Raw genomic sequence first — 137,806 nt, 5'->3', positions numbered from 1 at the left:
ATCTGTGATGAAACTTTTTAAATTACACTTGTTTTTGTTATTAAATGGGCATAAACATTTGCCCTCCCAAAATACCACGATTAAATAATATGAAAGAAAATATCAACGTTAATAACATTTTGGCAAGAGCAATGTGATTGAAAATATCTCTTTTTTTAACATTTTAGTTTGATGATTTGTAAGACGTTGGCTTGAAAGTCTGACTCTGAGTAAAACATATTTCTGCATATTTTAATAATTATTATGAGCTTTTTAGGCACCGAAACAGTCATTACCTGATTTTGGTGGCTATGAGAAAAAACTCTCCAATATGCAAAGGTTGATTTGGAGGAAGATCCTTGTTGGCTGAGTATATTTTTCCCAGTTCTTTCTCTGTTTCAATATTTTCATGTTGCCAAGGGGCACATGATTCATTTCTTCTCTCCAGATTCATGTCCTCCTGGTGTTGTCCCATTTCTGTGAGTCTCTCACGTACTCCCTCTGAAGAGATTGACAGAAAATGTTTGCAGATACTCTTGTGCGCATTTGCCACTCCCTTTCTCCCCAGCTTGTTCCCAAAATGAAAACCACGTCAATAGGATGACAATGTCTGCTGGAGACTTTTCTCTAAGGGAAGTCACGGACCATATGTTGGGGTGAATGACTCCTTCATCTGATAGAAGAACGTTGGTTAATTTTTTTTTTTTTGAGGAAGATTAGCCCTGAGCTAACATCTGCCACCCATCCTCCTCCTTTTTGCTGAGGAAGACTGGCCCTGAGCTAACATCTGTGCCCATCTTTCTCTACTTTATATGTGGGACACCTGCCACAGCATGGCCTGACAAGCAGTGTGTAGGTCCGCACCCAGGATCCAAACCAGTGAACCCCAGGCTGCCGAAGCAGAACGTGTGAACTTAACCACTGTGGCACCAAGCTGGCCTCCTGGTTAATTTTTATGTATACAAGACAACCAATTTTGAAATTAATGAATGAAAAGGACAATTATCACTTTTGTGCTAGAATAAGAGTTTATTAGGAGGTTAACAAGGGATCTTTACTGCATCTCCAAAGACCAAAACAGTGACAAGGGAGATTTTTCCCAATTATGTTCTGCTTCATAGCACGCGCATCAGCACTTAATATAATTATATGTACATCACATTTAGATAAGCATTTGTTAAAGCATAGCATGGTATGCAAATGTGTCATTGTGATAATAAATATTACGTGATCCTGTTGTAGATTTCTCTGTGTGACTCAGAAGACAGACTGAGTCCGTAAGGAGACTTTGCAGTCTGTTGTACTAGAGGATCAAGCCAGGGAATTCAGTGGGGATAGAGTTGACACTTAGAAGCTGGTGCTGGTAGAAGTTTCTTCCTTTGGCCAAAGTGTTGTCACTGTAGGAGACGCTTGGATGTCGTAGGGCTGAGATGCGACTTTGGAGCCCTTCTCTTCCTCCTGGCACTGGGACCTCTAGCGCACAAAAGTGTTGCAAGGCCCACACCGAGTACGTGGGACACAAGGATTAGAGACACAGGACCCAATGGATGTGTCACATGCATTGGTTGTGGCACATGGGTTGCAGGGGAGCCTGGAGATAGAAAACCATTGGGGCAAGTTAGGGTAAAATGAGATGAAGAGATAGGAAGATACTAAACACACTTGCTGTAAGAACATCGTTCTTCCTCAGAGTGCCTCCAAGAAAAGCTTGAAATTATAAATTTATTTCTATCAAGACTTTTCATCCCCACGGAAACATCATACGCCCCCCCAAGGGAAATATTACTAATGTCATACTCACTTGCAGTCCTCGCTCTCCAGCAGGCCCCGGTACGTGTTGATCTCGCTCTCCAGCCGGGCCCGCACGTCCAGCAGCACCTGGTACTCCTGGTTCTGACGCTCAAGGTCGCTCCTGATCTCGGCCAGCTGGGACTCCACGTTGGTGATCAGGCCCTGCACCTGGGACAGCTGGGAGCTGTAGCGCGCCTCTGTCTCCGTCAGCGTGTTCTCAAGAGAGTCTCTCTGTGGGGGAGACAAAGAACATCTCAGAGCTGCTCCCTCAACGGGCTTCTCCACAGGGTTCCCAAGAAGTCACAAGCTTCGAGAGTTAGGGAGAGTGTGGCCCAAAGGGCATCCCACTGACTCCCATTCCCCAACATGGGATCCCACATTTCTCACCAGGACGGCCGAACAGTACCCACCAGGTTGTGCTGGGCCTGCAGCTCGATCTCCAGGGCGTTGACCGTGCGTCTCAGCTCAATGATCTCTGCCTGGTAGGACTGCAGCTGCTCTGAGCTGGACACCACCTGCCTGTTCAGCTCCTCGGTCTGAAACACCGGAGGGGACAAGACAGGCTCAGACCCTGCCTGAAAGGCTCTGAGGGGCCTCAGGTTCTGAGTGGCCACGTGCTGAGATGCCCACCTGGGTGGTGAACCATTCCTCCACGTCCCTGCGGTTGGTCTCCACCAGGGCCTCATACTGACTCCTGGTCTCGTTGAGCACGCGGTTCAGGTCCACGGTGGGGGCTGCATCCACCTCCACGTTGAGGCGGTCTCCAAGCTGGCTACGCAGGGAGTTGACTTCCTGATGGAGGACGGCAAAATTTAAGGTATCACAGAGGATCCTGGTGCTCTCCTCTAAGAGAACGCTGTTTACCTTGTGGTCATTCTTAAGCTTTCAGCAGCTCCATTCCCTGTGGTCCTCTCATTAACTGGGTTCTGCATTCAATGACTGACCTGTGTATCCCACTTCACAAAGTGCTTTCAAGTCCACAACCTCTTTCCACCTTCACATCCTTGCACTAGTCCTCACTTAGAGAAGCGCAGTGGTCAACCTCAGAGCTGACATTTAAACCATGGGCGCCAAACGCCCAGTTCAGTGTTTCTGCTAGTATACCACCTAGCCTCTTATGTCTGATGCTTCACCATGGGTGACAAAAAGGATAGAGTCTGGCTAAAGAGGAAATAAAGAATGCTTGCTTCAAAATCTGCCCTCCTGGGATGGCAGACATCACTGGAGATTCCAATAGCATAGATTTTGCTGAAGGAAATAAGTATCTGTCATTTCACTGCTCATCTCTTCACAGAGCCAGCATAACTTGGTAGTTGGGCTTAGGTGGATGTCAGACAGATTTGAATTGGGTCTCATCTATATCACTCACTACATGGCTTCTAGAAGCTTCTAGAAGCCTCAATTTCTTCATCTGTAAAGTGAGAACTACCTCTGGAGTTCTAAAGCACTCAGCAAGCACTTGATTAATATTAACTATCACTATTTACATTATTCTTGGATTTAAGGCCCAAAATATCCGTCTTCTTTATCATGCAACTGACCAAGCAATGATGGTGAGCGTTTTTTCAGTGTTTCCAATCCAGACAACACTGAATGGCAGAAAGAGCTCTGGATGAGAAAGAGGAGAGTGAGTTCTGTTTCTAGATCAGCCCTGTCTGCTGGGTGGCCGTCCTGGCCTCTCCAGTCACTAAGTGGAGAATTGGGATAAGACATCTCTGCAGCCCCATCTGCTCCATCCTGGGAGTGGAAGAGGCAATGGGCACTGCCTGGTTGCTGACTTTTCCTCCTTTCAGGGCTTGCCCACTTCCTTCACTCTTATTTCTGCCTCTGGCAGAAAAACCCTAATCTCATATCGTGCATGTTTAGATTACTCATTCTCTGTAAATCCCCTTTTGTCTGGAGAGTAGATTCCTCAGTGAGTCGAGCCTCTCCCATACCCCGGGATGGTTGGAAACAGGCCTTGGCAAGTTTGAAGCTGTTGCTCTGTGGTGAACCTCACCTGCTCATGGTTCTGCTTGAGGCAGAGCAACTCCTCCTTCAGGGACTCCACCTGGGCCTCCAGGTCGGCCTTGCACAGGGTCAGCTCGTCCAGGATCCTGCGCAGCCCGTTGATGTCCGACTCCACCAGCTGCCGCAAGCCCAGCTCTGTCTCGTACCTGTGACACAGGAGAGTTAGGGACAGGCCAGGCAGGAATAGGTCTGGCCTTGACTCTGGTTTGGTTTTTCAGACAACTGGAAGTTGGGGCTTGTGGTTTTTACAGCCATCTCGTTCATTTAGCTTTTCAACACGGAGCGCTAGCTCCTACAGGAAAATGCACTGGTGATTGTATTTTAATAAATAAACAGCCAGTGGATTTAAGGGGATAAAAGCCCAACAACTGTGAGATTTCCAAAAGTGATACACTTCCCACATTCTCCTGATTGAAGTCTGTGCATGGCAGAGCATCAGGGGACTGTGGCTTCTATACTGGATTGCGGACATCACCTTACAGAGAAGAAGGAGGAGGAGACGGAATCTAGAGAAGGGATCTCTGAGCTCTTGTGAGCAATGGCTCTGTGGATCTTGTGGAAACATCTAGGGAAAAGCTTTGTCAATGTTTGTCAGTGTTGAAGACAGGCTATGGGAAAGACAGAAGAGAAGGCAGACCCCACTTGCCCACTCACTTGGTCCTGAAGTCATCTGCGGCCAGCTTGGCGTTGTCAATCTGCACTACCAACCTGGCGTTCTCAGACTTGCTGACCAGGATCTAGAAGATCCAAAACATTATAGAATAAGCTTGGTTATGTTTAGCCAACAGGAATCCCTACTAATTCACGTACGTGGAAGGAATCAAATGAGAAATCACAGTAGATCTTATATAAGATTATTATATGCTGTCCATGCACAATAGATGCTCAATAAATATTTGAGAAATCAAATTTGAAAAAAAAACACTGAAATATGCAAGAAAAATATCAGTAGATAAATCATCTTTCCTAATAAGCAGTACTGAGAAATTGATAATAATAAAAACTAACATTTATTTTTTACAAAACTTACAACATGTCTGGCATGGTTCAAGAAACTAACGATACAAAAATGAGTAAGCACTGGATCCTGCCTTCAAGAAATTTCCGGTCCAGTGGGGAAGATAAAATACATAAACCAGCAGTTGGAGGGGGCTGGGTCAAGGAAGCAGCCACGCCCTCCCGGTCATCCTGGATGGCTTGGCACTGTGTCCTCCTAGCTGGTTTCCACTCTTTCTGGTTTTAGCCAACCACTTGATGCCCTCACTGGACACTGCACACCAGGAGAAGCCCAGAGGCATCAAGGTCAGGACAACAAGCCAGGATAATTAAGTACCCAGAAGGGCATGGCAGCAAAAGGTCGGAACAGTCAAAAGCCCAGATGAGGGAGAGAGACAATGGTCCAATCCTTACAAAGGTTTCTGCTTCCTCAGCCTCCTTCTTGGGCTCCGTCTTTTCTCTCACCTCGGGGTAATAATTCTGGAGCTTGGCAAATGCATGGAAGCATTTGGAGGCAGCTTTTAATTATGGCTTATTTAAGCAAAGTGCTGCTACCTCCACATAGACTAACACTATGCAAATATTCAGACCTGGCAGTCCTGGGCCTAGAATAGGATGGATCCTCAAGAAAATAACAGGGAAAAGCCAGACTTCAACCTATGCGTTTCAATCATACTGAGAGCTCACAGTGTTTCTTAACCATATCTCAGATTCCCTCCCTGAAACTTCCTGCTGGAGGCAGTGTGATGGCCACCCCCTCACCTTCTGCTGGAGCTCCTCGATGGTGCGGAAGTAGGACTGGTAGTTGGGGCACACTTCGGGCTCCTGCTGCTGGCACCGCTCCCGGATGCGGCTCTCCAGCTCCGCGTTCTCCCGCTCCAGCTGGCGCACCTTCTCCAGGTAGCTGGCCAGGCGGTCGTTCAGGAACTGCATGGTCTCCTTCTCATTGCCATTGAAGGAGCCCTCGCAGAACAAGCCACAGCTGCCCACGTTGGCGGGGATGTTGCAGGCCCCAGGCAGGGTGCAGCCGTGACAGCTGGGGGGCACGCAGGGCCGGGAGGAGAAGCTGGAGCGGCAGCTCAGGCTGGGCAGGAAGCAGCTGTAAGACATGGCGCTGGAGGGAGTGAGGCTCTCAACTGAAGACAGAGTCCAAGTCCTCCCAGGAGCTTGTGGGTCTCCTGCCTCTGGGGAGCATTTATACCCCCTCCACAGAGGGTGTGGACATGCAAGGCAGCCCTTTTTTTCTTACTCATTTGGGATTGTCAAAAGCCCTTCCCCTCAGTTTGTTATGTTTCCTCAGAAGAGTCCCTCACCTCATAAAAGACTTTACTCAGGCTTCTTGCTAAGGCAGGACTTCTCTTCCATGCTGGGCCTCAGTGAAGTAAGAGCTTCGTAGGGTGGCTTCAAAGAGCTGGACTCATGAACGCCCTGGACTTCATTAGTGGGGCGTGGCAGGTCCAGGGACACTCTTGCTACTTTGTCTCCTGGCTTGCTGGCCCTGACTCCTTAGCAAACCTTTGGCTCTTCTTGCTGAGATAGAAAAGCATAGCTCTTGCCCATCTATCTTTTGCTAGGTCAAATTTCCAAATGCCAAATTCTGAATTCATGGTTCTCAGAAAGAGAAATTGATTCTTTCTGGGACAGTGAAAACAGCCTGGTTCCCATTGGTCCTGTTTCCTGATATAGTGGGCATCATCCATATCTATGATAATGTCAATCAACCAAATAACAGATATTCACCAGGGTCATAGTTTGTACACTGTGTGTGAATGGAAGATATGACCAGGGCTATGGTCAGAAGGAGCTCACACTTGCTGAGCACCTGCACAGGCCTAAGGTGGTGTCAGACACTTTTCGCAAACATGATCTCATTCATTCCTCACCATGACCCTTCAAGGCAAATGACACTGTTCCCATTTTACAGATGGGCAAAGCAAGGCATACAGAGTAGGGGTTAATAAGTTGTGAAGCCAGGATTCCAACACGGATCTCTATTCTTTGCGTCATACCATGCTACTTGTTACAAATGAACTACCTCCTTCCTTAACTTCTTGTGGCAAATCATCTCTTCCTCCTCTCTGAACTCTTATCTCACCTTGAGCATGGCATTGTCATGACTTATATGCATATCTCTCCCCGTACTTGAGTTCTCTAAAGGCATGGAAGGACCTTTACATGAAGGATCATGTACATCTCCTTGAGGAGCTTAGGCTTTATCTTAAGGGCAAAGGGGAATCATTGAAGGTTCTAAGGAAAGGAGTGATGTAATTTCATTCTTGACAAGCTGCATTTGAAGAAATGGTGGAATCCCACAAGGAAGTGTTCAGTAGGTCTTGGAGTTGCAATACCAGAATTCATGACAGGGATGATAACGACAGATATGATCTTAATACAGATGTAAGAGTTGGATAAATGAGCCAAGGGAGAGTGTACAAAAAGAAGAGCAACAAGAGACTGAGGACCAAACTCTGGGAAATTCCTCAACCAGAGATCAGGATAAGGAAAGAGAGTCAGGGAGAAATGGCAAGGGAAAATGAAGAAAGCCAGTTCACGGCATCATAGAAGGCCAGGGAGGAGCAAGCTTCAAGGTGGAGATGAAGGTCGAAACTGTCAAGTGCAGCAAAGGGCCCCGTAAGATCAGAACCACGGAGAGGGTCTTGGATACCTTGACCAGCAAGCTACCAGGACACTTCCAGGGTCAAATGGGGGTTCCTACTGTATACAGCACCTGTGTTCTTAAGGTAACACCCACACTGAACTTTGGTAAACCGAGACTTTAAACACCCTGAGTGGAAGTGTTCATTATTTAGAGAAGTCCTGCCACAGTCAGTTTGTACACCTGATTATAAAGCTTGCAAGCTTCGGTCTTACCAATACAGACTTTCTACAATAATTAGAGTGTGTGTCAAGCAGTTTAAAGATGTCAAGCTTGTTTGGATTTGATGATTCATAATAGTTGGTGATTTAGGAAAAATTATCCAAGAAGCATAAGCAGTTGGAACTGTCCATGCATGTAACTCTACTTCTGTTTTGTCGCAAGGCCTAAGGTGAGACTTATTTGATATCCTAAAGCGAGACGATGAGGAAAGAATTCAGTTTTGTGTCTAGATACATTGTCCATGGAGAGGAAGGGCTCCTTACTGTCATCCTAGCAGAAGACAGAGCAGAACTCAGAGAAGGGCGCTCACAGCAGAGCCCACGCCCCTCATCTACAGCTGAGATCAAAACCCAGGCTGCTGTGCGTTTCACTCTTCCTTTCCTCCCTTCCACGGCCTAAAGCAGATCCCAAATGCCAAAATAGTCAAAAGAGAGAGGGAAAATCTTGGAACCAGAGTGATTTCATGGATCTTAATAATCATCTCACCCAACTCTCTCATTTTACATGAGGAAACGGAGGCTCAGAATGGAGAAATGGCTTGTTTCAGATTACGTAGCTAGAACCCACACCTACTGATCCCCACTGCTTTCCTAGCCCCCGTCACCGTGCTGCAGAAACGGTGAGTAATGTCACAACCAATCTGATCTGTTATTACCTAGGGGCAGAAATCAAAGGTAGTGAGAAAAAAAGAAAAACAAAATCTTGTTATCCATATATTTGCTCTGTTGAAGAAGAATGAAGGGTGAATGTGGAAATAAGGATAAAATTCAGCAACCCTGAAGTTCCTTGTTGCCTCCCTGATTTCAATTGTTCTTTCTACGTTGATGATACAATTACACCCCAACAGTTTGGAGGAATTTATACAGTTATATCCCATCAGATATAGAATTATACCCCATCAGTTCGAGATGCTTAGAACCACAACTGTTCAGATGGTGGGGGCTCTACTCAAGAGCTACACAGTTACCCAAGATAAGGTACTCAAATATAGTCAAAACAAAATTAAAACTAATGTGATTTTTTTTTTAATTGGCACCTGGGCTAACAACTGTTGCCAATCTTTTTTGTTTTTTCTGCTTTATCTCCCCAAACCCCCACCCCCGTACACAGCTGTACACCTCAGTTGCACGTCCTTCTAGTTGGGGGATGTGGGACGCCGCCTCAACGTGGCTTGATGAGCGGTGCCATGTCCGCACCCAGGACCCGAACCCTGGGCCGCCGCAGTGGAGCACGCGAACTTAACCACTCAGCCACAGAGCCGGCCCCAGAACTAATGTGATTTTAACAGTGAGGACAACTGAGAGATAAAAAGAACCATTCTCCAATGATGATCCTGGATGCTTTGAAATGATAGGATTATGAATGCTTGTTTATTCTTTATATACTTTTTCTTTTCTCCAAATTTTTTGAAAATGTGTATATTCCTTCTGCACAAGAAAAAGACATAGAATTTACATTAAAAATTCCAAAAGGAAATTCTTACAAGTCTTTTAAAGAAGTAAAGAGATATAAAAGGATCCAGTAAGGCTCCTATTGCAATATAATCACTAAATTGCACTTGAGCTTGTTATTCCAGAAATAAAGCCTTTGTCATGATTGGCATTCACACCCTTGTGATAACTGCTGATTTTGCCAATTCCAAAGAGGAGCTATTAAGAGGTGATGAAGGGAAACCAAGCTTCCTGTGAGATCAAACAGACTGTAGCTCATGAATTGACTGATGTGTGGTCTGAGCTACAGGTGAAGAGAATGCCAAAAGGCATAACTCTTGGAAAAAGGTTCTGAATTGACTGCCACCCACAGTGCAAGAAGATGGAGTTTTAGGATCCACTCACTGAGCTACATCCTTAGACTGGACTTCCCACATACTCATAGGATGATGACATTTCTTTCCTGGAGATAGTGTCTAAGTCAGGTGAAGACTAGAATCTTAGAATGTTGAGCTACCAAGGACCTAAGGGGCCATCTCACCCAACTCTTTCATTTTACAAATGGGAAAATGTTCACCCCAAAGGGAAAGTGACTTGCTCAAGCTCCCACGGAGAGTTTGTGAAAGGGTCTCAATTGGAAAAAGGTGAATTAGAAATGAGGGACAGGGAACAAGGCCCTTGGTCTTCATGAGAGGACTGGAACTCAGACCATTGAAAAAAGCCACATCTCTCAAAAGACAGCATCTCTAGTGAAAAGGTAAACTAGAAAACAAAAGGTACACTCATTGTTACAGGAAAATGGAGGGGTGGGGCGGAAAGCTGAACGATCTCTTACTGGGCTCTAAATTGAAAACCTTATGCTATGTAAAAGAAGCTAGTCACAAAATACCACATATTGCATGATTCTAGTCATATGCAAGGTGTAGAGTAGACAAATCCATAGAGAAAACTATGGTTGCCTAAGCCTGGAGGGTTGAGGAGAATGGGGACTGATTAGAAATGGGGACAAGATTTCTTTGGAGGATGATAAAGTGTTCTAAAATTGTGGTAATGGTTACACAACTCTACCAATATATTAAAAACCATTGAATGGTATACTTTATATGGGAGAATTTTATGGTATGTGAATAATATATATACAGTATGAATTATACCTCAATAAAGCTATTTTTTAAAAAAGACTTCAGAAGGAGAAGATGGAAGAGGACAGAATATTCAAAAATCATAATGGCTGGGAATTTTCCACAAGTGTTGAGAAACATGGATCAACTCAAGAAACACAGCAGACCTAAGCAGGAAAACAAAACTAGCGCCACCCCTGGCCAGAGCGCAGTGGAGCTACCCAGCAGGAAGACGAAGCGGTGACCTTGGAAACAGCCAGAGAGAGAAAAAAATAAAAGGATTACCAACAATGCAACCACAGTTTGATTGGCAATAGGCATTTCCTTCAAAATGCTGAAGGAAAATAGCCATCAATCTGGAATTCTGTACCAATAAAACCATCATTTAGGAGTGACCACTAAGAAAAGACGTCTTCCAACAGTGACTGAGGGAATTTGTCACTTATAGATTCTGTAAGAACTACACAAGAATGTATTTCAGAAAACAAGAAAGTGAAACCCAAAAGGAGGAAGAAAATACAAGCAGCACTGGAAGCAAGTAAACGTAAACCCCTTAGCAACGTTTGCTAAGTCTGAGCACACGTCTCAAGTTTGAAAGTGAAAACAGATATCTGGGTATACAACTTGATGCTTTTATATATATGCATATATTGGGAAAAGATCTCCACAATCAAGCTAAATGACTTATCCATCACCTCGACATGATTACTCTGTGTGTCTGTGTGTGTGTTAAGAAAATTCAATTCAAGTTCTATCCCCTTTGAAAATTGCAAGTATACAATATACTATTATTAACTATCGTCACCACGCTGTACATTAGGTCGCCAGGACTTATTCATCCCATATAACGACCCTTTGTAGCCTTTGACCAACATCTCCTCATTTACCCCAGAGAGTATTCTACTTTCTGCTTTTATGAGTTGAACTTTTTTAGATTTCACATATAAGTGAGATCGTGCAGTATTTGTCTTTCTGTGTCTCTTATTTTGCTTAGCATAATGTCCTCCATGTTCACCTGCATTGTCCCAAATGGCAGGATTTCCTTCATACATATGTGTGTGTGTGTGTGTGTATATATATGATATACATGTCACATTTCCCTTACCCAGTCATTCATCAACAGACACTGCAATCGTCTCCATGTCTTGGCTGTAACAATGCTGTAATGAACATGGGAGCACAGACATCTCTTTGAGATTTTATTTCCTTTGTAAAGAAGTGATATTTCAATAAAGATTAGAAAACAAAACAAAACAGATTGCTGGGCGCCATCCTCGGAGTTCTGAGTTAGTAGGTCTCGGGTGGGAGTGAAGAATTTGCATTTCTACCAGCTCCCCAGGTTCCCAGGGAGCCACACTTTGAGAACCGCTGCTCTGGAGAAACTCACACAGGTGCGTTAGGAGACATTGGCAGGGACGTTCCTGCAGCTCTGTTTATAATGATAAAGCAAGAAAGAAACATCCTAACCATCCCTCAGTAGCGGAATAGGGAAATGAAAACATGACTTGTTTTCATTAGGGAATGCTACATAGGAGTTAAAATAAATGAAAAGAACATGTGTTAACGTAGATAAATCTCAGAAACATAATGTTGAATGGGGAAAATTAATGGCAAAATTTATACCATTTGTATTTTCGAACTTAAACTGCTAAGTTGAAACACACACACACAAACGCACATGTATACATCCACGTACAGTTCTTAGAAATGTTTTAATTGGAGGATAATACACCACCAAGTTAGCACAGTGGTTACCTCTAGGGAGGCAGAGGGAAACAAGGATGGATAAAGGTAGGGTTTTATCTCAACCTGTAACATTTTATTTCTGAAAAACAAAGCAAACAAAAAAACCCCACAGCAATGACAAAAATACAGCACAAGATTAATGTCACTTAAATCTTGGTGTTGGATCTATAGATGTCTTATTATTGTTTTGCACTTTCATATGTTTGAAATGTTTCCTAATTTAAAATAAGAAATAGGAGCATTGCCTTGTTACTCTAGGTAGTGAATCACAGATCATCAGCAGTGGACATCAGAGCCCTGTGACTTGCCCGGCTTGTGAGGTAACAGTAACGCTGGACCCTACCAGATGTCTCAGAACCCAGTTTGGCTTTGTCCCAAGAAAAAGTGACTTCACTGACACCCCTTTCTCTTCTCCACCAAAAAAAACACCATGACAGAGACAAGAACTCAGGACGGCCTCCCCTGGACCCAGTTCTCGCACTGACACAGCCCCATCAAACACAGAGACAGGGGCCAGCCCAGTGGCATAGTGGTTAAGTTCACGTGCTCCACTTCGGTGGTCCAGGGTTCAGGGGTTCAAATCCTTGGTATGGACCTACATACTGCTCATCAAGCCATGCTGTTGCAGCATCTCACACACAAAGTAGGGGAAGACTGGCACGGATGTTGGCTCAGGGACAGTCTTCCTCAAGCAAGGGGAGGAAGCTTGGCAACAGATGTTAGCTTAGGGCCAATCTTCCTCAGCAAAAAAAAAAAACCTGAAAGCATAGAGACAAAGTTTTGTTGAATGTTTTCCACAGTGAACAATGAGAACAAAATATATTTGCTGTGTTGAGAAATTTGAGCTCTCACTCACAAGGCACAGAACACAGGGTTTGTGAGGTACCTGTCCCTCACAAAAAGGCAGGTAACCATTGGCGGACAGTGGTCCCTGCATGTTGGAGAACTGATGGGATAGATTGAACAAGAGTGTTTGTACAAGGCATGGAGGTGGCTCCTGGGAACGAACTTGCCCTGAATGAAGAGAGGCTGGAAGGCACTAACTGGGTTTGGGACATTCCGAGCATAACATAGTGTCACTCGATTATCTTCCAAGGTCTCCTGCCTGAGGTCTGGATAAGGGAGCTCCAACGACATCAACAACAACGGACTAAATATTGAAAGAACTAGAGTGTGAGAGAACAACAATGTTTTTTGTTGAATATATTTGAGAGAACAAGAATTTAAGACACTGGAGAGGGCATGGACACAGCAGGGGGAGATAGCGTCAGCTCCATCTCAAGGAGAGAAGACATAACTAGCAGTTTGGCTAAAGACTGGGACAGTGGCCTTGCACAGCCATAGGAGCCATTAACCTTGGCAGACATCAGTGGGTACCCGTAGGAGTGGGCACCAGCAGAGCTGGCACTTTTAGTCCCGGCAGAGACCAGAGACTGAATATCCTAGTTTGGTTCTAAAGAACTTTCACAGGAGGGGCGTCTCAAAATCCAAATTTAGACCTAGCGTTACAATATTCAAAAGGGAAGAGAGACACTTCAAAAATCTGTTGGTTATTACTCAAATACAAGATAGTGCTTTCTACCCCTATGTGTTCTCCAGTATTTCCCAAAGGAGGGTTGCAGAGATATTTGGGGTACCAATAGCATCCCCTCTCGCCGGGTGACAATTCTGAAGGGTGTGTAAGCTCTGGGTGCTTGTTTGAAGTCAGTTTTAGTCTCTCATATTCACACCTTACATGTAACTGACATTCTGAGAGTGAGCTCTGGGTTCGGTCCCGCCGTTGTCACTTACTGTGTAAGAGAAAAAATTAGTCGTGCAGTTCCTGGTTCTTGGTTGGCGTTCAATAAGTGTTAACTCCTGTCCCTCTTCTTGTAGGCACTTGGAAAAGAAAAAAGTGGAACTTTCTAGAAATGTTAACTGTTGTATTTTACTGAGTAAGGCCCCATAATGAATGCTCATCATATTCAGATGAGGCCTCTTGCCTTAGTGGTCCCACTGGTTCCCTGCTGGCTGAGTGGATGCTGGGGCTCGTTGCACTCAATGAATGTTAATTAATGGTGACGGAGACCTTTCAGGAGAGCATTGAACTACACAGTCCTTCTGGGCTTTCAAGTGGCTTTATAAGAAGCACGTACACATGGAGGGAACACTTTGAAAAGAATGAATACAAATGAGAATCATCACTGCTTTGCAAGAGGAAAGTTTATTAGAAGACTTACAAAGGGATTTATGGAACTAGAAGAAAGCAGCAGAGAGAACCACAAAACACCTCATATGACACCTTCACAGCCCAAACCCGTCAGACCATCAGGTCGCAGAATAACTACAAGAGAGTGGCCCTGAATGAAGAGGAGCAGGCGGGCCTAGGCTCAGAGCCGGGCCACACCCTGGGCATTTGTTCTCCTTCCAGACTATCATTTATGGTGATGCCTGGGGTGGGTCCTGCGGCTGATGGTTGTCAGAGAAGCAGAGCTGGTCCATCGACGTCCCTTCTGTCTTCACGCAACCCTCCTGCTGGCCCCAGGATATCTAGCACCCAAAGGTGTTGCAGGGCCCACAGCGGGGGCGTGGGACACAAGGGGTGCAGGGATTGGTGATGCAGGACCTGTCACCGGCGTTGGTCGTGGCGCAGGGGTTGGAGGGCAGCCTGGGAGACAGAATCATTAAGTCCTCAGCATGGAAAGGACAATAAAAAATTAAGAGAAGGAGCTCAACCCAAGGAGACACAGGAACAAGTGGAAACCATTCGGACATCTTGGGAAGCCAAGCCTGCTTCGGATGACTCCTTCGGCAAAGCTCAGAGACAGTGATGGAAAAGAGCAAAGAAGCCTTGAGGTGGAATCCCAGCCCTCGCTCTACAACCCCAGAGTCGTGGGGAAGGAAGTCACTTCATGCCCTTATGCCTCAGCCTCCGCACCTGTAAGATGGGATTGGTAATCCCTACCACACAGAATTTGTTCATAAAAATACTGTGTTGGGTGACAAGTGCTGGACCCTATGAGTTCCTGAGTCATCTTCCCTATCAATATTCAAAGGCTCATCTGTATGATGGTTACACTGATCCCCACTCTGCCTGCCTCAGATGATTCCAACAAGGATCAAAGACACAAGGGAGTGGGGTTAAATCCAAAAGCACTGTTCAAATTTGCATGATAGTTGCTACAGTTTTGTTTTCCCTTTTGCTGTGACAGCCAAGCCTGAAGGTACAAAGCTTCATTTACCCCTCAGCATCCAAAGGATCACCAGTAGGGAAAACGGTCAAATCTCACTAGCATCTTTTGGAACAGAAAATACCTTTAGGCCAGGTAATGATAGCAACAGATACACCCTAGTTCTCGCTGCTGTAATATAAAACACTAGTCTTTACACACATATTGGCGTCTGGAAGTTGATCTGCAAAGTCCCTTTTTCAGCCTTTAGTAGAACCGTGCATGTGCCTTGTAGGGGTGCCCGGTACTCACTTGCAGTCCTCGCTCTCCAGCAGGCCCCGGTACGTGTTGATCTCGCTCTCCAGCCGGGCCCGCACGTCCAGCAGCACCTGGTACTCCTGGTTCTGACGCTCAAGGTCGCTCCTGATCTCGGCCAGCTGGGACTCCACGTTGGTGATCAGGCCCTGCACCTGGGACAGCTGGGAGCTGTAGCGCGCCTCTGTCTCCGTCAGCGTGTTCTCCAGAGAGTCTCTCTGTGGGGGAGACAAAGAACATCTCAGAGCTGCTCCCTCAACGGGCTTCTCCACAGGGTTCCCAAGAAGTCACAAGCTTCGAGAGTTAGGGAGAGTGTGGCCCAAAGGGCATCCCTCTGACTCCCATTCCCCGACATGGGATCCCACATTTCTCACCAGGACGGCTGAACACTACCCACCAGGTTGTGCTGGGCCTGCAGCTCGATCTCCAGGGCGTTGACCGTGCGTCTCAGCTCGATGATCTCCGCCTGGTAGGACTGCAGCTGCTCCGAGCTGGACACCACCTGCCTGTTCAGCTCCTCGGTCTGAAACACCGGAGGGGACAAGACAGGCTCAGACCCTGCCTGAAAGGCTCTGAGGGGCCTCAGGTCCTGAGTGGCCACGTGCTGGGATGCCCACCTGCTTGATGAACCATTCCTCCACGTCCCTGCGGTTGGTCTCCACCAGGGCCTCATACTGACTCCTGGTCTCATTGAGCACGCGGTTCAGGTCCACGGTGGGGGCCGCGTCCACCTCCACGTTGAGGCGGTCTCCAAGCTGGCTACGCAGGGAGTTGACTTCCTGTTGGAGGAAGAGGTAGGCATGAACCCACAGAAAGAAGTCTATAAATAAACTCTCTTTGAGGGAGTCCAGTGAGGTGGGAAGAGGATTGCACTGGAGTTTAGGAATCATGAGCCGAAGTCCAGGTGATGTAACCTGTCACTTCTTGTGATTCAGGCCTCCTGAGTCACTCATTTGTATAATGAGGCTGCTTGATTAAATGACTGCTAATGTTTCTTCTCACTCCAAGATTCTATCATTTCTTTCTTATTTTCTCCTTGCTCAGTGACAAACCTGGCATGATAACTGGCTTATAATTGTTGCTATTTAAATACAGAGGAACCAGGTTGAAGTCCTCCCATTTATTTCATGTCTTCTGCCATCATACACTATCTGTTAGAGGTTGTTTCCTCTTCATCAAAACATGTAATGTTTGAAGCATGCATCTGATTTCATTACATTCAACCAGGGGCTCTGAATCAACCATTATTTGAGTTCCTTAATTTCTCCCATTTTTCCCACCCATCCATCCATCCATTTATCCAGCTTGGATTCTACTATCTAGGCGACACATAATCTAAGGAAGTTTCCTTCCGGTCTTAGTCATTAATTTGGCATCTATTCAGAAGATAACAGATCTTATCAAACTGTAGAAAGTATTTTAAAGATCTTTGTGTGGACTTTGGCCCCAAGTGGAAATATGTCAGCTGACCATACTCTTTTTGGTAAAAAAGAGAGGCTTGTAACTCAGTCCCCAAAAGTCCCCCAAGTATGTTTTGAGCAACCAGCAGCATGTGGTGCTTGCCCTATGGTACTTTGCAAAGACCTAGCTTATCCTGCTCAGGGGAGCTACGGAACTCTCAATAGTGGGAGCTTGGGAGCTGGGAATCCCTTACCTGCTCATGGTTCTGCTTGAGGGAGATGAGCTCCTCCTTCAGGGACTCCACCTGGGTCTCCAGGTCAGACCTGCACAGGGTCAGCTCGTCCAGGATCCTGCGCAGGCCGTTGATGTCCGACTCCACCAGCTGCCGCAGGCCCAGCTCCGTCTGATACCTTCACACACACAGCAAAGGTCAAGGGAGGTCAAAGAGGAAGATTTCTTCCTGGGCTTTACTTAGCTGACCTAGTCAAATTCATTATATTTTGAAATATTTTCTTTTTTTTTTTAAAGTCTTTTGAAAGGAAAAAAATACCACTGTGCTGAGTAAAAAGACCTATTTCCTCCCTGAGACAGACCCACAGAGAAGGTATTGGTGGGGGGCCAACGCACAGTTCTACTCTCATATTAACTGTTGGTTCTAAGAATCTTATTCACGGGTTGCTGTCAGCTAAGCCCCGCCATCTTGCCTGCTTAAGTGAGCCGGTAAACTTCTTAAGCCAGCTATAGATTGTCTTGCCTTCCTTTCCAACCACGCTGAGAAGCAATCAGTTGCTGTTAAGGAAGCGCTAAATCAGAAGTCAGTTAGATTCAGCCTTGCCTGTGGATAAGCCCCTTCGTCTCCCTAAGTGTTGATTTCCTCCTCTGTAAAATGAGAACCAAACTAACACTTCATCCAGTTGGCCTGAAGATGAGGAAAGGCCGTAGGTATAATTACATCGTAAACCGTAAAATCCTATGAAAATGCAAAGGACTCTTATGATTGTAATGGTCACACCTAGAAAAATTGACTGATTCTCTGAAATGGATTTTGCCTCGTATTTTTGTGGTTTAATAACTTTTTTCTCATGGGCTGATATTGACTAACCTATACCAAGAAACCAATGTGAAATTCACTTTTACACTTGGTCCAGACGTTAAGTTGAAAAAGAGAAAGAATGGGTGGTTTCTTGCACTCCTTCCTAAACTTAAAATATAGATTCTTGGCATTCAGTGAGGTGACTCTAACTGACATTTAACCTAATCAAGTCAGTGCAGGAATCGTCCCGTTATCAACCCAGACAGCTTCTGCCTGCACGCTCCCGGGACAGAGACCACCACCCTGCGCTTCAGCCTGTCCATTACCAGGCTGCTCTGATCATTAGAAAAATCTTACTTGGTTCTGAAGTCATCTGCGGCCAGCTTGGCGTTGTCAACCTGCACCACCAGCCTGGCGTTCTCAGACTTGCTGACCAGGATCTGGAGACAGCATTAATTGTGAGATGAGTTGGGCGAAGAAGGAATGCGCTGTGCCTTAAAGTGAAAAGCTCTTTTCTTTCAGCCCCACTCCTTCCAAATAGCTTTGAATCTTTTCAGATTTTCAGTTCTTGGGTAAAGGGAAGACTAATTAACAGAACTGATCATTTCAAAGCTAAAACAGTCAAGGAGAAATGTGCCCTTTGTCACTGACTCTTCCTGGTCTGCCTCTGGCTTCCTGCAGGAATTAAGCATACCGGGTACCAAGCCTCACATAGGGTGACCAGGACCCATTTGCTTGGAACTGGAGGGTTCCTGGGATGCTAAACCCAGAAAAACCCCAGGCAAACCAGGACAAGTTGGTTATCCTACCCTCATACCCTCCTTTTCCAGCCCTGCTGACCTCTCTCCACTCTCCCCTCATACTGCCTTGGACAAGGCTTTTGCACGAAGCTTCCGCCTCTACCTGGAGTGCCCTGGGATGTCCTTACCACCTTCAAGACCCCTCACATAACCCCCATCCCCGTCCTCCCCAGCTCCTGCAGGGGGTTGCTTCCTCCACGCCCTCCCACAGGACTTTGCTCTCAACCAGTTACACTTCCCGTCACCTTCCCTCTGGTCATTGGTTTCCACTCTCCACTTTTCTCCCCTAGCCCGCGAGCTCTGAAGGCAAGAGACTGTCTTACCCAGTACTTTATCCCTCGCTCCAGCACTGTGCCTAGTCATCACTAAACGTGAGTAAATGAATGCATGATCTTCAAATCACATACCCCCTTACCAGCCTTCACTTTACCAGAACTACTGAAGAGGGGACAGGCCATGCCCTCTGAGAATCAAGGGCTTGTGCAGTTGGACATCAACTCCTGCTCATCCTTCAATCCCTGCTCAGATATTGCCTCTCCTGGGAATCCGTCCCTGACCTCCACCGAGTCCCACCTCTGTGCTGACTCTTTCCTTATCCTCACTTCCACTCCTGCACTACGGGTCCTGAGTTCTCACTTGTATATGAGTCGGCTCTGGTGGATGGCATGCTGTCTATATATTAGAGAGGCTTCTGGAGTCAATGGCTCTTTGCTTTGCTACAGACACAGTCTCTTTCTGCAGCTTTGAAAGGCTTTACGTATTTGAGGATTCTCTCAGGAAATTCCTGGCTCCAAGAAATAATTCAGTGCATACTTTTTTAAAAAGCTATAGGCTCTGAAAACAAGACCAGGATATCCCACTAGAACTAGGGTCGGATAATCTGGTTTTAGGGAAGAAGCAATGTAAAATTGCTGTAACTGATTTGGTCTAACGCCTTACCCTCTCCCCAGCCTGCATCCTTCCCTTGTGGGGCCTCCCGAAGAGATTTTCTAAGACAATTTCATGTATTGTAGCTAAACCAACGAAGTCTATGTCTTTATCCTTCTCAACGTTAGCTTCGAACAGTCTTAGATCCGTTCAGAAGTGGGTATGCTAAATTTGAATAGATGCTTTACTAAATTGGCAGTGTGGTGCCACCCCCTCACCTTCTGCTGGAGCTCCTCGATGGTGCGGAAGTAGGACTGGTAGTTGGGGCACACTTCGGGCTCCTGCTGCTGGCACCGCTCCCGGATGCGGCTCTCCAGCTCCGCGTTCTCCCGCTCCAGCTGGCGCACCTTCTCCAGGTAGCTGGCCAGGCGGTCGTTCAGGAACTGCATGGTCTCCTTCTCGTTGCCATTGAAGGAGCCCTCACAGAACCAGCTACAGCTGCCCACATTGGCAGGGATGTTGCAGGCCCCGGGCAGGGTGCAGCCGTGACAGCTGGGGGGCACGCAGGGCCGGGAGGAGCAGGTGGAGCGGCAGCTCAGGCTGGGCAGGAAGCAGCTGTAAGACATGGTGCTGGAGAGAGTGGAGCTCTGAAGGTCAGTTCCAAAGCCTGATTCCTCTTCTCTGGTGTGGCCCTGGTCCTCTCCAGGGCTTTATATTCTGTCAGTGTTGGGTGTGCCAAACATGTCCAGCGTTACCTCTTTTTACCTTCCTGACCAATTTTTCCATTTGCCGTTTAGCCACCTCACACGAGTCCTTTACCTCATAAAATATGTTACTTTGGCTTCTTGCTAAGTCAGGACTCCTCGCCAATCATGCTGGTTGGTTAAGTAAGAGCTTCATGGTTTGTCTTCAAAGTGATCAGCCCATTCCCTTGCTGCTTATTCACAGGGTGTTGAGTTAGAGTGACAGCTGTACACTGTCCCCCAGAGTTGGGGGCTCTTCTGTGCCTCTTCCCCTTAAACGAGGAAAGGTCCGTGCCTCATCCATCATCCAACTCCTCACCCAGCTCAGTAAGGACTTTGAGAAAAGCCATCTAAGGAAGGCCACCTGGAAACCAGACTGATGGGTGGGGAATCCTGGAAGCTGAGATCAGAGAGGACTTAGGAGGCCACCCCGTTCAACGTCCCTTTGCCATTCTACCCAGGCCAGATGGAGGCAATTCTATTCTCTTCCAAGGGGGCTGCGGGAAACCCCCACACTCCATTTCTGCTATTATTCCACGTTCACAGAATGTTGAGAAAACTCACATCTTGAGAGCACCTACTCTGCATGAAGACTTACTATGTGCTTACACACAGTGTGACTGTTATTAGAATGGCTCCTGTTCACTGAGCACCCACTGTGCTAAGCACCTCATGTGCATTATCTCCTTCAGTACTCACAAAACCCTGCAGGGATTGTAGATGAGGACAGCAAGCCTCTGAGAGGTTGCCCAAGGTCGCAGAGCTCCTACACAGTGGAGCCGGAGTTCAAACCCGATCTCTCTGATTCCAACAGCCACACTCTCTTATCTTCTCACCACTGAGATTCAATAATGCACAAATCATTATGAGTTCAATGGGACCCAACGACTACTAGACAATATCCCCTCCTAAATTAGCGTCGGCCAAGAAATAAAAGCCTGTTTTCTATCCAAGAACCAAAGGTCATTTCTATGCTAATGGAAGGAAATCTACTAAGTGAGAAAGTACAATACCTACTAGAAACTTTAAAAACGGAAACTGAGTTATCTGATGTAAAAACACTTCAGCCCAGCTTTCCAAAGGATACGATTCTAAAAAGCCACTAAATTATTGTGTGGTTAATGGCATCTCGTGACCATCAATACATTTTGACAAACAGATGTTCTGCCCTCACTGTGTTTCAGGTGGAGATTTGAACTATGAGGATTTTATATTTAATCTATCAGTCCTCAAAATATGAAAGATACTCCTTAAAGTAGTTCCTTTTGGAAGCTGTATACTCATTCCTCCCATACAGTCATTACTCAGATTACGCCGTCTTCAAACTTGCCCTCGCAGCCTAGGACACTTTCTTTTGGTTATCCTCATTGATGGTAAATCTTCATCTTCTGAGGGTATGTTTAGTTTTGCAACCAACCAGATATCATTTGGAACCAAGCCTAGTGAGTGGAATAAACAACCAACCTGAGTAGTATCTTTAATGGGTCAGAAACACATTGAGACTATAAAATAATAATGTAGGATTCTAAAAGTTGTTCCCGAGAGCAAGCTTCATATACGCTTTCATAAAGGACGGCAGCTTTGGAGTAACATGTGGTCTCCTAGAGCGTGTGCTTTGAAGGCGCTGACATCTCATCCGTGGTCACAATCCACAGCTCTCTGCCCCTCCTGTCTGAATCTCTACCTTTAGAGAAATGTGGAATGAGTGTGCTTGTTTAAAATCAATACCAAACCACTTGAAGCCCTATTGGATGAGATCAAATAATATTAGGTATATAGCTAGATTCATTAGCTTTTCTCTGTCTTCCTCCCTTTCTCTCTACTCAAAGCTTCAAATGAGAAAAATCTAGACAATGGCACTTTTTAAAGAATAGCAAAGGAATATGGTGTTGTAGACTGGTAAATATGTCCATGGGGGTCCCTATAACCATTGCTGTAGCTTCTACCTCAGTCTGAACGTAGTAGTCCAGAGGTAAGTATCCTTTTATCTTCGAAAGTGGAGGGTATTCCCATACCTTGAGTAGAAGTAACTATGGTTGCCGCATAGCTACGTGGTCTTTAGATAATGATGGTTGAGACCACTTGGGTCTATTGAGAAGAGAGCCAAGTTTCAATTAGCTTCCCAGGAATTCTGCAAGACAACCGCTTTTATTTATTCCACTTACTGTATGCTGTGAATTCTTACCTTTGCCTAAGCGATGACATTGTCTCTAGTCAATGACCCTTCAATAAACATGATGAGCAAATCAAATCCTAACAAACAGAAAGGTTTTACACCTGCCCAGGTAATTGTGGTAGACGCCTTGGTAAGGCTTCTGGTCTTACCATGTGAGCAAATTGCTGTTGAGGTTTAAGGACACTGTTTATGATGGAAGCCAAGGCTATTTCTGGGGGAAGATCACACCCAAACTCACCATGGTGGTTAACCATGGAGTGGAGTCAGGGCAGATCTGCTGAGGCCATCCTCCCTGTGGCAGGACTTTAAAGGCATTAGGAGGCCTCCTTCCTCCTTCCCAAACCATCTTCCCTGATGGCCAGGTACCGGCATTTCAAATTCTCATCATGAGAAACATACAATGTATTCTTTGGGAAATGCAAAGTAACATATCAGGCCACTTATTGATTAATTATATGTTCATGTGTACTAATGGCAAGGAGAGGCCAGGAGTAGTGTCATCGGGCACACTCAGACCAGGAGCACTGACTTATGCCTAAGAGAGATGAAGACTTACCCACTGGAGAATCAGAAAATCAGAAACACTGTTCAATACCAACACCAGCCAGGCAAGCTGGGCCAGCCCCAGTTAGAGCTGCTTATAAGAACAGGACACAGGGTTTCCACAGGCCATTCCATAAAGTCAGCCGTTACGAATTTATCAATCACCCAGCCTCACTACACTGAGGGGAGAAAATGTGATGGTAATCCAGGAACTAAGCTAACAGGTTTGGCTCTGAGGAGATGCTCAAACAGGATTCCAAGGAGGACAAGCGGGACAAGACCTGGAGAATGAGCTAGCTCAGTAGTAAGATGGGCTGAGCAAAGAGAGGTACAGGCACCTCGAAATGGGATTCATGGCCCATTCCACAAAATCTCTCAGAGCCACCATTGTTTCTCTTACGTTGGCCTCAGACTCCCAAAGGGAAAGGAGTTTGAGGGTCTCAAGGGACCAAGCCAAGTCAGAAAAATGCAAATCTCCTCAGTATATTTTTCACTCTACCCAGTCGAGAATAGAGGAGTTGAGAAGAACATGAAACAATCCAGGACAGTGTAACTTAATGGTCCTAGTCTTCTGGGAAAGCTGGATTCAGGGACCACTCAGAGGAGTGAAAATCTGTTTATGTGACTGCTCTGCAGGTCAAAAGGGAAGAGCAGATGTTAAAACGTTTTTAGTAGTACACAGAGGATAAAGCAAAGCGAGCTTCATGTTTACTGTGAATGTGTAGTGTTGAACTTTCGCATTAAATTCACTATTAACTTGGTGATTTGAGACAGATGTGAAAGCCACCGAAATATGGCTTCTTCCCCCAGCATTTCACAGACCCCAGTCTCTTGACAGTAACCAGCAACCTGCCCATTGCTATGACCAGTGATGTGTCTGAATCCTCATCTTCCTTGCCCTGGATGCTGTTGACCATCCCCTCATTGAAGCTCTGACTTCTTTTGATTTGTCTGTCACTTCAGCTGCTTTCCCACTTCCTTCTCCAACTGCTTATAATCAGATATCTCTATCCTCAGAGACCCAGCTAAACCAAGGCAGAACCTCATGTCAGGGACTTTGGAGAAGCCCAGGCCTGCTCTGTCATATCTGTCAGTGGTTCCCAAGGTTCTTCCACCTTCTCTAACATCTTTCCTTGACACTCTTAAGAACTCCTACACCTTTAACTATTATCATCTCTGTGTAAGTATCTCTCCAACATCTCTCCCAAATCTAGTCATTCTTTCCAGCTCTCTCCACTGGAGACCCACTATTGTTTCATTTTCTCAGGCTCGAAAACTTCACTCATGTTGACCTATAGTAGGTATTCAATCAATGCTAGTTTCCGTCCTTCTCTCTCCATGGTTCCTCCACTTCCAATCAGCTTCCGCATCCCAGGCTGTGCCTCTGGAATCTGCTCTTCCCTTGCCCCGCCCACTCCCCCTTCCCCCCGCTCCCCCCACCCGTCCTCCCCCCAACCCCCCCACCTCCACTCATCTCAGTCCTTGTTGTCTCTCATCAGCCTCCTAATTGATGGTCCTCCTTTCCCACCCAACCCCACCAACCTGTAGGACTCATCACAACCCAGCCTTCACATAGCTGCCTGATACGTCATATGCCACCCTTCCTCACAAGCAAATCTCACAGCACTGCCAGCTATGGGCCTCCCTAACTCCTTTCTAGTTTCCTATTCCACTACCGCGTTTATCCTCTGCTCCAGGCTAGCAATTGGTCTGTCAGGCCTTTACCACACCCCCTGCTTCCTCATCTCCTTACCAGGCAGAGTTCATGCTTGGAAAAATTTGCGCTCTTCTCAGACCTGCACACACTCACCTGTCCAAACATATCCATCAACATTTATTTCAGAATTATGCTAATATCCAACAGTAATAGTTGATTGAAGTTGGAACTCTGGGAAGTATATAAAGTTTTAATAACCTCATGGATCCTCATTAGTGTTACTGTTCCTTATTTATTCCACTTAAAGCGTTCTATGGTTTGTACTAGGCTTTAATTTGGTAGAGATTCTGTCTCTGTTGAAGGACCTATAGTCAACAAAAGAGGCAGACAAAATTTGCATGAATAGAATATTTGGGTTTTCAAAGTCCTGCTCAAGTGCTCCTTCCTTCTTGGAGCCTCTTATCACTCTCTCACACCTGGGAAACTCATCATTCTTTACTGACAGCTTTCTGGAGCCACACTGACGTTTGCGTGTATGCGATTGTCTCTTTGTCTTATCCACGCTAGACTGTAAACATGCTGAGGGCCAGGGTTGGTGCTTATGTATTCGTGTGTTCTCAGCATCCCACAAAGTACTGCCACATGCTATAGACGATCGATTGTAGTATGTCAGTCAGATAGCATCAAATTGAATGGGTAATTGAGATAGTGGCCGGTAGAATTGAGAGCTTTAAAAATTCAGAGATGAGGCAAGAGCGGGGGGGATTAATGTTTGATTGGGGGGGACAGTGAACATTGACCTTTCTTCAAATTATAGAAAATGAAATGATAAGGAGGTTATGGAAGAATATTGTGCGTAGGAGCAAATACCTAGAGAAAAGGACAAACTTGAAGAGGAGGAGGTAAGGAGAGATGCCTGCCTGCATTTAAAGGTCTTTAGATAACCACGTGTTGGGTGTGATGGCCGGGTACAAGATGAGCCACTTCGGCAAACGTAAGCTTTAGTTCAATTAAATGTGATGTGATAGCCTGATACCAAGTGAAAGTATCCTATGGGCAAATGAAGACCTGGAACTTGAGCTCAGGTGAGAGCAAGATTGGGGAGTCGTCGGCAGAGAGACGCTGGCTCTCCATGAACATGGATGTAGAAAGAGAAAAACAGAGAGCCGAGGATCTAGGCATTTCCTCCGTTTTGGACAGAAAGGGGAAGACAAGCCAATCAGGAGACAGAGAACAGGCAGTCGGACATAGAATGAGAGGAGCCAGAGCGTGCAGAGTTATGGAAATCAATGAAAGTTCATATCGATGGAGGGGCTGGTATCTATATTGGCGATGCAGGTACAGCAGAGAGGTTGAGAGGAGAGCCAGCTCCTCCTCGAGCAGTTTCTACAGAAGCTTGTCTCCATAGGTTAGGGGCAAGGGGAAGCAGAGAATTCCAGAGTGATGAGGCTGAGAGACAGCAGTGGAGACAGCAGTGAGGTTTGGGGAGGACACTCAGAACTGCCAAGAGCCCTGCAGACACAGCAAGACGGGTGTGGGTGTTAAAGGCCAGGCTTTCTGCATGTTGGGAGCCTCCCAGGAGGACATCCCTCCCCCTCCGTCAGAATTTACCAGTGGAACATGATGACTGGAGTCAGTCATTTACCCATTTCATCCTCCTAATGAAGGGATATTTTTATGAAACTGCCACGATGAGTACTTTACAATGTATGAATATGAATGAGAAACACATTTACTATGCCAGAGAAGTAAAGTTTATTGGGAAGTAAATGAACTAGCCTCCTTGCATTCCAGAGAACACTGAAGAAGCAAGGAAAGCAGGAAACACAATAAGTACAGGAAACAGCCTAAAGGAAACCCTGGAGCTCAGATTGCAGGGAGCTGGACATCTGCAGAAACAAAGAAACTCAACCTTCAACAGGAAGGAGTTTGCCAGACATTGGGAGTTGATGATGCGTGTCTTTGCTTGTTGGGTCTGGAAGCATTTCCATGTCTAGAAATATCACAGTTGGCACGACAATGTTTCTAAATGGCAACTGAGCTTAGCAAAGGCAGGACCTGGGGACCTTTCCTATCCTTGATCTAAACGGCTTCATTGTCATCTTCAAAGAGGGTGCAAGTTTTTAAATTAACAGAGACGCTTTTGAGAGCTGCCACAGGGCCCGCAGTAGCTGCTACTAGCATTGGTGGTGGCACACGGGTTGCGGGGAAGCCTGCAAAGACACAGAGATTTAGAATGGGTTACGGAGAGGAGTGGAGAGAGCCCCAGGGTGCCTAATCAGACAACCTGTGAATTCTCAATGGTTGAGTTTAATTGGCATCTATTTGTTACCAAATCCTTCTCCCTGTCCCAGAATACCTTGTGCAGAGGGGGAAATTGACCTTCTGAAAAATATTATCTCATGCTCTTGGGCTCTCGTCTGCCTTACTCGATAGTTATTGTTGTGAGTAACCACCTCTCTCTCATCACCTCTCCATTGTTAGTTCCTTGAGGCAGGGGACGTATGCCCTTCACTGTTGACCTTCCCCATTTGTTTAATTGTCAGATAGTAGATGCTTGATTAAGGTGTGCTGTTGGGTGAATTGAAAATATGGCCAACATGTGTGTGGCCACAATGTCTTATAGGCCCACCACACACGCTTTCCCAGAAATCCTTCGCCTCGTACTCACTTGCAGTCCTCGCTCTCCAGCAGGCCCCGGTACGTGTTGATCTCGCTCTCCAGCCGGGCCCGCACGTCCAGCAGCACCTGGTACTCCTGGTTCTGACGCTCAAGGTCGCTCCTGATCTCGGCCAGCTGGGACTCCACGTTGGTGATCAGGCCCTGCACCTGGGACAGCTGGGAGCTGTAGCGCGCCTCTGTCTCCGTCAGCGTGTTCTCCAGAGAGTCTCTCTGTGGGGGAGACAAAGAACATCTCAGAGCTGCTCCCTCAACGGGCTTCTCCACAGGGTTCCCAAGAAGTCACAAGCTTCGAGAGTTAGGGAGAGTGTGGCCCAAAGGGCATCCCACTGACTCCCATTCCCCGACATGGGATCCCACATTTCTCACCAGGACGGCTGAACACTACCCACCAGGTTGTGCTGGGCCTGCAGCTCGATCTCCAGGGCGTTGACCGTGCGTCTCAGCTCGATGATCTCCGCCTGGTAGGACTGCAGCTGCTCCGAGCTGGACACCACCTGCCTGTTCAGCTCCTCGGTCTGAAACACCGGAGGGGACAAGACAGGCTCAGACCCTGCCTGAAAGGCTCTGAGGGGCCTCAGGTCCTGAGTGGCCACGTGCTGGGATGCCCACCTGCTTGATGAACCATTCCTCCACGTCCCTGCGGTTGGTCTCCACCAGGGCCTCATATTGACTCCTGGTCTCATTGAGCACGCGGTTCAGGTCCACGGTGGGGGCCGCGTCCACCTCCACGTTGAGGCGGTCTCCAAGCTGGCTACGCAGGGAGTTGACTTCCTGTTGGAGGAAGAGGTAGGCATGAACCCACAGAAAGAAGTCTATAAATAAACTCTCTTTGAGGGAGTCCAGTGAGGTGGGAAGAGGATTGCACTGGAGTTTAGGAATCATGAGCCGAAGTCCAGGTGATGTAACCTGTCACTTCTTGTGATTCAGGCCTCCTGAGTCACTCATTTGTATAATGAGGCTGCTTGATTAAATGACTGCTAATGTTTCTTCTCACTCCAAGATTTTATCATTTCTTCCTTATTTTCTCCTTGCTCAGTGACAAACCTGGCATGATAACTGGCTTATAATTGTTGCTATTTAAATACAGAGGAACCAGGTTGAAGTCCTCCCATTTATTTCATGTCTTCTGCCATCATACACTATCTGTTAGAGGTTGTTTCCTCTTCATCAAAACATGTAATGTTTGAAGCATGCATCTGATTTCATTACATTCAACCAGGGGCTCTGAATCAACCATTATTTGAGTTCCTTAATTTCTCCCATTTTTCCCACCCATCCATCCATCCATCGATCCATCCATCCATTTATCCAGCTTGGATTCTACTATCTAGGCGACACATAATCTAAGGAAGTTTCCTTCCGGTCTTAGTCATTAATTTGGCATCTATTCAGAAGATAACAGATCTTATCAAACTGTAGAAAGTATTTTAAAGATCTTTGTGTGGACTTTGGCCCCAAGTGGAAATATGTCAGCTGACCATACTCTTTTTGGTAAAAAAGAGAGGCTTGTAACTCAGTCCCCAAAAGTCCCCCAAGTATGTTTTGAGCAACCAGCAGCATGTGGTGCTTGCCCTATGGTACTTTGCAAAGACCTAGCTTATCCTGCTCAGGGGAGCTACGGAACTCTCAATAGTGGGAGCTTGGGAGCTGGGAATCCCTTACCTGCTCATGGTTCTGCTTGAGGGAGATGAGCTCCTCCTTCAGGGACTCCACCTGGGTCTCCAGGTCAGACCTGCACAGGGTCAGCTCGTCCAGGATCCTGCGCAGGCCGTTGATGTCTGACTCCACCAGCTGCCGCAGGCCCAACTCCGTCTGATACCTTCACACACACAGCAAAGGTCAAGGGAGGTCAAAGAGGAAGATTTCTTCCTGGGCTTTACTTAGCTGACCTAGTCAAATTCATTATATTTTGAAATATTTTCTTTTTTTTTTTAAAGTTTTTTGAAAGGAAAAAAATACCACTGTGCTGAGTAAAAAGACCTATTTCCTCCCTGAGACAGACCCACAGAGAAGGTATTGGTGGGGGGCCAACGCACAGTTCTACTCTCATATTAACTGTTGGTTCTAAGAATCTTATTCACGGGTTGCTGTCAGCTAAGCCCCGCCATCTTGCCTGCTTAAGTGAGCCGGTAAACTTCTTAAGCCAGCTATAGATTGTCTTGCCTTCCTTTCCAACCACGCTGAGAAGCAATCAGTTGCTGTTAAGGAAGCGCTAAATCAGAAGTCAGTTAGATTCAGCCTTGCCTGTGGATAAGCCCCTTCGTCTCCCTAAGTGTTGATTTCCTCCTCTGTAAAATGAGAACCAAACTAACACTTCATCCAGTTGGCCTGAAGATGAGGAAAGGCCGTAGGTATAATTACATCGTAAACCGTAAAATCCTATGAAAATGCAAAGGACTCTTATGATTGTAATGGTCACACCTAGAAAAATTGACTGATTCTCTGAAATGGATTTTGCCTCGTATTTTTGTGGTTTAATAACTTTTTTCTCATGGGCTGATATTGACTAACCTATACCAAGAAACCAATGTGAAATTCACTTTTACACTTGGTCCAGACGTTAAGTTGAAAAAGAGAAAGAATGGGTGGTTTCTTGCACTCCTTCCTAAACTTAAAATATAGATTCTTGGCATTCAGTGAGGTGACTCTAACTGACATTTAACCTAATCAAGTCAGTGCAGGAATCGTCCCGTTATCAACCCAGACAGCTTCTGCCTGCACGCTCCCGGGACAGAGACCACCACCCTGCGCTTCAGCCTGTCCATTACCAGGCTGCTCTGATCATTAGAAAAATCTTACTTGGTTCTGAAGTCATCTGCGGCCAGCTTGGCGTTGTCAACCTGCACCACCAGCCTGGCGTTCTCAGACTTGCTGACCAGGATCTGGAGACAGCATTAATTGTGAGATGAGTTGGGCGAAGAAGGAATGCGCTGTGCCTTAAAGTGAAAAGCTCTTTTCTTTCAACCCCACTCCTTCCAAATAGCTTTGAATCTTTTCAGATTTTCAGTTCTTGGGTAAAGGGAAGACTAATTAACAGAACTGATCATTTCAAAGCTAAAACAGTCAAGGAGAAATGTGCCCTTTGTCACTGACTCTTCCTGGTCTGCCTCTGGCTTCCTGCAGGAATTAAGCATACCGGGTACCAAGCCTCACATAGGGTGACCAGGACCCATTTGCTTGGAACTGGAGGGTTCCTGGGATGCTAAACCCAGAAAAACCCCAGGCAAACCAGGACAAGTTGGTTATCCTACCCTCATACCCTCCTTTTCCAGCCCTGCTGACCTCTCTCCACTCTCCCCTCATACTGCCTTGGACAAGGCTTTTGCACGAAGCTTCCGCCTCTACCTGGAGTGCCCTGGGATGTCCTTACCACCTTCAAGACCCCTCACATAACCCCCATCCCCGTCCTCCCCAGCTCCTGCAGGGGGTTGCTTCCTCCACGCCCTCCCACAGGACTTTGCTCTCAACCAGTTACACTTCCCGTCACCTTCCCTCTGGTCATTGGTTTCCACTCTCCACTTTTCTCCCCTAGCCCGCGAGCTCTGAAGGCAAGAGACTGTCTTACCCAGTACTTTATCCCTCGCTCCAGCACTGTGCCTAGTCATCACTAAACGTGAGTAAATGAATGCATGATCTTCAAATCACATATCCCCTTACCAGCCTTCACTTTACCAGAACTACTGAAGAGGGGACAGGCCATGCCCTCTGAGAATCAAGGGCTTGTGCAGTTGGACATCAACTCCTGCTCATCCTTCAATCCCTGCTCTGACCTTGCCTCTCCTGGGAATCCGTCCCTGACCTCCACCGAGTCCCACCTCTGTGCTGACTCTTTCCTTATCCTCACTTCCACTCCTGCACTACGGGTCCTGAGTTCTCACTTGTATATGTGTCGGCTCTGGTGGATGGCATGCTGTCTATATATTAGAGAGGCTTCTGGAGTCAATGGCTCTTTGCTTTGCTACAGACACAGTCTCTTTCTGCAGCTTTGAAAGGCTTTACGTATTTGAGGATTCTCTCAGGAAATTCCTGGCTCCAAGAAATAATTCAGTGCATACTTTTTAAAAAAGCTATAGGCTCTGAAAACAAGACCAGGATATCCCACTAGAACTAGGGTCGGATAATCTGGTTTTAGGGAAGAAGCAATGTAAAATTGCTGTAACTGATTTGGTCTAACGCCTTACCCTCTCCCCAGTCTGCATCCTTCCCTTGTGGGGCCTCCCGAAGAGATTTTCTAAGACAATTTGATGTATTGTATCTAAACCAACGAAGTCTATGTCTTTATCCTTCTCAACGTTAGCTTCGAACAGTCTTAGATCCGTTCAGAAGTGGGTATGCTAAATTTGAATACATGCTTTACTAAATTGGCAGTGTGGTGCCACCCCCTCACCTTCTGCTGGAGCTCCTCGATGGTGCGGAAGTAGGACTGGTAGTTGGGGCACACTTCGGGCTCCTGCTGCTGGCACCGCTCCCGGATGCGGCTCTCCAGCTCCGCGTTCTCCCGCTCCAGCTGGCGCACCTTCTCCAGGTAGCTGGCCAGGCGGTCGTTCAGGAACTGCATGGTCTCCTTCTCGTTGCCATTGAAGGAGCCCTCACAGAACCAGCTACAGCTGCCCACATTGGCAGGGATGTTGCAGGCCCCGGGCAGGGTGCAGCCGTGACAGCTGGGGGGCACGCAGGGCCGGGAGGAGCAGGTGGAGCGGCAGCTCAGGCTGGGCAGGAAGCAGCTGTAAGACATGGTGCTGGAGAGAGTGGAGCTCTGAAGGTCAGTTCCAAAGCCTGATTCCTCTTCTCTGGTGTGGCCCTGGTCCTCTCCAGGGCTTTATATTCTGTCAGTGTTGGGTGTGCCAAACATGTCCAGCGTTACCTCTTTTTACCTTCCTGACCAATTTTTCCATTTGCCGTTTAGCCACCTCACACGAGTCCTTTACCTCATAAAATATGTTACTTTGGCTTCTTGCTAAGTCAGGACTCCTCGCCAATCATGCTGGTTGGTTAAGTAAGAGCTTCATGGTTTGTCTTCAAAGTGATCAGCCCATTCCCTTGCTGCTTATTCACAGGGTGTTGAGTTAGAGTGACAGCTGTACACTGTCCCCCAGAGTTGGGGGCTCTTCTGTGCCTCTTCCCCTTAAACGAGGAAAGGTCCGTGCCTCATCCATCATCCAACTCCTCACCCAGCTCAGTAAGGACTTTGAGAAAAGCCATCTAAGGAAGGCCACCTGGAAACCAGACTGATGGGTGGGGAATCCTGGAAGCTGAGATCAGAGAGGACTTAGGAGGCCACCCCGTTCAACGTCCCTTTGCCATTCTACCCAGGCCAGATGGAGGCAATTCTATTCTCTTCCAAGGGGGCTGCGGGAAACCCCCACACTCCATTTCTGCTATTATTCCACGTTCACAGAATGTTGAGAAAACTCACATCTTGAGAGCACCTACTCTGCATGAAGACTTACTATGTGCTTACACACAGTGTGACTGTTATTAGAATGGCTCCTGTTCACTGAGCACCCACTGTGCTAAGCACCTCATGTGCATTATCTCCTTCAGTACTCACAAAACCCTGCAGGGATTGTAGATGAGGACAGCAAGCCTCTGAGAGGTTGCCCAAGGTCGCAGAGCTCCTACACAGTGGAGCCGGAGTTCAAACCCGATCTCTCTGATTCCAACAGCCACACTCTCTTATCTTCTCACCACTGAGATTCAATAATGCACAAATCATTATGAGTTCAATGGGACCCAACGACTACTAGACAATATCCCCTCCTAAATTAGCGTCGGCCAAGAAATAAAAGCCTGTTTTCTATCCAAGAACCAAAGGTCATTTCTACTCTAATGGAAGGAAATCTACTAAGTGAGAAAGTACAATACCTACTAGAAACTTTAAAAACGGAAACTGAGTTATCTGATGTAAAAACACTTCAGCCCAGCTTTCCAAAGGATACGATTCTAAAAAGCCACTAAATTATTGTGTGGTTAATGGCATCTCGTGACCATCAATACATTTTGACAAACAGATGTTCTGCCCTCACTGTGTTTCAGGTGGAGATTTGAACTATGAGGATTTTATATTTAATCTATCAGTCCTCAAAATATGAAAGATACTCCTTAAAGTAGTTCCTTTTGGAAGCTGTATACTCATTCCTCCCATACAGTCATTACTCAGATTACGCCGTCTTCAAACTTGCCCTCGCAGCCTAGGACACTTTCTTTTGGTTATCTTCATTGATGGTAAATCTTCATCTTCTGAGGGTATGTTTAGTTTTGCAACCAACCAGATATCATTTGGAACCAAGCCTAGTGACTGGAGTAAACAACCAACCTGAGTAGTATCTTTAATGGGTCAGAAACACATTGAGACTATAAAATAATAATGTAGGATTCTAAAAGTTGTTCCCGAGAGCAAGCTTCATATACGCTTTCATAAAGGACGGCAGCTTTGGAGTAACATGTGGTCTCCTAGAGCGTGTGCTTTGAAGGCGCTGACATCTCATCCGTGGTCACAATCCACAGCTCTCTGCCCCTCCTGTCTGAATCTCTACCTTTAGAGAAATGTGGAATGAGTGTGCTTGTTTAAAATCAATACCAAACCACTTGAAGCCCTATTGGATGAGATCAAATAATATTAGGTATATAGCTAGATTCATTAGCTTTTCTCTGTCTTCCTCCCTTTCTCTCTACTCAAAGCTTCAAATGAGAAAAATCTAGACAATGGCACTTTTTAAAGAATAGCAAAGGAATATGGTGTTGTAGACTGGTAAATATGTCCATGGGGGTCCCTATAACCATTGCTGTAGCTTCTACCTCAGTCTGAACGTAGTAGTCCAGAGGTAAGTATCCTTTTATCTTCGAAAGTGGAGGGTATTCCCATACCTTGAGTAGAAGTAACTATGGTTGCCGCATAGCTACGTGGTCTTTAGATAATGATGGTTGAGACCACTTGGGTCTATTGAGAAGAGAGCCAAGTTTCAATTAGCTTCCCAGGAATTCTGCAAGACAACCGCTTTTATTTATTCCACTTACTGTATGCTGTGAATTCTTACCTTTGCATAAGCGATGACATTGTCTCTAGTCAATGACCCTTCAATAAACATGATGAGCAAATCAAATCCTAACAAACAGAAAGGTTTTACACCTGCCCAGGTAATTGTGGTAGACGCCTTGGTAAGGCTTCTGGTCTTACCATGTGAGCAAATTGCTGTTGAGGTTTAAGGACACTATTTATGATGGAAGCCAAGGCTATTTCTGGGGGAAGATCACACCCAAACTCACCATGGTGGTTAACCATGGAGTGGAGTCAGGGCAGATCTGCTGAGGCCATCCTCCCTGTGGCAGGACTTTAAAGGCATTAGGAGGCCTCCTTCCTCCTTCCCAAACCATCTTCCCTGATGGCCAGGTACCGGCATTTCAAATTCTCATCATGAGAAACATACAATGTATTCTTTGGGAAATGCAAAGTAACATATCAGGCCACTTATTGATTAATTATATGTTCATGTGTACTAATGGCAAGGAGAGGCCAGGAGTAGTGTCATCGGGCACACTCAGACCAGGAGCACTGACTTATGCCTAAGAGAGATGAAGACTTACCCACTGGGGAATCAGAAAATCAGAAACACTGTTCAATACCAACACCAGCCAGGCAAGCTGGGCCAGCCCCAGTTAGAGCTGCTTATAAGAACAGGACACAGGGTTTCCACAGGCCATTCCATAAAGTCAGCCGTTATGAATTTATCAATCACCCAGCCTCACTACACTGAGGGGAGAAAATGTGATGGTAATCCAGGAACTAAGCTAACAGGTTTGGCTCTGAGGAGATGCTCAAACAGGATTCCAAGGAGGACAAGCGGGACAAGACCTGGAGAATGAGCTAGCTCAGTAGTAAGATGGGCTGAGCAAAGAGAGGTACAGGCACCTTGAAATGGGATTCATGGCCCATTCCACAAAATCTCTCAGAGCCACCATTGTTTCTCTTACATTCGGCCCAAGACTCCCAAAGGGAAAGGAGTTTGAGGGTCTCAAGGGACCAAGCCAAGTCAGAAAAATGCAAATCTCCTCAGTATATTTTTCACTCTACCCAGTCGAGAATAGAGGAGTTGAGAAGAACATGAAACAATCCAGGACAGTGTAACTTAATGGTCCTAGTCTTCTGGGAAAGCTGGATTCAGGGACCACTCAGAGGAGTGAAAATCTGTTTATGTGACTGCTCTGCAGGTCAAAAGGGAAGAGCAGACGTTAAAACGTTTTTAGTAGTACACAGAGGATAAAGCAAAGCGAGCTTCATGTTTACTGTGAATGTGTAGTGTTGAACTTTTGCATTAAATTCACTATTAACTTGGTGATTTGAGACAGATGTGAAAGCCACCGAAATATGGCTTCTTCCCCCAGCATTTCACAGACCCCGGTCTCTTGACAGTAACCAGCAACCTGCCCATTGCTATGACCAGTGATGTGTCTGAATCCTCATCTTCCTTGCCCTGGATGCTGTTGACCATCCCCTCATTGAAGCTCTGACTTCTTTTGATTTGTCTGTCACTTCAGCTGCTTTCCCACTTCCTTCTCCAACTGCTTATAATCAGATATCTCTATCCTCAGAGACCCAGCTAAACCAAGGCAGAACCTCATGTCAGGGACTTTGGAGAAGCCCAGGCCTGCTCTGTCATATCTGTCAGTGGTTCCCAAGGTTCTTCCACCTTCTCTAACATCTTTCCTTGACACTCTTAAGAACTCCTACACCTTTAACTATTATCATCTCTGTGTAAGTATCTCTCCAACATCTCTCCCAAATCTAGTCATTCTTTTCCAGCTCTCTCCACTGGAGACCCACTATTGTTTCATTTTCTCAGGCTCGAAAACTTCACTCATGTTGACCTATAGTAGGTATTCAATCAATGCTAGTTTCCGTCCTTCTCTCTCCATGGTTCCTCCACTTCCAATCAGCTTCCGCATCCCAGGCTGTGCCTCTGGAATCTGCTCTTCCCTTGCCCCGCCCACTCCCCCTTCCCCCCGCTCCCCCCACCCGTCCTCCCCCCAACCCCCCCACCTCCACTCATCTCAGTCCTTGTTGTCTCTCATCAGCCTCCTAATTGATGGTCCTCCTTTCCCACCCAACCCCACCCACCTGTAGCACTCATCACAACCCAGCCTTCACATAGCTGCCTGATACATCATATGCCACCCTTCCTCACAAGCAAATCTCACAGCACTGCCAGCTATGGGCCTCCCTAACTCCTTTCTAGTTTCCTATTCCACTACCGCGTTTATCCTCTGCTCCAGGCTAGCAATTGGTCTGTCAGGCCTTTACCACACCCCCTGCTTCCTCATCTCCTTACCAGGCAGAGTTCATGCTTGGAAAAATTTGCGCTCTTCTCAGACCTGCACACACTCACCTGTCCAAACATATCCATCAACATTTATTTCAGAATTATGCTAATATCCAACAGTAATAGTTGATTAAAGTTGGAACTCTGGGAAGTATATAAAGTTTTAATAACCTCATGGATCCTCATTAGTGTTACTGTTCCTTATTTATTCCACTTAAAGTGTTCTATGGTTTGTACTAGGCTTTAATTTGGTAGAGATTCTGTCTCTGTTGAAGGACCTATAGTCAACAAAAGAGGCAGACAAAATTTGCATGAATAGAATATTTGGGTTTTCAAAGTCCTGCTCAAGTGCTCCTTCCTTCTTGGAGCCTCTTATCACTCTCTCACACCTGGGAAACTCATCATTCTTTACTGACAGCTTTCTGGAGCCACACTGACGTTTGCGTGTATGCGATTGTCTCTTTGTCTTATCCACGCTAGACTGTAAACATGCTGAGGGCCAGGGTTGGTGCTTATGTATTCGTGTGTTCTCAGCATCCCACAAAGTACTGCCACATGCTATAGACGATCGATTGTAGTATGTCAGTCAGATAGCATCAAATTGAATGGGTAATTGAGATAGTGGCCGGTAGAATTGAGAGCTTTAAAAATTCAGAGATGAGGCAAGAGCGGGGGGGATTAATGTTTGATTGGGGGGGACAGTGAACATTGACCTTTCTTCAAATTATAGAAAATGAAATGATAAGGAGGTTATGGAAGAATATTGTGCGTAGGAGCAAATACCTAGAGAAAAGGACAAACTTGAAGAGGAGGAGGTAAGGAGAGATGCCTGCCTGCATTTAAAGGTCTTTAGATAACCACGTGTTGGGTGTGATGGCCGGGTACAAGATGAGCCACTTCGGCAAACGTAAGCTTTAGTTCAATTAAATGTGATGCGATAGCCTGATACCAAGTGAAAGTATCCTATGGGCAAATGAAGACCTGGAACTTGAGCTCAGGTGAGAGCAAGATTGGGGAGTCGTCGGCAGAGAGACGCTGGCTCTCCATGAACATGGATGTAGAAAGAGAAAAACAGAGAGCCGAGGATCTAGGCATTTCCTCCGTTTTGGACAGAAAGGGGAAGACAAGCCAATCAGGAGACAGAGAACAGGCAGTCGGACATAGAATGAGAGGAGCCAGAGCATGCAGAGTTATGGAAATCAATGAAAGTTCATATCGATGGAGGGGCTGGTATCTATATTGGCGATGCAGGTACAGCAGAGAGGTTGAGAGGAGAGCCAGCTCCTCCTCGAGCAGTTTCTACAGAAGCTTGTCTCCATAGGTTAGGGGCAAGGGGAAGCAGAGAATTCCAGAGTGATGAGGCTGAGAGACAGCAGTGGAGACAGCAGTGAGGTTTGGGGAGGACACTCAGAACTGCCAAGAGCCCTGCAGACACAGCAAGACGGGTGTGGGTGTTAAAGGCCAGGCTTTCTGCATGTTGGGAGCCTCCCAGGAGGACATCCCTCCCCCTCCGTCAGAATTTACCAGTGGAACATGATGACTGGAGTCAGTCATTTACCCATTTCATCCTCCTAATGAAGGGATATTTTTATGAAACTGCCACGATGAGTACTTTACAATGTATGAATATGAATGAGAAACACATTTACTATGCCAGAGAAGTAAAGTTTATTGGGAAGTAAATGAACTAGCCTCCTTGCATTCCGGAGAACACTGAAGAAGCAAGGAAAGCAGGAAACACAATAAGTACAGGAAACAGCCTAAAGGAAACCCTGGAGCTCAGATTGCAGGGAGCTGGACATCTGCAGAAACAAAGAAACTCAACCTTCAACAGGAAGGAGTTTGCCAGACATTGGGAGTTGATGATGCGTGTCTTTGCTTGTTGGGTCTGGAAGCATTTCCATGTCTAGAAATATCACAGTTGGCACGACAATGTTTCTAAATGGCAACTGAGCTTAGCAAAGGCAGGACCTGGGGACCTTTCCTATCCTTGATCTAAACGGCTTCATTGTCATCTTCAAAGAGGGTGCAAGTTTTTAAATTAACAGAGACGCTTTTGAGAGCTGCCACAGGGCCCGCAGTAGCTGCTACTAGCATTGGTGGTGGCACACGGGTTGCGGGGAAGCCTGCAAAGACACAGAGATTTAGAATGGGTTACGGAGAGGAGTGGAGAGAGCCCCAGGGTGCCTAATCAGACAACCTGTGAATTCTCAATGGTTGAGTTTAATTGGCATCTATTTGTTACCAAATCCTTCTCCCTGTCCCAGAATACCTTGTGCAGAGGGGGAAATTGACCTTCTGAAAAATATTATCTCATGCTCTTGGGCTCTCGTCTGCCTTACTCGATAGTTATTGTTGTGAGTAACCACCTCTCTCTCATCACCTCTCCATTGTTAGTTCCTTGAGGCAGGGGACGTATGCCCTTCACTGTTGACCTTCCCCATTTGTTTAATTGTCAGATAGTAGATGCTTGATTAAGGTGTGCTGTTGGGTGAATTGAAAATATGGCCAACATGTGTGTGGCCACAATGTCTTATAGGCCCACCACACACGCTTTCCCAGAAATCCTTCGCCTCGTACTCACTTGCAGTCCTCGCTCTCCAGCAGGCCCCGGTACGTGTTGATCTCGCTCTCCAGCCGGGCCCGCACGTCCAGCAGCACCTGGTACTCCTGGTTCTGACGCTCAAGGTCGCTCCTGATCTCGGCCAGCTGGGACTCCACGTTGGTGATCAGGCCCTGCACCTGGGACAGCTGGGAGCTGTAGCGCGCCTCTGTCTCCGTCAGCGTGTTCTCCAGAGAGTCTCTCTGTGGGGGAGACAAAGAACATCTCAGAGCTGCTCCCTCAACGGGCTTCTCCACAGGGTTCCCAAGAAGTCACAAGCTTCGAGAGTTAGGGAGAGTGTGGCCCAAAGGGCATCCCACTGACTCCCATTCCCCGACATGGGATCCCACATTTCTCACCAGGACGGCTGAACACTACCCACCAGGTTGTGCTGGGCCTGCAGCTCGATCTCCAGGGCGTTGACCGTGCGTCTCAGCTCGATGATCTCCGCCTGGTAGGACTGCAGCTGCTCCGAGCTAGACACCACCTGCCTGTTCAGCTCCTCGGTCTGAAACACCAGAGGGGACAAGACAGGCTCAGACCCTGCCTGAAAGGCTCTGAGGGGCCTCAGGTCCTGAGTGGCCACGTGCTGGGATGCCCACCTGCTTGATGAACCATTCCTCCACGTCCCTGCGGTTGGTCTCCACCAGGGCCTCATACTGACTCCTGGTCTCATTGAGCACGCGGTTCAGGTCCACGGTGGGGGCCGCGTCCACCTCCACGTTGAGGCGGTCTCCAAGCTGGCTACGCAGGGAGTTGACTTCCTGTTGGAGGAAGAGGTAGGCATGAACCCACAGAAAGAAGTCTATAAATAAACTCTCTTTGAGGGAGTCCAGTGAGGTGGGAAAAGGATTGCACTGGAGTTTAGGAATCATGAGCCGAAGTCCAGGTGATGTAACCTGTCACTTCTTGTGATTCAGGCCTCCTGAGTCACTCATTTGTATAATGAGGCTGCTTGATTAAATGGTTGTTAATGTTTCTTCTCACTCCAAGATTTTATCATTTCTTCCTTATTTTCTCCTTGCTCAGTGACAAACCTGGCATGATAACTGGCTTATAATTGTTGCTATTTAAATACAGAGGAACCAGGTTGAAGTCCTCCCATTTATTTCATGTCTTCTGCCATCATACACTATCTGTTAGAGGTTGTTTCCTCTTCATCAAAACATGTAATGTTTGAAGCATGCATCTGATTTCATTACATTCAACCAGGGGCTCTGAATCAACCATTATTTGAATTCCTTAATTTCTCCCATTTTTCCCACCCATCCATCCATCCATTTATCCAGCTTGGATTCTACTATCTAGGCGACACATAATCTAAGGAAGTTTCCTTCCGGTCTTAGTCATTAATTTGGCATCTATTCAGAAGATAACAGATCTTATCAAACTGTAGAAAGTATTTTAAAGATCTTTGTGTGGACTTTGGCCCCAAGTGGAAATATGTCAGCTGACCATACTCTTTTTGGTAAAAAAGAGAGGCTTGTAACTCAGTCCCCAAAAGTCCCCCAAGTATGTTTTGAGCAACCAGCAGCATGTGGTGCTTGCCCTATGGTACTTTGCAAAGACCTAGCTTATCCTGCTCAGGGGAGCTACGGAACTCTCAATAGTGGGAGCTTGGGAGCTGGGAATCCCTTACCTGCTCATGGTTCTGCTTGAGGGAGATGAGCTCCTCCTTCAGGGACTCCACCTGGGTTTCCAGGTCAGACCTGCACAGGGTCAGCTCGTCCAGGATCCTGCGCAGGCCGTTGATGTCCGACTCCACCAGCTGCCGCAGGCCCAGCTCCGTCTGATACCTTCACACACACAGCAAAGGTCAAGGGAGGTCAAAGAGGAAGATTTCTTCCTGGGCTTTACTTAGCTGACCTAGTCAAATTCATTATATTTTGAAATATTTTCTTTTTTTTTTTTAAAGTTTTTTGAAAGGAAAAAAATACCACTGTGCTGAGTAAAAAGACCTATTTCCTCCCTGAGACAGACCCACAGAGAAGGTATTGGTGGGGGGCCAATGCACAGTTCTACTCTCATATTAACTGTTGGTTCTAAGAATCTTATTCACGGGTTGCTGTCAGCTAAGCCCCGCCATCTTGCCTGCTTAAGTGAGCCGGTAAACTTCTTAAGCCAGCTATAGATTGTCTTGCCTTCCTTTCCAACCACGCTGAGAAGCAATCAGTTGCTGTTAAGCAAGCGCTAAATCAGAAGTCAGTTAGATTCAGCCTTGCCTGTGGATAAGCCCCTTCGTCTCCCTAAGTGTTGATTTCCTCCTCTGTAAAATGAGAACCAAACTAACACTTCATCCAGTTGGCCTGAAGATGAGGAAAGGCCGTAGGTATAATTACATCGTAAACCGTAAAATCCTATGAAAATGCAAAGGACTCTTATGATTGTAATGGTCACACCTAGAAAAATTGACTGATTCTCTGAAATGGATTTTGCCTCGTATTTTTGTGGTTTAATAACTTTTTTCTCATGGGCTGATATTGACTAACCTATACCAAGAAACCAATGTGAAATTCACTTTTACACTTGGTCCAGACGTTAAGTTGAAAAAGAGAAAGAATGGGTGGTTTCTTGCACTCCTTCCTAAACTTAAAATATAGATTCTTGGCATTCAGTGAGGTGACTCTAACTGACATTTAACCTAATCAAGTCAGTGCAGGAATCGTCCCGTTATCAACCCAGACAGCTTCTGCCTGCACGCTCCCGGGACAGAGACCACCACCCTGCGCTTCAGCCTGTCCATTACCAGGCTGCTCTGATCATTAGAAAAATCTTACTTGGTTCTGAAGTCATCTGCGGCCAGCTTGGCGTTGTCAACCTGCACCACCAGCCTGGCGTTCTCAGACTTGCTGACCAGGATCTGGAGACAGCATTAATTGTGAGATGAGTTGGACGAAGAAGGAATGTGCTGTGCCTTAAAGTGAAAAGCTCTTTTCTTTCAGCCCCACTCCTTCCAAATAGCTTTGAATCTTTTCAGATTTTCAGTTCTTGGGTAAAGGGAAGACTAATTAACAGAACTGATCATTTCAAAGCTAAAACAGTCAAGGAGAAATGTGCCCTTTGTCACTGACTCTTCCTGGTCTGCCTCTGGCTTCCTGCAGGAATTAAGCATACCGGGTACCAAGCCTCACATAGGGTGACCAGGACCCATTTGCTTGGAACTGGAGGGTTCCTGGGATGCTAAACCCAGAAAAACCCCAGGCAAACCAGGACAAGTTGGTTATCCTACCCTCATACCCTCCTTTTCCAGCCCTGCTGACCTCTCTCCACTCTCCCCTCATACTGCCTTGGACAAGGCTTTTGCACGAAGCTTCCGCCTCTACCTGGAGTGCCCTGGGATGTCCTTACCACCTTCAAGACCCCTCACATAACCCCCATCCCCGTCCTCCCCAGCTCCTGCAGGGGGTCGCTTCCTCCACGCCCTCCCACAGGACTTTGCTCTCAACCAGTTACACTTCCCGTCACCTTCCCTCTGGTCATTGGTTTCCACTCTCCACTTTTCTCCCCTAGCCCGCGAGCTCTGAAGGCAAGAGACTGTCTTACCCAGTACTTTATCCCTCGCTCCAGCACTGTGCCTAGTCATCACTAAACGTGAGTAAATGAATGCATGATCTTCAACTCGCATAGCCCCTTACCAGCCTTCACTTTACCAGAACTACTGAAGAGGGGACAGTCCATGCCCTCTGAGAATCAAGGGCTTGTGCAGTTGGACATCAACTCCTGCTCATCCTTCAATCCCTGCTCTGACCTTGCCTCTCCTGGGAATCCGTCCCTGACCTCCACCGAGTCCCACCTCTGTGCTGACTCTTTCCTTATCCTCACTTCCACTCCTGCACTACGGGTCCTGAGTTCTCACTTGTATATGTGTCGGCTCTGGTGGATGGCATGCTGTCTATATATTAGAGAGGCTTCTGGAGTCAATGGCTCTTTGCTTTGCTACAGACACAGTCTCTTTCTGCAGCTTTGAAAGGCTTTACGTATTTGAGGATTCTCTCAGGAAATTCCTGGCTCCAAGAAATAATTCAGTGCATACTTTTTTAAAAAGCTATAGGCTCTGAAAACAAGACCAGGATATCCCACTAGAACTAGGGTCGGATAATCTGGTTTTAGGGAAGAAGCAATGTAAAATTGCTGTAACTGATTTGGTCTAACGCCTTACCCTCTCCCCAGTCTGCATCCTTCCCTTGTGGGGCCTCCCGAAGAGATTTTCTAAGACAATTTGATGTATTGTATCTAAACCAACGAAGTCTATGTCTTTATCCTTCTCAACGTTAGCTTCGAACAGTCTTAGATCCGTTCAGAAGTGGGTATGCTAAATTTGAATAGATGCTTTACTAAATTGGCAGTGTGGTGCCACCCCCTCACCTTCTGCTGGAGCTCCTCGATGGTGCGGAAGTAGGACTGGTAGTTGGGGCACACTTCAGGCTCCTGCTGCTGGCACCGCTCCCGGATGCGGCTCTCCAGCTCCGCGTTCTCCCGCTCCAGCTGGCGCACCTTCTCCAGGTAGCTGGCCAGGCGGTCGTTCAGGAACTGCATGGTCTCCTTCTCGTTGCCATTGAAGGAGCCCTCACAGAACCAGCTACAGCTGCCCACATTGGCAGGGATGTTGCAGGCCCCGGGCAGGGTGCAGCCGTGACAGCTGGGGGGCACGCAGGGCCGGGAGGAGCAGGTGGAGCGGCAGCTCAGGCTGGGCAGGAAGCAGCTGTAAGACATGGTGCTGGAGAGAGTGGAGCTCTGAAGGTCAGTTCCAAAGCCTGATTCCTCTTCTCTGGTGTGGCCCTGGTCCTCTCCAGGGCTTTATATTCTGTCAGTGTTGGGTGTGCCAAACATGTCCAGCGTTACCTCTTTTTACCTTCCTGACCAATTTTTCCATTTGCCGTTTAGCCACCTCACACGAGTCCTTTACCTCATAAAATATGTTACTTTGGCTTCTTGCTAAGTCAGGACTCCTCGCCAATCATGCTGGTTGGTTAAGTAAGAGCTTCATGGTTTGTCTTCAAAGTGATCAGCCCATTCCCTTGCTGCTTATTCACAGGGTGTTGAGTTAGAGTGACAGCTGTACACTGTCCCCCAGAGTTGGGGGCTCTTCTGTGCCTCTTCCCCTTAAACGAGGAAAGGTCCGTGCCTCATCCATCATCCAACTCCTCACCCAGCTCAGTAAGGACTTTGAGAAAAGCCATCTAAGGAAGGCCACCTGGAAACCAGACTGATGGGTGGGGAATCCTGGAAGCTGAGATCAGAGAGGACTTAGGAGGCCACCCCGTTCAACGTCCCTTTGCCATTCTACCCAGGCCAGATGGAGGCAATTCTATTCTCTTCCAAGGGGGCTGCGGGAAACCCCCACACTCCATTTCTGCTATTATTCCACGTTCACAGAATGTTGAGAAAACTCACATCTTGAGAGCACCTACTCTGCATGAAGACTTACTATGTGCTTACACACAGTGTGACTGTTATTAGAATGGCTCCTGTTCACTGAGCACCCACTGTGCTAAGCACCTCATGTGCATTATCTCCTTCAGTACTCACAAAACCCTGCAGGGATTGTAGATGAGGACAGCAAGCCTCTGAGAGGTTGCCCAAGGTCGCAGAGCTCCTACACAGTGGAGCCGGAGTTCAAACCCGATCTCTCTGATTCCAACAGCCACACTCTCTTATCTTCTCACCACTGAGATTCAATAATGCACAAATCATTATGAGTTCAATGGGACCCAACGACTACTAGACAATATCCCCTCCTAAATTAGCGTCGGCCAAGAAATAAAAGCCTGTTTTCTATCCAAGAACCAAAGGTCATTTCTACTCTAATGGAAGGAAATCTACTAAGTGAGAAAGTACAATACCTACTAGAAACTTTAAAAACGGAAACTGAGTTATCTGATGTAAAAACACTTCAGCCCAGCTTTCCAAAGGATACGATTCTAAAAAGCCACTAAATTATTGTGTGGTTAATGGCATCTCGTGACCATCAATACATTTTGACAAACAGATGTTCTGCCCTCACTGTGTTTCAGGTGGAGATTTGAACTATGAGGATTTTATATTTAATCTATCAGTCCTCAAAATATGAAAGATACTCCTTAAAGTAGTTCCTTTTGGAAGCTGTATACTCATTCCTCCCATACAGTCATTACTCAGATTACGCCGTCTTCAAACTTGCCCTCGCAGCCTAGGACACTTTCTTTTGGTTATCTTCATTGATGGTAAATCTTCATCTTCTGAGGGTATGTTTAGTTTTGCAACCAACCAGATATCATTTGGAACCAAGCCTAGTGACTGGAATAAACAACCAACCTGAGTAGTATCTTTAATGGGTCAGAAACACATTGAGACTATAAAATAATAATGTAGGATTCTAAAAGTTGTTCCCGAGAGCAAGCTTCATATACGCTTTCATAAAGGACGGCAGCTTTGGAGTAACATGTGGTCTCCTAGAGCGTGTGCTTTGAAGGCGCTGACATCTCATCCGTGGTCACAATCCACAGCTCTCTGCCCCTCCTGTCTGAATCTCTACCTTTAGAGAAATGTGGAATGAGTGTGCTTGTTTAAAATCAATACCAAACCACTTGAAGCCCTATTGGATGAGATCAAATAATATTAGGTATATAGCTAGATTCATTAGCTTTTCTCTGTCTTCCTCCCTTTCTCTCTACTCAAAGCTTCAAATGAGAAAAATCTAGACAATGGCACTTTTTAAAGAATAGCAAAGGAATATGGTGTTGTAGACTGGTAAATATGTCCATGGGGGTCCCTATAACCATTGCTGTAGCTTCTACCTCAGTCTGAACGTAGTAGTCCAGAGGTAAGTATCCTTTTATCTTCGAAAGTGGAGGGTATTCCCATACCTTGAGTAGAAGTAACTATGGTTGCCGCATAGCTACGTGGTCTTTAGATAATGATGGTTGAGACCACTTGGGTCTATTGAGAAGAGAGCCAAGTTTCAATTAGCTTCCCAGGAATTCTGCAAGACAACCGCTTTTATTTATTCCACTTACTGTATGCTGTGAATTCTTACCTTTGCATAAGCGATGACATTGTCTCTAGTCAATGACCCTTCAATAAACATGATGAGCAAATCAAATCCTAACAAACAGAAAGGTTTTACACCTGCCCAGGTAATTGTGGTAGACGCCTTGGTAAGGCTTCTGGTCTTACCATGTGAGCAAATTGCTGTTGAGGTTTAAGGACACTATTTATGATGGAAGCCAAGGCTATTTCTGGGGGAAGATCACACCCAAACTCACCATGGTGGTTAACCATGGAGTGGAGTCAGGGCAGATCTGCTGAGGCCATCCTCCCTGTGGCAGGACTTTAAAGGCATTAGGAGGCCTCCTTCCTCCTTCCCAAACCATCTTCCCTGATGGCCAGGTACCGGCATTTCAAATTCTCATCATGAGAAACATACAATGTATTCTTTGGGAAATGCAAAGTAACATATCAGGCCACTTATTGATTAATTATATGTTCATGTGTACTAATGGCAAGGAGAGGCCAGGAGTAGTGTCATCGGGCACACTCAGACCAGGAGCACTGACTTATGCCTAAGAGAGATGAAGACTTACCCACTGGGGAATCAGAAAATCAGAAACACTGTTCAATACCAACACCAGCCAGGCAAGCTGGGCCAGCCCCAGTTAGAGCTGCTTATAAGAACAGGACACAGGGTTTCCACAGGCCATTCCATAAAGTCAGCCGTTATGAATTTATCAATCACCCAGCCTCACTACACTGAGGGGAGAAAATGTGATGGTAATCCAGGAACTAAGCTAACAGGTTTGGCTCTGAGGAGATGCTCAAACAGGATTCCAAGGAGGACAAGCGGGACAAGACCTGGAGAATGAGCTAGCTCAGTAGTAAGATGGGCTGAGCAAAGAGAGGTACAGGCACCTTGAAATGGGATTCATGGCCCATTCCACAAAATCTCTCAGAGCCACCATTGTTTCTCTTACATTCGGCCCAAGACTCCCAAAGGGAAAGGAGTTTGAGGGTCTCAAGGGACCAAGCCAAGTCAGAAAAATGCAAATCTCCTCAGTATATTTTTCACTCTACCCAGTCGAGAATAGAGGAGTTGAGAAGAACATGAAACAATCCAGGACAGTGTAACTTAATGGTCCTAGTCTTCTGGGAAAGCTGGATTCAGGGACCACTCAGAGGAGTGAAAATCTGTTTATGTGACTGCTCTGCAGGTCAAAAGGGAAGAGCAGACGTTAAAACGTTTTTAGTAGTACACAGAGGATAAAGCAAAGCGAGCTTCATGTTTACTGTGAATGTGTAGTGTTGAACTTTTGCATTAAATTCACTATTAACTTGGTGATTTGAGACAGATGTGAAAGCCACCGAAATATGGCTTCTTCCCCCAGCATTTCACAGACCCCGGTCTCTTGACAGTAACCAGCAACCTGCCCATTGCTATGACCAGTGATGTGTCTGAATCCTCATCTTCCTTGCCCTGGATGCTGTTGACCATCCCCTCATTGAAGCTCTGACTTCTTTTGATTTGTCTGTCACTTCAGCTGCTTTCCCACTTCCTTCTCCAACTGCTTATAATCAGATATCTCTATCCTCAGAGACCCAGCTAAACCAAGGCAGAACCTCATGTCAGGGACTTTGGAGAAGCCCAGGCCTGCTCTGTCATATCTGTCAGTGGTTCCCAAGGTTCTTCCACCTTCTCTAACATCTTTCCTTGACACTCTTAAGAACTCCTACACCTTTAACTATTATCATCTCTGTGTAAGTATCTCTCCAACATCTCTCCCAAATCTAGTCATTCTTTTCCAGCTCTCTCCACTGGAGACCCACTATTGTTTCATTTTCTCAGGCTCGAAAACTTCACTCATGTTGACCTATAGTAGGTATTCAATCAATGCTAGTTTCCGTCCTTCTCTCTCCATGGTTCCTCCACTTCCAATCAGCTTCCGCATCCCAGGCTGTGCCTCTGGAATCTGCTCTTCCCTTGCCCCGCCCACTCCCCCTTCCCCCCGCTCCCCCCACCCGTCCTCCCCCCAACCCCCCCACCTCCACTCATCTCAGTCCTTGTTGTCTCTCATCAGCCTCCTAATTGATGGTCCTCCTTTCCCACCCAACCCCACCCACCTGTAGCACTCATCACAACCCAGCCTTCACATAGCTGCCTGATACATCATATGCCACCCTTCCTCACAAGCAAATCTCACAGCACTGCCAGCTATGGGCCTCCCTAACTCCTTTCTAGTTTCCTATTCCACTACCGCGTTTATCCTCTGCTCCAGGCTAGCAATTGGTCTGTCAGGCCTTTACCACACCCCCTGCTTCCTCATCTCCTTACCAGGCAGAGTTCATGCTTGGAAAAATTTGCGCTCTTCTCAGACCTGCACACACTCACCTGTCCAAACATATCCATCAACATTTATTTCAGAATTATGCTAATATCCAACAGTAATAGTTGATTAAAGTTGGAACTCTGGGAAGTATATAAAGTTTTAATAACCTCATGGATCCTCATTAGTGTTACTGTTCCTTATTTATTCCACTTAAAGTGTTCTATGGTTTGTACTAGGCTTTAATTTGGTAGAGATTCTGTCTCTGTTGAAGGACCTATAGTCAACAAAAGAGGCAGACAAAATTTGCATGAATAGAATATTTGGGTTTTCAAAGTCCTGCTCAAGTGCTCCTTCCTTCTTGGAGCCTCTTATCACTCTCTCACACCTGGGAAACTCATCATTCTTTACTGACAGCTTTCTGGAGCCACACTGACGTTTGCGTGTATGCGATTGTCTCTTTGTCTTATCCACGCTAGACTGTAAACATGCTGAGGGCCAGGGTTGGTGCTTATGTATTCGTGTGTTCTCAGCATCCCACAAAGTACTGCCACATGCTATAGACGATCGATTGTAGTATGTCAGTCAGATAGCATCAAATTGAATGGGTAATTGAGATAGTGGCCGGTAGAATTGAGAGCTTTAAAAATTCAGAGATGAGGCAAGAGCGGGGGGGATTAATGTTTGATTGGGGGGGACAGTGAACATTGACCTTTCTTCAAATTATAGAAAATGAAATGATAAGGAGGTTATGGAAGAATATTGTGCGTAGGAGCAAATACCTAGAGAAAAGGACAAACTTGAAGAGGAGGAGGTAAGGAGAGATGCCTGCCTGCATTTAAAGGTCTTTAGATAACCACGTGTTGGGTGTGATGGCCGGGTACAAGATGAGCCACTTCGGCAAACGTAAGCTTTAGTTCAATTAAATGTGATGCGATAGCCTGATACCAAGTGAAAGTATCCTATGGGCAAATGAAGACCTGGAACTTGAGCTCAGGTGAGAGCAAGATTGGGGAGTCGTCGGCAGAGAGACGCTGGCTCTCCATGAACATGGATGTAGAAAGAGAAAAACAGAGAGCCGAGGATCTAGGCATTTCCTCCGTTTTGGACAGAAAGGGGAAGACAAGCCAATCAGGAGACAGAGAACAGGCAGTCGGACATAGAATGAGAGGAGCCAGAGCATGCAGAGTTATGGAAATCAATGAAAGTTCATATCGATGGAGGGGCTGGTATCTATATTGGCGATGCAGGTACAGCAGAGAGGTTGAGAGGAGAGCCAGCTCCTCCTCGAGCAGTTTCTACAGAAGCTTGTCTCCATAGGTTAGGGGCAAGGGGAAGCAGAGAATTCCAGAGTGATGAGGCTGAGAGACAGCAGTGGAGACAGCAGTGAGGTTTGGGGAGGACACTCAGAACTGCCAAGAGCCCTGCAGACACAGCAAGACGGGTGTGGGTGTTAAAGGCCAGGCTTTCTGCATGTTGGGAGCCTCCCAGGAGGACATCCCTCCCCCTCCGTCAGAATTTACCGGTGGAACATGATGACTGGAGTCAGTCATTTACCCATTTCATCCTCCTAATGAAGGGATATTTTTATGAAACTGCCACGATGAGTACTTTACAATGTATGAATATGAATGAGAAACACATTTACTATGCCAGAGAAGTAAAGTTTATTGGGAAGTAAATGAACTAGCCTCCTTGCATTCCAGAGAACACTGAAGAAGCAAGGAAAGCAGGAAACACAATAAGTACAGGAAACAGCCTAAAGGAAACCCTGGAGCTCAGATTGCAGGGAGCTGGACATCTGCAGAAACAAAGAAACTCAACCTTCAACAGGAAGGAGTTTGCCAGACATTGGGAGTTGATGATGCGTGTCTTTGCTTGTTGGGTCTGGAAGCATTTCCATGTCTAGAAATATCACAGTTGGCACGACAATGTTTCTAAATGGCAACTGAGCTTAGCAAAGGCAGGACCTGGGGACCTTTCCTATCCTTGATCTAAACGGCTTCATTGTCATCTTCAAAGAGGGTGCAAGTTTTTAAATTAACAGAGACGCTTTTGAGAGCTGCCACAGGGCCCGCAGTAGCTGCTACTAGCATTGGTGGTGGCACACGGGTTGCCGGGAAGCCTGCAAGGACACAGAGATTTAGAATGGGTTACGGAGAGGAGTGGAGAGAGCCCCAGGGTGCCTAATCAGACAACCTGTGAATTCTCAATGGTTGAGTTTAATTGGCATCTATTTGTTACCAAATCCTTCTCCCTGTCCCAGAATACCTTGTGCAGAGGGGGAAATTGACCTTCTGAAAAATATTATCTCATGCTCTTGGGCTCTCGTCTGCCTTACTCGATAGTTATTGTTGTGAGTAACCACCTCTCTCTCATCACCTCTCCATTGTTAGTTCCTTGAGGCAGGGGACGTATGCCCTTCACTGTTGACCTTCCCCATTTGTTTAATTGTCAGATAGTAGATGCTTGATTAAGGTGTGCTGTTGGGTGAATTGAGAATATGGCCAACATGTGTGTGGCCACAATGTCTTATAGGCCCACCACACACGCTTTCCCAGAAATCCTTCGCCTCATACTCACTTGCAGTCCTCGCTCTCCAGCAGGCCCCGGTACGTGTTGATCTCGCTCTCCAGCCGGGCCCGCACGTCCAGCAGCACCTGGTACTCCTGGTTCTGACGCTCAAGGTCGCTCCTGATCTCGGCCAGCTGGGACTCCACGTTGGTGATCAGGCCCTGCACCTGGGACAGCTGGGAGCTGTAGCGCGCCTCTGTCTCCGTCAGCGTGTTCTCAAGAGAGTCTCTCTGTGGGGGAGACAAAGAACATCTCAGAGCTGCTCCCTCAACGGGCTTCTCCACAGGGTTCCCAAGAAGTCACAAGCTTCGAGAGTTAGGGAGAGTGTGGCCCAAAGGGCATCCCACTGACTCCCATTCCCTGACTTCACATTTCTCACCAGGACGGCTGAACAGTACCCACCAGGTTGTGCTGGGCCTGCAGCTCGATCTCCAGGGCGTTGACCGTGCGTCTCAGCTCGATGATCTCCGCCTGGTAGGACTGCAGCTGCTCCGAGCTGGACACCACCTGCCTGTTCAGCTCCTCGGTCTGAAACACCGGAGGGGACAAGACAGGCTCAGACCCTGCCTGAAAGGCTCTGAGGGGCCTCAGGTCCTGAGTGGCCACGTGCTGGGATGCCCACCTGCTTGATGAACCATTCCTCCACGTCCCTGCGGTTGGTCTCCACCAGGGCCTCATACTGACTCCTGGTCTCATTGAGCACGCGGTTCAGGTCCACAGTGGGGGCTGCGTCCACCTCCACGTTGAGGCGGTCTCCAAGCTGGCTACGCAGGGAGTTGACTTCCTGTTGGAGGAAGGGGAAGGAATGAACCCACAGAAATGGATCTGCTATCTTGGTGCTGTACGAAAGTCAGCACAATGCTACTGAAAATGCCCTGAAAGTAGAATCCTGACACAGGTATTGCAGGAATAAACCCAAGTAGGGATCACATCGATTCCTCTCCCACAAAACTGAAACAAGCTCCCATTTCCTATAAGACTAAGTCCAAACTTTCTGGCACGTGTAGCTCCCACCCCATTTCCCATCACCTCCCTGTGGGTACTGCACACCCAGCCATACCAGCCCATAGGCCACACTCAAATATACCCTGCTTCACCACTTCTCTGTCTTTACTCAGCCTCTTCCCTCCGATCACAAGACCCCAGTATTAAAATCCTCCTCCTTCCCATGACTTGCCTCTGAGAAGAGTCCCCTATCTCCTTTCCGGCAGACTGGATTGTTCCAGAGCATGCCACTCGTGTATCTCATGCAGTACTTAGTTCACTCTGCCTGTATTACACACTACGCTTTACATGTCCATCTGCCAAAACTACAGACTGACTGTGAGCTCTTTGAATAGGAAGCCATGTCTTCTTTCTTTTTTTTCCCCCATCTCTACCACCAAATTCAGGACCTAACAGTGACCAGCAGAGAGCAGGGCTCAATAAATGGATGTCCTTCCTTAGCATCTCTACCACCTGCCCAATGCTCACAGTTCACCTCACTCCTTGATTTGGGAATAGCATCCTTATTCCCTGAGCTGACCTTCTTCAGAGAAGGGTCCCAGCCCAAGGATCCTGACAGCAATTGCCTCCTGATTCCCAGTGCTAAAGGCTTAGCTCTGAAGCCTTTTTTTTTTTTTTTCTTTTCCTCTCACCTCCTCGTGGTTCTTCTTGAGGCAGAGCAGCTCCTCCCTCAGGGACTCCACCTGGGCCTCCAGGTCGGCCTTGCACAAGGTCAGCTCATCCAGGATCCTGCGCAGGCTGTTTATGTCCGCTTCTACCAGCTGCCGCGAGGAACGCTCCGTCTCATACCTGCACACACAGATTGGAGTGGGAGGATGAGCTGGGAAAGAAGCCGATCTCCCTGTCCGGCATCTTGTGTGCATGGGCCGGTCCTGGCTCTCTGTGAACTTATCCAGTTTTCCACCTCTTCCCTTCCATGTTTCCCTCAAGCTCTGCATGGATAGGCTGGAGAGGCCCCTCACTCACCCTAACCCCAGAAGGCACCCATGGGGCCTCATGAAGTGGAAGCTCTCATTCTCCTCTCAATTTCATTGGTTAATATTCCATCAAATCAATCCATTCCCCAAGAACAATTAATTTCAGTTTCTGAATTTGAGGGTTTAAGAAGGCCTTCCGGAAAGACCAATATAGATGGAAGAGCAGACAGTGCATGAGTCTGGATCTCTGTTTGAAATTGGTTTTACATAACCAGCCTTAAGAGGAGAAATAAAAAGGGAGAAATGGCTTTCTCTTCCCTTCAAGGCAATGTTAGGCCCATAGGGCCACGAAAGAGCCCTGGGGGCCTTGGAGGTCACCTGGCCCAAAAGTCTCAACGTACTTGGTTCTGAAGTCATCAGAGGCCAACTTGGCATTGTCGATCTGCACCACCAGCCTGGCATTCTCAGACTTGGCACACAGAATCTGAAAACAAGATTCTACTGTGAGGACCACTTGAACTTGAGAATGTCTTGCTGTTCAAAGACAGCCAGCTCCTGCTGTGCCCGTACATGGGCACCACCCTCTCACCTTCTGCTGGAGCTCCTCGATGGTGCGGAAGTAGGACTGGTAGTTGGAGCACAGTTCGGGCTCCTGTTGCTGGCACCGCTCTTGGATGCGGCTCTCCAGCTCCGCGTTCTCCCGCTCCAGCTGGCGCACCTTCTCCAGGTAGCTGGCCAGGCGGTCGTTCAGGAACTGCATGGTCTCCTTCTCGTTGCCATTGAAGGAGCCCTCGCAGAACAAGCCACAGCTGCCCACGCTGGCGGGGATGTTGCAGGCCCCGGGCAGGGTGCAGCCGTGACAGCTGGGGGGCACGCAGGGCCGGGAGGAGCAGGTGGAGCGGCAGCTCAGGTTGGACAGGAAGCAGCTGTAAGGCATGGTGCTGTGAGAGTTGATGGAAGAGCAGGTGAGCTGATGGAGGTGGACGTGGATGAGGTTTGAGTCTCTCCTTCCTCCGTGGTCCTTTTATACTCTTAATGGTGGGTGGGGACTAGGCATACAGCATAGTTTCCTTTCCTAATTTTCCAGCTAATTCCTTTCAGCTAATTTTTTCCCCAAAATATGATAGTTAGATGCCGCCAAAGAGTCCCCTCTCATCCCATAAAATTATTCCACTCAGCTTGTGTCATACCAGGGTCTTCCTGGGTGCTAGTGGTTGGTGAAATCAGGGTGTCATCAGATGGCTTCAAAGAAGGCAGGATCAGCCCAGCCCCAAATGGCTCTCCCCATTACTCAGAAGGGACGACAGCCAGGGACACGGGTGGAGTTGTTTGGGACTCGTCACTCGTGAGGTTCTGCCGCTAGACTCCCTGGAAAGAGAGTTTGGAGTGAACAATCTTCTGGGTGGCCCTCTTCTCTCCAGTCCACCCACGTTTCAGTGTTCGGTTCAACTTGTCTTTATAGCAGAAACTTGTTGTGTGTTAGCTGCAGGCATCCTGAGCGTTACTCAGTGAGAGAATTGGTTGGGGCTTAGGGCATTTGTCAATACATGGAGAGATTGAATTAAGTGTTGCTGGTTGGGAAAGGAAACCAGCTGGATGGATGAGAATAACGTTAAAGCAGAGATCAGCAAACTATGGCCCCCAGGCCAAGTTCAGCCTGCTGCCTTTTTTTGTAAATAAAGTTTTGTTGGGCCACAGCTATGCTCCTTCATTCAGGTACTGTCCACGGCTCCTTTTGTGCTACCATGGCAGAGCTGAGTAGTTGCAACAGAGACAACATGACCTGCAAAGCCTACAATATTTCCTATCTGGCCCTTTACAGAAAATGTTTACTTACACTGAAGCAACAATCTCCCTAAAGATGAGAAAGGGAAGAAACATCTAGAAGGAAAATTATGCTGGGAATAATCCACAGAGTGAGAGATCCAGTGGCAGTGTTGAAACATAAATCTGAAGCATAATACTTCAGACTCAACAAGAAAGGAAAACCAGAAGGAGATGCTCAGAGCTATCCACGGTGACCATATCTCAAAGTCTCTGGAAATTTCTCTCACCTTATTCTTAGACTTATTCTTCTTTCTGAGAGCACTGAATACCCCTCGAGGTATGAATCTGCCAGCCTGAGAAGCTCTCGGAACAAGGCACAGTGCCCATGAGAGACTGTCACCCCTAAGAAGCGAACACCATCTCTGATGAGTGATCACCTCTCTGTCACCTCTGAGATGAGAGACCGTTTGACTCTTCCAAACCTTTGGAAATCTCCCTATTGCCCAATAATGCGTCTTATCAAAGTAGCCCTCCCATCTCAACTTCTGTTCTCTGTCACTCTACCTGTCCTTCGTTCCGCACAGAAGCAAAATCAGAGTTCAGAAAGATGTCCCAAAAGATTATTTGTAGGAGACGGTGTAAGCCATTTAAGACGGATGTGTCCAGATTTCAAACGCAGTGTGGGAGGAACAGAAAAGCTCACATTTGAAACTAAATAACCTAGGTTCACATCCTTACTGACAATATGAGCTTAGAGAAGTCTCCTTTATTGACTCTCATTTTTTCATCTCTTAAACTGAAGTACTAATAATGCTATCCAACTTATGGTTTTGTTGTGAAAGTTAAGTAAGATATTTTGTGTAAAAATGGTTAGAGGTGGGGGTGATGATGATTATTTATGTAACCTTCCTCCTACTATTGTTGGCTCAGATGAAGAATTTTGTGAATATTCAGTTTTCTTGAGCAGACACTGGGCACGTTGTCCGCGCCAACCCAATGGTGATCAAACCTCATTCACTTATCTTGCAAGCACTAGGGGCACAGAACTATATTAATGGATTAATCAACACAAATGCAAATTTTACACTTGGTGACTGGAATAGGAAATTGGCAGATGGCCCGTTGTCCCAAACTTCTCTGCTAAGTTCCTGATCTTGTGGGTTTGGCTATCTTATTTGGGGTGGTTCTTGAGGAGGACAAGTTCTCTACATGGGGTTGTATTGCCACCAAAGCCTCCTTTCTTGTACTGGCATTGAAGTGGGTTCTACTCATCCTCTGTGAATCCTCCAGCCTTATGTTTCCATACAAGCATTCATAGTAATGATGGTGGTGGTGATGTTGATGATGATGATGATGATGATGGTACCATTTCACGAATACTTACTATGTGCCAAACAAGGTGCTAAGTGCTATGGCACATTTGTCGTTTGATTCTCCCAACCACCTGTAAGATTGGCCTATAAAATTATTCCCATTTTACAGATAAATTAACAGATTGAGAAAGGCTCAGAATTTTCCGAAGACACAGCCAATTAAGTGGCAGAGCTAGGACTTGAACAATTCAGATGCCTAACTCCTGAGCCTGAATACCTAAACACAGTGCAAACATTTGGCATAGAAGCTTCTCTGGTTTTACGAGGAGAAGGAAATCTTAGATTCATTTCTGCCCATTGCCATTCTCTTTATAGGTTTTGCTTCTGGTTCTCATTGGGGCCCTGTTCCCCAAACCCTCCCTACCCCATTAGTCCTCCAAAGGCCTCTCTGCCCAAGCAGTCATCTCACCTCGCTACTTTCTATGGCGCCTTCCTAACTAAGACCAAGTTATATTCATTAACTTTTCTCTACAGAGAAATGGTCATCCTTTTCATAATTGGTTGATGTGTCCAGATTAGAAATTAGATTGCCTTTGTTTATCATCTAAGCAAATGAAAAGGCACAATGGCATGACCTAAGGTCATTTAGAATCTGGGAGAAAGACTACCTGCCTTGCCCTAAACTTTTAGCCCTGTAAAAGTTTACCTCAGAAGTAAATTCTGTTTCCTAAGGTCAAAGAATTCTATAGCTAGAAGGATCTGAATTTACAGAGGAGAAAATTGAGGCCCAAACAGTGAGGTAGGAAGGAAATGAATATCAATAGATCACTTTCCAGTCTGGTAGTCTACTGTGACCCTCCACACACAGTGTTCCATCCTCACCCATAACTCTGGGTGTCTGGATTCCATTATTGTCACTGTGCATCAGAGACAAAGAATCTGAGACATTGGGAAGAAATTTAACCTGTCCAAATGACACAAGCAAGTAGACTCAAATCTGCCTGGCCCATCACATCTCATTGTGAATTAGAGAGATGAGACACTGCCTAGTCAGACTGCGTCAAAACATAAGAACTGGGAGAAAACATGGAAACGAGATCGTGAATTCTGATGTCAGCTCTGAGGACAAACTGGAAGACACACCTAGGCTTCCTATGTATTGCTTTGCTCTTCAATAAAATGGGGGCTAAAGAGTGACAAATCTCACAAGCTTGTGATGAGGCGTGGCTCCCGGAAGTAATGGGATGGGCTTTTATAGAGGAAAATGATGAGCGCTCCTGGATAGCCCTGCTCTTCCTGTAGACGCTGACAGCCTCAGGCCTCAAAGAACACAAATGATGACTTTGACCCCAGATATAAGGATGAAAAAAAATGCCTTAGCTCTACTCCATAGCAAATATAAAATTTTCAGGGAAATTGAAAGGAAAAGAATCAGCAAAAATATTTAGGATATAACGCTGGGGAAAAGCCAAGCATCTGAGAATGACATGCCCAGTGGGCTTGAGAGTTCAGACCAGGACAGCCCAGGAGCCAATAAAACAGGTTACCAAAGAGCACTGGACGTGCCAACTGGAAAGGGACCTAGGACCCTGAACAGAAGATGGGCCTGGGATGAAACAGTACCAAACAATGCTGAGTAGAGGATATACTGTTGGTGCAGAGCTGGGTGGGGGACTTGAGAAAGAAGTGGTGGTGTGAAAGACAAGAGGACAGTGTATAAATTCCACTGTTAGACGTGAAACCAAAAAAAGATAAGCATACATTTCTATCCTTAAGAAGCTTAGCTTGGCTTCTGCAAGGCAAAGGAAACAAGGAACAAAACAAAAAGCCCACCAACTGGGAGAAAATATTTGCAAATCGTATATCTGACAAGGGGTTAATCTCCAAAATATATGAAGAACCCACACAACTCAACAACAAAAAAACAAGCAATCTGATCAAAAAATGGGTAGAAGATATGAACAGACATTTTTCCAAAGAAGATATACAGATGGCCAATAGGCACATGAAAAGATGTTCAACATCACTAATCATCAGGGAAATGCAAATCAAAATTACATTGAGATATCACCTTACGCCCAAGACAATGGCTGTAATCACCAATATAAAAAACAACAAATGTTGGCAAGGATGTGGAGAAAAGGGAACCCTCATATACTGCTGGTGGGAATGCAAACTGTGCAGCCATTATGGAAAACACTATGGAGATTTCTCAAGAATTTAAAAATAGAAATACCGTATGACCCAGCTATCCCATTACTGGGTTATTTATCCAAAGAACTTGAAATCAACAATTCAAAGAGACTTATGCACCCCTATATTCATTGCAGCATTATTCACAACAGCCAAGATGTGGAAGCAACCCAAGTACCCATCAACTGATGATTGGATAAAGAAGATGCAGTATGTACATACACTGGAATACTACTCAGCCGTAAAAAAGACAAAATCGTCCCATTCACAACAACATAGACGGACCCTGAGGGTATTATGTTAAGCAAAATAATCCAGACAGAGAAAGACAAACACTGTATGATTTCACTCATATGTGGAAGATAAACTAACACATGGACAAAGAGAACAGATTAGTGGTTACCAGAGGGGAAGGGGGTCGAGGGGTGTGCATAAGGGGTAAAGGGGCACATTTATACGGTGACTGACAAATAATAATATACAACTGAAATTTCACAATTTTATAAACTATTATGACCTCGATTTAAAAAAACAAGCAGCAGCAGCTTAGCTTAGTGTTGGGTCAGCAACAATCAAAATGATTAATAATCCTAATAAGAATATCTGGTTTACAAAGTGTCCATAAACTTAATCTTCCGTGATCCTCTTGGCAGCTGTATAAAGCAGGGAGAGAAGAGATTGTTACTCCACTTTACCTTTGGGGAAACTGAGGTTCAGACAAACCACACATATTGTCCAAAGACACAGAGCTGATGAGAGGATAAGTGAGAACTAGAACCCAGGTCCGGGTCAGTGGGCTGCAACCTGGCTCCTTAGGATCAGCCGTGGAGCTTCTCAAAGTCCCAGTGACCAGGCTGCACCCCAAGGGCACAAAATCAGACTCTGGGGGCAGACTCAGGCGCAGTGTTTTTTTAAATTTCCAGGGTGATTCCAAAGCACAACCAAGGTCAAGAGGCACTGTCCTCGTGTGTGTATTTGGCGATGATGAAAGAGCACCTGGAAACAGTTCAAAAGCCACGCGGAGATGTTTAAGGGAATGTAGGACACATTTATTTACAAAATTAAGGTGGAGCCATGAAGAATGAGATTTTTGTCTTTTAAAAAACATGGCAGAATTTACAAATCAAAAAAAAGATTAGCTTCTGGAAAGAATTTCCATTTATTTCAGTGCTGCTATCTCTGTTCAAAACATGTTCGGAACTTTCTGTTTTGACAATATCTGTATGTTTTTCATATCCAGTTTTTTGATAGCAACCTTTTGTCCTTTAAGGATGGATTTCTTTTACAGAAGCCATTCAAAGAGAAACCTTGTGAATAAACAGTCAAATTAGATAATTTTTTTTAAAAGGAACAAAACCTCGGGGCTGGCCCCTTGGCCGAGTGGTTACGTTCGCGCGCTCCGCTGCAGGCGGCCCAGTGTTTCGTCGGTTCGAGTCCTGGGCGCGGACGTGGCGCTGCTCGTCAGACCACGCTGAGGCGGCGTCCCACGTGCCACAGCTAGAGGAACCCACAAAGAAGAATACACAACTATGTACCGGGGGGCTTTGGGGAGAAAAAGGAAAAAATAAAATCTTTAAAAAAAAAAAAAAAGAACAAAACCTCCATATATGCGGCTCATAATGACTCTAAAGTCAGTTCCTAAAAAGATTTGCCAAAAATTGGTTGAAATCTATATGTAGGGGCCAACTCTGAAGAATGTCATTGACCTGGATGTATTTGTTCTGCTCTGGTTTTTTTAATCATTCTCCATAGTTTACAGAGTTGTCTTATGTACAACTATAGATAGAAGCTGCTTCAAATCCCATAGTTACTAATCACCAACTGTGACTTCAAGCAAGTTTCCAAGGCTCAGTTTCCTAATCTTTAAAATGGGTTTAATTTGCAGCCTTGTTATAAAGATTAAGTAAGACAAGCACCTAGTATCTTGCCTAGCCCGTAGATGATGTTCAACAGATGGGAGCTGTGTTAGTTTCCTCCTGCCGCTGTCATAAATTACCACAAATTTAGTGGCTTAAAATAACATAAATGTATTATCTTCAAGTTCTTCTGACATGGGTCTAAAATCAAAGTTTTACTCTCACTGGGTTAAAATCGAGGTTTCAAGTTGCATTTCTATACACTAGCAATGAACAATCAAAAAAGGAAATTAAGAAAAAAATACATTTACAATAATATCAAAAAGAATGAAATACTTAGGACCCAACAGTCACAAGAGTCGAAAGATGGGAACAACCCAAATTATCCATCAATGGCTGAATGGACAAACAAAATGTGTTGTATACGTACAATGCAGTATTATTCAATCTTTAAAGGAAAAAATTCTGATAGAGGTTACAACATGGATGAAAATTGACAACACTATATACCGAGTGAAGTAAACCAGACACAAAAGGACAAATGTTGTATGATTTCGCTTCTATGAGGCACCTAGAATAGTCAAATTCATTGAGACAGAAAGTGGAACAGAGGTTGGCAGTGGCTGGGGGCAGAGGGGATTGGGAAGTGAGGGAATAGAGAGTCTCAGTTTGGGCTGTTGAAGAAGTTCTGGAGATGGCTGGTGGTGATGATGGCCCAACAATGAAAATGTCCTTAGTGCCCCTGAATTCAACACTAAAAGCTGTTAAAATGGTAACCTTTATGTCGTCCATATTTTACCACCATAAAAAAAGAAACCAAGAGGCTGGCAGGGCTGTGTTCCTCCTGGAGGCTTCAGGGAAGAATCCTTTCTGTGCCTTTACCAGCGTCTAGAGGCCATCTCCATTCCTTGGCTCACGGCCTCCTTCCCTCATCTTCAAATGCTGCAATCATACGTCATGTCCTTCTCATATCTCACCGCTCTGACCTGTGTCCACAGTCCTAGCTCCCTCTCACTCTCTTCTGCCTCCTTCTTCTACTTTTGAGAACCCTCGCGACTACATTGGGCCCACTGGATAAGCCAAAATAATCTCCCGTCTTAAGGTCGGCTGATGAGCAACTTTAATTCCATCCACAACCTTAATTTCCCTTTGTGTGTAACCTAAAGTATTTCCATTTTCTACGAATTAGAATGTGGACATCTTTGGTCAGGGAGGGGAGCAATTATTCTGCCTATCACAAGAGCTATCAGTATTACTTTTGTACTATTATAAAATAACACACGTAAGCAGGGTGTGGAATAAAGGAAGAAGCAAAATTAGGGAGGGCCTCTCAACTGAGCTTGACCTTGCATTTGGAGGAACTCACAGACACGGTGGTAAATCACACCAGAGAAGGAATTCGGGGTACAGGCTTCTCATGAGCCAAGTAGCAAGCTGTGTAAATCTGAATCTGTCTTGGAACTTGAGCTTTAAAAATAAGAATCAAGGCAATAATTATAGAAAGGATAAATAATTGCTTTATTTAAAAAATATATAATTTCAATCCATTTGGTTACTTCAGTACGCAAGACTGTGTTTCTCCAAAGAGGGGTCTGATACCAGCCTCAGAAAGCCTGGTGAGATGGGCTAGGTTAGTGGAAAAAGGTAGAGACCTGGGTGCCCTCTGATCACTTCATGTCAAAATGCTCCTCTGCGGTTTTAGCAAGCCCATGCTTATTACTGTTGTGGCTCCTCATTCGAGTTAAAGAAAGACACCCTTTCTTGTGGACGCTCATGTCACTTTCAGTATTCCTCGCGGCACCAGCCTGACTGTTCACAGTGCCGGGGACTATGCCTTATAATAGCACTACTTGGGGACCAGGTTTATCCCTTTTAACAAATTATAACTAATTTGCAGCCAGGACCGTGTCATTTTTATGTGTCTCTCGCCTCCCCACCATCCAGGAGGAGTTCAACAGGTACAGGTCAGATTGAATTGAGACAGGTGGAAGCATCAAAGGAAAAGTCGATGGGATCTCTGAGCCCCCAGCTGGGAGGGGAAGCGAGCAGCTAGAGTCCAGGCTGGTAATGATCCACCTACACAGGGGGAAGGAGGATGTCCTGGGCACGGCCGGCAAGCCACAGGGTCCTTTCACTGAGTGGTCCTGAGGCTGCCTAGACCACCAGTAACCCAAAACTACAGCCCCTGGACCTCAAACTTCCTGCTGAGAAAAGATGAGCTTTCCAGAGCCTCCTTCCAGCCCCCAGCCCATGCCCCCTCACTTCAGATTTGGATCCAGTTAGCTTGAGGAGATGTCCAGGTCAAGAGTGGAGAGTGAGAAGACGCAGGAATGATCAAGAGAAGAGAGGGGCCACAGCATGGCAGCCACCCTGTCCTCCCTCCTGGCGCCTTGCCTCACCCTTGGGTTCAGGGCAACAGGCCAGCCATCTGCCCACCAGGCATGGAACAGCTCCTGTATCCAAGAGTCAGGCCATTATATGGCCTGACTTTCAAGTGGCTTTTTATGGAGTGCTCAAGTGATGGGCGCAGTGAAACAAATGAATACCAATGAGAAAGACATCTGCTTTGCCAGGGAAATCAAGTTTATTAGGAGCTTACAAGGGAAGGCCACTAGCCCTTGGGAGGATTCTCTGGGCAAGCAAATAAGGAATGAACCCCAGTGAAGGAAAAGGAAGGCAGGGAACTGTCTGGAGTAGCTGGGTGAGTTTCTTGGCTGCCTTCCTGGGGCAGCTCCAGCCATGCAAATTGTGTTTTCAGGCCCTTTTTGTCAAAAGAACCTGTGCCAGGTCAAAGCCCTGGACCCTCAGGCCCTGCCTCCTTGCTCCTCTGGCAGCCCCGGGCTCTAGCGCACGAAGGTGTTGCAGGGCCCACAGCGGGGGCGGGGGGCACAGGGTGGGCAGGGGACAGGGGCCACACAGGGGGTGCAGGGAGTGGAGACACAGGACCCAAGGGACTTGCCGCACGCGTTGGTTGTGGCGCAGGGGTTGACGGGCAGCCTGGAGAAAAAGAATGATGTAGAAAGGTGAATGGAGGGAGGCTTGTAATATGCACCAAAGAGACCCCAGGAGTGGAATGCCTGTCAGGGCTTGGCCTAACCTACAACAGAGAAAGCCACAGGCTCGCCCACTGCAAAGCTCACTATCAAATGGCTAACGGTCTCCTATCACAGAGTGCCAACATGCTGGTCAGAAACCCTAAACCTCTGGCTTTGACTCCCAACACTGTCCACTCCTAGCTGATGACCTTGGGCAAGTCGCTTAAGGTCTCCAAGCCCCAGTGTCTTCACCTATAGAATGGGGAGAATCGTGGTCCAGCCTGCCTGGTAGGAACTGTGAAGTCAGATAAGGTACTGCATGGAAATGTTCCCTCTACACAATACATTATTATAAAATGTAAGAGAGAGCATTGACCTCATGTCAATATGATCATGGGAGAATCAAAGAATTGGCTGTACAATTTCAGTTTGGACATCAAACAATTCTTGCCATTTCATGTTTTAACGACAGCTATATTGTGTTTTCTGAGTCTTGTTTGAGCTTGTCTGGAGTGAAGGTGTAATTTCCTTTCCAAGGCATGCACTCTTTGCCTGGAGTCCAACTGAGAGTGCGCGTCTATGTGCCTGGCTTCATCAGCTACCTCCAGCTGCATACTCACTTGCAGTCCTCGCTCTCCAGCAGGCCCCGGTACGTGTTGATCTCACACTCCAGCCGGGCCCGCACATCCAGCAGCACCTGGTACTCCTGGTTCTGACGCTCAAGGTCACTCCTGATCTCGGCCAGCTGGGACTCCACGTTGGTGATCAGGCCCTGCACCTGGGACAGCTGGGAGCTGTAGCGCGCCTCTGTCTCCGTCAGCGTGTTCTCCAGAGAGTCTCTCTGTGGGGGAGACAAAGAACATCTCAGAGCTGCTCCCTCAACGGGCTTCTCCACAGGGTTCCCAAGAAGTCACAAGCTTCGAGAGTTAGGGAGAGTGTGGCCCAAAGGGCATCCCACTGACTCCATTCCCCCACATGGGATCCCACATTTCTCACCAGGACGGCTGAACAGTACCCACCAGGTTGTGCTGGGCCTGCAGCTCGATCTCCAGGGCGTTGACCGTGCGTCTCAGCTCGATGATCTCCGCCTGGTAGGACTGCAGCTGCTCTGAGCTGGACACCACCTGCCTGTTCAGCTCCTCGGTCTGAAACACCAGAGGGGACAAGACAGGCTCAGACCCTGCCTGAAGGGCCCTGAGGTGTGTTGGGTCCTGAGTGGCCACGTGCTGAGATGCCCACCTGGGTGGTGAACCATTCCTCCACGTCCCTGCGGTTGGTCTCCACCAGGGCCTCATACTGACTCCTGGTCTCATTGAGCACGCGGTTCAGGTCCACGGTGGGGGCTGCGTCCACCTCCACGTTGAGGCGGTCTCCAAGCTGGCTACGCAGGGTATTGACTTCCTGTGGATGCAGCAAGTGCAAGAGTGACTATCCTCAATGAAGAATGGACTCTAAGAAATGGCGTTGCTTGTTGAAGCCCTGTTAGTCTATTTCCCCAGAAAAGAAACTTGTAGTGGAGCCATCTGTGACAGCTCAAGGCTAAGTGGTCTGCACTCCATGTGGCCCAGCTCCCTCCTCACCATGACTATGCCGTGGCACTTGGATTCAGAAAGAATTCCCAAGGATTTGCATGGATGCCACTGAAGGATGGACTAATGCCCAGCTTCCCCAGTTTGCAGACCAGCTGCAGATGACCTCATAATACAAAGAATTGGCTGTACAATTTCATATTGTATATCAAACAATTCTTGCCATCAAGGAAGAAGATCATGCCATGGTCCCTCCCAGGAGAGAGAAGAAGGAGCCCCAGATCACTCTTCACCAAGACTCAGATTTACCAGGCTTGACTTTTTTGGTCTTTGAGGGACAGAAATTACTTTGCACAGCCTGATTAGAGTGATGTGATGCTGAGACTCATTCTACAACTCAGTGTCCAAAGCAAGTTGATGGAGGTCCCCTGGGAAACTCAAATGATGCACCAGTTTTGAGTGAAAGATACATCTTATCTGGGAGCAAGGATAGTTTTCATCTCTCAATACTTTTCTTTCATCATGAAGTTTTGGTGTTTTTCAAGGAAATTTATAAAGTCATCCTCAGCATGGTACTCCTGATTCAGCCACTCCAAAGCACTAAAGCCACCCTCAGCCTGAGACTGAATCTGGTTTCTTCATTTCTCATTTCTGGTCTCACCTCCTCATGGTTCCTCTTGAGGCAGAGCAGCTCCTCCTTCAGGGACTCCACCTGGGCCTCCAGGTCAGACTTGCACAGGGTCAGCTCATCCAGGATCCTGCGCAGCCCGTTGATGTCCGACTCCACCAGCTGGCGCAAGCCCAGCTCCGTCTCATACCTGCACAAGGGTGGGGTCAGAGAGGTGACTGGCAGACCTTCGAGACTCGCAGGAATGATCTTTAATAACCTGGTTCACCTTGTCTTCCCACTTCCCACTGCAATGAATAGACCCAGGGGACAGAGGGCTCTGGGGACTCAATCAAGACAAAATATTGACCCAAAAGTACAGATGGATTTGAGTCCTCGTCTATTATTGATTCATCTTCTTGGTTCCCCTCAATCTCTGCAGAATCTGCCAAACCAATGGATTGAACTGTTGTTCAGTAAAGCTATGGAAACCCCTTTTCCTTAACTAGAGATTGAACAACAACAACAATTTAACAACAATTCACATTGTTGATGTGAATTCTGAACAACTCACTTGGTTCTAAAGTCATCCGCAGCCAGCTTGGCATTGTCAATCTGCACCACCAGCCTGGCGTTCTCAGACTTGGTGCACAGGATCTGGGGAATGAGAGGTTGCTTAGTGAGGACTGAAAATAAATATGAAACCATCAACTTCTTTAAAAAGGTAAAAAGGAAAAGCAATAATCGTGATGGCATGGAAGCAAGAAACACGGTTCTCTACCACAGATTGAAAATCACAGCAAACTCCCCTTGCTTAGAAAGGACAGCAAGGCTCGTCACCTTCTGCTGGAGCTCCTCGATGGTGCGGAAGTAGGACTGGTAGTTGGGGCACACTTCGGGCTCCTGCTGCTGGCACCGCTCCCGGATGCGGCTCTCCAGCTCCGCGTTCTCCCGCTCCAGCTGGCGCACCTTCTCCAGGTAGCTGGCCAGGCGGTCGTTCAGGAACTGCATGGTCTCCTTCTCATTGCCATTGAAGGAGCCCTCGCAGAACAAGCCACAGCTGCCCACGTTGGCGGGGATGTTGCAGGCCCCAGGCAGGGTGCAGCCGTGACAGCTGGGGGGCACGCAGGGCCGGGAGGAGAAGCTGGAGCGGCAGCTCAGGCTGGGCAGGAAGCAGCTGTAAGACATGGTGCTGAAGGGAGTGAGGCTTTCAACTGAAGACAGAGTGCAAGTCCTCCCAGGAGCTTGTGGGTCTCCTGCCTCTGGGGAGCATTTATACCCCTTCCGCAGAGGGTGTGGACATGATATTTAATGTCTTTTTCTTTTTACTTCTTCACTGGCTTTCAAACGCCCTTCCCTTCAGTCTGTTGTATGCCTTCCTCAGAAGAGTTCCCTGTCCCGTAAAATTCTTTAGTTGGGCTTCTTGCTAAGTCGGGACTCCCCTTCAGGCTGTACACCCATGAAATCAGAGCTTTGTGGTAGAGCTTCAAAGAGCCCACACAGTCTAGCCCAAGGATCTCCCCTTGTAAATTGGGAGTTGGTCCATCCAATGCCATTCCTTTGGGTCAGGTGATCCTGTAAAGCCGCAATCAGACTCATCTCCTGGCCCACCTGGCATTTCTAGGGAGGGCCTGGGATTGAGTCAAGGAAGAAGGTGCCTGAAGTGGCAGCAGTGGACTCCCTTCCCCTCTGCTTTGAGAGAAGGATCCTCCAGTGATGCAGCATGCCGCTCCTTGGAGGCCTTGAGGTGGATAAGGATGCACTGGGGCCAGCTGAGAAGGATGGGCAGCTGTTCGTGTAACGCCTCCTGTACATCACTTAAAAGGATTGCAGAGAAATTTTAAAGGTAAAGGTTTTGACAAACAGTTTGAGAACAGGGAAGGTTCTGGAGGAAGAGATCATTTTGAAAGAGGGCTGAAAAAATGCAGGCTGAGAGAGCCATATAAATGCTCTTATCTACGTAGGAAAAGTATCTGGAGGCAGGTGTGAGAGGAAGGAATAAAGAAGTCAAACTTTTTCACTGAAGTGTCCACAGCATTAGGACAGAGGGGTTGGGTCATTGGGAGAGTCAGGAGGTAGCCCCAAGGGGCCTCCTGAAGTGAGAACTTTGACACTGATCTTAAAACTTCATGTGAATTGACCTTATATTCCATGATACACTCATGTTAGCTTTAACATAAAAAATCATTTTAAGGTTTCCAGTTAAATTTTCTAAGATTTCACCCGATTCTCAAAGTGAAATTGACACGTAGGAAGATGAACTCTATCCTGTCCTGGGCTTCCCATCCTCAGCCTTACTGGGTTACATGCAACTGGCTTAAGAACCAAAGGTCAAAAGGCGCCAAGGAGGTCTCTGTGGTCATGTAGTTGAATCCAAGGACCTGGGCACCAGGAGAGAAAATGCTGAAACACAACATAAACAGGGGATTTTGCAAGGCAAGCTTGGAGTCATTTGGGATTGATTTGGGGGATGAAGAAAGGAGTGGCCAAAGTTCTGAATATATAAAAGTTGCATAATTATAGGCACCACCAGCTCCCACCTGCATCTCATGCAGCAGCGCCCCAACCTCCACTGTGGCTTTGGCCACCAGCCAGAGTGGCAGTTTTATTGACAACTTATTGGAGTGCTTCTCCGCGTTGAGCTTTCATGATAGTATTCATGCGGCGCTCTGCTTGACTCTCAGATAAAAGGTCCTTCATCTACCCTCTCCAAAGCCATTATCACCACTTAGTGTAATGCCATCCAGATGAAAAGCCACACTGTGCTACAAAGAAGCCCCAGACTTATAATAAAATCAAAATTTCTTTGTTTGCCTCCAAGGCAATTAAAGGGGGAGAAATAGGTGCGTCCTGTGGCGGGCATCACCAAGACTCAGGAGGAAGGGCGCAAGGTTAGGCGGTGGCAGTCAGTAGGGAGCTTCAGTCTCGCTTCATCTGGGCTGGGGACAAATGGAAAACCTGTGAATCGGACTGAGGAGCATTCACTCGTAGGCAACAGCATGGGCCTCCTGCCCCCAAGTCTTGTCAGCCTGCTCCAAAACACTGGTCTTCCAGCAAGGAGCTGTTTCCTGAATCCTGCCTTCCTCCCAACCCAGGAGGGTTTTCCCTTGACCACAGGCTAAATGCCAGCGGCACTCTCCAAGCTCTTTGGTCTCATCGACCGATTGGCCAGCGGAGCCTCGTGGGGCCTTCAGCCAACGGAGGATGTTTAGCTTCTCAGTACGAGAAGATTCAAAGATTGGGTCTGAGTCCATGAAAAAGCAAAAGTCGAATTTGCAAACAATGCAGAGAGATCAGAGCAATAGGGAGAGATGGAAATAGGGATAGGTATGTTTAATAAGAGAGATAAGAACATCAAGAAGAGGCAAGGAGGGAATTCTAAGAACCACGCAAGGCCACGCTGATCAGCCAAAGGAGCCCGTCTTCAAATGAGTGAACCTGGAGAACGCAAGGCTGAGAAGCAGCCAAGACAACCTGAATTGATGGACAGAAGAGTGGGCCAGCGGCTGAGTGCCCTGCAAGATGTAAATGGAGATGACACGGGAAAGATCTACAGACATGGGACCACAGCTGCTGAGGCCTCTGAAAGAAGTGACATTGTTCCAAGGTGTCCAGACCAGAGTATCACCTCTACATCCAGTCTGGGATTTGTTTGTGGCTGAGAAATGCACTGTGGCCCACACCCAGGCAGCGTAAAGCCAAGGGGGCAAGGCTGCCTGTTCCTGAATGAATAAGGAGTGTGCAGAGGAGAGAGAGGAGCAGAGGGACTCAGACCTGCACTGGGTTCAGGTCATCGCCCACCACAGCCACGAAGAAGATGAGAAAGAACAGGTCACCCCTGTGACCTGCTGGTTTTTCCTGGAGATTCCTTTTTTCCCTGCAGAAGGTGAAATGGCACAAGAATTCAGGAGGGGACAGCAGACGAACTGGCCGGTGAGTAAATATAATGCTGCCGTCCCTTGTAAATCTAGCCTCTTTCTTACAGTGTTTTCAAAATATCAATAGGCTTGAGTGAATTTGCTTCTTGAATTAAGGGGGAAAGTGCGACTCCGGCATTCTAAGGTCTCCATAACCTCACACAGGTTAGGAGCAGACTTCACCTACTCTCTTGATCTCCTAATTGAAATATCTGCAAATTTTATTCATTCAGAGAGAAATTGAGCAGTCAAGGGATGATCAAACCCACTTTCTTTATTTAGCTCAACTTTATCCAGAACACATTTATTGAGCAGCTTCTCCACGCTGAGCATGGGACTAAATTGAAACATAGTTCTGACAGCGGATTATGTTTTTATGAGTAATTCAGGTTAATGTGGGTCCCCAAAATACATGAAAAATAACAGTAACATAAAGAGGTGAGATATTTAAAAGATGTGAGGTGGACATTTGGAAATATGTTTATGTTTAAGGTAACTAGAAGATTGCATGCATGACATTACGGGCAGCGGTCACTGGTTGAACATTACCAGGCACTTGGCATAGTCCCAGGGCTGGGCCCGGGGGTTCAGTGGGACAGTGGGACGGTGGGGAGATGACATGCCCCTGCCCTCCGCCAACTCTCAGTCCTGCTGAGCAGCCAGGTCCACAGCTAACTAACATAAGATAATCTAATTGGGACCTTACCCCCAGAAAGTTTCTTCCTTGGCCCCTCCCACTTCTTCCCATGCCTATTCCTGCCGCTAACTCCAGTCAGGCTATTTCAACTCAATTCATGATTCCCAGCCAGGAGATGAGGGATGAGACCATTTGAGATTATTTAATTCTATCCCGAAGGAGATGTATTGGTGACTGCACTCTCCAGGTGACTCAGAGGTAGGATTCAAACAGCTGATCTCATTAGAATCCTGATCCCTTTAAGAATCTCTTCTTCAACCTGACCTGGTAATCAGATACTTGGATATTTGGTTCTTGTTGCTTTGGAGACCACAGGAGGCATGGTGGCGACCGCTGGTTGTTGCAGCCCTGTGGCATCCCCATAGGACCCGCGGGCATTGAGATGAGTGTCAAAGCGGGTGAAAGAGGCTTCCAGGGATGAGGTATGGGACAGAAGGAAGAAAACAGGCGATAAAAGAAATCAGGCAGATAAAAGAGGAAAATAGAGATAAAAACAGAAATTGAGACAGAGACCAGTGGAGAGAAGAGGAGGTGACAGTGAAGATGCTGGTGAGCAGATGCAGTTCTGACACCCTGCGGATCAGCGAGATTTGCTGCGGGGCAGAGCACTTGGGTGGTGGCCCCGGAGGCCCATGTGAACGAGGGAAGCATGCGTTTCAGATGTCTGAGAACCAGGGAGGGGGAAGGGGGAAGGGAGGCAAGGGAGATTTGGGTACCCAAACCAGCGTAAAGGGGGAGCCTCTGCTGACGGAGGCCAGGAGACGGCCAAAGGCGGAAGCTGAGTCTGAAATGTGGTCGGGGCGGAGAGGCCTTTGCAAGGTGGGAGCAGCACCAGGAAGATTTCCCTTGGAGAGATTCTCAGACCCCGGAAGCCTTTGCCCTGTAAAATCCGTCTCAGCCACCTCACCCCAGCATTTGAGAGTGGGTCTGAACGAGAAGTTTCATCTGGATGTACCTCCAGCAAAGCCCTCAGCAGTTCAGTGCAGGGAAAGAGCAAAGGACCAGGAATGAGAAGACTTGGGTGTGAGTGAGACCAGCTGTGAGACCTTGGGGGTTGGGGGGGAGTCACTCACCTCCCTAACCCTCAACTTGTCTCGCTGCAAAATGAGGATCAAGAAACCTGTTCTGCCTCTCTCTGGGTTTTGGCGGGGTCATATTGGATAAGACATAAGAAAGTGCTTTGTAAATGGTAAAACGATGCACACATCATTGACTATTTCTCTTCTCCTCCTCTTCCCCAGTGGACAAAGGGGATTTAGTAATGGCAGGGGGTGGGTTGACCTTCTTTGGTGATTCCCAGCCATTAAAATTGCTAGGGTCCTCAAGCCATTTTCAATACTATAGAACTTTCATTCTTTACTTTACCCTTTGTGGCATAAATTCTAAGAAATTGTTCCTCTAGTATAAACACTCTCTCATTTCCTTCAAGGAAAGAGAATCAAAACATTGGGGTAATTATGGTCCTGTCTTCCTGCTGACACAATCTGAGATGTGGCTTCTGTAAAGCATAGTAGTGAAGAGCGCAGTTACTGGAAGCAGACTGCCTGGCTCTGAATCCTGGCTTCACCACCTAGTAGCTGTGTGACCTTGCGCATGTTACTTAACCTCTCTTAGCCTTAGTTCCTCATCTGCAAAATGAGGATAACAATAGCATTGGCTTTGTAGGATTACTGTAAGGATTAAGTGGGTTTATGTAAATAAACTTATCTACTACCTAGATCAGTGCCTGGTCACAGTTAGAGCTTGATGAATGTGAGCTTCGATGACAATGATGACGATCATGATAAAGATGGTGATGATGAAGAAAAGTGATGATTGTGGTGGTGGTGCTGGTAGTGATGATGGTAATGATGGACTGTTTGGTTTCCAGGAAAGCTCTTCACACCTCCCCAAGTATAATGATCCCCTCTACCCAGTATTTCTTCCCAGAAACCCAAACCACTTCACACGCGCACACACACACACACACAAACAATGTCTCATCAAAGCTCATATTTTAATTACAAATGACAGTCAGGACATTGAATGTAAACTTAAGAAACACAGGTCAATCACCCTGGGGCCCCATTGACTCATTTCATGTCACCAGAAGAATCCCTCAACCATTGAATGACTCACCTTCTCTGCTCCTTAAATGGGAAGAACAATGCTTGCCTGCTCTGTCATGGTGCAAGAAGAAGTGGGTTTATTTGTTGTACAGCTTTGAACTTGTTGGATGAAAGGAGCTACTTAAGTACAAAGGAAGAGTCAAAGGTGTTTGGGCCAGGTGCTAAATTAAAACTAATCAAGATTGCTCTTTCTTATTGGGACCCACTCTTGGGTGAGTGCCTCAGGGATGTGTCACCCCCACTACCTCTATGCTTCTACACTTGGGGAGAAGAGCTGAGGCTCGGTGGAGGGGAAGGGAGGGAAGGCGTGACAGCCTCTGACCCCTCCAGAGCTTCTTATGATGGAAGTCCTGCTGCCTCCCAAGCAAATCAGTCCTGTCTTCACAGACAGCGGCCACCAGGGAGGACTCTGGGCTTGAGAGCAGCTGGAGGCACAGCAACCAGGCCCCAACTTAAGTTCTGTCCGTCCTTGGGGCTTGGGACTGTGGTCACTCCGGCTCCGGGATGGGCTGGACTCAACAACCATCAGCTGGACTTCGCAAACTTCTCAGCAGCTACTCTGAATCAGAGAGTTCACGGAGCAGAGAGCGAAGACAAGAACCAGCTCCTAGAGTTGGTCTTTTGGCTCCACTTTAACACTTGTAGTTTCACTGACAAATAAGACCTGGAAAGAAGGGAGTCATGGAACTTGGGGGCTAGAAGACCCTCTACCACCATCTCATCCAGCCCCATCATATGCCTGAGTAACCGCCCCAACATCACCCCGAGGCGGTTATAAAGGGCCTGCTTGAACGTCTTCAATGATGGGGAACTCACTGCCTCCCATCTTTGGCCAGCTCTCATGCTGCTTTCTGGAGACACGCTGTTCTCGCCCATGGCTGCCTAAATATGGAGCCTCTGGTTCATGTGTCTATTGTCTGCCAGGCAAGTTCCAAGTGAGGCAGCTGCCAGAAGGACTTGCGAGTGGAGCCTGTGCGGGAGCTTGAGTGGGTCAGTTAGATTGGCCTTTTCTAGACTGACAGTCTGACAGGCTCAGCAATTACCATCATCAGAGCTTTGCAGTTTGCAGGGGAAAGGCTCTATCTCAAAGGGACGAGGGATTCCTTACCCAGGGGATCTATCGGGAGAGTAAGGCCAATCCCTTCTGCAGAGTGTCTGGCCAGTCAGGGGCTCACTCCCCAGATAAACTCCCTTACCCGTGGTTCTCAAACTTGAGTGTGCGTAGAATCACCTGGAAGGCTCCATAAACCACACTGCTTATTCAGAAAGTCTGAGGTGTGGCCCAAGAATTTGCATTTCCAACAAGTTCCCAGGTGATGCTGGTCCTCCTGATTGGAGGACCACATTTATAGAACCACCGCCCCAAAGCTTCTCATGTTGAAATTTTTCCCCTTCAAAGCTTCCAAAATATGGGCTTTGGATCTGGTTCAAAGAGGCCGGGCTTCAAGCCTTGATTCAGCCACCAGCTGAGAATAGTAACAGCCACACTCTCTTTGCAGGGTTTTTGTGGGACCCTGTGTCAACAAGGTCGGTAAGGCCCCAGCACGGTCCTTGTTCGTGATGAGCACGTGATCACAAAAGCTTACCTCAAATAGAATAGTCTAGGGGGGCCCGGTAGAACCTCTGACCTGAGTTTTCCCTTTGCACAAGGACCAGAGGGCTTCATCCAGATAAAAGGGGGTTTTATTTAGTGTCCGTACTTTCAAAGTTCTGTGAGTCTGCCTCTAAGTAGGCTTGGTCGGCTCAAGAGTTGGGTGTGGCTCGTCTGTGCCATTTTGCTGCTGTCTCATTTGTAACCACGGTCCTCACTGGCTTTGCCGTCTTCCGGAACCACTCTGGTCAGTAAGCCACAAGCCCAGCTGCTCAGGGAACAACCGGCTCAAGGAGCTCCCAGCAATGCTCTCAGCGTGGGCTGGAGAAACTCAGACCACCAGGCACCGTGCTCCTTATGCTGCAGAAGTGACGTTTATTAGCGAAATGAAAACAAGGTTACCAGCCGCATCTCAGAGAGACCAGGAGGCAATAGAAGAGAGAAAAATGGAACACTCCAGACACTGCGAAGAGAGGAAGCACAAATCCAGGGGCCAGGAATGAGCCGCTGGACTGGAAAGCCCATCGACGGAGAAGCGCTGCCGGCTGGCTGAGGCAGAAAGGCCTCGGGCGCGGGCCTGGAGCCCAGAGCCTGGAGCCAAAGGGGCTGCAACAGTGCCCGTGTCTCAGCACCTCACACTGAGGAGGAGGTCAGCGTCGAGGCAATGAGCAGGGCCCACAGGTGGCCCGAGGAGGCCTGGAAAGGCAGGGAGAGCAGCAGGGAGAGGCTGCAGGGGCTGGGCAGGGCGTGCTGGAGACCGGGGTCGTGCACGGGTTGCAGGGGAGCCTGCAGAGAGAACAAAGGTGTCTGAAACATTCACATGAGAAGTGCATGAAAGACAAAAGTATGTAGACACTTTAGAATTGGAAGAGCAAAAGGGGATTTTAGACCTTAGAGGTTCCTCTAGGCCTAGAAAGGGACAGTGACTTGCCCAGAGTCCACTGTGGAGCTGGGACCAGAGCTCAGGGTGCCCGTGTGCAAAACCAGTGTTATCTGCCACGTGGAAAGGAATGGGGCAGAGAGAAAGGCTGGCAGAGCGAAAGCATGAGCCACTCTCTTATTTTAAACACAGCCCCTAATCTTGCTCCTTATTACTTAAAGGGGTGTACTATCCATCTTACTTTTTTCACAGCACTACTGAGGAACTAAAATGAGAGAACGGGGAAATGCCCCTAGCAATATTTTTAAATGCTGAGTAGGAAGAATTCCTGGTACTAGAATATTTCTTCCAGAGAGAATTTAGCAAAACCTAAGTGCACTGGGCTTGCAAGTATTTTAGCCCCTGTGGGAGTGACTAGTATCCAGGAGCGTGAAGTCATCGGCCAGATGGACGGCATGAGTTGAAAAGCCCCTGCACACCTCATCTATGTCCAGGCAGCCCACCAGGCTTACTAGGTAGCAAGTTTGTCCCCAAAGATGGAGTCTGCCAGGCCACCCCCTCCTTATAGGTCATTCCCAATAAGAGGTTTCTGCTTTTACACACGATGTTGACACAAACAACATCGGGGTACGTACTTGCAGTCCTCACTCTCCAGAAGGTTCTTGTAGGTGGCGATCTCGCCCTCCAGCCAGGCCTTGACGTCCAGCAGCACCTGGTACTCCTGGTTCTGCCGCTCCAGGTCCGCCCGGATCTTGGACCGCTGCTCCTCCACGTTGCTGATCAGGCCCTGCATCTGGGCCAGCTCGGTGCTGTAGCGGGCCTCGGGCTCAGGCAGGAAGTTCTGCAGACAGTCTTTCTGTGATACCGGAGAAAGGGGGAAGCAGGTTAAAAATCATGGATCCCTGCCCTCAGCCTCTTCAGTAAGACCATGACACCCCAAGACATTGCCAGGGCCAGAGAACAGTCCAGCTCCCATTAGCGGTGTCCAGCAGGAAGAAGTAACAACGTGCTACGGCTCTTCATCGTAAACCTTGGGATAAGTTTGCAGAACCTCCCTCATCAGGGATAATGTTCATCCCCTCAGCATCCACATCTATGAGAAAGTTCTTGCAAAAGCAGGGAAGTCAAGGATTAAGCTGTGTCCCTTGTCTGTATTTAAGAGAGGCGCGTCCTGAACCCGGGGACGCTCATGGGAGTGGGAGCCAAGCTGAGGCTTCCATGAGCACAAAGGAACTCACCAGTGTGTGCTGAGCCTGAAGCTCCACCTCCAGGGCGTTCACGGTGCATCTCAGCTCCAGGATCTCCGACTGGCAGCACCGAAGCTCCTCGGAGCAGGATGTGGCCTGCAGGCTGATGCCTTCAGACTGCAGCACAGGGGCACAGGGACACGGGATCACCTCCCTGCCCGCGCGGTGGCCGGGCTCCCTCCCTGCTCTGCAACATCGCCCTCACCTGAGCTGGGAACCACTGTTCCACGTCGCGGCGGTTGGTCTCCACCATGGCCTCGTACTGGCACCGCACCTCCCCCAGCACCCTGCCCAGGTCCACGGGGGGCTCAGTGTCCAGCTCAATCTGGAGCTTGTCCCCCAGCTGGCACTTCAGAGTGTAGACTTCCTGTGGGCATAGGAGGAGGGCGTCCCATTCATGGGGCCCCTGCTGCCCTCCATCCAGAGCCTCATCTCCCACTTCCCATCCTCCACAGCGATTTCCCTGAGCTCCTGAGGACGAGGCACTGCCTGCCCCAGCCCAGCATCTTCCAGAGGCTATGGAAGAAGAGCAAGCTCCCGCTGAAAGCCAGAGCTCACCTTTACGGCTTGTGAGGCTCAACCATGAAGAAGGGCAGCTCATCCCATGCAGAAGGAAGAGTCTCATTTCTTACCCCAAATGAGCCTGAATTCACCCCTAGAAAGTCTTCAGGTCTCACACAAAGGGCCGCATACGTGCTCATGGTTCTTCTTGAGGCAGAGCAGCTCCTCCTTCAGGGACTCGAGCTGGGCTTCCAGGTCACACTTGGCGAGTGTGAGGTCGTCCAGCGCCCTGTGCAGGCTGCAGACGTCGGCCTCCACCAGCTGGCGGAGCGAGTGCTCCGTCTGGAACCTTTACCAGGGCAGGTACAGGAATGGTGTTAGAGAGCAGAGGGGGCCCCAGGACACAGTTTACAGCGTAACTCCGCTGGCCTTCCCTCCACAGTCTAATTGTGAGTTGCCATTTCCTGCGTAGTGCGCTCACAGCCCACAAAGCAACAGGGTGTTCCCACTCACTCAACACTAAGCACTTCAGACAAACGAGGCAGAGGGCCAGTGCCCTCATGGGCTGATGGCCTAAAGGAAGACAGTAGAGTGACCAGGCCAAAGTGTGATCACTCCAGACCCTCCTCTTGCCACCCGCTACTGAGCCGGACGCTGGACTCTCTCTCGAATTAGAAGTCAAACTGCCAGAATGGGAGGAAGGAAGGGCTTTCTTTTGCTTAGAGGAGTGAGGCTTCCACGGTGCCCTGAAGAAAGACGATAAAATTTAATGCCCCTTCCTGCTCCCAGGTTGCGCCTTCTCAGCCAGTGTAAACCCTGCGACCTTCACCTGCCTCCATCGCGGGCAGTGGAGCGTGATTTCCGTCATGAATTATTAGTGCTCAGAGATTGGTCGAGCTGCAGTGTGGAAACGTGTCCTCACTGAGGCAGCAGAGTTTTGTAGGAAATGACCTTGGGGTAGGAAATGTGGCCCAGGTTCCAGTGTGGCCACTCAATAGCCATGTGACTTCTGGCAAGTCACCTCAATGCTCTGAGTGAGAGATGCCATCGCTGCCCTGCCTGCCTCACCAGGTTCTTCTTACAACAGAATCAAGTGGACGGTGCATTCTAAATCATGTTATAAACTACAAAAGCTAAAAATGGCAGAGGGGTTGTTTTTTTAAGATCTTGGGCATAATGCCCTCTGGCTTCCCCTGCTGTCACTGTTGGTTTGGGATCTTGATCAATGAGATCTCTGATGCTAACTGCATCACAAGACAGAAGTCAGGGCAGGTATGTGGCTGCTCCCCCTGCCTGTCCTACCCCAACTCACTTGGTCCTGAAGTCATCTGCAGCCAGCTTGGTATTGTCTATTTGCACGACCAGCTTGTTGTTCTCAGATTTGATGCACAGGATCTGAAGAGAGAGAGAGGGTCAGTGATTCACTGTTCCCAGAGCCATCTATGGCCTCGAGTCAAAGGAAGTTCCATTGCCTGGGATTCAAACGACAGCATCCCCGTGGACAACACAAACTCCCAAACATATAAGAGGTGCTGGTGTGGTGCAGGAGGGACAATGTGCAAGAGGATTTCCCCGCAAAGGCTGAAGGCGTAGAGGCAAAGGACCCGGGAGATGAAAGTGGTAGCAAATTGAACATACAACAAAGACTTAATTTTATTTTGCCAGCCATGATGCTTAGCCTGATATAAACAAGAATATCTGGAATCTAGGCCACAGAACAGTGGGCTGGTTATTCAGATAAGGTGGGACCCATTCTTAATAAGAAGTCCCTTACGCTAGCTGGTCAGCCTCCCCAAAGGAGTTCTCTGAATCTAGTCAGATTTCTGTGGCCCCTGTTCTGACATTCTTTGTCTTCCCATCTCTAGAACTAAGATGTAGGCTCTTAAGAAGCATTGCTTTGGTAATCAAAGGGGACAGCAGATATGCATGAGAGACCAATGCTACTGATTGGATCTACACTGGCTCATAAAGGACATTAGCACTTGCTCCCTGTACTGCACCAGAAGTGCGGTTGCATGTTTTTGCAACTACAATTTAAGAATTGTAAGTACTGAAACCAAACAGACGCAAACTCAGAATCCTGGAGAGTCGAGTCCTGCACCTCATCCTTTGCACAGCCCCATTCACCTCCACTGAAGAGATTCTCTTCCCGCAATCCAAAAGACATTGCAGCCCTGGCTGTTTCTACTGCCAATCCAGTCCCTGAAAATTCAGTGCAAGTGTCAGTAATCATTTTTCCTAAAGGACCAGACAGTAAATATTTTAGGCTTTGCGCACCATGAGTCTCGGTCACAATTACTCCATTCTGCCATTGCAGCACAAAAGCAGCCATAGACAATACATCAATGAATGAGCGCAGCTGTGTGCCGATAAAACTTTGTTTATAAAATCAGGCAGTAGGTCGGGTTTGGCCCTCAGGCTGTAGTTTGCCAACCCCTGATCAGGAGCACCAAAAACCTCACCTTTCTGCTGGGGCTCCTCCATGGTCCGGAAATAGTTCTGGTAGTCCGGGCACACGCTGGACTCATCGCATTTGCTCGACTCTAGGATCTTGGTCTCCAGCTCCACGTTGTCCCGCTCCAGCTGGCGCACCTTCTCCAGGTAGTTGGCCAGGCGGTTGTTCAGGAACTGCATGGTCACCTTCTCATGGCTGTTCAGGGTGCCTTCGCCGTAGGTCCCACAGATGCCAATGTTGCCAGGAATGTCGCAGGTCCCTGGCAAGGGGCAAGCAGCGTTGCAGCTGTGGGGCAGACAGAGGCTGGGTCGGCCCAGAGGGGTCGTCCCCACGCGGACTCCGTTAGCATGTGCCAGGGTGGCTGAGAGGCACAGGGAGGCAGCCTTGGCCTCTGGCACGTGCCCACTGAGGAGAGACCTGCAGCAGTTGGAAGACATGGTGCTAAGAGGCCAGACCCCTGCCTTGCCCACGGCCGGATTTGCCTGAAGCTGAAACCTTGCCTCTCCTCTAGACCTTATATAGGCCTGTAGTGGGTGGTGGTGCAAGAAAACTGGCATTTTCCTCATTAATATTTATGTTGATTCTTGTACAATCACTCTATTAGTCAGTGATTTCGTCTCCTATAAAGAGTTAATGAGCTCATGAAAGAGGCCTTGACCCACATGGGAGGCTTCCATCACTGCAGGGTCCTTGAAAAAGAGAAAACAAGGTCTTCTTTGAGCTGCCCACATTCTGCGGCTATGAATTCTTTCCCCTCTGTCAGCTTATGTCTGTGAAATAATCAAGAACAGAGACTCCTAAAACTTCCTTAAAGTCTCTCTTGCTCCAGTATCCTTTCCTACCTTGGAATGTTCCCGTCCTGGCAAAGTCTAAAATATTAATCAATCAGGCATCCAGGAAAGGGAGAGACCACAATTCGTTTGTTTCAGCAGACATGCACGGGAGGGCCCAGGGTGGGCCGCTGCCTGCCTGGAGGGAAGGACTTAGATTCCAACAAGAGGGATAAGAAAGTGAATGACCTTGATGTTACAAAGGCAATAAGAGACAGTATTTAAAAATTTTAAAAATAAAAGAGCTGTGAAGATTTTCAGTAAAAGAAAGCACATTGAGAGACCAGAAAAAATCTTCACGGAATAGGCAACATTTAAAATGTGTTGAATGGTGGTTTCCAGGAGGGGTTGGGGAAGAGAGGATCTCTCATAGAGAACAAAACGAACAGAATCAAATGTTTTTGGGAAATGGAAAATTTTCTAGCTGCGTTGACACTTATAATGAAGACACATAGGCCAGCACTGGAAAGTTACGTTTAGTCCAGGTTGTGGGAAGCCTTGAATGCTAGGACCATCCCATATATAATCTTCAGTTAGAGGCAAGTCAAAGATAGAGATCTGGCCCGGGAAGCTGACTCTCCTCAATATGAAGGAAAATAAATATCCAGGTTCTGTTTGAAGGAAAGTAACAGAAAGAGGATGGAATTTTCCTGTATAAATATTAGGGGGAAACACAAGGCTAGAACAATGAAAGAGAAACCTAAATTCCAAATTGATGTCGGTGTTTGAAAACTGAATAACACACTTTTCAACAACTCATGGGTCAAAGAAGAAATCAAATCAGAAATTAAAGTATTTTGGACTGAATTAAAATGAAAATAAACATATCAATGTGGTTTTGGTAATTAAGACCTTTTCTGTGCAAATGTGAAACAGATAAGCAGTTTTGCAAGTTGGGAAAAAACTTGTGAATGAAACTGGGTTATTTGTGATTCCCAAGAAATAAAATTGTGTTCCCTGCTGTTGGAGTCTATAGGCTAATTAAGGCGGGCAGTGATTAATACTTTATGGTGTCTGTTCTCAGGGCCTCCCCCTCCTTTCCAGCATCTTCCCTTCTTACACATCAGTCCTCTCACTGACTGAGTCCTTCTTGGCTTGTTTAAGAAGATGCACCCTTAAGAACTTTGATTTTTCATCTTTTGAAACTTCTTGCGTTTCTTTGAAATGCACCTACTTTGATTGTCCATTACTTAGGGGACTCTAGAACAAAATTTAAATTTCCTTAATCTTCAGACACACTCAGAGGATCAGAAGCTTTATGGCCTCCTCAGTTCCTAAAACAAACAAGCCAGTGGCTAGTCATTCCAAAAACCCTGGAAAAGAGCAGCCAACCAGCTTCCAGGCTGTGCTAAGGAAGACGCTACTTTGACCCCATTCCTAAGATGAATGAATTCACCAGGAGGGCCTAGAGACACCAGTGCATTTTTTGGCTGGCTCTAAAACATGGAATCTCCAAGCCAAAGGGATCTCGAAGTCCTATAGTCTAGGACCCTCTGGCATTAAACCTCTTCTGATGACCTTCCTCCAACTCGTTATCTAGTCCACCACTTTCCAGAATGGCCCATTCCATCATTGGCCAACTTGGAGTCTGTGGCTCAGTTTCCCAGGCTTTGTACAAGACACTGGAATCAAGAGATAAAGAACAGCTAGCTCTGCCTTAAGGGGCCTGCCACATAGGGGATTGTTAGAAAGTTCTTTAGGCAAAGACAAGTCCACCTCCACGTTATTCCTGCCTATTGATTTCTTTTGCTCTTTCATTTATTCTGTAAATATTTATTGAGCACCTACTCTGTGCCAGACAGGCACCAAGGCTGGACACTGAGGGTATGTTAGCAAGTTTAAGTCAGAGAGATTGTCCTTTACTTTCTAGTTCTACCCATGGGGTCCCACAGAGGATAAATCCAATCCTTCTGCCACCTGGCAGACCATCAGCTCCTTGTGACTGATGCGCAGTTTCTCTTCTCGGTTCTTTATTTAGCATGGTTCTAAACCCTCTCGCCATCCTCAGTGTAATCCTCTGACTACACTCCTCGTAGCTTGTATCACTCTTAGGAGGGTGCCCTAGAATGGAATTTCTGATAAGTTCGGATCAAGAGGCTGCCACGAGATAGCCCGGCAAAGCTTCTTGCTCTTGTGTCAACTCTGTTGGTACAACGACTCTATGTACAGATGTGGGCAGTTTTCACCAAGGTATGGTTCACCACCGTCAGTGACCTTGTCCCAGTGACTACTCCAAATGACCCAATATTCATGAGCTCCTGTCACAGAAGAGCCCTCTCAAGGCACCAAGGGGCAGGGGGGCATGCAGAGATGAGTCAGAGAAATTCTCACCTCTCAAAAAGCTCAGAGCAGGAGAAATAGGTCATGTAACCCAGAGGAAGGAGAGGTCATGGAGAGTCAGAGATGTGGAAGGGCATCAAAGAGACTTGATCTGGAGCTTGGAAGATACGTAAGACTTGGACAGGCAGAGAGACAGAGAGAGGGTTTTCTAGACAGAGATGAGCACAAACAGTAGGAAGCAGAAATGTGCCTGGTGGGCTCAGGAGGAGCAGGGCAGCAACCTCAGGAATACAAGATGCAGCCAACAGAGGCCGGCCGGCCCTGAGGGGCGGGCCCCAAAAGAAACAAATTTCAATGACTCAGAAATGTAGACCTAAAGAGTCAAAGAGTCAAAGAATTAAAGCATGTTAAACTGAAATTATGCTAATTTATGCTTGATTTATGCAATTTATGCTAGATTAATGCTCCTTATATTTTCATTACATCTACACTGGTGATTCTCAAACTTTAGCCTGTTTCAGAATCAACTGGATGGCTGGCAAAAATGCAGATTGCCAGGCCCAGGGCCAGAGTTTCTGATTCAGTAGGCCTGCAGTCAGCCCGAGAGTCTACATTTCTAGTAAGTTCCCAGGTGACACTGAGGCTGCTGGTCTGAGGACCACACTGTGAGAACAGAGCCGTCGCTCTACAGAAATAGACGAGCTTTGACTGTCACGCCATGTAGGTGAAGCGCGATGTAACAAAACAGTATTTAGTTCAGGAGGAGCCGGTGTTTGAATGACCGCATTTCAAATCTGTTGTTTTCATTTTCTTCAACATAAAAAGAAGGTTTTGTTTGTTTTCCTGGTTTGCTCTTCTTCGCGGAGGTTTGTTTCATGAGAACATCTAAGACAGAAGGAGAAGGGAGGGACAGCAGGGGAAACCTGTGCCGTGTTTGTCAAGCCTGTGGTAAGAAGCCAGTCCACATGAAGACAACATTTGCAGAGGACGGAGAAAGGTCAAGAGAGTGAGATGCACTAACATTTACCATATGCTTGGAATCTCGCATGGCGCTCAACATGCAGGATTTCATTTAATTCTGCCTCTCTCTCTCTCATACACACACACACACACACACACACACACACACTCACTCACGTCTATATATTCAAAGTCCTTATACCCCACCATATTTGACTACCTACTATGTGCCTCCGGGTATTGTGCCACATGTTTTATATATAATCACCTTTTAATCCTTACACTGCAAAGGAGTTTCAAGTATCATGTTGAAGAATAAGAAAAACAAAGCTCAGAGCAGTTAAATAACTTGTCTGAGCTCACAGAGCTAGAAAGCACAGTCTTTGAAACATCAGCTCAGGGCTGCCAGACCCTTAAGCCCAAGTTCTTTTTGCTCTACCAGGCCACCCACGCGCCAAGCCCAGGCCCCCAGGCAGCAGCCACAGACATCCAGTCCATCCATTAGATTCATTCAACAAGTGGGTGCCGAGGTCTTGCTCTGGGCCCCACATTTGTCTAAAGAGCTGGTGAAATACAGCAGAAGGCAGATCAGAGTCCTCTGGAGGCTTTCGAGCAGACAAGAGAGATGATCAAAGTAGCAGTTTAGGAAAATGAGTTTAGTGTGCAGGATGCACCCTGGGGTGGGAATGCCGGATCTCCACTTTGCAGGCTCTCTAGTACGAATGCACTGCGTAGTGTGTAATATATAGCCCAGACATGTTCAACGACAGAGCGAAGCGCTGGCGGTGTATGCAGGGTGAACTCGGCACAGGAGAGACAGGGCAGGAGGGGGCTCTTACACGAACCCTGACAGCATGTGATGGAAACCAAATCCAGCCCCCAGCAGTGCTGCCAGGAGGGAAGGGACAGAGGGCAGAGATGTTACAAAACGACTCTACCGAAACTCTGCAAGGCTGAGCAGATTGTTGTATTTGGGGTCAAAGGAGGGAGGGACAGCAAAAGTGTCCTTGAGGTCACCCCGAGGTTCCTAGGACAATAACGTGGTGGGAAGGGAAGTCAAGGCAAAAAGCTGGCTCAGGGGGAGAAGCTGAGTTCAAGCTTGCAGAGTGTGAGTGTAGCTGAGTGGGACTGCCCCCCCGGTGGTCAGAGGTCAAGGCTGGGAGCCAGGAGAGAGCAGCCCGGGCTCTTTGGACGCGCTGAGAAATTCTCCCGAGCTGCTGAGATTTCTTCCACCTGGCAGGCAGGCAGGGCGGTTGAGTTAGCTCAGGGACTCATACCTGACAGGAGTGGGAGAGTCCCCTCCCCCTTGGCACAGGGGAGGTGGCATTGGCAACCTCCAAAACAGGTGACAGGGAAGATATTTTCGTTGGAGCAAGTGTCCTATGAAAACAAACACAACCTGTATTCTACATGAGCTGGCTTTTAGTCATGAGATGAGTTTGTGAAAGTTAAAACAACATTAAGCGAGGAGGTGAGGGGTTTTTCTGTGTTTATTAAACGGCAAGGCATGGTTGAGAAAAAGGTTGAGAACAGAATTAGATGAAAAACAGACAAAGGAAAATGGTTGAGTAAGATGAGCTCGTGGAGGTTACTACCAGCGGCCATCAGAAGGGAGGGATTTGATTTTGTTCTTAGTCAGGAAGATGCAGCGAAGATGATGAGGGGAAGGTGACGCACGACCTTAGGTATCACACCTCATGGACCGCAAAAAAAACAGTGTCTAAATTAAAAGTGCGCATGTTCTGGAAAGTCAGGAATTCCATCTTGATTTTCTTGGCTTCTCGGTATAGACAGTGGTGGGGACAGAAATGTGGGTCCTTTCCCAGAACACTCTCAGTGACTGCCAGCATCTGCCCCCAGGAGCCTGCACTAGCCATCCTACTCCTTAACACTTTGCTGGGATTGGGGGAAAATAGAATTTGGAGTTGAAAAACAGGCGATAAGAGGAGGGGCCTAGAGAGACCCATGTTACTATGTGAAGCCTGGAAAGAAACACTATAAATCAGCACGTAGGGAGTGCAGCGCTGGGAACCAGGGCTAATGGGCTTAGAGCTTTCCAGGGGGCTCAAAACTGGATCTGGTCCCAAGCCAAGGGAGCAAAAGCCTCAGGGGCAGGAAAATGATCAGTCAATCCGGCTGAACTTGTTATGGGCAAAGCAAAACCAGATACAGCATCTAGGGCCCACAGCAGTCCAAGCCGTGAGGGTAACGTGACGCAGGGAGGGAAGAGAGGAACATAACCTGCAGACGGGAGACTCACCCTGTAAGAAGAGAAGTCCTTGGATTTGGTGCCAGAGGGAATCCTGAGCCCTCAGATAGTAACAATGGATGTGAGTAAAACCACAACATCCAGATGCCTGGGCCGGGCTGGTTAGCCACCTGCCAGCCTCCCTAGCCTGCAGTCCCCTTGTGTCTGAATAGCGTTTCCTGCCACAACTGGTAGCCATGGGGGTCCCATAATTAGGGTTCATTCAGGGAGTGACCTGGCCAGGTAAGCAGAGGACAGGTCAGATTTTCATGGCCCCGTCACATGAAGGGGTCATGGCCACTCCTTAAAACATATGACTTTTAGGGGTTACTTTTTAGAAGGAAGCCCACAAGAGTCCACTGGGCACTCTTGTCCTATGACAGCCCAGAGAATGCTTTTTGGATTTTTGTTAGGCCACTTGGAGTGAGAAACAGCTCCGGTAACAACAGTGGGTAGTTTTCATTATTGCTTATAAGCGGACAGGAGTCTGGCCAAACTTCCAGGCCACCAACCTGGGAATATTTGGCCCCTGATGCTGCTGATGGTTCTGCTCCCTCCTCTTTAGCTCCTCTTTCCCTGCAGGAGAAGACTGTCCCTGCTGGTTCCCAGGGAGCCCCATAAACCGATATCCATTGAGCATCTTCTATGTGCCAGGAATATTTTATAGATTGTCCCTCAACAACAGTGAGAGGGAAATACAGGTATTCTAATTTTACAGCTGAGGAATAGATCTTAAGAGAGCGTCTTCACTCAGCTCGTGTCACAGAGGTGGGATTTGAGCCCAGGTCTGCCTGAGTCCGGTGCACATGCTCTTTCCACCATACTATGCTCCACAAAGAAGGACCGGCTTTGCATTGGTCTATGGACCAGGGTACATGGGCAAGCTGAGATCTGAGAGCTTCACTCTTCTAGACACACTCAGCACTTGCCAAAAGCCACATTGTGCATTGACCAGCACAGCATGGAAGGAACACAGCCCGGGTGTTGTTCCCCTTCCACTCTTCCACCAGGTCTGGCTGTGAACCATCTTGGCCTGTGTCAGAGCCACGTCCAAGAGGCAGGGAGGCACCCAGAGCTCTCATGACAACTGCAGTCCCCTCTACCAGCACTTGGAAGGCAGCAGCAGAGGAGACAAGCATGCACATCAGTGGCAGTGTCTCTCTAGAGAAAATTCCATCCCGGAAGAGGGCCAGGACCAAGACAACTGTCCCCAGGGCCCAATCTGAGCCTCCATCTCTAAAAGCAGGTGGGAATACTGTGCCTCCATGAAGGGGCCAATCTGAATAAGAGAAAAAACTTGGTAACTTGGCCAAGGCGGTTCTCAACACAACCTCCCTCTGACTAGATTGGAACTCTGAGTTGTGCGATTTTGCTGTTGGACAAAATACCAGGAGGCTGAAGACGCCAAAAGCACGGTAGGGGCATGTTGGTTCCGAGGTGTTCTGAAGGAATTCAAACTTGGCAACCAGCGTGGTTTCCTTTCCTAGTCTCTAGGGATCGATGGGCAAGGCAAGGACACATCATCCAGAGGCTAAGACCCCAGTGCCCCAGAGAGATCCCGGCAGCAACACGTCAGGGCCAATGACCACCTGAGGGCTTGAGGGCCAGGCACCCCACAGACACTGCCACACACAGGAAGGATAGCACTTGATACAGGAAGGAGATTTATTGACCATTTAATACAGGAGCCCAATTACATTTTAGGAGATTTTGAAGCACTGGAATAGAACCAAAATCCCAGAAGAGACACTGGGGAAAAAATAGCAGCTTAAGTGGAAGATAATTGTAACATTGCAAAAAAAAATCAGCTTAAGGCACAAACAGGAAGCCACTGCTTGCAGGATCTGCTACCCTTTGATTCAGTGGAAATGGCTTCCTGGGAAGAAGACCAAGTAAGGTGAGGGCAATCCCAGCCCCACTGCAACCAGCGCCAACCTCCCGCACAGGACTCAGACTTGCAGAATCAGCTCTCAGCACTGGCTCCACCGGTGGAGGGCGGCCCGCACCGTGGGCGAAGGGCGCAGGAGGCAGGTGTAGAGCAGGGGTTGCAGGGGAGTCTGCAGGGAGAGAGAGAAGGAAGAGTTAGACACAACCAATGGAAAGATGTCTCAGTTATGGGCGGAAAGGGCGAGACCCAACGGGTAAAGAACAGGTCTGCCACCGACAAGTCCCCCTGCCCAATGGAATCCACATGAGCAGTCCCACATCCACTCTCGTCTGTGTCTTTGCTCATCCAGGAATCCTCTGGAGGGACTTGGCTCAGGGACCCGGTTACTATTTATGTAACATCTGTCAACAGTGCAGTCTGCACACCCAGGAGGCCTGAATGAGTCACTAAGCGAGCGTGCACGGAGAGGCTTGCTCTTTACGGTGAGATCTCCTCCCACAAGCACTGCACTTTATCTCTGAGGCGTCGCCTGACAGTCTGGTATGTTGCTTGGCCAGGAACTGCCTAGATCGCACGTACTTGCAGTCCTCGCTCTCCAGAAGGTTCCGGTACATGGCGATCTAGCCCTCCAGCCGGGCCTTGACGTCCAGCAGCACCTGGTACTCCTGGTTCTGCCGCTCCAGGTCCGCCCGGATCTCGGACAGCTGCTCCTCCACGTTGCTGATCAGGCTCTGAATCTGGGCCAGCTCCGTGCCGTAGCGGGCCTCGGCCTCACACAGGGAGTTCTGCAGACCGTCCTTCTATAAGGGGAAATGATGGGGTAAGAGACACAGGTGACCTAAAATTCAGCAGTGAAAATCACGGCCACACTCACCAGGTGTGGGGCAAATTCTAAGAATTCGTAGGACATTCCCAGAGCTCTGGAGAACTCGCTGTCAATATGACCATCACTTTTCCCAAAAATATCTGACTTGAGGAACTGTGTCATGTTCATCTCTGTATCCCTAATATCTGACATAAAGTAGACACCCACTAAAATCTTACGGAATGAGAGCCTGAACCACCACATCTTATTCTAAAAGAAGTGGAGTTGACTTTTAACAGGAACAATTTTTCTGGGTCAAACTAACCTTGACAGCAAGGCATCGCCCCCGGGAGAGAGGGACTCAGATCCTGAGCTCTAAATTACTGTTAACAGAACTGACTAGTGAAGTTTCTAAAATGTTGCTCCCAGGCCGTGGCCTGCGGCGTTCACAGCGCGGTGAGGGCAAAGGAGGACCCTACCAGGTTGTGCTGGGCTTGGCGCTCCACCTCCAGGGCGTTCACAGTGCGTCTCAGCTCCAGGATCTCCGACTGGCAGCACCGAAGCTCCTCGGAGCAGGATGTGGCCTGCAGGCTGATGCCTTCAGACTGCAGCACAGGGGCACAGGGACACGGGATCACCTCCCTGCCCGCGCGGCGGCCGGGCTCCCTCCCTGCTCGGCAGCATCGCCCTCACCTGAGCTTGGAACCACTGCTCCACGTCGCGGTGGTTGGTCTCCACCATGGCCTCGTACTGGCACCGCACCTCCCCCAGCACCCTGCCCAGGTCCACGGGGGGCTCAGTGTCCAGCTCAATCCGGAGCTTGTCCCCCAGCTGACTCTTCAGACTGCTCACTTCCTGCAGGGACAGAAGGACGGATGCCCTAATGAGAAAAGGGCTTTGACAGAGCAGGTGGCACCTGAAGCCCTCCCCTGACAAGCAGCATGAGGGGCGACCCCACACACACGCTCTGACAGGTCTTGCCCAGGATCCAATGGGAAGAGCCCACCTGGAGACCTTCCTAAACTCACAGGGCAAAACTCTGGGGGACAAACTCCCACTCTGCCACATCCCACAGAGTCAGCCTGACTCTCAGACCCAGATCAACCCTTACCCTGAGGCCAAGTGAGCCTGGGTTCTAATCCTACAGCCACTGGGTAGGAGGGGCTCCCTTTTCTGCCCAAGGCCCTCCCTCGTGAGTCTGCAGCCCACAGAACCAGACCTGCTCGTGATTGCTCTTCAGGCAGAGCAGCTCCTCCTTCAGGGACTCCTGCTGAGCCTCCAGGTCGGCCTTGGCCAGGCTCAGGTCGTCCAGCAGCTTGTGCATCCCGCACATGTCCGACTCCACCAGCTGGCGCAGGGCGCACTCACTCTCGTGCCTTCCATCACAGGAGGTGCAACACTAACAAGATGCCAAGGAGAGCCCCTCTCGGCTGCCCCCGGTTCCCACCTCCTTCACCAACTTGAATCCTCACGTGTTCACTGAGCTCGGAGATGAATTAGACACAGCTGGGCTCAGAGGTGCGCTAGACACAGCCCCTCCTCTCAAACGGCCTATGATAGTGAGCATCCACAGCAGTTCTCGTTTTTACCATTGTGCACTGAGGCAACTTTGGTTCAGAAAGATGAACTGACTTGCCTGAGGTCATGTATCTTAGGACCCAGTGCGGGATTCGTGCCATTGCACGAGCTATGGGTTGACTAAGATAAGCAATCGCAGGTGCCTGGCCATTGATTGGCTATGCCTTGTGTTGGGCTATTTTTCCATCTCTCACCTTTGTTTAATGGAAACACCTAGGACCCGAGGGCTCCATACATAAATCGGGACCCTGACCCATGTGTAAGCCGCTCCCCTGACTTACACAGGAAATTCAGTGGCCATCCTTGCTCACTTATTGTTGAAATCCCCTTATTTTGCTCCTGGTTAATGAACTCCGGCTGCCTCATTACAACCATTTTTGAGAAATAAATGAAGGAGACTTTACCCTGGGCTCTGCCACACATTTCATTTAATGGTGTCTTTTCTCACCCGCCTTCTATTAGTTTGGGTTGTAATAAAAATGTTTTAATTTGGGGAATTTAGGAAGGAGGAGATAGCTCAGTACTTCGCTCGTTCAGCAAGCTTTTAGGCATTGGGACAGGGTGGAGGAAGGAGTCGCTCTGAGCCCTCTTTCGACCTGACTTACTTGATTCTAAAGTGGTCGGCAGCCAGTTTGGCATTGTCAATTTGGATAATCAGCCTGGCGTTCTCAGCCTTGCTGCACAGGATCTGAGGGAGACAGTTCACACACAAAACATCATACTCCGGACTCCAGCTCTACGAGTGACGGCTACATTCATGCTCAAGAGAATCCAAGAACCCAAAGCCCCTTGAGCCTTCAGTGGTCTTTTGCCTGCCGTGCCTTTCCGCCTTCCTCAGACCCAGCATACCCCAGGCTGCTCCAAGCCTCACCTTCTGCTGGAGCTCCTCCATGGTCCGGAAATAGTTCTGGTAGTCCAGGCACACGCTGGACTCATGGCATTTGCTCGACTCTAGGATCTTGGTCTCCAGCTCCTCGTTGTCCCGTTCCAGCTGGCGCACCTTCTCCAGGTAGTTGGCCAGGCGGTTGTTCAGGAACTGCATGGTCACCTTCTCATGGCTATTCAGGGTGCTTTCGCCGTAGGTCCCACCGGTACCAATGTTGCCAGGAATGTCACAGGTCCCTGGCAAGGGGCAAGCAGCGTTGCAGCTGTGGGGCAGACAGAGGCTGGGTCGGCCCAGAGGGGTCGTCCCCACGCAGACTCGGTTGGTATGTGCCTGGGTGGCCGAGAGGCACAGGGAGGCAGCCTTGGCCTCAGCCCCAGGCTGGTCCCCAACATCACTGGAGCACACGGAGACATTTCTGGCTCCAAAAGTCCTGGTGCTGCCCAGACAGTGGGATGAGCTGATGCAGGAGGAAGTCATGGTGTTGGGCTGAGGCTGCAGCTGGGAAGGCCAAGCCACTGAGTGTGGTAACCCCCTTCCCTCCTGGCCCTTTTACATCCAGCCCAGGTGGGTGTTGCTTCAATTCTTGCACCTCACCTCCCTGGTTCTCTACCTATTGCTGTGCTGTCATCCTGTTACGCAGATGTTGAGTTTGCCATTAGGAGCTCCTCACCTCATGAAAGGAATGTCTCGGCTCTTTGATATCAGCTTGGCTGTTGGTGGGAGGACAGAAGCTTTTTATTACTTTTTTAAAAACAGAAGTCCTTTTAGCCATCAGATGTTTGTACCTTGACACGGTTTGGCCTCCTTGTTGACGTACCCACACTGAGGGCATGACTATTCCTGTTGGTCTTTGAAGCAGCAGGAGAGACAAACCCCTGTGACTAGCGGGGCTTACCTGAGTTAAGACTAAACGAGCGTCCCCTATACAGGGAAGAAACTGGGTCTTGGTTGGTAGATGTTATGGGTTTTGGTTATGAAGAAGTTCTACGTTTCTTTTTTCTTCATCTGTTCGTCTTTCAGACTCACTTTGAGGGGCAATAAGACTTCGATAGGTCCCTTCATTCAATGCCTATCTCCTGGCACATCCTGTGTGCCAGGCTCTGACCCACACACCTGATGTACAACTGGTCAAGCATGATATAGTTCCTGACCATCAGGAAGCAGCCACAACTTGGATAGCCGAAGGGGTTCTATATCAGGGGTCTGAGAAGTTCAGCAGTATGAGAGTGGCCTTAAAGACCGTGCCTGATCTGGACCAGGAAACGTGAACTCAAGAAGCCAGAAACAAGAAAAATGAACAACAATCTTTTTGAATCCCAAATAAGAACTTGGCCATGAAACTCAAAGGGCATTGAGTTATCAGAGTCACTGTGGGTCCTCCTCCTGCCTTACTTCCTTGATTCTAAAGCCTGTTATCAAGCACCTACCATCTGTGTTAGGAGATTGATCAATGATCTTATTTAATCCTTACTACCTTCCTGTGAGATGGATACTCTTATCTTATTTCTTACCAAATAAAGAAATAAATAAGGCATTGAGGACCGGAGATGTGAAGTCATTTTTCTAAGATCAGCCCTATTATAAAGAGGCAAAGCCTGTTCTCAGTATCACTTTCTTTCCATTCCAGAGCCTATTACTGTCCTCTTCACCTTGACCACCACATCCCTCACCCCACCCCCCGGCAGGAGGACAACTCTGTCATTGTCAGAACTAAGAAGGATTATAAGGCCTAGAAACTGGGCTAGAAGTTGAAATTAAGAGATAGAACAAAAATCTGACATTCTGTATTCTTCTTTGTGTCTCAGAAAATACAGGTGTTGTGGCACCTAAGCAATAAGGCAGGGTTTCTCCAAGGACCACGCAGGACGATGGCCAGGGGAGAGCTGTCTCCAAAATGTAATACTGCATCGCAGACCCTACTAGCTCTTCATACTGGGGAACCAAAACAGCTGACTCCTAAGGTCCCAGAGGTTTTTTCTCAAAATTTGTGACAGGAGATAGAACTGAGAAAGGCCTGATGTAGAGCGAGATCCCCAAGGATGATCACTAGATCTTTGAGAAAATGAAGATTTGCCAGTTCTCTGAGCATCAAGCAAAAGCTGAACAGATATCTCTACAGAAACCAGACACATACATGTGAAACATAGGCTATTGGAGTTCTATCAAGAAGAAATACAGAAGTCGAGAATTCTGTCCAGTTGGGTATCCCGGGAAAGGTAACCAGTGGTCACCTCTGGCCTAAGAGCTCCTCAGAGCTCATCTGTGAAAAACCCTTTACAGGCACCATAATTAGAAGACGTTACCTGGCCAGGCCATCTGTCCTTCAGAGGCCTCTGGGTGTGACCTGCATAGTTCACATCTTCAAACACTCCTTTGTTACTCTCCTCTGCCTCATCACATAGCGACAAGCTTCTCTATAAACCAGGGAACTGGACTTTTAAAGCCATTTGATTTGCTAAATAGAATCCATTTTTGACCTTATTCTCTGGCAGAATTCATTCCATTGGCTAAAACCCATGATTTCTTCCATCTCAAAATACACACTTCTTACTTCAGAACATCCTTGCTCAAGCGTTACATGTTTGGAGGATGCTCCTCTCTACTAAAGCCTGATCATGGTCCTGGCCTGGGCTTCTACTGAGTATGCTGTTTTGCATAATGGCATTGATGTTGTGTGTCCCTTTGTAAAGTCCCTTTGTTCCACTGATTTGCATTTTTCTCAAAGGAGGTGAGCGTGGGGTGAGGATCCCTGCCGTCACCCCGACGACTGTCTTCCTTCCCAACCATTTAAAAAGAGTCCTTGTGGTCCTTGGTGACCAAATATGAGTTAGGTTCAGTGCCAAGAAGTGGTGAAGACAAGGTGTGAGTGGTGGAAGCCGTCAGCCCTCCTTCGTTCCCCTGTGTGTGCAAAGTTCTGTGCACTGATTCTGACTGCAGAAATCCCAGTCTCCGGATGCAGGGAGTCTACTGCAGACGGAAATGGGGAGCTGTGGTCTTGGGATGCTCTTTTCAAACCTGGTATTGCTATATATAGGTGCATCTCAACCAGCGGGAGGGAAAGGAGTGGCGTTTCAGGCTAGCACTTGGAAATTGCACATAACCCAGAGTTACCTTTTCTATGCTGCAGAAAGACATCTGGGGGCATCCAGCGGTCTGTGCCCTGTGAGGGAACACATCCGTCACACACTGCAGTGGACACAAAGATTGAAGACAACAACTGCGTGTAGAGCCTCGTACTCCCATGTCTCCTAGGTGTTAGAAAATGGTGCCAGAGAAAATCGTAGGTAAAGAAAACCATGAAGTCGCTTAAGAGGCTGAGCATATCAATTTATTATTCTGAGTATGCAACTCTTGAGAATTTGATGAATGGAAAAGGCAATTCATCACCTTTTTAATTCAAATTAGATAGGATTTTACCGTCTGATTTCTTAGATCCAGTCCCACAATCCACAAAGTTTGTTTCTTTATCAATGTTATTTTTCCACCTACCAAGACATACTCTAGACACTAGGAGCACATCTATAAAAGACAAGTCCTTGCCTTAGAGTGGGGTGACATTTGTGACAAGGCTCCACACTGGGCCTATGGGGGTGGTGCCACACTCACCCCAAGGTCCTTAGACATGTCACCATCTTTCTTCCCATTACCCTGTTGGTGGCCCAAGAGCCGATCAAAGTTGAAACTAGTTTCCTTTGCGACTGTCTAGAAAAAACACTCCCGTTTTGTTCTTTACTCTTACACCCACAATACTTCTGACACCAGATGTGTGGGTTTTCCACACACAAAGCAATCCTCTGTGACACCACCTGGGTGTCCTACAATTCAACTCAATTCTGACCTTATCTACCTGGAGTTAGTGTCAGATCCCACAAAAGGGCTCAGTCCTACAACACTGCCCCCATTTCACACACCAGTGGCAAGTCCCAGGTTGTCACCTGTACTTCTGACCAACTGGCTATAAATCAGGGTTCCCACAATTCCCTGCTTGAGTTTGATAATTTGCCAGAATGGCTCACAGAACTCAGGGAAACACTTACTTACGTTTACCAGTGTATTAGGAAGGATATAATGAAGGCTACAGAGGAACAGCCACATAAAGAGACACACAGGGCAAGGTTTATGGGAAGGGGCGGAGCTTCCATGCCCTCTCTAGGTGAGCCACTCTCCCAGCACCTCCATGTGTTCTCCAACCTGGAAGCTCTGCGAATCCCATACTTTGAGGATTGTTATGGCGGCTTCATCACGTGGGCACGATCGATCATTAACTCAGTCTCTAGTCCCTCTTCCCTGCCTGGAGGATGGGGGTGATGTGGAAAGTCCCGAGCTTCTAATCACAGCTTGGTCTTTCTGGTGAGCAGCCCCCATCTAGGAGCCCACCAAGAGTGGCCTCATTAGAACAACAGGCCCTCTCATCACCCAAAATTCCAAAGAAAATTCCAAAGAATTTAGGAACTCTGAGTCAGGAACTGGGGTCAAAGACCAAATATTAGAACAAAAGATGCTGCTAGTGTTATCACTTAGGAAGTCACAAGGGTTTTAGGCGCTCTGTGCCAGGAACCCAGGAAAAAGACCAATGTACATACTTTCTATTGTTTCACAGCAATGGAAATAGAAAATATCAAAACCTCAATTTCTGAGCTGCCTGACCTCAACCAAGTTACTTAACCTTTAAATGCATCCGTTTTCTCCTATGAATATTTACAATAATATTGACACACCGGGCTACTGGTAAGAGCAAAGGATACCAGTGGGCAGAAGTCCCAACACAATGCCTCTCACGGAGGAAGCACTTCACAAGGGCCAGTTCCCTTCCTCTTCAGGGTCTCCAAACACCACCATCACCCCTTTTAAAAACTTAGCGTTTTCAGAAAAACAAAATAGACATGGCTGATAAATATACGAGGGCATGCTCTCTTTTTAGTTTGATGCAGTCTCACTTTATTTTTGATCTTGTTGCTTGTGCTGTAGGTGTCATATCCAAAAAATCATTGCCAAGACCTATGTCAAGGAGCTTTTTTCCTGGGTTTTCTTCTGGGAGTTTTACGGTCTCAGGTCTGGCAGTGAAGTCATAGCGGAGCAGGCTGAGCTCTGTGACAGTACAAACCCCGCTGGGATTCCACCCCTCGTCCTGCTGTAGATCCATCTGGAAGGGGAGTGATGGAGCTGCCTTCATCAGGTTTGGGCAGCAACAAGGTGATCAGAGGAAAGCCCCTCGCCTGCACAGCCATGCACGTGACCCTGAGCCTGGTCCACTTGACCTCCCTTTGTCACCTCATCCCACTTCCTCATAGGCACCAATGCGTGGTTAAGTGGCCCCACGTCACCACTCTGTGACTGCAGGCTCAGCTTCCAGCTCCTTTAAATTTGAAGTCTTCTCCTCCGTGCACTGGGAATAGTGATGGTACCTGCTTATTGGATCGCTGTAAGAATTGAACGCAACCAAGCACAAATGCACAGCAAAGCTCCTGACACCTGCTGAGCCCTTCAGAAAGGCACACTTTATTTTTAGATAAAATAGAAATAATAATATCCACCTCAGGGGGTGCTGAAAGGGCTCAAAGGAATAACGTATGTGAAAATTGACAGTTCAGTCTTGACATCTAGTGGAATCAAGGGTGATATCAGAAATATTCTAACCAGTGTTGGCAGCGAGCATAAAGGAGACTGGTGGAAACCACCGCACAGACAGCCTGGGCCCCCCAGCTGAATATCAGCACTGAAATGAAAATACTAAATAAACACAGTTCATATTTTCTTTCAAAGGAAGCTAGGTATTTCATCCTTCCCACCATCTTGTACAGAAGAGGGGCTCCAAAAGCAGGAGAGAGAGAGGAAAGTGCCATGAGAGGTGTTCAAATACGGGGCTAGGGCTTGTTCAAAGCAGCTGAGAGCCCTCCCCATGGGGCCGGCCTCCACAAAAGCTTCCACCTGGCCCTGGAGCCCAGCTAGAATTGGGACAGGCAAAGGTGAGAAAGAGAACATTACACATGGGAGCCAATGTTTTGGGGGTGGCAAAGCAGTTTGGCAGAAGTACAGGATGTGTCAAGAAGATTAGAGAGAGCTGAGCTACCAAAAGCAGGGAGGATCCAACCAGAGTGGCCTTGAACACCAAGCTGAAGGGCAGACACCCCACTCTGTGGGCGTGTCTGCTCCACAGCACCCAGGACAGCGACTCACCGCCGGCTGTGCTCCCTCACTAGTGAACGAGTGCTGGCAAGTCCTTAAATAAGGCAGGATCTGGATTGTGAAGAAATAAACCCATGTCCTGACTGGAGTCCTCTCATCACGGTCCTCAGCAGTGGCACTTGTTGAATGGCACTGGGGGTAGGACCAAGCAGTCGGGCCTCTGACACCAACGTTTATTTCTGGCACCCGCAATTCATCTCCATGAACATTTATGGAATGCCATCCTCCAGGCAACCCCTCCATTTCTCCTATATCAATAGTCACCCATTTTTCCCTGCCTTTGATGTCAGAGCCCCAGGCCTCGCCTTAGCTTTTACTGCAGCTCTTTAACGGTCTCGAAGTGCGAGCAGTAACCGGAGCACATGTTGAGAACCTGCCATCTGCTCCACTGCTGAACCTCAGCCCCCAGCTCCTCCCTCTGCTCCCACTGCCGCACCTTCTGCAGGCGGTTGGCCAGGTGGTCATTCAGGGACTGCATGGACTCCTTCTTGCTGCCATTGAGCTCTCACTAAGCCAGCTACAAGTATCTACAAGTTAGCAGGGTTGCTGGTCCCTGGAGAGGACAAGGCTGGATGACCACAGGAAAGGCCAGGCTGGACTGGCCATGAACCACAGGCTCTGGAAAGATGGTTACTAGACTGGCCACTCTCTTTCAGGTGGGCCCCAGTGCGGTGCTGGAGGCTGGGCAGCCGCTGGGCACAGAGTCCCTACGCTGGCTGCATGGAGCTAGGAACCTGCAAACAGCTCTTTGCAGAGCTCGAAGAGCAAGGGTTTCTGGTCCAGCTAGAAGCCATGGTCCTGGAAGCTGAGCTGCACGTTGGTTCCAAGGGTCAAGCACCCGAGTGTGAGAGTGCTGTGTCACCCAGACCCTTCATCCACCCACCGTGGGAGCAGGCGCACGACACCTGTTCCCCCGTGACACCCTCATGTCCGCTGCCGTCAGAACAACCACAGTCAGGTATTCAGGCTCCATAAGTAACTCCCTACCTCACAAAAGAGAGAGGCGGCTGCTTTTGGACTCTGTGTTACAGGCTTCTGTTGCTAGAAGGGATGTTTCATGTCATCTCTTTAAAGATACCCCATGGAGAAGTTAAACTCTGGTCCCTGAGCGACCACCTGGTGTCCCTCTGGAGTGGCACTGCCTTTAAGATGCAGGAGTCATCTCACAGGCAGAGTTCACTGAGCGTGGGGGCCTCTAGCCTCAGGGGGGAGCCCCCAGAGAGGCGGAACAACAGAATGAAGGGGTGCTAAGGTGTTAGAACCAAACCAAGAGAGCAAATTCAACCCCTTCCTGCTTCAGCTGGAGACAAGAAGGGCTGTGAGCTCCCCAGGGGCACAGAGCAAGTCAGCTACAAGGCCCAGGCTGGGACTGGGGGCTCCTAATCCAGCACATTCTCTTTCCTCTACCCCAAACCTGTTCTATTAAAGGGGAAAATGGTAAATATTTTTGGCTTTACAGGCCATAGAGTCTCTTTGCACTACAACTGTCCAACCCTGCCGGTGTGGCACACAGCGGGCATAGACGATTCGGAAGCGAATGGGTGTGGCTGCGTTCCAGGAGAATGTTATTTACCAAAACAGGCAACAGCTGTATTTGACCTGCGAGCTGTAGTTCACCGACCCCTGCTCTGCGCAGCACAATAAATGAGGCCTAACAAGTGGATCCCTCGGAGCACGTGGGGAGACCTTTAGTGCGCTCTGGACCCGGAGGGCTGGAGCGGAGGAAAGGCGCCATCAGGTAGACTCCAGAACTGGACACTGGGCCTCAGACACGGACCCTCCACTAACCGAGGTGGTTAGACCAAGATGAGAAGTCCATCCAGATGCTCTTTAACCTTGGAGCCAAGCAAAGCTGCCCACGTGATGATGTGGTGGTGTTGCTGCCACTCCTGGTGTTTCTGAAACACGGGCTCCAATGGCTCAGAAAGTGACTGAGCTGCCGTCGGCACTGAGGAGAATCAGAAGATGGGGGCACTTGTTGGAAAAGCAGAGTTTCTTTAACCAGCATTTATTGAGCACTTACAATACACCAGGCATCACGAGAGGCATTTTCACGTGCATCCTGTCCCAATTGTGTGTAGAAGGGAGAATTAGTCCTCCTTCCCAAGGGGGAAAGGAGACTGAGATGCACGGGGGTTTGGGCAATCTACCAAAATCGCACACACGCTAGTGCTAGAATGGGGATCCCAGCCCAGGTTTTCTGAAGCCAAAGACACTGACTGTTGCCATTATGGCAAGATGCTCATTGGTGTGTTCAGTCACTTATGTATGACTAAGAGACAGGGCTATATGGAAATAAACTTATCTCGACCAATTGTTCAAAAAGATGGACATCAAATGATCTTAGGAAAATTGTTCAAAAAGATGGACATCAAATGATCTTAGGAACTTTCTGTTTAGCAAAATTGAGATCATTGCATTCATATACTAAATTTACGAAACCCAAAAGAGAATTGTTTTCTTGTTAACAATTTTCCCAGGTATGGCCTGGCATATCGTTTTTTGATCATATTATAAAAGTTTTCCCAGAGTAGTAGGGAGGGTACCATTCAGTGCATTTCAGTCCGCAAACCACCCAGCCTCCCGGTCACTGTGTCTGACCCCTGGGCCATTCTCCAGGCTTCCTGAAGGCAGCTCTGCCCAGTGGGCCGTCCTCCCTACCCCTAGGAAGGGGCCTTGCTCTGGGGCAGAGACAGGCAGAAGTGAGGCCCAGACTCTTTAATGGCCTCAGAGAAAGTTGTGTCTTTGAAACACTGGCCCTTTCTTTCCCATCCCCACTCAAGGAGGATCCCGCTGCCTCTGGGAACTTCTCCCAGACATCAAATATGTGAGAGGTTTTATTACCTTACCGTGGCCTTGCCTAAGTTTCGCTATAAACCGGAGTTAATTAAATCCAAATGCTTTGATATGAGGACAGAGCCCCTCTGAGAATCCCCACACGTAGCACTGGGTCCAGTTTCCAGGAGGTCCTGGTGCTGGTGGGCATAAACATTTCTCAAGATCTACGCCCACGCCTTCCTCATCCGTCAAATAAGAGAGATGGGCCAGGTGGGAGCTTAGCTCGTGACGTCTCTATCTTGGAGTACCTTCCAAACACGGAAGATGGTGGCCATCCGTCTCCGGCAGGGGGCGGCGCTCGTGGCCCTGTGCTGTGCAGCTTGGTTTCCTGTAAAATCTTTAACAGGCATTTGGGTGGTCTGATAGGTCTTGGCAAGTCGGAGTGACACACGGGTGTGGAAACAGGGACCAGGTTAGATTGGACAATCCATGCTGGGGAAAGGAGCCTGCAGAAGTCCCCAGAGTGTCCGCAACTCCTGCGTGATTGCTCCTGCTGCAGCTCTGGCCACAGCCTGAGGCCCCAAAAGACAGGGAGAGTCTGAGGGGGTGGTTGCTAGCTATTTTTTTAAAGGAGAACTGTATTCCCAGGGGAGAGTTTCAGCATCTCAGAGAAAATGTCTCTTCTTAGGAACACGAAAGAAGGGCATAGGGGAAATATTTGTTAGCCTGAAAGAATAATAAACCTTGGTGCTTGGAGAAAGCAATAAAGTGCTAGGAGAGACCCGCTAGGCTTGGCGTCAGAGTGCTTGGCTTCAATTCCCGCCCGTGGGCTGCATGTCTGTGAGCAAATCTTTCCATCCATCTCGCTGGGCCTTAGACGCCTCGTCTGTAAATGCGAGAGCCTGGGCCAGATCGTCCGTAAGGTTCCTGGTGATTCTGACAGTTTAAGACAGTGCCATCTAATAGAACTTTCTGCAATATTCTCTTCTGAAATACTCTCTGTCTGCACTGTCCAGTATGGTACCACTAGCCATATGTAGGTACCGAGCACCTGAAATATGGCTAATGCAACCGAAGAACCGAATTTTTTTATTTTATTTAATTTCATTTTAATTAAAAATTAAATAGCCACATGAAGCTAGTGGCTACCATATTGGACAGATCAGGCGTAGGATTCTAGAGCCAAAGATTTGGTTCTGTTCAGTCTACTATGTTTACCAAGCTAAGTACATTCTAGACAAATTTTGCACAGGGATTGGAATGAAGGACGGCTGGTTTGCACTCAGGCATCAGAACACCCAGTTGGCCAGGAGCTGCTCTCCCTGGCCTTCCAGCTCATTGAAATCCTCCCCACCACCCCCCACCGCCGCCGTCCTCTCCCCCGCCTGGCTCAGCGGTGTGTTTGTGTCTCCGGTCAGGCTCATGACCCTGTCTGCCAGACATGCATGCAGGATCATGTCCAGAGAGCCCCAGGCAGCTTCAGGATCCAACCCACTTCTCATCACTTCTTGGCAGGTCCAGAAGGCAGATCCTTAATAGAAACATCACCTCAGCTCATTAAGGAAGAACTATGCGTTTGGAGGGTGATGTTCAGAAAGGTGTTCGAGATTCCTGTTCCTGGCTGTCTCCTCTTTATCTGCCCTGGCCAATCATACCCTCAGGTCCTTCACTGAATCTCTCAAACTGATCCCTTATTCTTCCATCCCCACTGTCATCGCCTTAGTTGAGACCCTGTTCACATCTTCCTCACGCTATTCCTCAGCTTCCTCCCTGCCTTCGGCCATCCTGTTTACACTCCTTGGTGAGCCTTTCTAGAATACCACTCCGGTCATGTCATCCTTGGGCTCAGATCCTGCAGCAGCCCTCTCACCTCCTTCAGGACGGAGTCCAGGCTCTTCGTGGGCAAACCAAGGCCCACCACAGGCTCCCACCTTCCTACCACCTGACCTTTATGACCACCAGTCTTTCACAGGAACTGGCTGCTCCAGCCAGCAGAGCCACTCAAGGCTCCTCGGCGTGACTTCTGCTTTCCTGCACACCCCACACACCTATACCTCTCTTGCTCTGTAGACATTCTAGTCAACCTTCCAGGCCCATCACAAATGCCACCAGCTACATAAAGCCTTTTCTGCTCTCCCCAAGCTGGTACTTTCTCCCGATCTTTGTCAGCACATGCTCCTTCTAGGTAGGAACTGGGCAATGTAGCAGAGTGGTTAGAATAATGCCACAGTGGAAGCAGCTAGACCCGAGTTCAAACTTTTGTCCTTGCATGTAACCTTGGGCAACTGACTAAACCACTCTCCACATCCCCATTTCCCATCTGTAAAATGGACACGATGCCTGCCTTACAGGGTTCAGGAAACCGCACAAGTTAATTTATGTGATGTGCTCAACACAGTACCAGCGGCATCATAAGTGCTAAATAAGTGGTAGCAATGGTTATTATTATTTTTATTATTATTATTAGACCCTTATTGAAGAAGGAATGAGGCCTTACACACACTGGTCTTAGCTCCCTCTTTAATTAGAAGTGTCTGGACAGTGGGGATCACTTGCATTTTTTGGTATCCCCTGCACCCAGCTGTAGTTTGCAAATAGTGAGGACTCAGAATGTGAATTGGTTGAGCATCTCTGGGGCCTAAAGATCTATATTTGAGTTCTGGGTCCACTACTTACTAGCTGTGTGACCTTGCACAAGTTTCTTAACCTCTCTGAGCCTCAGTGTCCTCATTTATAAAGGGGAGAAAATAATGGTATGTTTTGCACAGATTGTTGCAAGGATTAAATGGGACATTATTAACAAGGTGTCTGGGGGACTACCATGTGGATTAGCCAGCCCGTAATGTAGAATCTGGCACGTACGAGGCAATCGGTGAAGATCTTTTGAATGAATGATCCCATTGTACCAGCTGTAATGAGGTTTAGGGGTGGGGTTATTACAGTATTATTCTCAATTACAGTAGTTTGGCCAGGGTTTCTGCCATAATTATCTCCCTCTGTTCTTTTATTACTTGGCTCTGGACCGATCCCCCAGTTTTAACTGGTTTATGGCATGCGGGACTTTTTAGTGAACACCTCTGAAGCCCCTATGGAAGCAGAAGGGACATAGAAATAAATATAGAAATCGGCCACTTTCCTCTTGAGCCCAACTGTGTAGAATTGGCCGTCAGATACAGCAGCGTCAGTGACAAACAGAGAAAGATGTCTCTGCAGGACCACCAAATGAGGCTTTATTTTCCAGGTAACTCGGAACACGTGCTCCTGAAGCAGCGGAGACAACCAGAAGCATCAGCAAAGAGAGCGATTTGCCGGGGAAGTGAGCCGGGCAGGCGCTAAGGGGTGGGGGCTAGGGCGCCCCCTGCAGGATGCAGGCGCATTGCGGACGGCCCTCCTCCTGGTACCGCTGCACGTGGTGCCTGGTTCCTTGCTGGCCCGGGCGGACCCTGCTGTCTTGGCGGCCACCCACCCGTGGTCAGGCTCATCCTGAGGAGGCACCAGCCGCCCAGCTCTGGTCCCTCCAGGATCCACCGGTGCTGAGGAACTTCAGTAGCGGCCGGGAGGGCAGGTAATACAAGGTACACCGACGACAGTGCATGGCACCACGCTGCGGGGCACACTGGGGGAGGGCGCACAAGGGGGACAGGAAGGCGTGGAGCACGGGTTACAGGGCAACCTGCGGAGGAAAAGCAGGTGGGGCGGGGTTAGAAGGAAGCCAACTCAGCAACAAGTCCGGTCAATTCTGCCCCCGACGCCTCTCAACCCCACTGTGTGCCTTCTCCACCCAGCTTCCCTAGTCCCAACCGCCATCATCTTCGCCTGTGTAACCCCAACGGCCTCCTAACTAGTCTTCCCAACCCCACGCTCGCCCCTGCTAACCATCGTCAACTCAGTGGCCAGAGTAACCGTCTACAAACACAAATCTCATCGTGCCCTCCCCCGCCTGAAACCTTCAAGGGCTCCCATTTGCTCTGGGATGAAGAGTGGCTTCCTTCAACCCAACTGTTCCATCCTCCTTGAAACCTCCTCTGATCTCTGTGTGTCCACTCGCCCTAGGGTCCCATGTACCTCCTTCCAGAGTGATCTGCGACTGTTCTGTTATGGTCTGTCTCTCCACTAGGGAGGGAGGTCAGCAGCCGTGCGTATTTGCCCACCCCATATACTGAGCCTAGAGCAGGCGCTTCATAAGAATGTGTTAAATAAGGTGAATTAATCAATTGATATAGAAGGAATACACGGCACAAGGAGAAAGGACGATCTCGGAGACGGACAGCTGCGGGCTGAAAACTAGAAACAACACGCTGAACATTGGATGGAGGCCAAGCAGCCTAGAGATTGCACAGGCAGCCCAAGGACCACATCCGGCCTGAAATGTGTTTCATTTGGCCGGCACTATATATTTTTTAATTTGTTGAAAATATTTAAAAATCGGGAGAATTTAACATGTAAAAGAAGTCCAGATTCCCTTGAACAATCAGAAGATCCAGCGATACCGGAGCTGCGTCTCATAGGGTAGAAACGGCCCTGAGGGGACGGCACCCTCGTTGGACAGGGCACAGCTCCCTGCTTCTCCGCAGTCTCACAGCGACCCATGTCACTCATATATGTTAACCGCCTGGGCCTTGAAAAACATTTGACTTTGCAACCCTTGTCCTGGAGGATAAGATTCTGAATGACAGAGAAGCGACGCTGAATGTAGAATAAGAAACTGCCTGCGAGAGTCATCAGCCCACCGGGTGGTCCATGGCCCAGAGGTGTCCTGCGCCCAGACAGCCATCAAGCCCTGCCGAGCCTCCCTGCACAGCGGCTGGGGGCGGGTGCCTCCTCTGCCCTGACAGAGCCCCCCCACTGCTCACCTAGACCACCGCCAGGGCCTGCTTCCTCTACTCAGTCCTTCCTGCTGCCATCTGTGCCATCTTCCTGAAGAGCAGCTTTGAGTTCTCACTGACTTGGTCAAGAAACGTTTATTGAGCGTCTACTACGTGCCAGGAGCAGGGGATAAAAATATTTCATATTGTCTCTGAGTTCTAGGTGTTTGCCCTCTAGTGGCAGAAATAGTTGAGCAAATTCTATCATTTCTTCCTTGAAAAAAGGCCTCCCACCTGCCTAAAAAATAAAGCGCTTCTTCCCCAGCCAGGCCTTCATGGCTCTCCACGAATGGGCCCCAGCTGACTTTCCTGTCCTCCTTCCCACCACAGCTCATCACAGGAAGCTCCCTATTGTCCTCCCAAGCGCCAACAATCCCCCGCCTCCGCCAATGTGACCTCCAGTTGCCCGTCTGCCTGTCTCCCCAGACACTTGAGAGCAGATGCCTTGTTGTCCTCTACCTCGGCGTCCCCCATGGTGCCTGGCACGTGGTAGGTACCAGGAAGGAGTCTGTCGACTTGGAATCAAACAGAATGGTCTGCAACAGGCCAGGTTGGGGATGGCAGCGTAAACACCTGCCTGACTTTCTTCAGATCGTACTAGCTTCCTAATCACTTCTTGATCATGACAGGGTTCTATCTTAGAGTAGATCCAGTTGCTTCCTATGGCCTCGGCTGACCCCGACCCACGTGTCTCTGTGCGGCCTGGGCTGGGCCCACGTACTTGCAGTCCTCGCTCTCCAGCAGGCCCCGGTACGTGTTGATCTCGCACTCCAGCCGGGCCCGGATGTCCAGCAGCACCTGATACTCCTGGTTCTGCCGCTCCAGATCGCAGCGGATGTTGGCCAGCTGGGCCTCCACGTTGCTGATCAGACTCTGCATCTGGGCCAGCTGGGAGCCATAGCGGGCCTCGGTCTCCGCCAGGGTATTTTCCAGAGAGTCCCTCTAAGGCAAAAGGAAAGACAAAATAAACCCGAGGAGCAGACCTATTTTCCACAGCCTGGTTCAGAAAGAACCAAGAAGAGACAAGACTCCCTCGGGGGCTGGGAATGACACCTCCCTACGTCACTGCAGAAATTGAAGCCCAGAAAGGTCAAGGTTAAGCAGCTGGTAAGTGACGGACCAGGGTTTGAACCCGGGTCTGTGTGATCCTGAGTCGCTTATTCCCTCCTCAGCCTTGCCTGGCTACAGGCTGTGGCTCTGAGTTCGCCTGGAGCCCCCCCCTTGGCGTCATTGAGATCAGTGGCCTTCAGCCCTGGCTGCACATTAGAGTCACGTGCAAGGCTTTTTAAAAGACCCAGGCCCAGGCCCCACCTCCAGAGACTCTGATTTAATCCATCCTGGCATGGGGATTTGTAACAGCCCCGCACGTGGGGTCGAGGAGCGTGGGTTTAGACGGGCAGGGCAGGCTAAGCTCATAACAAGCCTTCTCAGGGAGTCGTGTTTGACAGTGGCCACCTAACCTGTGTCAGATGTGAAACATGCCCTTTTTATCTCTGATCCTGGTCTTGGGAGAAAGCTCCCCCTGGGAGAGGTCAGCTGCGCAAGCTTCTGTGGTGGCTGAATCTGGGCCTCCTCTTCCTCCTCTTTCCTGAATGCCTGCATCTACGTTCGGTGCTGCCCGGGAGCCAGAGCTGGGGGAGAGGGGCCCACCCAGCTGCACTCACCAGGCTGTGCTGGGCCTGCAGCTCAATCTCCAACGTGTTGACCGTTCGTCTCAGATCAATGATATCCGACTGGTAGCTCTGAAGCTGCTCAGAGCTCGTGGCCACCTGCTGGTTAAGCTCCTCCATCTGCGATGGGGGACACAAGAAAGGCTGAGAATGCCTTCTCAGGGACACTGGGGGGGGGGGCCAGCCCACCTGCGGGAGGCCCACCTGCGTGTTGAACCATTCTTCCACATCCCTGCGGTTGGTCTCCACCACCGTCTCATACTGACACCGCATCTCTTCCAGCATCCTGTTCAGGTCCACAGGGGGCGCGGCATCCACCTCAATGTTAAGGCGGTCCCCAAGCTGGCATCGAAGGGCACTGACTTCCTAAAAAGGCACAAGAGCCCCAGGCAAGTCACACAATCCCAGCTCATCTCCCCTGGGAGACGAGAAAAGATGGAACAGAAGATCTCTAGGTTAGAGGGGCCCTTTGAGGGCCGCAGTCCACTCTGCAGTATCTGGTTGGTCTTCCAGCTCCAGCCGGACACACCCATGATGGGAGAAGCACTCCAGCTAAACGCTTCCTGTCACTTTGGCGGAAGCCAAGAGCAGCGTCACAGTTCGTTTGGTCCATTTGGGCTAAAACGGGAAACCTGTGCCCTGTGTGTCTGGCTACACTCCCAGCCTGCGTTCGTCTGGGAAGGAGGGCGGCAGGAGCCTGGCTTTGCTCGGTTCAGGCACCTCCCCAGGCCCAGCTGCCAAGGAGAGAAAGTTGTCACCGAGGCTGCCAGAGTGTGTGATGATGCCTCGTTAGTGACTTCTTGGTGGGGTTCCCAGTCCTCTGATTTAATTGGGATGAGTCAGGTGCCTTAGGGCGCTCAGCGAGTAGTGATGACTGAGTGTTACTTTACACTTAAGCCTAAGGAAACCCAGCCAGGACTCAGAGGCACTTGTTCTTTCAAACCCCAAGTCAAGAGGCTGAGAGTCAACCCAGGGAAGGAGGGAAAAACCACAGAGCCCAGGTGGGCTTTACAGGGGCCCAGCGGGGAAGGGTTTCCCTCCGAGGACCTGCAGGAGATGAGGAGAACTCGGAAAGCCTAGGGTCAACCTGTGGCTTTTGGATTAAGTATATTATATGCAGACAGAAGAGAGGAAGAGGAACAAGGATTGAGACAGAAAAAAGAAGAAAACCGCTGTAGTTCAACTGTCTCTTAGAAGAGATGGGGGTCACCACCAGCGATCCAGCCTAGCAGAGATGGACAGGCCATTCCTTATGGGTTCCAGAACACAACCCCCTCCGTCCCTAGTGCACCGTTCTACCCTGGTATGTGGCTCTCATGAGAAAAACAAATGCCGTCACCACAAGCGTGTGGCTGTCACGCACATGCAGGAAATGCAGAAGGAAGCTTGCTAGCATTTCTGTGCACTGACCAAGTGAAAGATGTCTGACACTCATGACCTCATTCAAGTCTCGCAGCAACACTGCATGACAGAGTTGAGCTGAGGAGGCTCAGAAAGGTTAAATAAATTGGGCAAAGTCCCAGAAACAATATGCTGCAGGCCTGGGAATTTCAACCCACATCTACCCAACCCAAAAGCCCACATTCTTCCCACCCCGCTTCCCAGGGTCACCTTAACTTGACTTCCGGGCTCACCTCCTCGTGGTTCTTCTTGAGGCAGAGCAGCTCCTCCTTCAGGGACTCCACCTGCATCTCCAGGTCAGCTTTGCACAGGGTCAGCTCATCCAGGATCCTGCGCAGGCCGTTAGTGTCGGCTTCCACCAGCTGCCGCATGGTCAGCTCCGTCTCGTACCTGTGCAAGGACAGGGTCAGCAGCAGAGGGGTAAAACTGAATACAAAATTCAGGGAAGACCTTGTCCTGCGGGTGCTTTTCCAACTCTCTGTGAAACTAATGGAAAGCTGCCCAAGCTTGTACAGGGAGAGGGGACCCCCCCCCCATCCCCCGGCCAAACTCACTTGGTCCTGAAGTCATCAGCAGCCAGCTTGGCATTATCAATGTGCACAACCATCCTGGCATTCTCTGCCTTGGTGCACAGAACCTGGGGGCCAAGGCACAGAGAGGGGGTTAGTCTGGGATGAGAGGAAGGAAAAAGAACCCAAATGAGGAGACAACAGCTGATGGGCCCTGCAGCCTCGCAGCCATCCCTGTGGAAGCCCCTGGAACTCTGGGGGATATTTAATGAACGACGAGTCCTTGGAGAACAGGAGATTTATTTTTTAAGCACCTGGGTCTTCACAAATCCAAATGCCCATTTTGGATGCAATGAGCAATGTGAAAGGAAAAAATCTCATTAAGTCTGATGTCTTTCATGCAACAGTTAGAAGGGTCCTTAACGAGCACTGACATTTACTGAAAATTCACCACGTACCAGGGGCTGCGCTCAACACTTCACCTGCATCAACTCACGGAATCCTCTCGACAGCCCCATTAGGTAAGGACCATTATGATCCCCATTTTACAGATGAGGAAACTGAGGCCTGGAAAAGGGAAGGGACCTCCCAGTCATGCCATGAATCAATGGGAGAACTGAGACTACATCCCAGGCCTCTTTCCTCGTTAAGGGGCCTGGCTGAGCGCTCAAATTGTGAGATAATCCCGTGCCCTGGGGAAGTCTCTTTTCTCTGAACATAGTTTAGTAAATTAATGAGATTCAAATCTGGAATGCCAGCTCTTCCCATCACCTTCCCAACAAGTCTCTTCACCGCTTGCCCTCACCTTCTGCTGGAGCTCCTCGATGGTCCGGAAGTAAGACTGGTAGTCAGGACACATGGTGACCACCTGAGATTGGCAGGCCTCTTGGATCTTGCTCTCCAGTTCTGCATTCTCCCGCTCCAGCTGGCGCACCTTCTCCAGGTAGTTGGCCAGGCGGTCGTTCAGGAACTGCATGGTCTCCTTCTCGTTGCCATTGAAGGTCCCTTCACAGTACCAGCTGCAGGTACCCAGAGAGCTGGAGATGCCACTGGTTGGCCGGCAGCTGCTGGGCTGGCAGGAGCTGGAGAGGTACGTCTTGGAAAGGCAGCTGGCCGGCCGGTAGGTGGTGGGCATGCAGACGGAAGGCACGCATGTCACGGGCTGGCAGACATAACCCAGGCACAGCTCAGGCCGGCAGCTCTTGCTGCTGGAGCACACAGAGGAGGGCCGGGGGCAGCTCTTGGTGGAGGCCGGTGAGCAGGTGGATGTCATGTTGGGGAGGCCCCTTCTCCTCAGCTGCAGTGACCTGGATCACCAGTGTCTACAAGACCGCATCCTGCTTGGGCCTTTTTATACCCTTGGAGTGAGGGGGCTCCTGCTAGAAAGTCATCATGGATGTTGATGTTTATACCCAGCCCCAGAAGAAGCTGCTAATTAATTTTTAATTTGGTTTCCAATAAGGAGTTTCTTTCCTCATAAAAGAGGCCAAGCTTGTCATTTGGCTAAAGCAGGACTCTGGGCTCCTGTCATTGATCGCCAGGGGAGGGCTGCAGGACACATCTTCAAAGGATCGCCTCCACGCCTGGGCCCTCATTACCAGGGCAGGGCTGCCAGGATACCACAGCAGCCTGGCCCTGGGCCACTAGTGGCCTTGCCCCCTGCGCCCCCACCGGCTCCGGCCCTGAGAAAGGCCACAGTTCTGTGGGGCAGTGGCTGCTCCTTTTAATGGGAGCATTCCCTGTCAGAAGAGGCCTGGCCCCTTAAAGAGGAAATGTGTGGGAGACAGAAGCTGCACCCATACTAGCAGTGGTATAAATCCAGGGAGAAAGGAGAAAGAACGTCTGAGGCTTCTTAGCACGCATTGTCTTCCTACCAAGAGGAAGAAAATACAATCAGGGAGGAGAGAACAAACTCAGGACACAGACAGAGAGCCTAAGAATCAGGGACATCCTTCCAACTGGACACGACTGAGAAACAGAGACGGGAGGACCATACTCTTGGGAAAGGAGATCAATGTCGTGAAGATCTCTCTGAGGCAGATGCTCCGTCTTGAGCATCTCTGGATCCTCCCCTCCATTTCTTGCTGCTCCACGCGCAGAGTTGTCACAAGTTCGATGATTGTTGAACAGACTGAGCTTGGACAGGCTGGAACAGACTCTGCTTTTGCTTTCTGCAGTGGTGGCCAGGGAGGGCTCACTCCAGGACCTCGGAGACCGGAAGCAGCATGAACCAGCTCCCTTGAGAAGCCACACTATGCAGCCCCAAGATGAGCTAAGTCTGGAAGCATGTCCCCAATTATAGAAGCCTTGGGCATTCCTTAAGAAAGCAATGGGCAGGACCAGGGGTCCTCAGTCCTGCCTGCAGTACTTGTGGGCTCACACACTTCCTGTCTAAGATGTGTGTGTTACATAGACACTTTTTATTCATTAATCTTCTCAGTAAAATATTGGAGTATAAGTACTTTCTTATTTTTCATGTATTTCTAGAAGTGTTGGTGAAGCGGCAGCGAAGGGCAAATGCCACCCAGCCATAGTCCCCAAAATTTGTTGCTTAAGAAAAGTCAAGATAGAGATGCTACCTTCTAACTTGCTGTGTGATCTTGGGAAAGTCACTTCTCTTGGCCTCTGTTTCCTCATGCAAATTGAAAGGGTTAGACTAGATTATCTCTCAGTTTGATTTCCTGCAACAATCATAAATTCCAGTTCCTTTGTCTGGATTAACTGTTTAGAGAAGACAGTGGCATTAGACAGAAGGAGCTGTGACAGCAACCACGTGGAATGAGACTCATCAGACCACTCTTTAAAATCATAACCAGTACTTATGTAACATACATAAGTGCCAGGTACTGTGCTGGGTGCTTGGCATTAATTTGCCCGTTTAATCCTCACCAAAATAAATTACAATATAATTACTGTAAGCAGGTGTAGGAGGGGTTCTCAAAGTGTGGTCTCCAGACGCGCAGCATCAACATCACTCAGGACCATGTTAGAAACGCAGTTTCTGGGTCCACCCCAGACCAACTGAATCAGAAACCCTGAGGGTAGGGCCCCACCATCTGTGTCTAACGAGTCCTCCAGGCGCTTTGGAGCACTGCTGAGGTATAGGAGTGTGTGTATCTTAACGCTTGCCGCCAGAATTCCTCTTGCAGAAAGAATTGTCTTTACTTGAAAAAATGCATTAAGAAGTTGTTGGGGTAGAAGGCGGGACCCCAAGTGCCTTGATGCTGGCTAGCAAGACATCAGAGGGAGAAAGAGGAGAAGAGTTTGAAGCTCCCAGGGCAATCGTGGCAGGAAGGAGTGAGAGGAGAGAGAGGCAGGAGCCAGGAAGAGAGGCACCAGGAAGGTGGTGAGAGGCTGTGACCTGTGTGACACAGTCCCACCTCATGGTCCCCAAGAGATCTTCAGCAAAGACCACCAAATTCAGATGCTTGGCGTGAGCAGTATTTTACATTGTGAAGGAAGGACTGAGTTTCACATCAGAGTGGTGCGAAAAACGAGAGCAGAGTGTTCAAAGACTAGACGTCCGGCCAGTGTGCCAGACCTGGGGGACATTTCGTGGAAGAAGTGGGGGCCAGGAAAGGCAGCCCCAGGGCAGGCTCACAGTGGGTCCAGATTAGGTCCATCTGAATCCAAAGGCTCTCACTGGAGCCCAGCCCCTCTGAGGCCAAAGCGAGCTATTGAGCAAATATATTTATTAGAAAAAGGAGAGGGAGAGAAGGGAAAGTGATGCAGAAAAAGCCAAGCAAGTGGGAGAAAACAGGAAGGAATACTGGTGAGAGTTTGGGCTAAATAGGTCCAGGATGAAGGGCCTTCTCAAGTAAGGGCAGGCAGGAGGCGTGTCCAGGCCCAAGACCAGCTCCTACCCTCCGCTCTTTGAAAAAACAAAATGACTCCAGAGGAAAGACTTACAAAAACTGAATTTAGGTAGTTCTACCAGCCAAAAAGCCAATTTGCCAACCTGCCCGTGTACATAGCACGCTCCATCAGCTTTCTAGTGTCTCGTCCTTACATACAAACAGAAGGATCCCAGACATTTGAGAGAAGTTTCCAACATGAAAAGCAGAGACAAAACAAAACAAGCAAACAAAGAAAACAGTGAAAAAGAGGAAATTGGGGAAAACAAAACAATGCAGAATCTGCAACAATCTATTAAGATAGATAAATATATTTTTTTAATAATCTCGGAGATCAGTATAGCAGTTACATCCTTGAAACAAGAGCTGGATGTTATAAAAGAGGAACAGAGAACAAAAAATAGCTCTTTGGAATTAAAAGTACAGAAACTGAAATTAAAAATTCGGTTCAGTTGTTTGAAATTAAAGGAGAGAAAAAAGCCAGAACTAAGGAAGAGTCACAAGTACAATCTGGGATCAGATGGCACTAAGGTCTGGGTCCGAGCTGCACTGAGAGGCCTGTTGCCCCAGCTGCCTTGCCCAGAGGCCCCCCCACTAATGCAGGAGCTCTCGGCCCTGGCCGCACAGGGGAACCCTTGAAGAGCTTTGAAAAACTCCAGCGCCAGGCCACATTCCAGACCAACTAAGTCAGGATTTCTGGGGGTGAGACCAGAAATCCATATTTTTTTAAAGTTCTTCAGGTCATTCCAAAGTGCAGCCAAGGCTGAGAACCTCAGGCCGAATGGAAAGAGCATCATAATTTAAAAGCACAAGCAAAGGGAGTAAACAATAATTAGAGGCACGGCTACACAGGATCTGGGTAGCATATCTTGGGGGGAGTCAGGAGGAGCTTGGAAGGCGCTTGTACCACAAAGGATGCCATAAAGAGGAAGCATGTGGTTTATGTAAAACAGTTCACTGGAGCCATATGCTCAAGAGAGCATCCGTGTGCTGCTTGCTGCCATGGCTTCCGGCACTGACTTTGCTCCAAGTCAGAATTGGACAACAAGTCATATAACTCCACGTCCACTTTGGCTGGCCTGCTTTACCCTGGGCATTGCTGCTCAGAACGAACCTCAGAAATGAATGAAACCCCGGACAAGGAAAAGGTGGGTGCCCACTATCAGAGCGATCCAGGCACCCAGCTAGAACAGAATCAACAATGTTGATCGGCTTTCACAAGCCCAGCATGTGCTCAGCAAAGCATTAGGGATTATAGCACAGTAAGCGTCACGTTCTCTATTTTTTTGATGAGGATACTGAGACTCAGGAAGGGACTGCCACCTGCTAAAGCTCCCACAGACGGTAAGTGGTGGGGCCGGGATTTGACTCTAGGGCAGTCTGACTCACTTTTGGAGCCCACATTCATCACACTAACACCATGGCCCCCTGTAGCTGGTCTCCTCTTTTCCTGGAAGGAAAAGAGGCAGTGAGTGGGCGTCCTTCATGTGCCATCCCTAGGCCTCCCTCCAGTGAGGGTCAATCCTGTTCCTGGCACCTAATGCACTGCCTGGCCCAGGGAAGCACTCGGTGTGGGTTTGTTGAATGACTGAATGATCCCAAGATGGCCATCTTCTTCAGGTGACTGAGCCTCAGCAAAACCAGCCAAGGTGTTCCAAGAAGACTGAAGCTGAGGTGGTGCAGCGAGCCAGGAGAGAGGAGGCTGGGAGAACTCAAAGCCCAGGGCCTCCTTTACAGGGGCTTAGAAAGGCGGGGGAATCTACACTGAATCAGGGTGAACTATACTGGGCACCCTTGAGGGGTGGGGGCCTCAGGCCCACCTTGGTCAGCATCTTTCACCAATCTGTTCTCCACCTTGGGCGCTGTTACAACTCTCTCAGTATCCCTGAAGTTCCTTAGCAGAGCTCTCAGCATCTTATGAAGGGCACATGGACATCTGGGGACAACCCGCCTTTCTGTCTATCTCAGAAAGTTTTGCCTTCATCCTTCTCCATTTCCCACTGGAATAGATGGAGCTTGGTCTTTGCCTGGTCTGTTAGGGGAGGACATTCTGGACACAAATGAGAACCTTTGGATCAGGATGCTGGGAGCTCCCACTTCCATACAGAAATGCTTTGGTACCCAAAGGCACTGTGTGCCTCACCAGATGCCAAGGCTGCACAAGAACGTGATGAGTCTCAAGGACAAGACTCTCCTGCTTTTAATGGTGTGTGGATTTTAAGGGGCTTTGCTGAACCGGAAGGGCTGTGTGAAAGGGCTGCAGTGAAGCGGGAGTTGATGCAAACACGCTCCTGAGGCTTCCCTGGGTGAGAGTCCATATTGCTGTTCTTAGAAGGACCGCAGGCCTGAGGCTAAAGGTGGCCTGAAATGCCTCCAGTCGTACTGGTCTCAGCCTTATCCATGCTCCTCTGGGATCCCATGAGCGTGGACACTAAGACGGGGAGTAAGAGAGGTCTCTGACACCCGTCACCACATTGGAATCTTGGAGAAGCATCTTCATCAGGAAAGCTGAGCAAAAAGCCTCACTATAGGCCTCTCTGCACCCAAACAGGGGCATAGGGACCCTGTCGTCCCCAGGGTCATACGTGGTCAAATGACCCCTGTGCCTCTGCCCAGGAGTCACCCCTCTTCACCCAGCAGAGACACAAACCAACAATACCAGAACGTGCTAGTTGGGCTTCCAGAGCACGTGAGCTTTATTGTTCTGCCAATAGAAGCCCTCAGTTGCACTTCAGAACCCACTGAAATGGCACCCAGAAGGAAAAGCTGACCCAGGAGGCAGCCTGAGAACAGACACCCGGCACCCTTTGAAATGATAAGAGTTGCGGCCTCCAGCTGCGGCCAGCCTCATGACAGGCATTGAGAAACTCTAAGGCGTGAATTGCCGTGAGCGCTCTCAGGGCCAGGCCCTGGGCTCCACATGGAGAGAGGCGACTGGGCTTTAGGCTTAGGGCTGAATAGAGGCCAAGGCCAAGCCCTGGAGACCATGGCCTTGGCTTTCTGGGCCAGTCACTCTTAGAACCGGCCCCCCGGGCAGGGCACACAGATGGGCCGGGGGCTGCAGGTTGGGCGGGCTGCTCCAGGCCCACAGGAGGCCGCAGGAAGACAGGGGAGGCAGGACTTGGAGGGCGAGTGGTCAGGGGTGCACGGGTTACAGGGAAGCCTAGGAGAAAGAAAAAGGTCAGATTACTATGATTTTCCATTTGCTGTTTTCAGTAACTCAGAGCACCTTAAAAATCACCTGGTCGTGCCTCCTTGTTTTACCAATGGGGACATGGAGGCCCAGAGAGAAAAAGGCTTGCCAGGGTCATGTGATGAATTTGTAACAAGACCAGAACTACAATGCAGGGCACCTGACTGCAAATGCTGGGTTCTAACCAGGCACCGTGCTGTCTCCCAGGGCTCTGTGGATTCATTCAGAAGGCGAGCAAGCATGCAGGGGCACTCACTTGCAGTCCTCGCTCTCCAGCAGGCCCCGGTACGTGTTGATCTCGCACTCCAGCCGGGCCTTGACGTCCAGCAGCACCTGGTACTCCTGGTTCTGCCGCTCCAGGTCCGCCCGGATCTCGGCCAGCTGCTCTTCCACGTTGCTGATCAGGCCCTGCATCTGGGCCAGCTGGGAGCTGTAGCGCGCCTCCGTCTCCGCCAGGGTGGATTCCAAAGCATCTCTCTGAGGGCAAGGATTTTAGGGACAAAAAAGGTTAGAGGTCAGAGAAGGAGCAAGGAAGATGTGCTTGATCCATCTGGGTCTCAGTAACGCCTCGGAATCCAAGAACGAAAGCTCAGAGAATCACTTTGAGTCAGGGCGAACCACAATCAGACATCTCATTTGAGATGAGCCAATTAGCCCCTGTAACCAACTTGATCTGAGGAGTATCTCCTCTGTTAATGATATCTCTGAGTAACTGGCAATTACTCTGAACGTGTCTGTTTACACAAACCCAGGAGCTGCTACCGGGGCTTGTCAGTTGCTACAGGTCCCCTGTTTTTTACCACTGAGAGATTTATGAATGGGGGCTGAGTCCTCATTTCCTCTTCTCTACACAGAAAATCCTTGATGCTCGAGAACTTGAACCCCTGGAGCCTGCCTGTGAGGTCAGAGCACGGAGGTCGGGAGGCCTGTGTGATGCTAGGCCTGGTCTCTCAGCAGCTCTGCTTGAGTCTCGGGCTCACCGTGCTGTGCTGGGCCTGCAGCTCGATCTCCAGGGCGTTGACCGTGCGTCTCAGCTCGATGATCTCTGCCTGGCAGGACTGCAGCTGCTCCGAGCTGGACACCACCTGCCTGTTCAGCTCCTCCGTCTGAAACATACACACAGCACCTGGTCAGGAACACTGGGGACTCAGCTTCAGAGGTCGACAGAGGCCACTTAGAGTCATGAGCCAAGAAGGACCTTCCAGATCACCCAGTCCAACCATTCATTTCACACTTGAGGACATTGTTGCTTAGAGGACAACAGCCTGCCCAGGGTGTGCAGTGAGGTTGAAACAGAGCTGGACACAAATTCAGGTTTCTTGATTCAGAACCCCAGGGTCACTCTGTGTGACCCCATCACCCCCCCCCCCACCCCGTGTTTCTGTTGCACTGACTGTTTCCAGGTCCCTACCTGGGTGTCGAACCAATCTTCAGCATCCCGGCGGTTATTCTCCACCAGGGTCTCATACTGACACCTCATCTCATCCAGAACACGGTTCAGGTCAACAGGTGGAGCAGCATCCACCTCGACGTTGAGCCGGTCACCCAGCTGGCAGCGCAGTGAGTTCACTTCCTGTGGCACAGACAAGGGTCAACACTAACTTTCCCAGCTGGCTGCCTCATTCACCCTTCTCCCCCAAGCTCACCTTTTCCCCATGCTCACCTCCTCCCCCTTGCTCACCTCCTCCCCCATGCTCACCTCCTCGTGGTTCTTCTTGAGACAGAGCAGCTCCTCCTGCAGGGACTCTACCTGGGCCTCCAGGTCGGCCTTGCACAGGGTCAGCTCATCCAGGATCCTGCGCAGGCCGTTCATGTCTGACTCCACCAGCTGCCTCATGGACACCTCCGTCTCATACCTGGCAGGCACACATCAGAGCACCTGAAGATGCATTTCCTTCTTATACTTAAGTCAGATGCCACCCCAGACTGGCCTGGTGCTGTGTGTCCTGCCTTAATGCCTCAGTGACTTGGTGCAACCAAAACCCTGAGTCTGGGCATCACCAACATCCAGTTCTACCAGCCCCCAACCAAGGGGCGAGCAGGACAACTCACTTGGTCCTGAAGTCATCTGCAGCCAGCTTGGCATTGTCGATCTGCACCACCAGCTTGGCGTTCTCTGCCTTGGTGCACAGGGTCTGGGGAGATAAAGAAGTGACTTCAGGGAAAGAAAGGACATTCTGCTTCCTGAGCTCCCCAACGCTGGTCTGGGTGGCCTTTGGAGGGAGGGGGTCACCCATCCCTGGGCTCTTGGCAGCTGAGGATCCACGAAGGCTTAGGCGTGCTATCGGGTTCAGACCAGGAAACCTCTAAGTTCCCCTCCAAGGCAGTGCGCCTGTGACCCATGACCTGGGGTAGAGAGAGGGCCGTGTGGAAAGGCTGCAGGGAAGACCCGGTGTGTCTTCCTATCTCCCAGGCTGCCAGGGGCTCAGGAAGGTCTTGACCAAGAGCATCATCCTCTGTGCTTCCCTGAACATACATGGTCCCTCTCAGGAGCAAGCTGGGACTTTCAGGGGATGCAGTCTTGGCAAGAAGGAAACTTCTGGCAGGCTTTCCTTCCCCGAGTTGGTTATAGGAAACCCAATCTGCACCAGACACATCAAATCCAATCCCTTCACCTTAAAAAAAAAATGAAGCAATTGAAATGCAGAGAGGGGGGCTGTGGTACCAAAGACCACACAAGTTCAGAGAGCCTGTGTTCAAGGCCTGGCTCCACTAACTGCCAACTGGATCACTTTGAATAAGTCACTTGACCAGCCTGAGCCTCAGTGTTCTCATCTGTAAGTGGGCTGGTGGTACCTCCCTCATAGGATTATCGTGAGGAGCAATGAGGCCACAGATGTGACCATGCTGTGTGACCTCTGAAGTGCCCCATGGGAGCAGGGTTACCACCACAGATGTTCTGGGTTCCACTCCAGTGCTGGTGGCACCTGTGCTGGCGGGCAGCGAAAACCACTCTGAACCCCTTACCTTCTTCTGGAGCTCCTCGATGGTCCGGAAGTAGGACTGGTAGTCAGGGCACAGGAAAGGCACCTGCTGCTCACACCACTCGCGGATGCGGCTCTCCAGGCTGGCGTTCTCCTGCTCCAGCTGGCGCACCTTCTCCAGGTAGCTGGCCAGGCGGTCGTTCAGGGACTGCATGGTCTCCTTCTCGTTGCCGGTGAGGATGCCCTCCCCAAACCAGCCCCCGCCCATGCTGAGGCTGGTGGCAAAGCCTCCGGAGGGGAGGCAGAGAGCAGGGAGGCAGCTAGCGGCCCTGCAGCTGCTCTTGCCCAGCCCAACTGAGCAGGCAGAGAAGCTCCGGGCCCCCCGGGAGAGGCTCGGGAGCCTGCAAGAGCTGCTGGAGTACATGGTGGACATGCGAGCGGAGCCCCCACCGGCCCCTCCTGGGACCTTGAGAGACCCCGAAGAGAAGCTGGCCTTGAGGCATTTGGAAGCCATGTTCTCAGCAGCCTGGACACAAGCGATGGATCACCAAAGCCAGACACCCCCGATGCAGAGAAGCAGCGCCTCATCCGGGTTTATATCTCTGCCCCAGTGGGTGTTGGCCTTTTCAAAGTGTTTTCTCCTCATTAAAGTTAATACCACTTTCCATCAGAACCCCTCATTAACCTGTTATTTAGCTCCCCATGAACATTTCCCGGCCTCATAAAAAAGGAGCCCCGTTGGACTGGCGGCTACGTCAAGACTCATCTCCATCGTCCCACGTCGCCCGGGAGACCAAGTCTCCGTCTGTTCTTCAAAGGGGCCTGTCATCAGAGCCCAGACCTCAGACTCCTCGTTAAGAGGTGTGGGAGTCCAGCCACTGTCTTGACTTTCTCCAGCATTGCCTCCTTTTATGGACCCAAGAGAGTAGAGGAGGCCTCTGGGTTGGTACCTGAGTGATGGAAGTCCAAGTCTACTGGTTGCAAGAAGGCAGGGGCCTCACACCCGAAGAGACATAGAAGGTTCTAGAATGGCCTAAGAAATATGGCTATGGGGATCAACTATCCCGCTCTCACCAGGATTGTTCTGGTTTTAGTGATAAAACCCCATATCCCAGAGAACTCCTTAGTCCCCAGAGAACTCCTTAGTCCCAGGCAAAATGGAGTGCTTGGTCACCCCAGATACAGCAAAGCCTCAATGACACATCCCCACTCCGTCCCTCACCAGGAAATCTGTTCTGCTTGTGTAGCCTCAGCTCCAGCCAGAATGACCAGAGGCTGACTAACTGAGCACCTGCCCGTGGTGACCCCTCCCATGCGTAGGGAGGTATGTCTTCCCAGGCCCTGGCGGAAAAATGGACAAGCCTTCCCTCTGGTTGCCTGGGGACAGGGGAGTGGCCTTGATTCACAGGCCTGCTCGGGAGGCACAGAGAGCCTAACCTTCAGAGTTTCTCCCTGCTATGCAGGTTGTCTGGACTGGTGCCCAGAAAGCTTGACAAGGGTGGGTTATTTTCCCAGCAAATCCAATCTGCCAAGCAAGTGAGACCTGGGAGAGGGCCTGGGAGCTGAGCCAGAGGGCGGGTGCTGCTGGGGAGGGGGCTCATCAGGCAGAGCCCTGTGGGACTTCCGTTCCGGTTGGCCCGCAGTCTGGGGTCCTGCTTCTTCTTCTAGAGACATGCATCATCTTCCCATCTGGAGAACGACCATGAGCGGAGTACCGTGTTAATCCTCATATTGAGCCCAAGCTTGTTATCCCCACCTCAAAGCTGAGGAAACCAAGACTCGGGGACGATAAGAGCTTGCTGAAGTGCCACCAGCTAGTGACTGGCAGAACCAAGATGCCAACCCGAGTCTGGCCTGGCCCTCTCCACTACACCACCCACCTCCACCTCTGCTCCAGAATCCCATCAGGGCTGCCGGATGTGGTCGGGCTCCATGGAGAACAGAAAGGATGGAATTGGGTGGGCTCCACAAGGGGATGGCCAACAGCCACAGTGTCCTAGGAGAAGCAGCCCAGCATCATGGTTACATGTGAACTCTGTGGGTTCAAATCCCAGCCCCACCACATAGCAACTGTGTGACTTAGCTTCTCTCCATCTCCCTTTCCTCCCCTGTGAACTGGGAAGAGGAGGATGGTACCTACCTCCCAGGGCTGCTGTGAGGTTACATGAGTTTGGAGCATCTAGAACAGCACCTGCTCGTCGTGAGTGCTCAGTCACGGCAGCTGCTGATTGCCAGTCCCCACACAGGTGGGGTCTTGTTGTACTCAGATTGGTGATGCTAAGCAGCTGTCGCTAGGGAGTGGGGATGGACTCTGAGCACACAGGCCACCAAACACAGGCCAGGTGCATGTGTTTGGGGCCCTCCAGTATAGAGCTCCCATGAGTCACTGTGCGCTTCCCACGCCCAGGGACCTGGTGTGACCGGCACCCGCCCAGCCCAATCCAGGGCCCCATTGGCTGCCTCGGCCTCTCCTCCCTGGAAATCCATGCCCCAGTGCAAAGACGCAGCTGAGCTGAGAGCCTGGCTGCACCTCTTTGAGCATTTGTGTTTCCCACCCATGTGGGTACAGGGCTCCACCCAAGCCCTGCTGAGCCCCAGCCTCCTAGAAATGTGCTCTGGGCTCAACAGGGCCACTCAGGAGCCAGAGAGCCCAGAGCAGCCACAGCAGTGAAGGCCTAGGAAGCCCCATGCTGTTTATACCCCCAGGGGTCACTTGGGTTCCCAGGCAGGGCTCCACACTTGTGCTGCCTGGAAGGGGTTTCTCTCCCTGACCCAGCCCTATTAATAATGAGGCTAATGGTAACAGCCTTCATTCACGGAGTGCTTAGTACCTGCCAGGCCCTGCACAGCAGCTGAGCTCTCTCCATGCATTCTCTCCTTCACCCCTCACAACAACCTCATGAAATCAGTGTCACCAATATCCCCATCTAATAGATGAGTAAACTGAGTCTTGGAATGCTTCAGGAGCCTGCCCGAGGTCACACAGCTAGTGAGCAGCAGAGCCAGCAGAACTAGCATCTGTACAGCTGTTCGAGGTGCACCCTCTCCTTTAAGGCTCCCACACACCCTGCCACTCAGCCAGGGAAAGAAGGGTGCCAACTCCCAGGATGGTGAATGCTTGACCCAACATCCTCATGGTCTTCCCAGGGAGCCTGAAGCCCAGGCCTTCCCACTCCAGGCCTGAGGCCATCCCCATGGCCACTGGGGGCCAAGCCCCAGCCTGGCCTTTTCCCTGGAGCCTGCTCCCTGCTCCAGCCCTGTGGTGCCGTCCTGGCTCTGAACACCCATGGCCGTGTGTGGTGGTGGATCCGCAGGCCCTCCATTCATTGGAACCGTCCTCAAATTGTCCTGTGTTTCAACCCCATCTTCCCAGGGAGACAGTAAACTCTTGGAGGCAAGGACTGACCTCGTGCTTCTTTTGAAACCTGTGTAGTGTTGAGCACAGTGCTAGGCTTCAGAATGAATGAATGAATGATTGCTTTACCCATGAATGAGTTGTGCTAAGGGAGCAAAGAAAGGATTCTGAGAGGAAGGGAGCATAGAAAGGGAGGGCAAGAGGAAGGAAGGAGAGAAAAGTGGGCAGGGAGCAGGGAGGGAAAGATACTTCCAAAGTCCGTCTTACTGTCCCTGCCCTTAGAGATGGGGAACCCGAGCCTCAGTGATGGCGAGAGCCTGGCATCTCTGCAGGCGGCCAGCACCTGCCCAGACTAACCAGGCCCTTTGGCAGAGAACGAAGTGTTCCCGGGGCTGAAAGCCATTCTGCCCAAAGGGGGACAGAGCCCGTAAGTCAATTCAGCACTGAAAGTGTGGCTACAAATTCTTGATAAGTTTTTTTTGGATAATTTTATAAAACATATAAGTAATATTTTTAAAGCTATGAAGTAGCATGTAAATTGTTCTGGTCTATTTCCATTCTTTCTTAGCATCCTTTTTAATAGAACAAAATAGTTACCTAGACCCCCTTATCAGCAAGACCTAACGTGGTTTAGCAAGTAGCTTAACACATAATATAATAATACATAATAATAATAACCATAATCCTACAGGGCCTTTGCACTCTGTTCAGATGGGGTCCATGCTGTCCCCAGAACATGCCATGGATACCCTTGGCCATGCTCTTAAATACCCTTTGCCCTCCTTCCTCCTTCTGCCCGTCCTTCACGGGTTCCATCAGTTCCACTTCTCCCCTAACACCTTCCCTGGTCTCCTCAGCTCTCAGTGATCTCTCCCCCACCTGAGAACGGGACAGCCTGCCCCACACCCCGCCAGCCATCCCTGGTGCTGGGTGGTAGGGCATGGGGTTGTCTTCACAGCTCGGCCGTCAGCTCTTTGGGGACTGTGCCTGTTGTCCACTATTTGGTCTAGCTGATCAGACCGCCTTGACATAAAGTATTATGTTCACACTGGGGAAATTTGATAAAATGTAATATTTCATATCCTTTATCTCTTGATGTCAAAGAAAGGGCAATGACACAGGAGTCAAAAGATCTGAGAAGGTGTCCTGAGTCTGCCACTTGCTGTGCGATGCCCAGTCCACAACAGTGTGGAATTCATGTGCACATCAGTTAGTGACTGGAATTGGAACTCACTTAAGGGGGTGTGTGAGGTGGAGAGCAGAAGGGCTTCCCTAACCGATGCAGACGCTCCGAACAATTTAATAAAAGTTAGGCAAAGCTACATCCAAGCGCCTGCAGCCACACTGGGCTGTCTGAGGGCATGAGATGAGGCTGTGACTGCACTCTGTAAACTGTAGAGTGCTCATAAAAAGGGAACACCGTACGGTGTGAGGAGTTGGCAGCCTGATTGTTTGTCAGGTCTCAATGCTGTGTGGTCTGCGTGCCTGCTCCAATGCAGTAGCAAGGCAGCTCAAGCCATGGCCAGAACGGAAGGCACAGTCCCCCAAACGGGGATGCGATGCGCTCGGTGCGTGCTGGCCGCCCTCTTCTCATCTCCTGAGCCTCGGGTGAGCCAGGAGTTGCAGACCCTGGGCTCAGAGCAGGAGTACGGAGCACAGAGAGGGGCAGGGCAGGACAGGGTGAGACCATGTGGACTGGCCCTCCTGCCCAGCCTCTTGCCCCAAAGCCGGTAGATCCTCTGGGGTCAAGGCCTTCAGCTCCACTGTCCAGCTCCGAGGGTGCTGCTGGCAGGCAGACCAGGCCCCACAGTGTCCTGCCACATAAGAAATCAAAGAGCTTGGGCCCACCTGCTGAAGTCTCCTATTCCCCACTCTCAGCCTGGGCAATCTTCATTTAACACCAACACTCATAGCTATGACTTCCTGGGTGCTGACACACATTGTCCCACTGGAGCATCCCGGCAGCCCCATTTCACAAATGAACCAGCCAACAGCAGGGACCTCATGACTGGGCACCCACCGCCAAGCGCAGAGCCAGGCTCAGCCTGGGCTGCTCCCATTCTGCCTGTGCACATCTTCCCCTACGGTCTGAGATGCGTTTGCTGCATCTCTGGCTTGTCTGGCAGGTGGTTAAAGACGCACGTTGAAAGAGAGAGGTGGGAAACTGTGCTGGGAAGAGCACCAGAGTTACCTTCAGAATAGCTGAGCAATGGCCTGTCTCTGCCACTGACCGCTGTGTGGCCTGGGGCAAGTCACCTGAGGCAGAGGGACAAAGGAGACGTGGGGCCCTCAGACTTCTCACAGGCCACACTTCTCTGAGCAAAGGGCTATCCAGGGCTTGCCATGGTTGAGCTCAACCGTAGAATCCAGGACACACTCTGAAGCTGCCCCACAGCGAGCTCCCCAGGCTCTGCTCTGTGCCTGAGACGCACGCACACCTCACTGTCCCTGCTGCCCCTCACTGCAGCCCTGATTCCAGTGTCGGAGACGTGGCTTCACCTGCCCTGCCGCCTCCATCTCTCAGCTCACCCCGACTCGGGTAGGGGGCCCTGGCTGGCCACCCAGAGTTTGCCTCTCCCCGGTTGGTCCTGGAACCCCATCTCCAGAGCTATCCCCAGTGTCAGGCCTGAGGGTGGGCCAGCAGGTGACGGGAGCTGAACAAGGAAGGAGAAGATGAAAAGAAGACAGAGATGACCACCAGATCCAGGCAGGCTGGCAAGGAGGATGGGCCTGGGGGCCTGTGCCACCCCCAGGTGGGCACCTATGGGCAGGGCCCAGCCTGTGGGTTACAGCCAGTGCCCATCCGGATCGGATCAGTGTCTGTTCTTGTGAACCAGGGCCTGGGGTTGCCCCGTTATTAAATATTTGAATCACCCTGTCATTGTTCCCGCTCAGAGCCAGGAAAGACTCAGAGCCAAAACCCACGAGCTTACTGCAACCCATGATCAAGCACTAAGTCAGCAGGTGAAAATAGACAGAGTCAAGTTTGCTATGCCAAGAGAACACACTTTATTGGGGAAATTTCCAGGGAAACCTAGTTTTGCATGGCGTAAAAGCAGTTAAGTCTAGAAACACAACATCAGAAGTATTTTGGTAGAAAAACCTGCTGAGCGGGGAGCCCCTCTAGGGAAGGGGGGTCATTCAGAGCCAGGAGCCACAGGGGTGTCCTCCTTCCTGTGGGCCAGGGCCCGCCTCAGTGGGCCGGGCAGGCTGGTTACAGCGGGCAGGGCTGCATGTGTTCCCTGGAAGAAATGATTTTCCCGTCTCTGATCTCCTCGGTGATGGTGCGGATCTGGGCGCTGACCTGGGAACCCGGGGCGCAGGGCCCCGTGGAGATGTAGGGAACTCTGACGGCAGGCTTGCACTCCGTGGCACAAGGGTGGGCAGGCAGCCTGAGGAAATGAAAGCGTGTCAGGTGCGTTTGGCATCGAGGCATGGGACTGACATTCACGTTAAACAGACAGGGCATCAAGTGAGCCAGGTGGGTGATGACAACGAAGGGCCTCAGCATCTCTGAAATCCCCGAGGGGAGGAGGATGGGGCTGCAGGGATGAAGATTAGAAGGTCCCAGCCAAAAACAATGGCTGGAAGAGCGCTGGGTGTTGGGCTGGCTTGTCCCCCTGGGAATGACCAAAGCCCGGGGCTAGAAAGAATCTCTCTCGAGAGGCCGCGGATCGATCCCCTGTCATCTGTGCAATAACTGCTTCAGGGATGGACTCCCTGCGTGCAGGGCCTGACTCCTTAATGTGCAGCGCTGAGAGTCCGATCTAGGTGATTCCTCCCCTACTCCCACCGGCTTTCCAGGGCCCACGGGCCACTCACTTGCAGTCCTCGCTCTCCAGCAGGCGGCGGTAGGTGGCGATCTCCGACTCCAGCCGGGCCTTGACGTCCAGCAGCACCTGGTACTCATGGTTCTGCCGCTCCAGGTCACAGCGGATCTCGGCCAGCTGGGCCTCCACGTTGCTGATCAGGCCCTGCATCTGGGCCAGCTGGGAGCTGTAGCGCGCCTCGGTCTCCGCCAGGGTAGATTCCAGGGAATTCCGCTGTAATGGGAAAGAGGAAGAGCTGACACCAGAGGGGATCCCACCCAGAGACCACAGCCCTGGGAATCTGTGTGCCGCTTTGATCACACCCCATGATAACCTGCATGCTGAGATGAGGGGCTCGAGGGCCTGCCGCGCACTGTGGCCAGCCACTCAGGCAGAGGCCACTCACCATGCTGTGCTGGGCCTGCAGCTCGATCTCCAGGGCGTTGACCGTGCGTCTCAGCTCGATGATCTCCGTCTGGCAGCACTGCAGCTGCTCCGAGCTGGACACCACCTGCTGGTTCAGCTCCTCGGTCTGAAGCACACGAGAGGGCCCAGAGCACGGTCACACCAGTGAAGCTCCTGTGAAGGGTAACCCCCCACCCCAGGGGCTTGTGTTGCTGGGCTGCCCCAGCCCACCTGGGTGTTGAACCAGGACTCCACGTCTCTACGGTTATTCTCCACCAGGGCCTCGTATTGGCACCTCATGTCATCCAGAATCTTGGTGAGATCCACTGTGGGGGCCGCATCCACCTCCACATTCAGTCGGTCCCCAAGTTGGCAACGGAGCGTATTGACTTCCTGCAGAGGAGGTGAATTGGCATAAGATTGTGGAAAAGATACTGGATTGGGGTTAAGTGAGCTGGGTTTGAACCCGCCTCCCTCGGTGGCCAGCTGTGTGAAATTAGACAGGATGCTTAACCTTTCTGAGCCCCAGCCTCCTCATGGACCTGTACCCCCTCTTCAGGGATTTGAGAGAGTAAAGAGTGACAATGCAAACACCAGGCAAATAGAATTGTTGTTTATCAGGCACTAGAGTCCAAATGGAGATTTAGTGTCATGGGCAGGAGTGTGGGATCTGTGTGACCTTAGGCAAGTGACTTAACCTCTCTGTGCCTCAGTTTTCTAATCTGTAAAATGGAGCTTGTAATAGTATATTCCTCCTGGGATTACTGTGAAGATGAAATGATCATGAAATGCAAAGAGCTTCATATAGTTCCTGGCACACAGTAAGCAGTCAATAAATGTCAGCTGGGGTCGCTGTGGAGGTGGCTGTCACAGCTGTTATGCCTAAGGGTCAGCAGGGGCTCCTCACTGGAGGGGAAACTGAGAGGTCACCCAGCACCAGCCTCACCTCCTCGTGGTTCTTCTTGAGACACACCAACTCCTCCTTCAGGGACTCCACCTGCATCTCCAGGTCGGCCTTGCACAGGGTCAGCTCATCCAGGATCCTGCGCAGGCCGTTGGTGTCGGCTTCCACCAGCTGCCGCAGGCCCAGCTCCGTCTCGTACCTGCACACACAGAACCCTGCTGAGTCTGTGGCAAAGGACCACCACAGGCGGACCCCTGCCCTGCTGTTCAGCTGCAGTGGTTAATTTGGAGTCAGCAGCATAGTGGTCCTTTCCCTCGACCAGGAAGGGTTCTGGAACCAATGCCACATTTCCCACCTACAGCTCCATCTGGCCTCAATCCCGTCTCACCGGCTCCCAAAGGCAGGGGACAGAGGCAAGGGAGCCGCACAGAAACCTTCCCTGGTCAGGCCCACTCACTTGGTCCGGAAGTCGTCAGCAGCCAGCTTGGCGTTGTCAATTTGCAGGACCAGCCTGGCGTTCTCAGCCTTGGTCAGCAGGATCTGGGGAGCAAGGGATGTCCCATGAGCTGGGGAAGGCCTAGCATTGAGGGGCTGGGTGGAAGGACACAGCCCAGCTCACAGAGGCCATGCTTGTGAGTACCACCAGCACCTTCAGCATTTCCAGCCCTGAGCCCTGAGTCCAGGTGCAGAGGGAGCACTGACCCTGGGAGAGGCATCACGAGGATGCCAGAGACCGACAGTCTGGCATCTGCAGTCCCCAGAGTGGCACAGAGGGCTACAACAGGGTGAGTGGAGAGACCCAGGCCGACGTGGTTCAGGCTCGGCATCCAATACTCACAGGCTGTGTAATCATGGGCAAGTTGCTGAACTTCCCTAGAATTCAACTTCTACCTGTGTTAAATGGGTCCAGTAATACCCAAGTCTCTCCCAGATGAGAAATAAACAAGCCAACAGACAGAAGAGCATCCAGCACAGTGCCTGTGTCCAGTAGGGGCTTGGTACATGCTACTGCCCTTCCTACAGCTGAGACAGCAAGGGGAGGGGAGGAATGGCTGACAACATGTTACAAGCATGTTGAGAGATGAGCAGAGAGGCCTGGGTCCCCCAGGAAACCAAGACCCTGGAGAGAAAAGCTTGCCCTAATAGGATAATTCCGTAAGAGCTACAGTCCCATCTGTAGTCTCTTGGGATAAGGCAGAGCCCTTCCAGAGGTTGGGCTGCCCAGCTGGAGAGGGCCAGGTCATCCGTTACCTTCTGCTGGAGATCCTCGATGGTCTTGAAGTAGGACTGGTAGTCTGGGCAGATGTACGGAATCTGAGACTCGTACCACTCCCGGATGCGGCTCTCCAGCTCCGCGTTCTCCCGCTCCAGCTGGCGCACCTTTTCCAGGTAGTTGGCCAGGCGGTCGTTCAGGAACTGCATGGTCTCCTTCTCGTTGCCATTGAAGGACCCCTCGCAGAACCAGGTGCCACTCCCAGCAAAGCCAGAGGGGTAGCACCCAGTGGACAGGTAGGAGCCGGGCAAGCAGCTCCCGAGACCGGAGAGGCCCAGCCTGACGGAGGAGGCCGACCTCGCAGCCCCAGCAAGACTGGGGACCCTGCAGGAGCCCACAGAGTGGACAGAGGACACCCGAGAGATGCCGCCTGCTGTGCCACAGAGGCCCCTGACAGAGCCAGAGGAGAAGATCGGGGAGCAGATCTGGGTGGCCATGATGCTCACAGAGAGAGGTCTCGGCTGAGCAAGGAGCGCTGGTTCTGGACTCTCGAGGCCTCTCTGGGCGTTTATATACACTCTCCGTGGGGTGTTGGCATGTTAGTCTCGGGAAAGCCTATTCCCATTCTGGAAAGCTAATCTCATTAGAATGCAATTTTTGCTACCCATCCGGAATTCCTTACTTGTAAAAAAAACGTAATAATTGTAGAATTTGGTTTGCTAAGTCAGGACCTCAGCTGTTGTCATTTCCTAGCAGAATATGAATTTTATGGCCTCTTCAAAGTCTCTGCTCCAGATCCCATAAATCGGGAGTGGCCTCACAATGACATTTGGTTCCTGCTGTCTCTGCACGCCTCCCTGGAGGAACCCAGCCTGTCCATTTGTCACCCCCATCCACCACCCCCACCCCTCTGAGCTGCTCACCTATGCCTGGGCCCCGGGCTGGAGAAAGGGGGGAAAGTAAACTAAAATTCACGGAGTACCTGTTTATGTACCAGGCTGACAGTTGCTTCATTTATACCCCACAACAATCCTGGGAGGTGGTCAATATTGTCTCCATTTTACCAGTGTGGAAACTGAGGCTCAGAATGGTTAAAAAAAAAAAAAGCTTGCTCAAGGTGAACAGGCTGTGAGGAACAAAGCTTAGATCTGAAACCAGGGCTCTCAGATACCAAATCCCATGCCCTTGTCCCACTGCTTTCTCTACACTGCCAAGGTCAAGTGCAGGCACCCAGAATTTAGGGACGAGGGACCTACATTCAAATCTTGTCTCTGCTGATAATCTGCCTGTGACGCTGAGTGCCTCACTCCCTCTCCGGCATCCTCGGCGTCCTCATTGAGACAGTAGAGGTCACCAGCCTGCCCTGACTGCTTCACACGGATAAGAGAAGGATCAAAAAGAACAGAAGTGTGGGGCCATCCCCGTGGCGTGGTGGTTAAGTTAGCACCCTCCACTTTGGTGGCCCAGGGTTCACAGGTTCAGATCCTGGACATGGACCTACACATCACTTGTCAAGCCATGCTCTAGCAGCATCCCACATACAAAAAGTAGAGGAAGATTGGCACAGATATTAGCTCAGGGGCAATCTTCCTCAAGCAAAAAGAGGAAGATTGGCAACAGATGTTAGCTCAGGGCCAGTCTTCCTCACCAAAGGGGGAAAAAAGAAGAACAATGAAAGTGTTTTTGAAAACCATCAGGTGCTGTAAAGGTGTTGTTTAGGCTAGGAGGACAGTCTCTGATGATGGTTCATGGCTGTGCTGGGCAAGGGATCATGGGTGTGAGGCCTCAAGTGGGGCTGATTTGGAAGGCATTTTCTTTGTGGCCCCAGGTCTCTGAACCTAGGAAGGTAGAATCAGGACCTCGGGACAGCCCACTTGGGCCCCCCAGTCCCTGAACAGGGTACAGAGATGGTCAGTGCAGACTCTCTGGACAGGGAAGGGACAAGGAGAACAAATGAAACACTGCCAGAGAGTTAAGCAAGCCACCAGAGAGGAACCTCAGAATCGAGGAGCAAAGGTGGCTTCAGTGCTTCCGCCTCCCACCGTGGGTTTTCCCGAGGCCCGAGCAGCCTGCCCACTCTTCTCCCACACACACTTGGTTTGCAAGGCTGGCGTTTATGGAAGCGTTTATGTGCTTCTGAAGTTGTAATTTGCTGGCCTCTTAAAATGCTTTATAAGCTTCTCTCTGAAATTACTCAGGAGGGTTGGCTGTGGCGCACAGGCCTCGCCCAGTGCAGTGGGTATCTCGACAGGATGCCCGAGAGCAGCCCCGTGGGCTCCCAGGGCGCCCGCCATGCAGCCCCTCCTGGGATGGGGTGGGGGGGTATCAGTCCTCCAGAGAGAGCTCCGGCCGCCTCAGCGACGGTCCTCACAGCTGTCCATCTTCCCTGCTGTCCTGGATGGGGCTGTCTCAGGGCTTTTCATCATTCCCACTGCGCATGTCGTAGACTCCGTAATTCTTTGGTGTGGTGGACTCCTGTGAATTGTAAAATGTTAGCGGCATCGGACTCTATCACCAGATGCCAGTAACACCCGCCCCCCCAAGTTCTGACAACCAAAAATGTCACCAGACCTAGCCAAATGTCCCTTGGGGGGCAAAACCGCCCCTAGCTGAGAACCACTGGACTCTCAGGACGGGCCTGGGGCTCTGACCAGACCTCTATAAGCCCCCCTTTGTTCTCTAGGACAACAGTGCAGAGTCTGGCTGTCACTGTGGGCCCCACTCAGGCAAGTCCTTAAAACACCCAGGCCTCAATTCACCTCATTTGTGACACAGCGTGCTTGTCCTGAGGACAGTCCTGGCCAAGCCCCTGGCACGGTTCCTCTCTGTTTGGGAACTCTGGCCACTGGACATCTGAAGTTAATGGCCTCCTTTCCTTTAATTCCTCCACCGTGCAATCCGCATCTGAAGCTGATTCTAGGTTTTTCTCAGGGTGACTGAATAAGCAGGTGTCAGCTGCTCTGACAGGTCCCAGCACTCTCAGCCGGTGCATCAGGAAGGCCACCTGGGCCAGAGTCCGGGCAGGCGTCTCCAGGACTGTGAGGAGAGCCACCTACCTCTCCTGGAGCAGGTGACAGGCCGGGCAAAGGAAATGGCCTTTCGCTCACCCTCAGCCCCCTGACTTTCTCCATGTTGAAGACTGCAGGGCCACCTCTCAGAGGAAGGGTGGAGAGGCCCTCATGGAAGGAATTCCTCTGTGCTCTTCCACCCGGAAGCCTGGACCATCACAGGATGGAGCGAGGCCCAAGAGGAAGGATGCTCTGCCTGTGTCAGAGAAGAGAATCCGGGATTCACAGAGCTGCTCATCTCCCAGGGCAGCTGCAGGTGACCACCCACCCCCCAGGGTGGCCCAGCTCTGGAAAAATCCACCTGTTCAGTGTAGAGTAAACCAGGGGTACTCATTCATCAGGTTTTCTTTCCAAATAAGGGTCCTATTCTAAGACCATTCTTTCTAACATTAATCAAAAATACACTGGGCTAAGGGTCAGGGGGCCTGGACTCCAGGCCATGCTCTGCCCCAAACTCCCTGTGTGAGCCTTGTCCACCCAGGGCCCCAGAGCCCCAATATGAACAAGGAAGGGCCTGGACAAGGCAAGGCGGAGGGCTGTCCATCTCAGACATTGCAGGATTTGAGGCCCAAGCATTTCCCATGATGCTGGCCAGGAGTCGCCCAGATGTGTCTATGACTCCCTCACCACCCCCAACAGCCGCTGGCCCTTCTCTGTCCCTGACCCGCAGAATGAAGAGGAGTTACGGAGGTTCCAGCCCACGACACGGTTAGGTTTTGTTTTCTTCACAAACCACCACAGACCTCAGTGGCCCCTTGCGTCCACACCCGCACCATGAGAGAGCAGATGCGGGCCTCCGTCCACAGGCAGAGGCAGCATTAACCCCCTCCCAAGGCTGCTCCCCAGAAGGGCCCACGCAGAGGTGCGGTGTCACCAGGACTTTGAGCAGGCATCCCAGCACGTCCAGGCTGAAAGGACATCCATCTCTGGCCAACTCAGCCGGGGACTTGGCTTCGCAGAGAAGGGGCTCAGAGAGTGCTGGCCTGGGTGGCAGGGCCGGGCCCGGGGCCTGGACTCAACCAGACCTCAGTTCAGGCGGCTCAGTCCCTCTGAGCTTCAGTTTTCCCGAGAGGTGAATGGAGACCACAGGCCACGTTCACAGGATTGTGAGAGCGACCTTAAAACATGCTTGATAAACGGGAACTCATTTCACAGATTTAAGAGATTGAAACTGTTCTTCGAGCCGTGTCGTCTGAGCGCCATGGAACGCTGTTTCCAGGGCACGAACCACTCACCCTGGTTTCAAGGGACACTGATTCAGAGGCCTAACCCAGCTGTGCTAGAAAAGACAGCTGCTCAAAAAGGCGATGGCTGGGGCTGTGTCTAGAGCTGCAGGGGCCCCCTCCACCACGATTCTCTGGCCTCTGACCCTTATTCTAGAAGCTTCCAAAAACCCTACTCCCTGCAGGCACAGGTGCTGATTTGGGGGCTACAGTGCAGAAAGGATGCTCTCTGTCCCCCACAACCCCAGCTTAGGAAGGAGGGGGCAGAGGGGAGATGCTGTTGCAGGAATAGAAAACACTGTGGCTTCTCCCAGCCCATCTTGGAAGGCCACCAAGTTCAAAGTCAACTGCTGGGTTTGTGGCTCCTTCTTCGGTAAAAAGAAGTCTCCACCCTCGAATGAGCTTCCATCTGAAAGCCTAGGCTCTGCATGGGCAGAGTCTCCACAGAAGGCACCAGGCACAGCCCATGACAGTGTGCCCAAGGAGGAGATGAGTCTCCGAGCAGGCTCCCACCTTCCCTGCTTCTCTGGGCTGCGGTCACCAGCCATCACCGCATCACAGTGCCCCAAAGGCATCAGAGGAAGCAGACAGTGCACCGTGGGGCTGCCGGGTCGCCTACCACTGGCCGCCAACAGGAATAAAATCATTCAAGCAGTCCAATGGCTGTCTCTCGGACAGCGTCCTGCCGGCCTATAGGCTTCATCCTCCCAGGTTTCTTCTGCTGCCCCTTCCAGCTTTGACATCCATGCACTCAGGTCCTTCAGAATTTCCCTCCCTAAGAGGCATCTAAGAAATGCTGATCCCACGTCTTAACCTCTCTAGACCCTCCCCAGCATCCACCCAGAAAACGGGAGACCCAAGCTCTCCTTCATTTCCCCCACACAACTGCTTTTTCCTTGTAACAAAGAATTTGTTCAAGCGACAGTGGCAGGGATTCCTGGCCCCTCCCTGAAAAGCACGGTTCCTATGTATCTTGTGACAACTCCATCGAACGCTCTGACGTTAGATTCTAGTACAGACATGCGGTAACAGGTACAAAAAGTTGAAGAAAGCACTATGGGAGGAAAAAAGTTTTTCAATTAAGACATTTCGAGCCACCAATTTAATTTGTCCGAAGAATCAGAGAAAGGTCTCGCTTTCTCTGTTTTGATGGGAAGACTCGGGGCTGTTGCAGACCTGCTAAGGATGGGGTTGCCAGATTGAGCAAACAAAAGTACTCACACGATTTGGGGCATCCTTATACTAAAAAAGTGTTCGTTGTCTGTCTGCAAATTCGATTTAACGGGGCGTCCTACATTTTCCACAGTAATCCTCCACAGGAGGCTTCTCTGGGTGATAGCCTTGCCCAAACAAGTCAGAGCGGCTCCCTCCCTCCTCCCCCTGGGGCCTGTCACCATGACCAGCTGGATGGGGACAGGTATATCAGGCTCCCCTTGGGAAATCGTGCCTTTCTGCCCTTTATCCCCTGTTCTCGGTGGCTCCCATTTTTGCCCTCACACGCCCAGCAAGCAGGACTCGGAAGTACTGTGCTGAGTTGTCCTCTCTCTTATCCTGGCCACCGCAGTGACATTCCGCCCTGATGGCAGCTGCCTTGAGCAGAGTGACTCAGCCCTTCCTGGGCGAGCTTTGGCAAGTCCTTCTTGGCTCCATTTCCCACCCCTCAGTCTATGCCCCAAACCTCCGCCCACCCCCCCCCCCCCCCCCCCCGCTGTCACCAGTCTTCACCAGCCTCAGGACAGACTGGACACACACTGAGTGACCAACGAGGTCTTTCCCCGCTCCCCGGCTGCCCGTCCACAGGGCCCAGAGCCCGAGGTCAGGGGCCTGGGGGGAGCTGGCAGGTTGGCCATGGCCCTGAGCAGGGACCCCTCCTGAGCCTCTGGGTCTACAAGGCTCCCGGGCATCCATCTTCCCAACATGCTGCTCCATGCATCGTCCTGAATCCCCACTGGGCCTCGACCTGACCCTGATTAGGCCTTGAAACTCCCACTTTCCCAGGCCCAGAACTGCCCTGAAACTCTCACGTGCCCCAAAATACAAAGGTGCTTTCTCTCCCCTGAAGTGTGGTTTCCCAGGGCTTCAGCGTTCTGCTCCAAACTGCACTTGCCATGGGGGAGGCCCAGAGAGCCACTCTGACCCCCATCTTAAGCCGTACCTCTCCGGTTCTCTTGTGCCAAGCTCTGCCTTCCGCATCCTGGGGCCCCCTTCCTTCTCGCCTATGGGCCAGCTCTTCCAGCGTGGCTGTGCTGGCTGACAGCTCCCGTCTGGAAGAGTCCTGGGCCTCCTGCTCAGAGTCACTCAGTCCCTAACTCCCCCCACCCAGCTTTTATGGAGAATTCCAGAGCTGACCCTGCTCTCCACGATGCGCTTAGAGAACCTGTGGTTTGTGGGAGACGCACAGCCAGACCCACTGGGAGAAGGAAGCTGGTACCTCAGCCTCCGCGTCCCCTTGATTCAGGTACCACTTAACTGAACCACAGAGTGAACTTCCCAAACTCCCTGTTTGATTGGGTTCAGCCACCGGCGTTTACTGGGCTGGTGCAGGGTTGACCTCACTGGCTTCCTGCTAAGGACTGTGGGCTCCAGGTTGTAATTAACCACGCTCTATACCACGGATTCGCTTTCAAACTGGCCTGAGATCTTTAGATGAAAGAAGCCACAGAGTTATTATGGCTGTCCATAAAAATGGGCCAGAAGAGTAAATGCCAGCTCCTGGCCAACCCCCCCCCCACCGCCGCCGCCAAATCCCACTCCCAACAGGTGCCCGGCGAGTCTCAGCAACACCCCACCTGCTCCCTCCCAATCTCTGCAGCTCCCAGAGGAGTGGATCAAAGGGATGCAACCCACACACCCTGCTCCGCTCCAGCCACCAAAAGCCCCAGGAACACGGTCCCACAGGGGGCAAGTCCCCAGCAGCCCCGAGAAGCGCTGACGCCGGCAGGGAGGGAAGAAGGACCCCAGCAGCTGACACGGGAAAGCTGGAACAGTGCATCCTCACAACCCATCGACCCCCTTCCTGTGACCGCTCTTCCTTCTCTTCCTCAGGCTTCCCTTGGGCAGGACAGTGGGATTCCCTTGCCAGGAAACCCCAGATACCCTCACCTCATACTCTGGGTCTCCTGTGGACCCTCGAGGCTGCTGCCCAAAACAGGGACAACAGGCCCCAACGGCTCTCAGAGCTGCAGCTCGGCCCTCAGCTCGTCCCTGCTCACCAGAGCGCCCAGCCGCCCAACAGAACGCTGAGGGCTGGACAGGGCCTCATGTTGGGACCAGGCCCAGGTAGGACCAGGTCTGGGGCCCTGTCCCTCCACCCCGTGTCCCAGCAGGTGGCCAAAGAGGCACTGACCTGCTTTCTGGAGTGAGTCTGCCCCCTGCAGGGCCCAGGCAGGAGACACAGCCCCAAGGGGAGAGCAGAAGTGCGCTGGCCCATCCACCCAGGGTGGAGCCGCGGGGAGAGGCAGGCACCTTGAGCGGAGGATGAGGAGGAGGGTGACGGGAGCAGCCAGGAGTCGCACAGGCAGCACGGCAGTTAGCCACTGTGTGCAGCACCTGCCGTGTGGAGGTGCTCCCCTCCGGAGCTTGGAGGCGCTGGGGCACCACGGGAACCTTCCACCGTTGACGTCTTCTTTCCCTAAGTGATGGGGCTTAGGAAGGAGCCTCATTGCTTCCTGATTCCCAAGGCTGGCTGCTTGACCTTTGACACAGGGCGAGTCGTGGTCTTGGAAAGCATGTCTGAGTGTGGATCCCAGCTCTCACACCAGGCAGGTCACTTAACCAGTCTGAGCCTCATTCTTCAGATGTGTAAAATGGGCACAATGGTACCAATTCATGGGGTAAAGATGACATGAAATAAAGGATGAAAAGAAGCTCCATAAGGAGGAAAGTGCTAGACACATTATGACTTCCCCCTTTATTATAATCCCCTCTCTTGGCATCTCTTGCATTAACACGTGCTCATTCGCAATCATTGGCATGGAGCTTGGTCAGGCACCGATGGACACTGGACGGGGCTGCTTCCACGTAGCTGCAGCCCTGGGGAGCAGGGGTGTGAGCCTGGGGCAGGGGAGGGGCAATAGTGGTCCAGCAGCCCTGACACAGCTGCCCTCCCTGGAGTGGCTGTGCCATGCAGATGACCGAGGGGACACAGTTGTGCCTTGGATGGAAGGTGCAGATCCCACGCCCACACCGCCTCTCCCACACCTCAGACTGGAGTGCTGGGGCGACCACCTCTCCTCCAGCTCAGGACGGCTTCTGAGTCGGCTTTGACTGAAACGCCTACACCTGGGCTTCGCTGCCAACTTCCCCAGGGTTCCTGATAGGGCCCCAGAGGTCCTTGGATGGAGCCCAGCTTCTCATTGTCCTCCCTGGGGTTGAGTGAAAGGCTCCCAGGCCACAGCCCCCATCAGGCCCAGGGTCCAGCTCATTTCACTCCCCACATGGACTAACCCCGTACCCCACCAAGCTCCCCAATGCCAGCTCGGAAAAGGAGGGGGCTGCCCCCTCAATAGCCTTGGCCTGGGTCTCAGGCCCAGCAAGCCTGGGCTATGGACCCCACAGGCCCTTGAAGCAGCCATGGGGCTCAGCTCTGAGGCCCTCCTCTGACCCAGGCCCCTCCCTCAGACTGGGGGAGACCCCGTCCCCTTCTGCCCTCAGTGCAGTCAGCTGTCTGACCTTCCTCTCATTTCTCACAGCTGGTCTTCATTCATTCTCTCTCCCTGCATTCAACACGTGTGTTGAGCTCTGTAACATTCTAAGAATGCGGATGAGGATGACTCCAGAACTCTCCCTGCCCTGAAGGAACTCACAGGTTCGGGAAGAGAACTGGAAAGCTTGCATTCACTGAGTGCTTACTGTGTGCTGGGCACTGTTCCAGGCACTTGTATGGAATGACCTCCAAGGGAGGTGGTACTCAGCAGGCAAGGAAAGTGAGCCCACAGGGTTAAGTCACTTGGCCAGGGTTACAGATGGAGTAAGTGACAAAGCTGAGGCTCACACCAGGGCAACGTGTCTCCAGAGCCTGTGGGCTTCATGCCCAGCTCTCCAATAATTGCTGCGATGATCGCCAGCACAGAGGCCCTGGGAACAGATAGGGGACAATGGGAGTGGGAGGAAGACCAGAGGAGATCTATGGCAAAAGGCACAGCCTGAGCTGAGCTTCGAAGATCGCAATAATTTACTGTTGGGGGTGTCTCCTCCCACCTCCCCGTCAGTCTGCAAATTCCATGAAGACAGAGGCTGCCTTTAGGGGGCCGGCCCCGTGGCGGGCGGTTAAGTTTGCACTTTCTGCTCCTGTGGCCCGGGGTTCACCGGTTCAGATCCCGGGTGTGGACGTACGCACCGCTTGTCAAACCATGCTGCAGTAGGTGTCCCACATAAAACAGAGGAAGATGGGCACGGATATTAGTTCAGGGCCAGTCTTCCTCAGCAAAAAGAGGAAGATTGGCAGCAGATGTTAGCTCAGGGCTAATCTTCCTCAAAAAAAAAAAAAAAAGACAGAGGCTGCCTTTGGCCTGTCTCTTTGTCTCCAGGACCCATCATAGTGCCTGGTACACAGTGGGTGCTCAATAAATAGCTGCTGACAAAATCGATTCACGAAGAAGGTAAAGCATTCGGGGAGTGGAGGCCATGCCCTGTTTCTCTTTGACGCCTTAGCTCCTGGCCCAGTTCTGGGCAGGTGAACTCGCACTGAGCCCGCCTCCTTCTGTAGTGGGGTAGACGGGAGGATCTGGAATGAGTGGAGGGCGGACACCTTCTCTGACCCAGTGAGCTGGGGGGGCCATGTCTGAGAGACGCCTGTGGGACTAAGCCAACTGCCTGGGGTCCGCAGAGAGGCTTAGGGTGGAGGAGGAGAAGGAAGACAATGAATGAGGGACTAAACTGTGCAGGGAGCTGGAGAGGGAGGGGAGGGTAAATGAGCAGGGAGCTGTTGGCACGTGGCAGAGCCCCGCTACCCTCTCGCCTAAAAGCTCATGACAAAAATCAAGTGGCATCTGAGAAGCATTCCCCAGTTCACACAGTCATCTCTTCCTTCCACAGGCATTGACAGCACCAGCAGGAGGCTGGGCCGCAGAGAGACAGACACAGCCCGCCCCTCCAAGTGCATGGTCGACACTGGTGCAGGCGGGCGCCGACATGCGAACACCTGAGGGCACCCCACACAATCCAGGTGCCACAGAGAAGGGGGTGTTCACCTCAGTCTGAATGTGGAATAAAAACCTGGTCATATCCAAAAAAACAAAGATGGGGGTGC

The 137,806-nt window shown here is 49.6% G+C and overlaps 11 protein-coding genes and 1 long non-coding RNA gene across 18 annotated transcripts; 1 reads left to right on the top strand and 11 right to left on the bottom strand.

Moving 5' to 3' along the window:
- Nucleotides 1–1,426: 1,426 nt before the first annotated feature.
- KRT33B (keratin 33B) lies at nt 1,427–5,944 on the bottom strand. The gene is given in 7 exon segments (NM_001346165.1): nt 1,427–1,570; nt 1,781–2,001; nt 2,181–2,306; nt 2,401–2,562; nt 3,770–3,926; nt 4,435–4,517; nt 5,539–5,944. Coding segments are annotated over 7 exon segments (1,215 nt in total). The 5' UTR covers nt 5,887–5,944; the 3' UTR covers nt 1,427–1,452.
- An 8,191-nt stretch (nt 5,945–14,135) lies between these two features.
- On the bottom strand, nt 14,136–20,191 carry LOC100066876 (keratin 33B). The gene is given in 7 exon segments (NM_001346161.1): nt 14,136–14,598; nt 15,413–15,633; nt 15,813–15,938; nt 16,033–16,194; nt 17,070–17,226; nt 18,207–18,289; nt 19,795–20,191. Coding segments are annotated over 7 exon segments (1,215 nt in total). The 5' UTR covers nt 20,143–20,191; the 3' UTR covers nt 14,136–14,480.
- Nucleotides 20,192–26,366: 6,175 nt separating this feature from the next.
- LOC111772156 (keratin, type I cuticular Ha3-I-like) lies at nt 26,367–33,608 on the bottom strand. Its single transcript, XM_070227295.1, has 7 exons — nt 31,705–33,608; nt 30,117–30,199; nt 28,980–29,136; nt 27,927–28,088; nt 27,707–27,832; nt 27,307–27,527; nt 26,367–26,848 (listed from the first exon to the last, which is right to left on the bottom strand). The coding sequence occupies exons 1-7, from the start codon at nt 32,050–32,052 to the stop codon at nt 26,764–26,766; spliced, it is 1,182 nt and encodes a 393-aa protein (XP_070083396.1). The 5' UTR covers nt 32,053–33,608; the 3' UTR covers nt 26,367–26,763.
- A 4,670-nt stretch (nt 33,609–38,278) lies between these two features.
- LOC111775637 (keratin, type I cuticular Ha3-I-like) lies at nt 38,279–44,055 on the bottom strand. The gene is made up of 7 exons (XM_070227293.1): nt 43,602–44,055; nt 42,014–42,096; nt 40,876–41,032; nt 39,839–40,000; nt 39,619–39,744; nt 39,219–39,439; nt 38,279–38,760 (listed from the first exon to the last, which is right to left on the bottom strand). The coding sequence occupies exons 1-7, from the start codon at nt 43,947–43,949 to the stop codon at nt 38,676–38,678; spliced, it is 1,182 nt and encodes a 393-aa protein (XP_070083394.1). The 5' UTR covers nt 43,950–44,055; the 3' UTR covers nt 38,279–38,675.
- A 6,120-nt stretch (nt 44,056–50,175) lies between these two features.
- KRT34 (keratin 34) lies at nt 50,176–59,185 on the bottom strand. 2 transcript variants are annotated; one of them, XM_070225714.1, is made up of 8 exons: nt 58,997–59,185; nt 53,618–54,396; nt 53,430–53,512; nt 52,744–52,900; nt 51,729–51,890; nt 51,509–51,634; nt 51,116–51,336; nt 50,176–50,657 (listed from the first exon to the last, which is right to left on the bottom strand). In XM_070225714.1, the coding sequence occupies exons 2-8, from the start codon at nt 53,963–53,965 to the stop codon at nt 50,573–50,575; spliced, it is 1,182 nt and encodes a 393-aa protein (XP_070081815.1). In that variant the 5' UTR covers nt 53,966–54,396; nt 58,997–59,185; the 3' UTR covers nt 50,176–50,572.
- A 3,532-nt stretch (nt 59,186–62,717) lies between these two features.
- Nucleotides 62,718–66,589, bottom strand: KRT31 (keratin 31). The gene is given in 7 exon segments (NM_001346172.1): nt 62,718–63,154; nt 63,813–64,033; nt 64,212–64,337; nt 64,432–64,593; nt 65,383–65,539; nt 65,903–65,985; nt 66,169–66,589. Coding segments are annotated over 7 exon segments (1,251 nt in total). The 5' UTR covers nt 66,517–66,589; the 3' UTR covers nt 62,718–63,000.
- A 1,394-nt stretch (nt 66,590–67,983) lies between these two features.
- LOC138916242 (uncharacterized) lies at nt 67,984–117,283 on the top strand. Its single transcript, XR_011423224.1, has 3 exons — nt 67,984–69,261; nt 102,405–105,135; nt 115,510–117,283. It is a non-coding gene; the product is annotated as an uncharacterized lncRNA (long non-coding RNA).
- On the bottom strand, nt 71,920–80,508 carry KRT37 (keratin 37). Its single transcript, XM_070227294.1, has 7 exons — nt 78,727–80,508; nt 77,582–77,664; nt 76,462–76,618; nt 75,974–76,135; nt 75,760–75,885; nt 75,157–75,377; nt 71,920–74,427 (listed from the first exon to the last, which is right to left on the bottom strand). Exons 1-7 carry the CDS (start codon nt 79,288–79,290, stop codon nt 74,292–74,294), a joined length of 1,449 nt encoding a protein of 482 aa, XP_070083395.1. The 5' UTR covers nt 79,291–80,508; the 3' UTR covers nt 71,920–74,291.
- Nucleotides 86,694–90,850, bottom strand: KRT38 (keratin 38). The gene is made up of 7 exons (XM_001496970.4): nt 90,185–90,850; nt 89,919–90,001; nt 88,955–89,111; nt 88,429–88,590; nt 88,215–88,340; nt 87,510–87,730; nt 86,694–87,099 (listed from the first exon to the last, which is right to left on the bottom strand). The coding sequence occupies exons 1-6, from the start codon at nt 90,674–90,676 to the stop codon at nt 87,551–87,553; spliced, it is 1,200 nt and encodes a 399-aa protein (XP_001497020.2). The 5' UTR covers nt 90,677–90,850; the 3' UTR covers nt 86,694–87,099; nt 87,510–87,550.
- Nucleotides 102,372–111,705, bottom strand: KRT32 (keratin 32). Of its 2 annotated transcripts, XM_070227292.1 has the most exons (8): nt 108,414–111,705; nt 107,654–107,736; nt 107,333–107,489; nt 105,903–106,064; nt 105,693–105,818; nt 104,750–104,970; nt 104,017–104,104; nt 102,372–102,836 (listed from the first exon to the last, which is right to left on the bottom strand). In XM_070227292.1, exons 1-7 carry the CDS (start codon nt 108,879–108,881, stop codon nt 104,044–104,046), a joined length of 1,278 nt encoding a protein of 425 aa, XP_070083393.1. In that variant the 5' UTR covers nt 108,882–111,705; the 3' UTR covers nt 102,372–102,836; nt 104,017–104,043. The 2 variants fall into 2 exon arrangements, with proteins under 2 accessions (XP_070083393.1, XP_005597974.1); XM_005597917.4 differs by lacking the exon at nt 104,017–104,104.
- KRT35 (keratin 35) lies at nt 114,132–119,997 on the bottom strand. Of its 2 annotated transcripts, XM_070225713.1 has the most exons (9): nt 119,720–119,997; nt 119,460–119,575; nt 117,623–119,268; nt 116,708–116,790; nt 116,355–116,511; nt 116,067–116,228; nt 115,636–115,761; nt 114,912–115,132; nt 114,132–114,625 (listed from the first exon to the last, which is right to left on the bottom strand). In XM_070225713.1, exons 3-9 carry the CDS (start codon nt 118,091–118,093, stop codon nt 114,478–114,480), a joined length of 1,368 nt encoding a protein of 455 aa, XP_070081814.1. In that variant the 5' UTR covers nt 118,094–119,268; nt 119,460–119,575; nt 119,720–119,997; the 3' UTR covers nt 114,132–114,477.
- A 3,922-nt stretch (nt 119,998–123,919) lies between these two features.
- Nucleotides 123,920–133,935, bottom strand: KRT36 (keratin 36). 4 transcript variants are annotated; one of them, XM_070225711.1, is made up of 9 exons: nt 133,712–133,935; nt 130,322–130,529; nt 127,304–129,740; nt 126,510–126,592; nt 126,095–126,251; nt 125,380–125,541; nt 125,150–125,275; nt 124,757–124,977; nt 123,920–124,326 (listed from the first exon to the last, which is right to left on the bottom strand). In XM_070225711.1, exons 3-9 carry the CDS (start codon nt 127,760–127,762, stop codon nt 124,149–124,151), a joined length of 1,386 nt encoding a protein of 461 aa, XP_070081812.1. In that variant the 5' UTR covers nt 127,763–129,740; nt 130,322–130,529; nt 133,712–133,935; the 3' UTR covers nt 123,920–124,148.
- Between the last annotated feature and the right edge of the window lie 3,871 nt (nt 133,936–137,806).

This window comes from Equus caballus, chromosome 11 (assembly GCF_041296265.1).
Source record: "Equus caballus isolate H_3958 breed thoroughbred chromosome 11, TB-T2T, whole genome shotgun sequence".
Classification (NCBI taxonomy): domain Eukaryota; kingdom Metazoa; phylum Chordata; class Mammalia; order Perissodactyla; family Equidae; genus Equus; species Equus caballus.
This window is presented reverse-complemented; position numbering and strand designations above follow the sequence as displayed.

What these genes read in the sequence shown, in the direction of transcription:
- LOC111772156 (XM_070227295.1), bottom strand. Translation starts at nt 32,052, where the DNA reads ATGTCTTACAGCTGCTTCCTGCCCAGCCTGAGCTGCCGCTCCACCTGC. An exon ending in TCGAGGAGCTCCAGCAGAAG is followed by an intron (nt 30,200 to 31,704) that starts GTGAGGGGGTGG and finishes TGCTGTCTCCAG; the next exon opens with ATCCTGGTCAGCAAGTCTGA. An exon ending in CTGGAGAGCGAGGACTGCAA is followed by an intron (nt 26,849 to 27,306) that starts GTGAGTACGAGG and finishes GTGTCTTTGCAG; the next exon opens with GCTTCCCCGCAACCCGTGTG.
- LOC111775637 (XM_070227293.1), bottom strand. Translation starts at nt 43,949, where the DNA reads ATGTCTTACAGCTGCTTCCTGCCCAGCCTGAGCTGCCGCTCCACCTGC. An exon ending in TCGAGGAGCTCCAGCAGAAG is followed by an intron (nt 42,097 to 43,601) that starts GTGAGGGGGTGG and finishes TGCTGTCTCCAG; the next exon opens with ATCCTGGTCAGCAAGTCTGA. An exon ending in CTGGAGAGCGAGGACTGCAA is followed by an intron (nt 38,761 to 39,218) that starts GTGAGTACGAGG and finishes GTGTCTTTGCAG; the next exon opens with GCTTCCCCGCAACCCGTGTG.
- KRT34 (XM_070225714.1), bottom strand. Translation starts at nt 53,965, where the DNA reads ATGCCTTACAGCTGCTTCCTGTCCAACCTGAGCTGCCGCTCCACCTGC. An exon ending in TCTGATGACTTCAGAACCAA is followed by an intron (nt 52,901 to 53,429) that starts GTACGTTGAGAC and finishes CTGTGTGTGCAG; the next exon opens with GTATGAGACGGAGCGTTCCT. An exon ending in CTGGAGAGCGAGGACTGCAA is followed by an intron (nt 50,658 to 51,115) that starts GTGAGTATGAGG and finishes GTGTCCTTGCAG; the next exon opens with GCTTCCCGGCAACCCGTGTG.
- KRT37 (XM_070227294.1), bottom strand. Translation starts at nt 79,290, where the DNA reads ATGAGGAAAATGCCAGTTTTCTTGCACCACCACCCACTACAGGCCTAT. An exon ending in TCAAGAAGAACCATGAGCAC is followed by an intron (nt 76,136 to 76,461) that starts GTATGCGGCCCT and finishes CTATGCCCACAG; the next exon opens with GAAGTCTACACTCTGAAGTG. An exon ending in TTCAGGCTCAGCACACACTG is followed by an intron (nt 75,378 to 75,759) that starts GTGAGTTCCTTT and finishes CCGGTATCACAG; the next exon opens with AAAGACTGTCTGCAGAACTT.
- KRT38 (XM_001496970.4), bottom strand. Translation starts at nt 90,676, where the DNA reads ATGACTTCCTCCTGCATCAGCTCATCCCACTGTCTGGGCAGCACCAGG. An exon ending in TGGAGGAGCTCCAGCAGAAG is followed by an intron (nt 90,002 to 90,184) that starts GTGAGGCTTGGA and finishes TGTCTCCCTCAG; the next exon opens with ATCCTGTGCAGCAAGGCTGA. An exon ending in TGAAGAGCAATCACGAGCAG is followed by an intron (nt 88,591 to 88,954) that starts GTCTGGTTCTGT and finishes CTGTCCCTGCAG; the next exon opens with GAAGTGAGCAGTCTGAAGAG.
- KRT32 (XM_005597917.4), bottom strand. Translation starts at nt 108,881, where the DNA reads ATGACATCCACCTGCTCACCGGCCTCCACCAAGAGCTGCCCCCGGCCC. An exon ending in GCTGATGACTTCAGGACCAA is followed by an intron (nt 107,490 to 107,653) that starts GTGAGTTTGGCC and finishes GTCCTTGCACAG; the next exon opens with GTACGAGACGGAGCTGACCA. An exon ending in TCAAGAAGAACCACGAGGAG is followed by an intron (nt 106,065 to 107,332) that starts GTGAGCCCGGAA and finishes GTGCCTTTTTAG; the next exon opens with GAAGTCAGTGCCCTTCGATG.
- KRT35 (XM_070225713.1), bottom strand. Translation starts at nt 118,093, where the DNA reads ATGGCTTCCAAATGCCTCAAGGCCAGCTTCTCTTCGGGGTCTCTCAAG. An exon ending in GCAGATGACTTCAGGACCAA is followed by an intron (nt 116,512 to 116,707) that starts GTGAGTTGTCCT and finishes TGTGCCTGCCAG; the next exon opens with GTATGAGACGGAGGTGTCCA. An exon ending in TGCAGGCCCAGCACAGCACG is followed by an intron (nt 115,133 to 115,635) that starts GTGAGCCCGAGA and finishes CCTTGCCCTCAG; the next exon opens with AGAGATGCTTTGGAATCCAC.
- KRT36 (XM_070225711.1), bottom strand. Translation starts at nt 127,762, where the DNA reads ATGGCCACCCAGATCTGCTCCCCGATCTTCTCCTCTGGCTCTGTCAGG. An exon ending in GCTGACGACTTCCGGACCAA is followed by an intron (nt 126,252 to 126,509) that starts GTGAGTGGGCCT and finishes CTGTGTGTGCAG; the next exon opens with GTACGAGACGGAGCTGGGCC. An exon ending in AGTCCTGGTTCAACACCCAG is followed by an intron (nt 125,276 to 125,379) that starts GTGGGCTGGGGC and finishes CGTGTGCTTCAG; the next exon opens with ACCGAGGAGCTGAACCAGCA.